Below are 144,179 nucleotides of genomic sequence, written 5' to 3'. Positions count from 1 at the left end.
TATAAAAGGCTGATAAAAAAAATGGGCTCACCAGCCAATAAATGACATTAACCAAATAACCGGTTGTATTACAGGTCTTCTTCTACTGCAGTCATGCTGCACATCATATCAATGTGATTCCTGAGATGTTTACTCTCCACACTTTATCCCTAGTTGTCAACCTGAGGCGTCGTGTGGTAGAGAAATAGGATGTGAATCTGCAAGTTGCTGTCAGTAGGAAGGATTCTTTCCAAACAAAGGATAGTTAACATCAAGTGGTCATGGATGGCTTTGAACATGGATGGGAAAACAAATCTCACAATAGCATCAATTGACCCTGGTGTGCAAAACCAAAAAAAAGATCACAGAAATTCTTGCAGCTCCCTTTGGGGATGTTTTTGGGGGTTATGAGGTGTGGTTCTTTAGGGCAGTCACCCCTCTTCCTTCCATTGGGAGGGACAGTGACCTTATAGCAGGCAAAGGTTGAAGGTTGCCCCGCAGCCTTTCTCTCTTCCTAGCACACACAAACGCGCACACATGGACACAGATACACACACATATACGTACACACCAAGCAAATATACACACGAACACATGCATGCATGCACATGAACGCACACACACACAGACGGATGGATGAAAGGGACTAGAACATCAGGAGACTGATTATCAGACAGACAGACAGATTTACTGGAAGATAGAGAGACAGGATAGCTCGCCATCCCTCTATTTACTCAACACGAAACACTCCATTCTGGAGACAATATCAATTTCCTCGAGAAGAAGAAATGAAAACAAGCCACGATTATTAATCAAAGATGGAAATTACAGTAAAGACAGATTGAGGGGAACCTGTTTTTGCAGAATGATCTCCGGGAAGAACTATTCTCAACGTATTTAAAACCGTTCTTTCTTTCTTTTCTTTTTTTCTACCAACAGACTAGGCTGCTTTAGCCACCACTTCTGACACACATTCCCATCTGTTTGTGATGCTCTGAAAGAGGTTAGTGGTAGCATGTAATCAGCGTATTAGCGAAAGACTAAATAAGAGAGAATGAATGAGGGGCTCTCCCTCACTGAAGCCCATTAATGCGGGATAAGAGATCCTTAATTGTGTCCTGTGAGTCTGGATCTGAAGAGGCTAATTAGATCATATTCCTCCATTATCAACCCCGTTTTCTTTTTCTTCCTTAACCAGGATCTTAATTAACAGGGTTCATTATGAGCCATGATGGAGATCGTCGGAAGAAATCGTTTGACAGAGGTTGCTCTCTCTCTAGTCTCTAACCCAGAGCAACATGTCACAGTGCACTCTCTTAGTTAATAAACCTATATCAGCAGCATATAACCTCAATATTATAGCTTACAGCCTTGCTAGTTTTCTTATATCTTTGTTATTGGGTATGTTCCAGGTTGTCTTTATAGCAGTTGGGCTGCACATAGTATGATCAGATCCCCCAATGCCTGGAGAAGTGTTAAAATAATAGCCTTTCCATCTACTCTGACTATCGATGACATGCCATACATATGTTCCTTGTATTTCAATTGGACAGTAAATCTATCATCACAGACTTCAGCTGAAGACAGAAGAAGAACCTATTTCTTGCGAGACTATTTTCCTGTGATTCCCTATATCAGCTGTACTAACACGAGGTGGAGGCCTCTCACACTCCTCGAAGCCAGCGTAACGATACAAATAGATGGTCGGCCCATGGAACTGTTTGCAACAGGGAACTTAACACAGATATCTCTTACTGTGGAGCAGATGGTTTTCTCCTCTGACAAAGCAGAAATCCATCCCAAAGCAAACATGGCACCTTGCCTCCATCCGCTATGAGTAGAACCTCTACCAAAAGCACTGTTTGTCTTACTTTTACTGTGGTTTTATGTGGTATTAGACACTGGGCAAAAGTCTGCAATTGTTTTTCCTTTGGTGGATTAAAGTGTAGCAAATGTTCCTTTGATCCCAGGTGTGTGTGCGAGTGCATGTATGTATGTGTGTGTGTGTGCGTCTGTGTACGTATACGAAACGTGTACTGTATTTCTGTGTGTGCAGTAATACACCGTGTGTGTATTGGGGAGATAGGAGGAAGGCAGATTATAGGAAACTTATCTCTGAGCCACGTTTTGAGATGGGAGCTAAAGAGCGTTCCTCCCTGGAGTAGCAAAAAATGTGCAATTGCTCAACGTTTATGAATCCTAATACACCAATATTGTTCATGTCTAGTAGAGTGTGACCTTAAATCCTGATTGGCATATAGGAAACGGCATCAAGCCAGCATAACAACGCATTCCTTATCATTTAAATGAGGATGAACCGTCAACCTGAAAAAATAAAGCAGATTTCTATCTTGCGGCACCAATGTGATAAATGCTCCCATCGGGTTTGAGTGAAGGAAGCCGTCAGCACTTCTGTTTTGGTTTTCCTTTGCTACACAGAGAAATGGAATCCTGTTTTTCTTTGTCCTCCTGGTTTTCTGCCCCAAGGGAGGTGTGTGTGTGTGTGTGTGTGTGTGTGTGTGTGTGTGTGTGTGTGTGTGTGTGTGTGTGTGTGTGTGTGTGTGTGTGTGTGTGTGTGTGTGTGTGTGTGTGTGTGTGTGTGTGTGTGTGTGTGTGTGGTTGTACACGTGAGTGTGTGTGTGTGTGTCTATGTCACAGGTTAGAGAATTCACCTTTTAGCAAAATGTCCATTCCTGCTTTTCTGATATATCTTTCACCAGTTAATAAATCTATGGCCTTGCTGAAAGACCCAGGTATGAAAACAGGATTTTCCTTGGTTACACCCTCTAAAACTGTCTGTTCTTCATAATCCCCAACCACAACTTCCATCTGTCAATCAATCAATACAATGTTATAAAATCATTTTTACATCAGTAGTTATCACAAATTGCTTTACAGTAACCCGGCCTGGACCCAACGAGAGCGTCCTGGCTCTATGCATTTTACTGGTTTGTGACCCACTGATACCGCCCCCTGTTAGAGGGGAATCAAGCAGGCCAAGAGTTAACACACACAGGAACTTTATTTAAACACACTGAGGAGGATAAACATGGGGATTGTTCTGTAAAGGTACAGAGACAGAGATTATGAATATAATACACAGGATATAAATACACTGCATCGATGTGTGCAGAGTGCAATAGAATGGGATAAGTTATGCATGAAGGAATGATAATAAATAGAACAACTGGAGCAAAGGACTGTTTCTAATAACCATGTATTACAGAGTAACAAAAGTCACAAATGGCACTCATGCTAACAATACACATGTTACCTAATGCCATTCAATGAACACAGTGAAGCTACATCCAAATAGGCAACATCAATGGCAAAAAGAGCTCATCTCTATTTGTAGCACATACAGTGCCCTCAGAAAGGATTCCCCCCTTGACTTTTCACACATTTTTTTGTGTTACAGCCTGAATGTTTTTTTAGGGGGTAGATCAGCTTTAAAATTCCAGATAGATTGGGGCTTCCATCAAGGTAATTGTCTGCATCAATTCCAATCCCCCATCTATTTGTTGGGTAAATGTACAGCACCAGTCAAAAGTTTGGACACACCTACTCATTCAAGGGTTTTTCTTTATTTTTACTATTTTCTACATTGTAGACTAATAGTGAAGACATCAAAACTATGAAATACCACATATGGAATCATGTAGTAACCAAAAAAGTGGTAAACAAATCAAAATATATTTTAGATTTTGGAGTAGCCACTCTTTGCCTTGATGACAGCTTTGCACACTCTTGGAATTCTCTCAACCAGCTTCATAATGTTTTTCCAACATTCTTGATGGAGTTCCCACATATGCCGAGCACTTCTTGGCTGCTTTTCCTTCACTCTGCCGTCCAACTCATCCAAAACCATCTCAATTGGGTTGAGGTCGGGTGATTGTGGAGGCCAGGTCATCTGATGCAGCACTCCATCACTCTCCTTCTTGGTCAAATAGCCCTTACACAGCCTGGAGATGTGTTTTGGTCATTGTTCTGTTTTAAAACAAATTATAGTACCAATAAGCGCAAACCAGATGGGATGGCGTACGCTGCAGAATGCTGTGGTAGCCATGCTGGTTAAGTGTGCCTTGAATTCAAAATAAATCACAGAGTCACCAGGAAAGCACCCCCACACCATCACCCCTCCTCCATGCTTCAGATCATCCGTTCACCTACTCCACATTTCACAAAGACACGGTGGTTGAAACCAAACATCTCTCATTTGGACTCATCAGACCAAAGGACAGATTTCCACTGGTCTAATGTCCATTGCTTATGTTTCTTAGCCCAAGCAAGTCTCTTATTCTTATTGGTGTCCTTTATTAGTGGTTTCTTTGTAGTAATTCGACCATGAAGGCCTGATTCATGTAGACTCCCCTGAACAGTTGATGTTGAGATGTGTCTGTTACTTGAACTATGTGAAGCATTTATTTGGGCTGCAATGTGAGGTGCAGTTAACTCTAATAAAACTGGTATATATTTTTATTTATCACAATTTTCTTGAACCAATTTTGGTCTTTAATGACAGACAAGTTCCTTACTTTTCCCCCCTTCCACTTGCCTCTTCCATTTTTGTGGTAATGCTGCAATTAGTTTGTTGTAATTTTGGGTAGAGCAGACATTTCCATATGTCTATGTTAGCTGCATGTGTGACATAACTCCACCAGTCCTGTGTATGATATAATTTACAAAGATTATATATTTTTTAAATTTGATCAAAAAATACATTTTTTTTTAATCAATTATTACATTTGAGTTTAACCACGATATTTGTTCTGTCTTTTCTGGTGGATTAAACTGAAATTGCAACCAACTTTCTGTGGCTTGTTAAAAAAGAATGATATTTTGGAGATGATTTCATTTTCAAATAACCGAAAGTGAGCGGTTGTAATCTGAATAAAGGGACAAAGGCCATTCTTGAATGTGGAGTGAGACATTCTTACTAATTTACTAGAGAACCATTTCAGATTTAAGGATAACTGTTGTATGACTGAAGCCTTTAGTGAGAGGTCTAATTCTTTAATCATTTCTGCCCTCCAAATTTATATTCATTGTATAAATAGGTCCGTTTGTCACGATCGTCTTGAGGTGAAAGAGTGGACCAAGGCGCAGCGTGATATAGATACATCTTCTCTTTTTAATGAAGAAGAAACAAACACGAACACTAATACAAACTAAACAAAAAAACAACAAACGACCGTGAAGCTATAAACGAAAGTGCATACACAAGCTACTAACGTCAAACATAGACAATTACCCACAACCTGCCTAATGCCTATGGCTGCCTTAAATATGGCTCCCAATCAGAGACAACCATAGACAGCTGTCTCTGATTGAGAACCACTCAGGCAACCATAGACATACCTAAACACCTACACTGAACAGAACCCCATCAACTCTACCAAAACCCCCTAGACAATACAAACACCCTTGACTAGACAAAAACACACAAACATCCCCCATGTCACACCCTGACCTAACTAAGGTCCCGCCAGCCAGATCCTGGCTGGCGGGCGGCTCTGGCTGCTCCTGACTGGCGGGCGGCTCTGGCTGCTCCTGACTGGCGGGCGGCTCTGGCTGCTCCTGACTGGCGGTCGGCTCTGGCTGCCCCTGACTGGCGGGCGGCTCTGGCTGCCCCTGACTGGCGGGCGGCTCTGGCTGGGCGGCTCTGGCTGCTCCTGACTGGCGGGCGGCTCTGGCTGCTCCTGACTGGCGGGCGGCTCTGGCTGCTCCTGACTGGCGGGCGGCTCTGGCTGCTCCTGACTGGCGGGCGGCTCTGGCTGCTCCTGACTGGCGGGCGGCTCTGGCTGCTCCTGACTGGCGGTCGGCTCTGGCTGCCCCTGACTGGCGGGCGGCTCTGGCTGCCCCTGACTGGCGGGCGGCTCTGGCTGGGCGGCTCTGGCTGCTCCTGACTGGCGGGCGGCTCTGGCTGCTCCTGACTGGCGGGCGGCTCTGGCTGCTCCTGACTGGCGGGCGGCTCTGGCTGCTCCTGACTGGCGGGCGGCTCTGGCTGCTCCTGACTGGCGGGCGGCTCTGGCTGCTCCTGACTGGCGGGCGGCTCTGGCTGCCCCTGACTGACTGGCGGGCGTCTCTGGCTGCCCCTGACTGACTGGCGGGCGTCTCTGGCTGCCCCTGACTGGCGGACGGCTCTGGCTGGGAGGCTCTGGCTGCTCCTGAATGGCGGGCGGCTCTGGCTGCTCCTGACTGGCGGGCGGCTCTGGCTGCTCCTGACTGGCGGGCGGCTCTGGCTGCCCCTGACTGGCGGGCGGCTCTGGCTGCCCCTGACTGGCGGGCGGCTCTGGCTGCCCCTGACTGGCGGGCGGCTCTGGCTGGGCGGCTCTGGCTGTTCCTGACTGGCGGGCGGCTCTGGCTGCTCCTGACTGGCGGGCGGCTCTGGCTGCTCCTGACTGGCGGGCGGCTCTGGCTGCTCCTGACTGGCGGGCGGCTCTGGCTGCTCCTGACTGGCGGGCGGCTCTGGCTGCTCCTGACTGGCGGGCGGCTCTGGCTGCCCCTGACTGACTGGCGGGCGGCTCTGGCTGCCCCTGACTGACTGGCGGGCGTCTCTGGCTGCCCCTGACTGACTGGCGGGCGTCTCTGGCTGCCCCTGACTGACTGGCGGGCGGCTCTGGCTGCCCCTGACTGGCGGGCGGCTCTGGCTGCCCCTGACTGGCGGGCGGCTCTGGCTGCCCCTGACTGGCGGGCGGCTCTGGCTGCCCCTGACTGGCGGGCGGCTCTGGCTGCCCCTGACTGGCGGGCGGCTCTGGCTGCCCCTGACTGGCGGGCGGCTCTAGCGGCTCCTGACTGACGGACGGCTCTAGCGGCTCCTGACTGACGGACGGCTCTGAAGGCTCAGGACAGACGGGCGGCTTTGAAGGCTCAGGACAGACGGACGGCTTTGACGGCTCAGGACAGACGGGCAGCTCAAACGGTGCTGGGCAGACGGGCAGCGCAGGCGGCGCTTGGCAGACGGGCAGCTCAGACGGCGTTGGGCAGACGGACAGCGCAGACGGCTCTGGGCAGGCAGGCAGCTCAGATAGCGCTGGGCAGACGGCAGACTCTGGCCGGCTGAGGCGCACAGTAGGCCTGGTGCATGGTACCGGAACTGGAGGTACCGGGCTAAGGACACGCACCTCAAGGCTAGTGCGGGGAGCAGCAACAGGACGCACAGGACTCTGGAGACACACAGGAGGCTTGGTGCGTGGTGCCGGAACTGGTGGTACCGGGCTGGAGGAGGAACAGGGCTCTGGAGACGCACTGGAAGCCTGGTGCGTGGTGTTGGCACTGATGGTACTGGGCTGGGGCGGGGAGGTGGCGCTGGATATACCGGACCGTGCAGGCGTACTGGCTCCCTTGAGCACTGAGCCTGCCCAACTTTACCTGGTTGAATGGTTCCCGTAGCCCGACCAGTGCGGGGAGGTGGAATAACCCGCACTGGGCTGTGTTGGCGAACCGGGGACACCATGCGTAAGGCTGGTGCCATGTATGCCGGCCAGAGGAGACGCACTGGAGACCAGACACGTTGAGCCGGCTTCATGGCACCTGGCTCAATGCCCAATCTAGCCCGGGCGATACGAGGAGCTGGAATGTACCGCACCGGGCTATGCACACGTACAGGAGACACCGTGCGCTCTACCGCATAACACAGTGTCTGCCCATACTCTCGCTTCCCACGGTAAGCACGGGGAGTTGGCGCAGGTCTCCTACCTGACTTCGCCACACTCCCTTGTAGTCCCCCCCCAAGAAATTTTTGGGTTTGACTCTCAGGCTTCCAGCCTCGCTTCCGTGCTGCCTCCTCATATCGCCTCCTCTCGGCTTTAGCTACCTCCAGCTCTTCACGAGGGAGGCGATATTCTCCCGGTTGTGCCCAAGGTCCCTTACCGTCCAGTATTTCCTCCCAAGTCCATGAATCCTGTGTATGTTGCTCCTGCTGCTGCTTAACACGCTGCTTGGTCCTGGTATGGTGGGTAATTCTGTCACGATCGTCTTGAGGTGAAAGAGTGGACCAAGGCGCAGCGTGATATAGATACATCTTCTCTTTTTAATGACGAAGAAACAAACACAAACACTAATACAAACTGAACAAAAAAACAACAAACGACCGTGAAGCTATAAACGAAAGTGCATACACAAGCTACTAACGTCAAACATAGACAATTACCCACAATCTGCCTAATGCCTATGGCTGCCTTAAATATGGCTCCCAATCAGAGACAACGATAGACAGCTGTCTCTGATTGAGAAGCACTTAGGCAACCATAGACATACCTAAACACCTACACTGAACACAACCCCATCAACTCTACCAAAACCCCCTAGACAATACAAACACCCTTGACTAGACAAAAACACACAAACATCCCCCATGTCACACCCTGACCTAACTAAAATAATAAAGAAAACAAAGATAACTAAGGCCAGGGCGTGACACCGTTTAATTTTGTCTGGCTTGCCATTCCAAATAAAATGAAATATATATTTTTTTTAAAGTCTCTAGATGTAGGCAAGGCGATAAGCAAATACTGGGATATGACTAAAGATTGAATTAGGCTGATTTTTCCACAAATAGACGGCTATTTTCCTTTCCACGGTAGCAAGATCTTATCTATTTTTGGAAACTTTCTATTAAAATGTATTGTAGTGAGATCACTTTGGGGATATGAATATCAAATCAAATCCAAATCAAATTTTATTTGTCACATACACATGGTTAGCAGATGTTAATGCGAGTGTAGCGAAATGCTTGTGCTTCTAGTTCCGACAATGCAGTAATAACCAACGAGTAATCTAACCTAACAATTCCACAACTACTACCTTATACACACAAGTGTAAAGAGATAAAGAATATGTACATAAAGATATATGAATGAGTGATGGTACAGAACGGCGTAGGCAAGATGCAGTAGATGGTATCGAGTACAGTATATACATATGAGATGAGTAATGTAGGGTATGTAAACATAAAAGTGCATAGTTTAAAGTGGCTAGTGATACATGTATTACATAAAGATGGCAAGATGCAGTAAATGATATAGAGTACAGTATATACATATATATTATATTAAGTGGCATTGTTTAAAGTGGCTAGTGATACATTTTTGATCAATTTCCATCAATTTCCATTATTAAAGTCAGCTGGAGTTGAGTCAGTATGTTGGCAGCAGCCACTCGATGTTAGTGGTGGCTGTTTAACAGTCTGATGGCCTTGAGATAGAAGCTGTTTTTCAGTCTCTCGGTCCCTGCTTTGATGCACCTGTACTGACCTCGCCTTCTGGATGATAGCGGGGTGAACAGGCAGTGGCTCGGGTGGTTGTTGTCCTTGATGATCTTTATGGCCTTGTGACATCGGGTGGTGTAGGTGTCCTGGAGGGCAGGTAGTTTGCCCCCAGTGATGCGCTGTGCAGACCTCACTACCCTCTGGAGAGCCTTACGGTTGTGGGCGGAGCAGTTGCCGTACCAGGCGGTGATACAGCCCGACAGGATGCTCTCGATTGTGTATCTGTAGAGGTTTGTGAGTGCTTTTGGTGACAAGCCGAATTTCTTCAGCCTCCTGAGGTTGAAGAGGCGCTGCTGCGCCTTCTTCACAACGCTGTCTGTGTGGGTGGACCATTTCAGTTTGTCCGTGATGTGTACGCCGAGGAACTTAAAACTTACTACCCTCTCCACTACTGTCCCGTCGATGTGGATAGGGGGGTGCACCCTCTGCTGTTTCCTGAAGTCAACAATCATCTCCTTTGTTTTGTTGACGTTGAGTGTGAGGTTATTTTCCTGACACCACACTCCGAGGGCCCTCACCTCCTCCCTGAAGGCCGTCTCGTCATTGTTGGTAATCAAGCCTACCACTGTAGTGTCGTCCGCAAACTTGATGATTGAGTTGGAGGCGTGCATGGCCACGCAGTCGTGGGTGAACAGCATATCCACTTCACCGTCAGACCATTTTATTGGTAAACTTCACAGCAATGTAAATGTTGTATTTTTTTTGTAATCCAAAACTTAATATAGTACATTTATCATAATTTGGTTGTAATCCAGAGAGGTTAGAAAAATTATCTAGATCCTCTATGAGGCAGTGGAGGGATCCAAATTGTGGATTTAAAGAAAACATGAATCATTAGCGTACAATGACACCTTTGTTTTTAAGTCCTAGATTTCTAGGCCCTTGATATTATTGTTAGATCTGATTTTAACTGCTAACATTTCGATGGTCATAATAAATAGATGTGCCAATAGTGGACAACCTTGTTTTACTCCTCTTGACAGTTTAATACTTTCTGAGAAGTAGTCATTATTTATTATTTTACACATAGGGTTACTATAAATAACTTTATCCCATTGTATAAGAGATTCTCCAAAATTGAAATATTCCAGGCATACTTTATCAAAAGCTATGAATACCAGGCCTGGTTTCCCAGATTTTTCATAGTGTTCTACTGTTTCTATAACCTGTCTTATATTATCCCCAATTTATCGTCCATGTAAAAAAAACTGTCTGATTAGGATGAATAATATTAATTCTATGCGCTATGCATTTTGCTAGAATTTTTGTATCACAACAAGTGTAAGGGGCCTCTAATTTTTTTCATGCACTGGATCTTTATATTTACCACTTGGGTCCTGTTTCAGTAATAATGAAATAATACCTTCTTGTTGAGTATCTGATAATCTACCATTTTTATAGGAGTGGTTAAAACATGCTAATAACGTTCCTCTGAGTCCATTAAGAAAGGTTTGGTATACCTCAACTGGTATGTCATCCAGCCCTGGAGTTTTCCCGGATTTATGTTTGGAGCAAATCCAATACAACACATTACTGAGTACCACTCTCCATATTTTCAAGCATAGTGGTGGCTGCATCATGTTATGGGTATGCTTGTAATCGTCAAGGACTGGGGAGATTTTCAGAATAAGGCAAAACCTGGTTCAGTCTGCTTTCCACCAGACACAGAGATTAATTCACCTTTCAGCAGGACAATAACCTAAAACACAAGACCAAATCTACAGTGGAGTTGCTTACTAAGAAGACAGTGAATGTTCCTGAGTGGCCAAGTTACAATTTGAACTGAAATATACTTGAAAATCTATGGCAAGCCCTGAAAATGGTTGTCTAACAATGATCAACAACCTATTTGACAGAGCTTGAATAATTTTGAATAATGGGCAAATGTTGCACAATCCAGGTGTGGAAACCTCTTAGAGACTTTCTCAGAAAGGTACTTCCACAAATGATTGACTCGGGTGTAAATTAGATATTTCTGTATTTAATTTTCAATACATTTGCAAACATTTCTAAAGCATGTTTTCGCTTTGTCATCATGGGATAGTGTTAAGATGGATGAGATTTTTAACAAATATTTAATCTATTTTCAATTCAGGCTGTAACACAACAAAATGTGGAATATGTCAAGGGATATGGATACTTTCTGAAGGCACTGTATGTTGTAAACACGTCTGTAACACGTCTAACAGGCCTAACAATAGTGATACAAATGTACATGTTCTCAAGCATCCCATGTATACAAGTCCACCTACACTCACAGACTGGAAAAATACCGTTCGGTACGGGGAATATTTACTCCCTTGGAGAGAATGGGTTAGGCTACTAGCCAATCAGGGCCTAGATAGACTGCATGGCTAGAGAGAACACAGGAGTGAGACACATGGCTATTGTCCGTTTGGCTGAAGCCACGACATAGCCAGGACATATCGATCTCTCAGGTGAGGGGGAGAAACGGTGAGAGCCAGAAAATAAGCAAATATGCACACAACACAGTGATATACAGTCCTGTAGCACCCTCGGCAGGGGGGTTCTGTAACACCATCAATCTCTGCTGTAATTCAAATTAAATAATCAGTTTTCACACCAACAGTCTACATTTAGTTGCACCCCCCCTGGCCTATGTAGACAAAGCTTCCCACAGTTGTGTCAAGTTGGCTGGTTGTCCTTTGGGTGGTGGACCGTTCTTAATACACACAAAAAAACTGTTGAACGTGAAAAACCCAGCTGCTTTGCTGTTCTTGACACAAACTGGTGCGTCTGGCACCTAATACCATACCCCTTTCGACGGCACTTACATTTTTTATCTTGCCCATTCACCCTCTGAAGGGCACACATACACAATCCATGCCTCAGTTGTTTCAATTGTCCTCCCCTTCATCAACAATGATTGAGGTGGATTTAACAAATTACATCAATAATGGATCATAGCTTTCACCTCACCTGGATTCACCTGGTCAGTCCATGTCATGGAAAGAGCAGGTGTTCTTAATGTTTTGTATACTCAGTGTATAGTTTACACAATAGACTACCTGTCAAGTGTGTTTCTCTGATTTAAGTGAGTGAGTAAGTAAGGTCAACTATATTCAAATTAGTATTGTTTTAGTATTTGAGTGGTTATCAGTCTTTCTTCCAGTTCCAGGTATAGCCTACAATAAACATATCACTCCCGTACAGTGAAAGCAGATTTACCTCGACTGTTCCCTCACAGCTCAAGAACTGTGTGGGATGATAATGCAATGAAATCTGTAGAGAAGAGCAATATTGCCCCCTGCAGCTCAAGCACTTATGTGTTAAAAACAAAATTCACACCCGTGGGTGCATCCCCATATTGCTTCATCTCCTCCACTACATTCCTTCATCTGCAGTAATGGGAAATAAATTGGACAGGTGAAAACACTTTCCAGGTAGGGATCCTCCATATTGCTTTCACCTGTCCTTTAAAAAAAATATATTAGGGGCAAATCCTAACTTTTAATTGAATTTCCACTTAGTCATGCATTGATGTCTATGGGAGACAAAGTGAAAATGTTACCTAAATGGAAGACAGGATTCTCCTCTTAGTAAACATGAACAACAGAAAACAAGGAGATGCATCATATGTCATATGTCTCATCAAGGAGATAGAATTGGTATAGATACTGTAGACGGACAGGGGATGGGGGAAAAAGACAGGGAGTTTCATTGTATTCTTGTAAACCCAAAGATGTGGCACATGCTACTTGTCATTCAACCACTGTTCCTGCGTTCTCTGCTCTTGCATTTTGTTCACCTCTTATCATTTTAAATTGTTTCATTTTAATGTGTATTTCAGTTAATAAAATGATGTTTGCTTCGTTAATTTAGACAAAAACCGCAATCATGAGATGAAATATCCATACATGGGAATGGATATAGAAAAGGAAATCTTACGCACAGTTCAGATGCCAAATGTATGTTGAGTCGAACTGAATATAAATTAAGAGCGGGTTAGCATGCTTAAGAGCTTTTCTTGACATAGCCTACAGATTGGTTTCATACATCTGCTTTCAATCAACACTGCAGTAGACTTCCTTGTTGGTTTTGAGTCGAATTCACACATAACAAATGTTAATGGCGCCGGAGAGGATGGCTGACATTTTTACGTGCTCCTAACCAACTGTGCTATTATGTTTGTTTTTTTTGCGTTGGTTGGAACTTGTTTTTTTAAACTTATTTTGTACATAATGTTGCTGTTACCATCCCTTATAACCCAAAATAACTTCTGGGCATCAGAACAGCGATTACTCGCCTCGAACTGGAAGAAGCTTTTTCATTTAGCGAGTCCGACGCGAAGGATATACTGCTTTCTCGAGAACAGGCCTGTCACGTTCGTTAGAATGAATGTCGGACCAAGGCGCAGCGTGCTCTGAGTTCCACATCTTTATTTTAGTGAAACTTACAAAAACAAAAAGAAACAAACAACGAACCGTAACATAAGAGGTGCTAAATGTACTAACTCAAAACAAGATCCCACAAAACACAGTGGGGAAATGGCTGCCTAAATATGATCCCCAATCAGAGACATCGATAAACAGCTGCCTCTGATTGGGAACCATACCAGGCCAACATAGACATACAATAACCTAGATAACCCACCCTAGTCACACCCGACCTAACCAGCACTGATGGTACCGGACTGGTGACACGCACCTCAGGGTGAGCGCGAGGAGCAGGTACAGGACATACCGGACTAGGGAGGCGCACTGGAGGGAGAGTGCGAGGAGCAGGCACAGGACGTACCGGACTGGGGACACGCACTTCAGGGAGAGTGTGAGGAGAAGGCACAGGACTTACTGGGCTGTGGAGGCGCACTGGAGACCTGGTGCGTAGAGCTGGCACAGATGGTGCCGGAACGATGACACACTCCGCACAGTGAGTGCGGGGAGCTAGCACAGGACGTACTGGGCTGTGGAGGCGTACTGGAGACCTGGTGCGTGGAGCCGGCACAGCTGGTACCGGACAAATGACAAGCTCCTCAGGACGAGTATGGGGAGCTGGCACAGGTGGCATCGGACGGCTAACACGCTCCTCAGGGCGAATGCCTTGCATACTACGCCAAACCAACAGCTCTCTCGCTTCACTCTCCTCCAATTTATCCAACAACTCCTCGAAGGTCTCTAACTCAACCCTCTGTTCACTCTCCTCCAATTTATCCAATAACTCCTCGACGGTCTCTGACTCACCTCTCAACTTCGCCGACCACCCCGTGTGCCCCCTCCCAAAAAAGGCTGCTTCTTGGGCTTGCGTCGTGGCCGCGAACCCAGGCGTTGTCGCTGTCTTTCCTTCACCGCTTGCGTCTGCTTCCATGGAAGGCTTTCGTCTCCTGCCATTATCTCTTCCCAAGTCCAGGATGTCCTTACCTCCTGGATATCCTCCAAGGCCCAGGATACCCTCTCCTCCCGTGCACGCTGCTTGGTCCGTGAGTGGTGGGATCTTCTGTCACGTTCGTTAGAATGAATGTCGGACCAAGGCGCAGCGTGCTCTGAGTTCCACATCTTTATTTTAGTGAAACTTACAAAAACAAAAGGAAACAAACAATGAACCGTAACATAAGTACTGCTAAATGTACTAACTCAAAACAAGATCCCACAAAACACAGTTGGGAAATGGCTGCCTAAATATGATCCCCAATCAGAGACATCGATAAACAGCTGCCTCTGATTGGGAACCATACCAGGCCAACATAGACATACAATAACCTAGATAACCCACTCTAGTCACACCCCGACCTAACCAACATAGAGAATAAAAGGCTCTCTATGGTCAGGGCGTGACAAGGCCCAAATCCCTGTCATTTGCGTGAATAAAAGACAGAGGTAAAGGGGACAGTTGGTCAGGCTGCCTTCTGAGAGTTCGTAGGCGAGCGGGTAAACCCCCACTGCCATCTATTCTATTAGCCAACGTGGAATCATTGGAAAATAAAATCGAACGACAACATGAATAACACTCAGCTGGTGGGTATAAAGCTTTTCAACAGGATAGAACAGTGGCCTCTGGTAAGACAATGGGTATGGGGTCTATGTATATTTGTAAACAACAGCTGGTGCATGAAATCTAAGGAAATTTAAGGAAGGTTTTGCTTGCCTGAGGTAGAGTATCTCTTGACAAGCTGTAGACCACACTATTTACCAAGAGAGTTTTCATCTACAGTGGAGAGAACAAGTATTTGATACACTGCCGATTTTGCAGGTTTTCCTACTTACAAAGCATATAGAGGTCTGTAATTTTTATCATAGGTATCATGCAAATTAATTACTTAAAAATCATACAATGTGATTTTCTGGATTTTTGTTTTAGATTACGTCTCTCACAGTTGAAGTGTACCTATGATAAAAATTACAGACCTCTACATGCTTTGTAAGTAGGAAAACCTGCAAAATCGGCAGTGTATCAAATACTTGTTCTCCCCACTGTATATTCTTTGTAGCTGTCTATTTACCAACCCAAACCGATGCTGGCACTAAGACGCACTGAATGAGCTGTATACGGCCATAAGAAAACAGGAAAACGCTCATCCAGAGGAGGCGCTCCTAGTGGCCGGGGACTGTAATGCAGGGAAACTGAAATCCGTTTTACCTCATTTATATCAACATGTTAAATGTGCAACCAGAGGGAAAAAAACTTTTGACAACCTTTACTCCACATACAGAGACACGTACAAAGTTCTGCCTCGCCCTCCATTTGGCATATCTGACCATAATTCTATCCTCCTGATTCCTGCTTACAAGCAAAAACTAAAGCAGGAAGTACCAGTCACTTGCTCAATAAGAAAGTGGTCAGATGAAGCAGATGCTAAGCTACAGGACTGTTTTGCAAGCACAAACTGGAATATGTTCAGGGATTCCTCCGATGGCATTGAGTAGTATACCGCATCAGTCACCGGCTTCATCAATAAGTGCATCGATGACGTCGTCCCCACAGTGACTGTACGTACACACCCCAACCGGAAGCCATGGATAACAGGCAATATCCCCACTGAGCTAAAGGGTAGAGCTGCCGCTTTCAAGGAGCGGGGCTCTAACCCGGAAGTTTACAAGAAATCCTACTATGCCCTCCAAGGATTCATCAAGCAGGCAAAGCCTAAATACAGGACTGAGATTGAATCGTACTACACCGGCTCCAACTCTCATCGGATGTGTCAGGACTTGCAAACTATTACAGACTACAAAGGGAAGCATAGCCGCGAGCTGCCCAGTGACACAAGCCTACCAGACGAGCTAAATTATTTCTATGCTTGCTTCGAGGCAAGTAACACTGAAATATGCACATCAGCTGTTCCGGACGACTGTGTGATCACGCTCTCTGTAGCCGATGTGAAAGTGAGAACAGGTCAACGTTAAACAGGTCAACATCCACAAGACCGCAAGGCTAGATGGATTACCAGGACGTGTACTCCGAGCATGCGCTGGCCAACTGGCAAGTTTCTTCACTGACATTATCAACCTGTCCCTGACTGAGTCTGTAATACCAACATGTTTCAAGCAGACCACCATAGTCCCTGTGCCCAAGAACACTACGGTAACCTGCCTGAATGACTACCGACCCGTAGCACTCATGTCTGTAGCCATAAGTGCTTTGAAAGGTTGGTCATGGCTCACATCAACACCATTATCCCGGAAACCCTAGACGCACTCCAATTTGCATACTGCCCCAACAGATCCACAGATGATGCAATTTCTATTGCACTCCACACTGCCCTTTCCCTCCTGGACAAAAATAACACCTATGTGAGAATGCTATTCATTGACTAGAGCTCAGCATTCAACACCATAGTGCCCTCAAAGCTCATCACTAAGCTAAGGACCCTGGGACTAAACACCTCCCTCTGCAACTGGATCCTGGACTTCCTGACGGGCCCCCCCAGGTGGTAAGGGTAGGTAACAACACATCCACCACGCTAATCCTCAACACGGGGGCCCCACAGGGGTCTGTGCTCAGTCCACTCCTGTACTCCCTGTTCACTCATGAATGCATGGCCAGGCACGACTCCAACACCATCATCAAGTTTGCCGACGACACAACGGTGGTAGGCTTGATCACCAACAATGATGAGACAGGCTATAGAGAGGAGGTCAGAGACCTGGCCGTGTGGTGCCAGGACAACAACCTCTCCCTCAACGTGATCAAGACAAAGGAGATAATTGTGGGCTACAGGTTAAAGGAGGACTGAGCACGCCCCCATTCTCATCGACAGGGCTGTAGTGGAGGAGGTTGAGAGCTTCAAGTTCCTTGGTGTCCACATCCCCAGAGAAACTATCATAGTCCAAAAACACCAAGACAGTTGTGAAGAGGGCATGACGACCCCTATTCCCCCTTAGGAGACTGAAAAGATTTGGCATGGGTTTGGTACTTCCTGCTTTAGTTTTTGCTTGTAAGCAGGAATCAGTAGGATAGAATTATGGTCTAGCTACAAAAAAATATAGATGAAAACTCTCTTGGTAAATAGTGTGGCCTTCAGTACATCTTATTATGAGATATTCTACGTCAGGTGAGATAAATCTTAATATTTGATTTCACGCATCAGCTGTTATTGACAAATAGACACATACCGCCACCTCTTGTCTTACCGGAGGCACCTGTTCTATCTTACCGATGGACCGAAAACCCAGCCAACTGTATATTGTCCATGTTGTCATTCAGCCACAACTCGGTGAAACATAAGATATTACAGTTTTTAATGTCCCGTTGGTAGGATAGTCTTAAATGGAACCAGTTTATTCTCCAATGATTGCACGTTGGCCAATAGGATGGATGGTAGAGGCTTGTTACCCACTCACCAACAAATTCTCACAAGGCACCCTGACCTGCGTCCCCTGTATCGGTGTCTTTTCTTCATGTGAATGACAGTGATTTGGGCCTGGTCCGTTATCTGGAGAAAACCTTCGTGTCTGACTTGTTAAAGAAAAAATCTTTGTCCAGTTCGAGGTGAGTAATCGCTGTTCTGACATCCAGAAGTTATTTTCGGTCATAAGAGACAGTGGCAGAAAAATTATGTACAAAATAAGTTACAACACAAAAAAACACATAAAATAGCACAATTGGTTAGGAGCCCCTAAAACGGCAGCCATCTCCTCCGGCGCCATTTCCATTTTTTATTTTTTATAATTTGTACTTGGAATAATTTAATTCCTGGACTAAAAGACTGTAGAATAAACAGGAAATTTGTTTAATTTAGGAAATCTGTTCCCAACACAGGAGGTTGGTGGCACCTTAATTGGGGAGGACAGGCTCTTGGAATAGGCTATAGGCTAATATAGGCTAATATCAAACACCTGGTTTCCATAGGTTTGATGCCATTCCATTAGCTCCGTTCTGGCCATTATGAGCCGTCCTCCCCTCAGCAGCCTCCTGTAGTTCCCAAGTATTCCCACGCATAAATAGAGAGACAGTCAATTTGCACTGTACAATTTGCACTATGTTCAGGCCCCCTGACCATCCGCTCAAGGAAAAATCATCACAAGCCTGAACGTAATTGCGGACATCTGAACTAGAGCTTACAATATGATACAAGAAGTACCAGAATTGCCCACTAGATGGGGAACAGTCAAAATGGAAGTGTTCACTGAAGCTTTCTGCAGCTTGATATCATTTTGCAAACATCTTTCAATAGTAGAATTATACTATTGTGTGTATCTGAAACAGTATGTTTAATTAGACTCTAATTAGGAAAATTAAACAGCAACATTTGACTATTTGACTTTTAAGATACAATTCAATATTTGATCCCACTAAACACTTGACTTGAAGAACACAAGGTGGATAAGGCTCATTTAAGTGGTGATAGGCTTACATATCACAGTTAACCCATTGTCATTAATGACATCATTGTCAGGTATCAGGTACCAGGTACCAAAGGCTAAAATGGCAATTTTGCATGTAGATTTTATGATGCTCCTACAGCGTTAATACTTGAAGAAAGTCGACATGAAAATTTGCAACATACAAATTCAATGTGTGTAGGTGTGTGCGTGTGTGTGGTGTGCATGCGTGCGTGTGTTGATGTGTGTGTGTGTGTGTGTGTGTGTGTGTGTGTGTGTGTGTGTGTGTGTGTGTGTGTGTGTGTGTGTGTGTGTGTGTGTGTGTGTGTGTGTGTGTATGACTGGCAGGTCTGGCAGGGCTTGTGGGAGGTGTGTGGGTGGTTTCGCTCCTGGCTCCTCTCTCACACTGACCTGCCACCCACCACCCCGTCCTCACTGGTGTTGTGCCTGGCCAGAGAGAGAGATGGAAAACACAACAACAATAACAACATAAACATATAGTATCTGCTCTATTTTTCACATCAATCGATTAAATGTATATACTGTACAGTGCCTTCTGAAAGTATTCATACCCCCTTGACTTATTCCACATTTTGTTGTGTTACAGCCTGAATTTTATATATATACAGTATATATATATATATATATTTATTTATTTTTTTAAATCATCGACACACAGTACACCATAATGACAAAGTGAAAGCATGTTTTTAGACATTTTAGCAAAATATATCTAATTTACATAACCATTTGGTAGCGATTACAGTCAATACATGTTAGAAACACCTTTGGTAGCGATTACAGCTATGAGTCTCTCAAGGTAAGTCTCTAAGAGCTTTGCACACCAGGATTGTACAATATTTGCACATTATTATTATTTTCATTCTTCAAACTCTGTCAAGTTGGTTGTTGATCATTGCTAGACAGCCATTTTCAAGTCTTACCATATATTTTCAAGGCGATTTACGTCAAAACTGTAACTAGGCCTCCCAGGAACTTTCAATGACGTCTTGGTAAGCAACTCCAGTGTATTTATTGGCCTTGATTATTAGGTTATTGTCCTGCTGAAAGGTGAATTAATCTCCCAGTGTCTGTTGGAAGGCAGACTGAACATGGTTTTCCTTTAGGATTTTGCCTGTGCTTGGCTCAATAACGTTTTTTTTATCCTAAAAATATCCCTACTCCTTGCCAATGACAAGCATATCCATAACATGATGCAGCCACCACATGCTTGGAAATATGAAGAGTGGTACTCATTGATGTGTTGTGATGGATTTGCCCCAAACATAACACTTCGTATTCAGGACATGAAGTCAATTTCTTTGCCACATTTTAGTTGTATTTTTACTTTAGTTGTCACGTTCCTGACCTGTTTTCTGTTGTTTGGTATGTGTTTATTGGTCAGGGCGTGAGTTTTGGGTGGGCAGTCTATGTTTTCTGTTTCTATGTTGGTTTTGGGTTGCCTGGTATGGCTCTCAATTAGAGGCAGGTGTTTGACGTTTCCTCTGATTGAGAGTCATATTAAGGTAGGTTGTTCTCACTGTTTGTTTGTGGGTGATTGTCTTCCGTGTCAGTAGATGTTACCACACGGGACTGTTTCGGTTTGTCTGTTCCTGTTCGTGTGTTCTTCGTTTCATGTAAGTTCGTAGTTTAGGTCTGTTTAGTTCGTTTTGTTATTTTGTATTTCTAAGTGTTATTTCGTGTTTCGTCGTTTTGTTTAATAAATCATTATGAATTCACACCCCGCTGCACTTTGGTCCAATCCTTGCTACTCCTCTTCGGATGAAGAGAAGGAGGAAGCCCGTTACATTAGTGCCATATTGCAAACATGATGCATGTTTTGTAGACATTTCAGCTTTAAATGTTCAACTAATTTGTAAACATATCAAAAAACATAATTCCACTTTGACATTATGTGACAAGTGTAGGCCAGTGACACAAAATCTGAATTAAATCCATTTTAAATTCAGTCTGTAACACAACAAAATGTGGAAGAAGTCAAGGGGTGTGAATACTTTCTGAAGGTGCTGCATGCATCATTAGCTACTGCGAGCATTTGTTACTGGATCCATTGCATACATACTGTATCCATTAGCTTATGTATACATATTATGTCTATTGAAAAACTAGAGCAATTAGTGGCTGCAAGGGTATAAACTTCGCATAAACCAAATATAGACTTTTTATTGGTCCACACCACCTGTTGCATATTACCATAGTAACAGTAATACTCGACAGTAGTTGCTGGACTTGAATGATGACCAATAGACACTAATGACTGTGCAAATGTTTATAATTGTTTCATTCACTGAGCTTTAAAATGGGCAGCTACATCAATTCAGTAATGTGAGAGAACATAGCTTATTGTCACGTCCGTCGTTAGAATGAGACCAAGGCGCAGCGTCGTATGCGTACATTCTCTTTTAATGAATGAACACCAAACAAACCAACAAAAATAACAAACGAAACGTGAAGCTATACAAATTGTGCTGACAGGCAACTACACATAGCCAAGATCACACAAACACAAATGAGGAAATGGCTACCTAAATATGATCCCCAATCAGAGACAACGATAAACAGCTGCCTCTGATTGGGAACCATATCAGGCCACCATAGAAATACAAAAACACCTAGATGACCCACCAAAGTCCCTATTACGCCCCAACCAACACAAAGAAAAAACAGCTTACTATGGTCAGGGCGTGACAGTACCCCCCCCCCCCCCCCCAAAAGGGGGGAACTCCGACCGCAAAACCTGACTCAATAGGGGAGGGTCCGGGTGGGCATCTATGATGGATGATGCAGGGCGTCGGGGGCGGCTCCGGTGCGGGACGAAGTACCCACTCCGCTCGCAGATACGTTTTCCTCCATGGCGGCTCTGGTGCGGGGATCATCGCCGGAAGCTCCGGACCGTGGATGGTCGCTGGAGGGCACCGGACCATGGATCGTCACCGGAGGCTCCGGACTGAGAACCCCTGCTGAAGGCTCTGGACTGCAGATCGTCGCTGAAGGCTTCGTCGCTGGAGGCACCGGACCGTGGATCGTCACCGGAGGCTCCGGACTGAGATCCCCTGCTGAAGGCTCTGGACCGCCGACCGCCGCTGGAGGCTTCGTCACTGGAGGTACCGGACCGTGGATCATCGCCGGAGGCTCTGAACTGGGAACCACCACTGGAGGCTCTGGACTGCAGCTCGTCGCTGAAGACTCCGAACTGCGGACCGTCGCTGGAGGCTCCGGACTGTGGACCGTCGCTGAAGGCTCCGGACTGTGGACCGTCGCTGAAGGCTCCGGACTGCGGACCTTCGCTGGAGGCTCCGGACTGCGGACCGTGGACCGTCGCTGGAGGCTCCGGACTGGGGACCGTCGCTGGAGGCTCCGGACTGGGGACCGTCGCTGGAGGCTCCGGACTGGGGACCGTCTCAGGAGGTTCCGGACTGGGGACCGTCTCAGGAGGTTCCGGACTGGGGACCGTCTCAGGAGGTTCCGGACTGTGGACCGTCTCAGGAGGTTCCGGACTGTGGACCGTCTCAGGAGGTTCCGGACTGTGAAACGTCGCCGGAGGTTCCGGACTGTGAAACGTCGCCGGAAGCTCCGGACTGTGAAACGTCACCAGAAGCTCCGGACTGGGAACTGTCGCCGGAAGCTCTGGACTGGGAACTGTCGCCGGAAGCTCTGGACTGGGAACTGTCGCCGGAAGCTCTGGACTGGGAACTGTCGCCGGAAGCTCTGGACTGGGAACTGTCGCCGGAAGCTCTGGACTGGGAACTGTCGCCGGAAGCTCTGGACTGTGGAGGCGCACTGGAGGCCTGATGCGTGGGACCGGTACAGGTGGCACCGGGCTGATGACACGCACCTCAGGGCGAGTGTGGGGAAGAGGGACAGGACATACTGGACTGTGGAGGCGCACTGGAGACCTGATGCATGGGACCGGTACAGGTGTTACTGTGCTGATGACACACACCTCAGGGCGAGTGCGGAGAGGAGGCACTGGACGTACTGGACTGTGGAGGCGCACTGGAGGTCTAGAGCGCAGAGCTGGCACAACCCTTCCTGACTGGATGCTCACTCCAGCCCGGCAAGTGCGGGAAGCTAGCACAGGACTCAATGGGCTGTGAAGGCGCACTGGAGACCTGATGTGTGGGACCGGTACAGGTGGCACCGGGTTGATGACACGCACCTCAGCACGCCCGCTCTGCAGCGCTCTCAACGCCAGCACCTCTCTCCAGAATCTTGCGTCGAGCTCCTCACTCGACTTCCTGACTGGCTCTGGTTCACTCCTCGGCTCCGCCAACTGCTCCATGTGCCCCCCCCAACATTTTCTTGGGGTTTCTATGGCCTTCCTCCCCGACGTCGTTGCTGTCCTCTCATGCTCCTAGGCGACTCCCACCAAGGAAGGCGATCCTGTCCTGCCAGGATTTCCTCCCAAGTCCAGGATCCCTTTCCATCCAGGATCTCTTCCCAAGTCCAGGATACTTCCTCCACCTGGGCACGCTGCTTGGTCCTTTGTTGCTGGGATCTTCTGTCACGTCCGTAGAATGAGACCAAGGCGCAGCGTGGTATGCGTACATTCTCTTTTAATGAATGAACACCAAACAAACCAACAAAAATAACAAACGTAACGTGAAGCTATACAAAATTGTGCTGACAGGAAACTACACATAGTCAAGATCCCACAAACACAAATTAGGAAATGGCTACCTAAATATGATCCCCAATCAGAGACAACGATAAACAGCTGCCTCTGATTTGGAACCATATCAGGCCACCATAGAAATACAAAAACACCTAGATGACCCACCCAAGTCCCTATCACGCCCCAACCAACACAGAGAAAAAACAGCTTACTATGGTCAGGGCGTGACACTTATTTTCATTTCCTTCATGTTTGTTGTATTCGCTGAGCAATTGAATGCACAGCTACATCAATCATCATTTTTTAAATTTAACCAGGCAAGTCAGTTAAGAACAAATTCTTATTTACAATGACAGCCTACCGGGGAACAGTGGGTTAGTCTGCCACCTTGTTCAGGGGCAGAACGACAGCTTGGGGATTCAATCCAGCAACCTTTCGGTTACTGGCCCAACGCTCTAACCACTAGGCTACCTGCCGCCCCATTACCACTACAGTAATGTGGATAGAGAGGTAGATTGAGAGAACATACTATATTTTCATACTTAAAGCCACAAAACAATTGGTGTTTGTTCTATTCACTGAGCTATTCTCATAAAATTTGAGATTGATTGGAGACTTTCTTTTTTTCTATTCTTAAAGGGATGCAGGTCACTCTACTGTAATATTTCATGTCACTAGTCTATTTCTTGCACATCGTCCTTCCAACATAGTCTTTGGTTCTGCCTCTCTCATTCCCTTAGTCATAGTAACTGTCCATGTAACCTATCGCAGCAGCTTTGTAGCTGCAGCACCATCAATATTTCAAACTGATGGAGCGCTTTGAGACAGGTTATTATTGTCTCTCAGACTTTGCATGGCATGTAAGTAGTTGTCTACTCAAGCACACACACACAGATGCACACACACACACACACACACACACACACACACACACACACACACACACACTCACTCATCACGCATAACTTCAACCTCAGCCATTAATTTTTAATTCACAAAAACCCATGTCGCCAGTCAGCATTTGCTGTCTAACTGTTCTACATCATAGTGTGCTGCTGGGCTGGTGGTTTGGGCTGAGCAGAGTGAGCATGAGTGAGCGTGACGTCGACAGATCGTAATTAGCCCGAATTCTCTCCGATCCTTATGCTTTATTGAATATTTAAAAATAAGCTAAATCCTGAGGGCCAAGAGGAGATTGCTAAGCAGGGTTCACAGCCTTGATATGCATCCCAAACGGCACCCTATTCCCTATATAGTGCTCCACTTTTTACCAGGCCCCATAGGGCTCTGGTCAAAAGTAATGCACCATATAGGGAATAGGGTGCCATTTAGGACACACCTTTAGAGGAGCAGAGGGAGCAGAAGAAGGGAGGTTTTGGAGCACAGTCACTTCCAGGCTCTCAACTATTAATGCAACCTTGATACATTCATAATATAAAGAGGTTTACTGTACAGTGTGGATGGAACCTCTTTGGGAAAGAGAACGAAACTCAATAACGGTCATAGATTTCTTTGTGTCTTGTATAGCTTACTATTAAGTTCTATCAGAAGTGGGCACTGATGATGGTGACAAGTACACATATTGCCTGTTTCTTGGATTTAAAAGTTGTTTTTCCTGAGCTCAAAGTGCTTAACCAATCAAATTAATTTACGGTAATATACTGTAGGCCCTGATTCTGAGCTGTGTGTTGTGACATTTCTTGGTGGCCATGCAGCTTCAGGGTGCCATACTGAGACAAGATGCCCCACTAATGACCCTGCGACAAAAACAATACAGACTTCACTTTGTTGACATTAGCATTTCACTAACATTTTGGGGGAGGGAGAGTGTCTTCCTCTAATTACACCAGTCTATTTTCCCAGCTAGCATCTTGTAAATGTCAGTACTCATTACACACACACACACGGGCACACACATAGGCACGGGCGAAAACACACAGACATGGATTCCAAAAAGAAAACCAGTCCCGTCGGGGACGTCTTGCTCCCAGACAAATTAAACAACTTCTTTGCTCGCTTTGAGGACAATACAGTGCCACTGATACGGCCCGCTATCAAAGCCTGTGAGCTCTCCTTCACCATGGCCAACATGAGTAAAACATTTAAACATGTTAACCTTCGCAAGGCTACCGGCCCAGACGGCATCCCTAGCCGCGTCCTCAGAGCATGCGCAGACCAGATGGCTGGTGTGTTTACGGACATATTCAATCAATCCCTATCCCATTCTGCTGTGCCCACATGCTTCAAGATGGCCAACATTGTTCCTGTTCCCAAGGAAGCTAAGGTAACTGAACTAAATTACTATTGCCCCGTAGCACTCACTTCTGTCATCATTGAGAGGCTAGTCAAGGATCATATCACCTCCACCCTACCTGATTCCCAAGACCCACTCCAATTTGCTTACCGCCCCAATATGTCCACAGATGATGCAATCGCCATCACACTGCACACTGCCCTATCCCATCTGGACAAAAGGAATACCTATGTAAGAATGCTGTTCATTGACTACAGCTCAGCATTTAACACCATAGTACCCTCCAAACTCGTCATTAAGCTCGAGACACTGGGTCTCAACCCCGCCCTGTGCAACTGGGTCCTGGACATTCTGAAAGGTCGCCCCCAGATGGTGAGGGTAGGAAATAACATCTCCTCCCCGCTGATCCTCAACACTGGGGCCCCACAAGGGTGCGTTCTCAGCCCCCTCCTGTACTCCCTGTTCACCCATGACTGTGTGACCATGCACGCCTCCAACTCTATCATCAAGTTTGTAGACGATACTACAGTGGTAGGCTTGATTACCAACAACGACGAGACAGCCTACAGGGAGGAGGTGAGGAGCCTCGGAGTCTGGTGTCAGGAAAATAACCTCTCACTCAACGTCAACAACAAAGGAGATGATAGTGGACTTCAGGAAACAGCAGAGGAAGCATCCCCCCATCCAAATCGACGGCACAGTAGCGGAGAAGGTGGAAAGTTCCCCGGCGTACACATCACAGACAAATTGAAATGGTCCACCCACACAGACAGTGTGGTGAAGAAGGCGCAACAGCGCCTCTTCAACCTCAGTAGGCTGAAGAAATTTGGCTTGTCATCTAAAACACTCACATACCTTTACAGATGCACAATCGAGAGCATCCTGTTGGGCTGTAATACCGTCTGGTACGGCAACTGCTCCACCCACAACCGCAAGGCTCTGCAGAGGGTAGTGCGGTCTGCACAACACATCACCGGGGGCAAACTACCTGCCCTCCAGGACACCTAGAGCACCCGATGTCACAGGAAGGCCAAAATGATCATCAAGGACAACAACCACCCGAGTCACTGCCTGTTCACCCCGCTATCGTCCAGAAGGTGAAGTCAGTACAGGCGCATCTGGGACCGAAAAATAGCTTTTATCTCAAGGCCATCAGACTGTTAAACAGCCATCACTAACATAGAGTGGCAGCTGACAACAAACAGACTCAAATCTCTGGCCACTTTAAAAAATGTAATAAATGGATTTAATAAAGGTATCACTAGTCACTGCGTGGCCATGCATGCCTCTAACTCTATCATCAAGTTTGCACAGTGTCACTTTAAATCACTTTAAATAACGTCACTTTAATAATGTCTACATATCCTACATTACTCATCTCATATGTATATACTGTATTCTATACCATCTGCTGCATCTTACCTATGCTGCACGGCCATCGCTCATCCATATATTTATATGTACATATGTTATTCATCCCTTTACATGTGTGTGTATAAGGTAGTCGTTGTGAATTCGTTATATTTATATATCAGTTATATATCAAAGACACGACATATATCAGTTATATCAGTTATATATCAGAACTAGAAGCACAAGCATTTCGCTACACTCGCATTAACATCTGCTAACCATGTGTATGTGACCAATAAAATTTGATTTGACAAACACACACACACACACACACACACACACACACACACACACAGACACACTCAACTTCCGGCGCCGACCAAGATGGCCGCCTCGCTTCGCGTTCCTAGGAAGATATGCAGTATTTTGTTTTTTTATGTGTTATTCCTTACATTGGTACCCCAGGTAATCTTAGGTTTCATTACATACAGTCGGGAGGAACTACTGAATATAAGAGCAACGTCAACTCACCATCGTTACAACCAGGAATATGACTTTCCCGAAGCGGATCCAGTGTTTTGCCTTCCACCCAATACAATGGATCTGATCCCAGCCGGCGACCCTAAGCGACGCCGTAAAAGGGGCAAACGAAGCGGTCTCCTGGTCAGGCTTCATAGACGGGCACATCGCGCTCCACTCCCTTGCATACTACTCGCCAATGTCCAGTCTCTTGACAATAAGGTTGATGAAATCCGAGCAAGGGTAACATTCCAGAGAGACATCAGAGATTGTAACGTTCTTTGCTTCACGGAAACATGGCTCACTCGAGAGACGCTAACGGAGTCGGTGCAGCCAGCTGGTTTCTTCACGCATCGCGCTGACAGAAACAAACATCTTTCTGGTAAGAAGTGGGGCGGGGGTGTATGCCTTATGATTAACGAGACGTGGTGTGATCATAACAACATACAGGAACTCAAGTCATTCTGTTCACCTGATCTAGAATTCCTCACAATCAAATGTCGACCGCATTATCTACCAAGGGAATTCTCTTCGATTATAATCACAGCCGTATATATTCCCCCCCAAGCAGACACATCGATGGCCCTGAACGAACTTTATCTGACTCTTTGTAAACGGGAAACCACACGCCCTGAGGCTGCATTCATCGTAGCTGGGGATTTTAACAAGGCTAATCTGAAAACAAAACTCCCTAAATTCTATCAGCATATCGATTGTGCTACCAGGGCTGGTAAAACCTTGGATCATTGTTATACTAACTTCCGCGACGCATATAAGGCGCCCTCCGCCCTCCTTTCGGAAAAGCTGACCACGACTCCATTTTGTTGCTTCCAGCCTACAAACAGAAACTAAAACAACAAGCTCCCTCGCTCAGGTCTGTTCAACGCTGGTCCGACCAATCTGATTCCACGCTTCAAGACTGCTTCGATCACGTGGATTGGGATATGTTCCGCATTGCGTCCAACAACAATATTGACGAATACGCTGATTCGGTGAGCGAGTTCATTAGAAAGTGCATTGACGATGTCGTACCCACAGCAACGATTAAAACATTCCCAAACCAGAAACCGTGGATTGATGGCAGCATTCGCGTGAAACTGAAAGCGCAAACCACTGCTTTTAACCAGGGCAAGGTGACCGGAAACATGACCGAATACAAACAGTGTAGCTATTCTCTCCGCAAGGCAATCAAACAAGCTAAGTCCCAGTATAGAGACAAAGTAGAGTCGCAATTCAACAGCTCAGACACAAGAGGTATGTGGCAGGGTCTACAGTCAATCACGGATTACAAAAAGAAAACCAGCCCCGTCGCGGACCAGGATGTCTTGCTCCCAGACAGGCTAAATAACTTTTTTGCTCGCTTTGAGGACAATACAGTGCCACTGACACGGCCCGCTACCAAAACCTGCGGGCTCTCCTTCACTGCAGCCGAGGTGAGTAAAACATTTAAACGTGTTAACCCTCGCAAGGCTGCAGGCCCAGACGGCATTCCCAGCCGCGTCTTCAGAGCATGCGCAGACCAGCTGGCTGGTGTGTTTAAGGACATATTCAATCAATCCTTATCCCAGTCTGCTGTTCCCACATGCTTCAAGAGGGCCACCATTGTTCCTGTTCCCAAGAAAGCTAAGGTAACTGAGCTAAACGACTACCGCCCCGTAGCACTCACTTCCATCATCATGAAGTGCTTTGAGAGACTAGTCAAGGACCATATCACCTCCACCCTACCTGACACCCTAGACCCACTCCAATTTGCTTACCGACCCAATAGGTCCACAGACGACGCAATCGCAACCACACTGCACACTGCCCTAACCCATCTGGACAAGAGGAATACCTATGTGAGAATGCTGTTCATCGACTACAGCTCAGCATTTAACACCATAGTACCCTCCAAACTCGTCATCAAGCTCGAGACCCTGGGTCTCGACCCCGCCCTGTGCAACTGGGTCCTGGACTTCCTGACGGGCCGCCCCCAGGTGGTGAGGGTAGGTAACAACATCTCCACCCAAGCCACTGCCTGTCCACCCCGCTATCATCCAGAAGGCGAGGTCAGTACAGGTGCATCAAAGCAGGGACCGAGAGACTGAAAAACAGCTTCTATCTCAAGGCCATCAGACTGTTAAACAGCCACCACTAACATTTAGTGGCGGCTGCCAACATACTGACTCAACTCCAGCCACTTTAATAATGGGAATTGATGGAAATTATGTAAAAATGTACCACTAGCCACTTTAAACAATGCCACTTAATATAATGTTTACATACCCTACATTACTCATCTCATATGTATATGTATATACTGTACTCTATATCATCTACTGCATCTTGCCATCTTTATGTAATACATGTATCACTAGCCACTTCAAACTATGCCACTTTATGTTTACATACCCTACATTACTCATCTCATATGTATATACTGTACTCTATACCATCTACTGCATCTTGCCTATGCCGTTCTGTACCATCACTCATTCATATATCTTTATGTACATATTCTTTATCCCTTTACACTTGTGTGTATAAGGTAGTAGTTGTGGAATTGTTAGGTTAGATTACTTGTTGGTTATTACTGCATTGTCGGAACTAGAAGCACAAGCATTTCGCTACACTCGCATTAACATCTGCTAACCATGTGTATGTGACAAATAAAATTTGATTTGATTTGACACAATCTCATTCATACACACACACACACACACACACACACACAGACACCCACACACACACCGAGTTAATGCGTGCGCACACACACACACTTACACACACACTGAGTTAAAGCGTGCGCACACACAAACACACACACACACACACACACACACACACTGCATAGAAGAGGAGGTCTTAGAAAAAATATGAAGAACAGCCTGGAGGAAAGAAGCCATACTTGAAACACATCTGCTGTGACACTACGGTCTTGAATTCAAACACAAGGGGCATGTTCAGCACACACTAAACGGAAGAAAATGTATTGAAACAGGGAAGGACAACCGGGAAATGTCCAATAAGAAATGCTCATTTTTGTTTTCCTTTTTCATATTTTTTCTTTACCTATGGGCACATGTCAAAAGTAGTGCAATATATAGAGAATAGGGTGCCATTTGACAAGTATTCAACACTCAGCACATCAGCTATCGTTTGAGCATAAGGAATGACTATGGGGAAATCACGAATCCATCATTACTTAGGCATAGTGATTAGGGGAATGCACATGAATGGCAAAACTAGGATGTGGAATACCCAGGTGAGCTAGGCTCAATCAATCAAAGTGACTGACAGAGGATAGAAGCCCACAACACACACACACACACACACACACACACACACACACACACACACACTGTACACGCAAGCACATATACACATGCACACAAATGCATGCACACAAACACAAATGTAAACACGCATGCACGCACACACGCACACACAAATGCACATAACACACGCAAACACACTCACACACACACACACACACACACACTTCTGCCCTGTATGGCCTCCTTTGCATTACAGTTTTTTTTATCGCTTTAATAATATTTTCACAAGTATGTGTTCAAATTTCATGTCTTACTACAAAACTCATATCATCAAAAAGGCTGTTTTTTCAAACCTTTAAAGCCCATTTTCAATTGACTAAGTACAACACACAAAATCACACAGTAACCTTTTCACCAATCCTAATCAAATCAAATCAAATAGTATTTGTCACATGTGCCGAATATAATAGGTGTAGACCTTACAGTGAAATGCTTACTTACAAGCCCTTAACCTACAACGCAGCTTTAAAAAAAATACCAAAAAAATAAGAAATAAAAGTAACAAATAATTAAAGAGCAGCAGTAAAATAACAATAGCGAGGCTATATACAGGGGGTACCAGTACAGAGTCAATGTGCGGGGGCACCGGTTAATTGAGGTAATATGCACATGTAGGTAGAGTTATTAAAGTGACTATGCATAGATAATAACAGAGAGTAGCAGCAGTGTAAAAGACGGGTGGCAAAGCAAATAGTCTGGGTAGCCATTTGATTAGATGTTCAGGAGTCTTATGGCTTGGGGGTAGAAGCTGTTTAGAAGCCTCTTGGACCTAGACTTGGGTGGCTGGAGTCTTTGACAATTTTTAGGGTCTTCCTCTGATGCCGCCTGGTATAGAGGTCCTTGATGGCTGGAAGCTTAGCCCCAGTGATGTACTGAGCCGTACGCACTACCCTCTGTAGTGCCTTGCGGTCGGAGGCCAAGCATTTGCCATACCAGGCAGTGATGCAACCCGTCAGGATACTCTCGATGGTGCAGCTGTAAAACCTTTTGAGGATCTGAGGACCCATGCCAAATCTTTTCAGTCTCCTGAGGGGGAATAGGTTTTATTGTGCCCTCTTCACGATTGTCTTGGTATGCTTGGACCATGTTAGTTTGTTGGTGATGTGGACACCAAGGAGCTCTCAACCTGCCACACTACAGCCCCGTTGATGAGAATGGGGGCGTGCTCGGTCCTCCTTTTCCTGCAGTCCACAATCATCTCCTTTGTCTTAATCACATTGAGGGAGAGGTTGTTGTCCTGGCACCACACGGCCAGGTCTCTGACCTCCTCCCTATAGGCTGTCTCGTCGTTGCTGGTGATCAGACCTACCATTGTTGGAGTCGTGCCTGGCCGTGCAGTCATGAGTGAACAGGGAGTACAGGAGGTGACTGAGCATGCACCCGTGAGGGGCCCCTGTATTGAGGATTAGTGTGGCAGATGTGTTGTTACCTACTCTTACCACCTGGGGCAGCCTGTCAGGAAGTCCAGGATCCAGTTGCAGAGGGAGCTGTTTAGTCCTAGGGTCCTTAGCTTAGTGATGAGCTTTGAGGGCACTATGGTGTTGAACGCTGAGCTCTAGTCAATGAATAGCATTCTCATATAGGTGTTCCTTTTGTCCAGGTGTGAAACGGCAGAGTGGAGCGCAATAGAGATTGCATCACCTGTGGATCTGTTGGGGCCGTATGCAAATTGGAGTGGGTCTAGGGTTTCTAGGATAACGATGTTAATGTGAGCCATGACCAGCCTGTCAAAGCACTTCATCGCTACAGACGTGAGTGCTACGAGTCGGTAGTCATGTAGGCAGGTTACCTTAGTGTTCTTGGGCACAGGGACTATGGTGGACTGCTTGAAACATGTTGGCATTACAGACACAGTCAGGGACAGGTTGAAAATGTCAGTGAAGACACTTGTCAGTTGGTCAGCGCATGGTCGGAGTACATGTCCTGGTAATCTGTCTGGCCCTGCGGCCTTGTGAATGTTGACCTATTTAAAGGTCTTACAAACATCGGCTGCGGAGAGCGTGCTCACACAGTCGTCCGGAACAGCTGTAGCTCTCATGCATGTTTCAGTGTTACTTGCCTCGAAGCGAGCATAGAAGTAATTTAGCTTGTCTGGTAGGCTTGTATCCCTGGGCAGCTCTCGTCTGTGCTTCCCTTTGTAGTCTGTAATAGTTTGCAAGCCCTGCCACATCCGACGAGTGTCGGAGTCTGTGTAGTCCAGGCTAGTAGGTCAGGATGTCATATGGGAGAGATACTACCCTGCTGTATTTCAGTTGTGGAGAACCATATGATGTTAATTTTGATATTTAGATATTGAGATACTGTACAGTACTTTATGTTCCTGTTCTGTGTTCTTTTTTAATTATATGGTCTATCCATACCCATACAATTACAATTCATCACCTGAAAACACATAGGGTGTCACGATCGTCTTCTTGAGAGAGAGTGGACCAAGGCGCAGCGTGTGAAAAATACATCTCTTTATTTAGAAGAAGAACAAACGAAACAAAACAACAAAATGACGAACGTGAAGCTATAAATGACTAAGTGCAAACATGCAACATAGACTAGACATAGACAATTACCCACAACCAGCTAAAGCCTATGGCTGCCTTAAATATGGCTCCCAATCAGAGACAACAATAACCAGCTGTCTCTAATTGAGAACCAATTCAGGCAACCATAGACTTTCCTAGACACCTACACTGAACACTAAACCATCTACTCTACTTAACCCCCTAAACCATACAACACCCTAGACAATACAAAAACACATACTTCACCATGTCACACCCTGACCTAACTAAAATAATAATGAAAACAAAGATAACTAAGGCCAGGGTGTGACATAACCCCCCCCTTAAGGTGCGAACTCCGGGCGCACCAGCATAAAGTCTAGGGGAGGGTCTGGGTGGGCGTCTGTCCACGGTGGCGGCTCTGGCACTGGTCGTGGTCCCCACCCCACCATAGTCACTACCCGCTTTCGTAGCCTCCTCCAACTGACCACCCTCCACATTAACCCCACTGGATTAAGGGGCAGCACCGGACTAAGGGGTAGCACCGGACTGAGGGGCAGCACCGGACTAAGGGGCAGCACCGGACTAAGGGACAGCACCGGACTAAGGGGCAGCACCGGACTAAGGGGCAGCACCGGGATAAGGGGCAGCACCAGGATAAGGGGCAGCACCAGGATAAGGGGCAGCACCAGGATAAGGGGCAGCACCAGGATAAGGGGCAGCTCCGGACTGAGGGACGGCAGCTCCGGACTGAGGGACGGATCCTGGCTGGATGACGGATCTGGCTGCTCATGGCTGGCTGACGGATCTGGCTGCTCATGGCTGGCTGACGGATCTGGCTGCTCATGGCTGGCTGACGGATCTGGCTGCTCATGGCTGGCTGACGGATCTGGCTGCTCATGGCTGGCTGACGGATCTGGCTGCTCATGGCTGGCGGACGGATCTGGCTGCTCATGGCTGGCGGACGGATCTGGCTGATCCTGTCTGGCGGAAGGCTCTGGCTGATCCTGTCTGGCGGAAGGCTCTGGCTGATCCTGTCGGCTCTGAAGGCTCATGGCAGACGGGCGGCTTTGCAGGCTCAGTACAGACAGGCGGCTTTGAATACTCAGTACAGACGGGCAGTTCATGCGGCGCTTGGCAGACGGACAGTTCAGACGGCGTTGGGCAGACGGGCAGTTCAGGCGCCGTTGGGCAGACGGGCAGTTCAGGCGCCGTTGGGCAGACGGGCAGTTCAGGCGCCGTTGGGCAGACGGGCAGTTCAGGCGCCGTTGGGCAGACGGCAGACTCTGGCCGGCTGAGACGCACTGTAGGCCTGGTGCGACAACAATAACCAGCTGTCTCTAATTGAGAACCAATTCAGGCAACCATAGACTTTCCTAGACACCTACACTGAACACTAAACCATCTACTCTACTTAACCCCCTAAACCATACAACACCCTAGACAATACAAAAACACATACTTCACCATGTCACACCCTGACCTAACTAAAATAATAATGAAAACAAAGATAACTAAGGCCAGGGTGTGACATAGGGGCACAGAGAGGTATTTGCAAAACTACGGTAAAGTCTCCTCTGCAGTGAAATCAATAGGGAGACCCTTAGGGATGAGCGTGACTCAGGCATAGACAGTTTTTCTAAGTCATTGTTACAGCCTTGCCACTGTCAGTATAAAACTACTCCTATGTTTTTGTCTCCCATCGATGTGTTTTGAGTCTTTTTTACATTCTGATAAACAGATGTTGTCTGTTGTCTCATATGCTGTGTAGTAAACTCTTAGAAAGAAAGGTGCTATCTAGAACCTAAAGGGGTTATTCGGCTATCCTCCATTTAAAAACCCGTTTTGATTCCAGGCAGAACCCTTTTGTTTCCAGGTAGAACCTATTTGGTTTCCACGTAGAACCCTTTCCACAGAGGGTTCTACCTGGAATAAAAAATGGTTCTATCCGAAACCAAAAAGGGTTCTCATATAGGAACAATCAAATAACATATTTGGAGTGTACTGTAGCAGAATCTATACTGAACAAAAATATTAACGCAACATGCTACAATTTCAACGAGTCTACTAAGTTAAAGTTCATAATATAAGGAAATCAGTCAATTTAAATAAATTATGCCCTAATCTATGGATTTCACATGACTGGCCATGGTCGGGCCTGGAAGGGCTTAGGCCCACCCAATGGGGGAGTCAATCAGAATGAGTTTTCCCCAGAAAAAGGCTTTATTACAGACAGAAATACTCCTCAGGTTCATCAACTGTCCTGGTGGCTGGTCTCAGACGATCCTGCAGGTGAAGAAGCCGGATGTGGAGGTTCTGGGATGGCATGGTTACACATGGTCTTTGGTTGTGAGGCCGGTTGGACGTACTGCTAAATTCTCTAAAACGACATTGGTAGAGAAATTAACATTCCATTTTTTTTGCAACAGCTCTGGTGGACATTTCTACACTCACCATGCCAATTGCACGCTCCCTCAAAACATGACACATCTGTGGCATTGTGTTCTGTGACAAAACTGCACATTTTAGAGCAGCTTTTTATTGTCCCCAGCACAAGGTGCACCTGTGTAATGATCATGCTGTTTAATCAGCTTCTTGATCTGCCACACCTGTCAGGTGGATGGATTATCTTGGCAAAGGATAAATACATTTGTGCACAAAATTTGAAAGATATAAGCTTTTTGTGCATATGGAACATTTCTGGGATCTTTTATTTCAGCTCATAAAACATGGGACCAACACTTTACATATTGTGTTTATATTTTTATCCAATATAATATTTGAATATCAAACTTTAATTTCAATGTCAAACATATGGATATTGAAGGTGTTGTGATGAATCTATATCTTCCAGGATAAAGGATTCCTCTCACTAGCTGGTAGCCTGCTCTAGTTGTCACTAGTGGGCTTTCTGAGGTGAAGAGGATACCCTTAAATCTACCCTCAAATTCATTAAACAAAGTATTTACAATAACTCCCTGTTATAATACCATGAGGCCATTCATATACTTATTTCTTGTTACACACAATAGAAAAGTACAGTATAGATGGGATTAATTAACATGTTGTTGTGTTGTTATCCATGCAGTTGCATACCTGACATGCAATAACATATATTTATCAAATATTCAACCATTTAAGTGTTAACATCATTCTCTGAGGTTAAAGTCTGGGATGTATTTGTTAATTTCCGTTGTCGGACAATCTTCACTTTCCACTTAAGGAAAAGCACATGAGCCCCATTTTGAGTTTTCAGAGGCGAATTCAGCACACTGTGTCAAAATAAAGAGTAATTTTTCCACTGCCATGAAATCCTTAACTGACAAGGTTTCTAAGCACATTATTTGTGAAACCTTCTAACTTGTGACACACACACGCAGGTATGCACACACGTACGCGCACACGTAGAAGTAACAGGCTGTGTATGTAAGGGTATGTTCACAGTCAGCAGAATCAAACTACATCTGACTCTAGTACCGTCAAACATTAGCACGATTGTAAAAGACTTTCCACATATCTGACACTGTGTATGTCCCAAATGGCACCCTTTTCCCTTTGTAGTGCACTACTTTTGACCAGGGCCCATAGGGTGTCATGCAAAAGTATTGCACTATAAAGGCAATATGGTGCCATTTGGGAAACAAACACTGACTTGCTCTGTTTGCTAAGGAAATTCCAATGACAAACTGATAAGTAACGAAGTCCCATTTGTGAATTAAGCTTACTTACAGTTTTTTACAATCACTTTGGCACTAATTTCGGAACCTTGATGTCATTTTTCAAAACTCTAGACACAAAACTCACAACCAATGATCAAAATGCAAATTTTTCAAAACTCTAACACTTTTTCCAATTGCTTGGATACAATACACATAAAGTTAAGCTAATTTGTTCATTGAACTAAAATCACCCGTTCAAAATGACACAACTTAACATCAAAGTATTACCATTTCAAAATACAATTCACACATTACATCTGAGATTACTGTCTATTCATTTCATTACAATGATCTAACTATCAATTGATACAACTGATCAAAATGATAAGTAACTGTTGCATTACTCTTAATGCATAGTTTTATGGAAACTGACGAACAATATTCCATGTTTAGATCATGAAAGTTTCAGGATAATGAGATCCATTGACACCAATTACCGTGGAACATGAACCAATTGGACTACATTATCTATGGATGTAATATTTCATCATCATTCTTTATCAGACACTGTTTCTATGGTCACATGTACCACTTTTCCAGACCATGTTTTCAGATTTGACATTACTGTACACTCACCGGCCACTTTATTAGGTACACCTATCTAGTACTGGGTAGGACCCCCTGCCTCCACAACAGCCTGAATTATTCACGGTGTTGTACGTTAAGAGATGCCCTTCTGCACACCACTGTTTTAAATAGCTGTTATTTGAGCATTTGTGGCCTTTCTGTTAGCTTGAATGAGTCTGGACATTCTCCTCTGACCTCTCACATTAACAAGGTGTTTTGCCCACAGAACTGCCGCTCACTGAATGCTTTTTGCACCAATTTATCGCACCATTCACTGTAAACTCTAGAGACTGTAGTGCGTAAAAATCCCAGGAGGGCAGCTGTTTCTGAGATGCTCGAATCACCATGTGTGGCATCAACAATCATACCACGGTCAAAGTTGCTTAGACTACTCATCTTGCCTGTTCTAATGTTTGGTCGAACAACATCTAAAGCTCTCTACTCTATATACTCTATATATTGAGTTGCAGGCAGCCACATGATTTGCTGGTCGAATGTAATCTTCTTTGATGAGCTAAATCAGGTCTGTAGAGCTGATGGCATGACCTATGTCATTGTGTGGGATAATGTCAGGTTCCACCATGCTCATATGGTGCAAGCATGGTTTCAGGCCCAACCACAATTTACCACCCTGTACTTACCCCCATACTCTCCTTTCCTTAACCCGATTGAGGAATTTTTCTACACATGGAGGTGGAAGGTATATGATAGGCGCCCTCATGAACAAGCCGCCCTTCTCCAGGCCATGGATGACGCATGCAATGACATCACGGCAGATCAGTGTCAGGCCTGGATTCGCCATGCCCGAAGATTCTTCCCAAGATGTTTGGCTAATGGAAACATCCATTGTGATGTGGATGAGAACCTGTGGCCAAATCCACAAGACAGGATTGATGGAAATATAGAAGTACAGAAATCAATCCTTTGTTTTGCTTTTTACAGTAAGCCAGGTCAGGAACACTGAAGTTGACGTTTTACTGTATTTTTTTCTTTTTTTGTAGCTAATTATTTTTGCTTTGATTCAAAGAAACCTATGTTGTGATTGTATTGTATTTCATCAATAAATGTCATATTTTGTTCAATGATTCCACTGTGTCTGTAGTATTCTCTCTACTAGTCATTTTACAGTGATGTATTTACGTGTAGTAGCATAATGAAACATGTGTCACATATTTTGTACTACAATATTTAATGATTGTATGAACAACTACACAGTGAAACTATCGGTATCTTGTGTGTGGGTGATCTAAATGAACGTTCCTATGGTATTTCATGATAAATGAGTTAATTGAACCGATGATTCTGCAAGTGCAAGGTTTCTTTAAAGATATGAATGCACAATGCAATGTTTTGAACATTGGACAGCCTGTGTTACAAGTGATGACCGTTTTGAGTTTTGTGTCTAGAGTTTTGAAAAATGGCCACAAGGTTCTGAAATTAGTGCCAAAGTGATTGTTAAAAACTGTAAATGGCAGAGACGGTCACTTGCTGTGGTCACTTGCTGTGGTGCCTAATTATCTAAGATATGCTTGATAACCGAATAGCGATGTATCGCCAATTAATCCAAACTGACAACAACATAACAAAGATAACTTTGACAAGATGCTCAGGACAATACAAGATGTCTGCCAAGCAATATCACAGGCCTGATAAGCAGCTTATGACTGTCTCTCAAAAGGATTTTTCCAATTTTGTTTACACATCAAATAAAGAGCAGACATTGTGTAAGACTTAAAATATTGTCATAGGTCCCTCACATAGTTTTCAATGGCATTACGCGTGCGCCATTTACTACATTGGTGTCAGAAGTGGGATTTGGTGGCCTTGCGGCCATCAGAGGGGCTTGTATGTGGAGGACTTGGTATAGGGAAATGTGGGGACGTACTCTCCTGAATGGAGGGGATAGTGTAGCGATCCTTATCTAGGTAAGATAATTGTGATCTCCCCCAAGTGTGTTAACCTTATTGGAACAGTTAGTAAGTTTTCTATCAGACTGGGAGACCTGGGTTTGAGACCCGCATGGGACATTTTACTGTCGCCGTCGGCTACAATTCCATAACCTTTTTAAATGGACAAATGTTCAGTGTTTTGCCCATATAATTAATTATATTTCCTTAACCATAAAAAGCATGCCTTTACTATACAGTTGTAAAGGATGACCTTGACAATCCCTAAAGATGAGTCAATGTTCCCCCTTCATCTGCTGCTGATCATGTGCTAGGCTAGCATTCACACACATTTCACTATGCTGGCCCTTTGGTCTTGAGCACAGTGCATGCTAGCGCTAGCTGGCTCATTGTTCATTCACTCAATAGGCCATAGGCATGGCGTGGGTAGGACTCAGAAGAGCCAAATCCATGCCCTGCTCATTCCATGAATATTTTTTACATGGTCCTCCCTGACTTGTGCTACTTGCTGAGGGCAGAAGTGTTTGTGTGGCAGATGGATGCTAAATCCAGTTTTGGCAACATTGCAAAATATCATAACAAGTGGGAGCTTCTGCAGAGCATCTGAGCATGAGGAATATGCTGATTTAATAGAAGAGGAGCTACTCTATGAAGGTGACAGAGGTGTCCATTTTTAGTGAGACCTTAGTGTGTGTGTGTGTGTGTGTGTGTGTGTGTGTGTGTGTGTGTGTGTATGTGTGTGTGTGTGTGTGTGTGTGTGTGTGTGTGTGTGTGTGTGTGTGTGTGTGTGTGTGTGTGTGTGTGTGTGTTAAACCCATAGAGATCTTAGGGACTTTGTCATAAACCCCAGAACACAGTACCAGAATGCAGTTAAAATGGCAGCAATATTGGTCTATATTGGAATGAATGAAAGTAGAGGTTTAATCCTGATTTTACTTTGCATGAAAATAAATGTAAGGCATGTGATAGATCAGAAATTGTGTAATAGAATATTTGTCAACCTAAAATATTGTAATATAATTATAAATACAGTTTATAGGGGTTTAATACAGATGTTCTGTATAAATAGCCTCTACAATATATGTAAACAGACCATAAATGTCAACATTTTTGTTTTCTACATTTTTGTTTATGTGATGCAGCATCCAGGCTGCATCACATCCTGCCGTGGGAGTCCCATAGGGTGGCACACAATTGGCCCAGCGTTGTCCGGGTTTGGCCGGGGTAGGCGGTCATTGTAAATAAGAATTTGTTCTTAACTGACTTGCCTAGTTAAAGAAAATTAAATAACAAGGTTCATGTCCGTTCTAGTATTCCAATTCCTAATTAAATGGTTAACCTGAGCTATTTTTAGCATGACTGAACTGTTTTTAATGATCTTACCACAAAGCACTTTTTAAATTGATGTTCTTTTTATGATCTTTTTACTGTATTAGTATGTACTGTCCTATATGTGAGAGAGCTCCAACAAAACATTCCAATGTATGTATTACTTAATACTTGAAAATGGCAAATAAACGACTGTGTGTGTGTGCGTGTGATTGTGTGTAGCCTGTGTGTGTCAAATAAAATATACTCAACACAGAAATAGAATCTCATTCAATAAATTGTACAGAAATTTAAAAAAGAATGAAAAAATAAAAGTGCTCTGATAACCACCATCTTTTTAATAACTAATCGACACCTATAGTTTTGCAGAGATGATGGGCTGTTATTTTTATTTATTTATTTATCAATGTTGAGCTCAGTGTCGATTAACCACACTACAATACGAAATTAAGAATATTAAATTAATTGCAAAAATCCTGAATATCAATCTCAGTGGCACTGAAAGAGCTTCTTGTTTATTGAAATCTGTAGCTAGCTAGCTACATATTTTGTCCCAGGAGATTCACAGTTGTTTCTTAGGCAACAGCGGATCCCTTGCCCTTCCGTGTGCTGCTGACGTTCCTTTTGGACCATACCAAGTACAGCTATTGGTAGGATGACGGTGATATTTATCTAAACATTTCAACGTGCAAGTTGGACAACAAATTCAATTGACATTTTGAAAATTAGAATTACTACAAACTTTTGAGTGTTAATACACACAATGCATAATTATATCACTACCCCCCTGTAGTCAAGTGCATCCTTCTTTACCATCCTTTGGCAATCCCTGAACCAAAGATATTTATAAGTAACCTAAGATAGTTCATTTGTGTCGTTTACAGTGGGAGCAAATGAAGCATAGGGGGCAGAACAAGCAAGGAGGTGGGCAAATCCAAGCGAGAGCTAGCGAAATTCCATTCGCGCGTTGTAGCATAGATTTGCATATTTCCGTTAGGGAACGCCTCCTCTGTAAAGTGCGCGTGTGCACAAACTCAATTCGACCTCCACTCGTTCTAAACAATGCAATTTTAAACCTTGGCAAAGCGTCAAGTCTATAAAACTTAGTGCACTGTGTTCGTAACAGATTATAGTTTTGGAAACAGATTTTTTTTGAGATCAGATGTTTCATCGATGAGAAAATTAGAAGAATGTTGGCCCAATTTCACCTCGTTCTATCATCTCCAACTTCCACTGGACTTCCTCTCACTACCATATTTGGTGGAGAGAAAACGTTCTAAACGGATGCTTCAGTTTTATAATCCACGTGACGTGTCTGGGTTACCCCTTCTGGCTGTGACTGAACTGCAAAATAGCTTGTTGCTTGTGCAACACGATAGCCTTACTGTAAAGTAGTTAGTGGTGAGAAAAAGTAATTTCTGCCTTAACGATTTTCTATTTTTAATTTCCGACCAGAATGTTTGCAACTCGATATTACCTTTCATGAGAGTAGTTCCGCGTGGGCCGTTGGAAGTCTCTTGCCTGCGCGCGGTGACAAGTACATCTGGATGCGACAGGTAAGCAGGTAGCCAGCTAGCTAGCTAAATTCTTACTTGGGTTGTTACGATTGTGTTTAGTTACCTGTTAACTAGCCAGTTTGTTTACTTCATCACCTTGTGCTTGGCTATGTGAATGTGGTTGCTATGTTATTATACCAGCGCGAGCTAACGTTAGTTCGTTTTGCCGCAGCTACTTCAACAGGAATGCTAACGTTAACTAGCTAGCATCTCGTAGGCTTTCAAAGTGAGTTGACAGATTTTGTAGAAACTATTGCTTCAGTTAGCCAATGTTGTCAGCAAGCAATAAATTCCCCCCACGAGGTCGTTTCCAACTATTGGCTAGAACGGTTTCCTAACTTCACGGCACGCGAACATGTTATCGAGCTGTCACGCTTCAGGTGGCAGTCAGTGTCATTAACGTTATTAATGTTGTTATTGACTTGATAGTCGGTGTACCTAACTAACTAGTTGGCTTTGGCAAGCCAATGTTGCCATACCAAAGCCGATGCAAACTAGCTAGTTACCTAAAATAAATTCCATGGCCACATCTTGGTCCAATTTTAAAGGGGGAGAGAAGAGTAATCCATGAATTAACGTTACTAGGATAGGTTGAGTACCTCTAGATCCAAATGACAGTGTGTTGTAGACATTATCACCCGCAGTAACAGTACATGCATCATATTGTAGGTTAAGTAAACATAATGTAGGTTATTTAACTTTGACATATAACATATTTTATGACTTAGAAATACAAAAACTCACTCACTCACAATTTTCTTCTAGTGTGAGTGAAGGTCAATAGGCTATGCTTGTGTGTTAATGTACCAAGGATGATTGATGCTGATCGAGGATGATTTAGTAAGGCTCAATAAACAGTTAGGCAATGGATGTGACTCATAATTGTTTTATTCCATGCTCTGATGTTCATGTGTGCACTGCAGACAGGCTACCGTTTGCAGAGCAGAATACAGATTTCAGACTCAACTAGACTCAAATAAGCCTAGGCCTGATTTTTAGTTCTTGAATCAGGTTAACAAATGTTATTTTGCTCAATGTTCTGGACAATTGCTAGGACTTTAGAAGTTAATGGTAAAGCCTTCAAGTAGCAGGTTATTGTGTGTCTTACAAAAAGAGAGATCCTGAAATGAATATGCATTGCAAAGAACTGTTGATGAGATTCACAGATGATATTGGGTCTATCCGTGGATCTGTTTTGTCCATCATCTTCGGTAGCCATGGAAACCCACTGCTGATTGAGACTTGAAGCTCTGCAACATTGCAGGGGCAAATAAACAATTCAACAAGATGGAGCCTCTTTGTATTGTCAGTCATCTGAAAGATGTTACATAGCTGCATTCGGATGGAGGGTAAGCCTATCTCATTTCACACTATTATATAGTGTTCTGTACATTTTACTCAGTCAAGTATTCATTGGTCAGCAGAAAGTCCATCCAGGGGGTTCAAAGTGAAACACAACTCCTGCCTTTTGATATTCAATTACAGCCAACAACAGGAAGGCAGCAGCCTATCATTGATCTTTCACTGGTTTCTATTATTTTCTTTATTAAAATCTTTTTTTTGTAACAGTATTTCTTATTGGAATTTTATAATTTTCACCCATATTGAGAGATACAACAAAGACGAAGCAAAAAAACAGTACTCACTTACACATACCTGCATATATATATACACACATATACATACATGCATGCATACATACATACATACATACACCATCTTCCTCACCCCGCTCGGCGATTCTCTCACCCATCCCCATCATTGCGTTTCTCAATACATACATTTTAAACAAACATACAAACAGAAATTCAACAAAAAAGCTCAGTTTTAACCAAGAAGTTAGGTTCCACACATGGAACGTACAGTGTAATTCTGAAATGCATAGATCACCACCATTCTAAGAGGATCCTTGCAGAATAATAGCTGATACCTCAGGTTCTAGGTAATTTAGATAAGGTTCCCATACTTTGTAGAACTGATCTGTTTTAGAATGCAATGTACATGTCAGATATTCCAGTGGCACCTATTCAAATAGTATCTTTTGCCAATCTTTAATAGAAGGAACCTTATCACTAATCCACTGTAAAATGATGTTTTTCCTCGCTGCGAAGGTAAGGATGTTGTAAAGCCTCCTCTTACCCCCAGAAGTAACATGGCTACTAGGGAGACCTAACAGTAAAGAAACTGGGTCCAATTCTAGATCAACCCCTAGGATTTTTTCAATATCTTGCAGAACGACAGACCAGTATCTTTGTATTTTGGTACATGACCATAAACAATGTGTTAGGGTGCATGTATCAGTTTTGCATTTAAGACACTGAGGAGAAGAGGAAGAGGGGCTAAAAGCATGTCTGCGATTTGGGGATATATGCAATCTGTGTATTATTCTTAATTGGATTGCTCTAGTACGATTACATAGATATTGTTTTTGCATATCTCCAAATGTCCTCCCACATCTCTTCGTCAATAGTAACAGACAATTCTTTCTCCCACACTTGTTTCACCCTCTGTGTGTCGACAGCAGATAAGGACCTTAAAGCATCATAACACAGACTTACAGACATTTTCCTTTGTGGGGAAAAAAAGCATTCTTTCAATGACAGGCATATCAGGGTTACCAATTAAGGTGGTGCTCTTCAGAATATAATGTCTTACTTGTAGGAAGTGGAAAAAGTCCTGCTTTGGGAGTTGATATTTCTCAACCATCTGCTCAAATGACAATAAAATCTTATAAGCAAATAAGTGTATTTAGTCGGTATGCCCTTATTAAGCCAACAGTTAAAGCCAGCATCCAGCAATCCTGGACCAAAATCTGGGTTGTTAAGAATTGGGGTAAGAGCAGAGGTTAGTTTGGACCTTCCCAAAAAACGTTGAACTGACCTCCATACTTTGAGTGTGTTAAGTGTAATGGGATTATTGCAGTGATCTTTTACAGTCTTGAAATTTAGGTAGAATATTGGACTTTGTTTAGGACCACTTGCTCCCCAATAGCCTCCTAGGCTATATTTTCCAGTTGTTTTCCTGCAGTCATCTCCCCTCCACCTCTGTCTGAAGCACTTTCTAGTGCTGTAAAGTGAGTTTGCTGTCTGTTCAAAGCATTTCCAGCCCCCCCCCCCCCCCCCCCCCCCCCTCAGCATAGGGATGAGAGTAGAGCACCAACTGATTCTATATCACCTGGGGGTTATTCACTAAAACCAAACAGAAGCAAACAAGCTGAAACAAGGAGGGACCTACCTGAATTTGTCCAATAAAAAACGCCTGTTTATGTTTTCGTTTGCAAAACGTTTTGCTACGATGTGCACTAATGAATACGACTCTAAGTTGGGCCCCCTATTACGGTCTATGGGTGGGTCGCATGCAAAGGTGACATTGGTGGATGGCGCTAACATAAATGTTTTAGTCTGTCAACTGTTGAGGTAGGGTACACAATTAACTTTGTTTAGGAAGATAGTCACACCATATCACATATTTAGAGCACTAGGTGTTATTGTCCTAGCTAGCCTTGAGGGTTATCAGGTTTATTTGGCAGTGGACTGGAAAGAGCATTTCTAGCCTCATTGATGTTGATGAAGCACTCAGGCTACCACATAATCTGCTGTCCATGTATAGGAGTGGGAGCTCAACACAGACAGGGAGAGGGTGAGCGAGATAAAAAGAGGGAGAGTTGGATAGAGAATTGGAGCAAATAGAGCTGTTGTGTTGTATTGGATTCGAAAAATCATGAAGCCGGGGCTCTGACTCATCAGTTCTGTGCTGCCGCTGCTCCATCCACAACATCTCACGTGATACTAAATAGGCTGCTGTTTGTGTCGTCACCAGGGTGGAGTGGGGAGAAGAGGAGAGACAGTGTTCTCTTTCCTGAGGGGATGCTGCTAAGCATATGTCATGTTACAGTGCAGGTGGGGAGAGCTTATGCTCTACATCAGATAATTTCAGATTTATTATATAAACTGTGTTTTTGTTTTTCCTATAGTGATACAGAGGAGGATGTGATGTTTTCATGTTGGTTGCCTAGTAGCCTACATGTTGTGTCCTTTGTGGAATGGCCAAAAGGGGATGGCGTGTAAAAGTTGAGCTGGGCATGAAATTGGGGAAATACCTTTAAGATCCAGCAGTGTCTGTGTCATTTGGTAGTTCAGAGTTCTGCCTGCCAGTCAGTACCCTGCGAACCAACCAGAAAAGAGCTGTGACCTGATATCCCTTTTCCTATTGGCCCGAGCAGGGAGTGGGCAGACCTGGCTGGAGGCGGGTGGGCAGGAAGGGGCTGGCTGTGGGGGATGGCTGTAAGCGTTTCAGCCAGATAGTTGAGCAGACACTGCTCTGCTTCCTGCCTGCTTCGCTCCCCTCCCCTCCGTGGCTGAGAGAAAGAGAAAAAAACATCTCTGTCTAGGCATGGGACTCTGGCTGCTGCAGCGCTCGGCAGCTCCTCCCAGGGAATGACAACAGTTCACATGGTCATTAGCTCCAGACGCTGAAGCAGGGGAACTACTCCGAGGCATAGCAGCTGCACCTGGTGTCTCTATCTATGCTGTGGCTTAAAGAGAGAGGCACGACCGAGCTATACAGGACTCAGCAAAAAACGAGGTGGGAAGAACGTCTCTCTGATCTATTTTTTAAAAGTAGTTTGCTGCAGTATGGTGCATACCATCCTGGGTGGGTAGGGAGGAAAGAGAGAGAGTGTGTGGGAGAGGGAGCTACAGAGAGGGGGAGCACAAATGGGTGAGGGCAGCTCGCTGGTACAGTATAACAAACACTTTGCTGGTTACAGCCGCTTGAATTTCTCGTGCTTGTGTTGGGACTTGTTGATTACTAGGGAAACTAACTACCACAGACAGACAGTGCCTCTCCCTTCCCTTCATGATGCAGAAAAATTATGCAGACTTCTCTCTCCATGAAGTTCAGAACACGTGGACTAGCCAGAGAAAGAAAGATGTGTATGATTTATTTGTAGCCCGCTCCATAGGCTGTTTCAAACTTTCCTTTTATGTCAGAAAAGAGTTTCACTTTCAATGCAGTTCATAGGCGTAGATACAATATTTTTCTCTTGTACTGGAGGTGGACATGAAACAGAGCTGAGGGCTGGCTCCCTAATTAGCCTTGCTTGGGCTTCTTACTATTTTAAGGAGGTCCCATGTCTTTTATCACAGAGGAGGTCCACAGCCACACTCCACAGTAAGCTCTTTATCCACTGCTCTGTACTGTGCTATTATGGGAGGGAGCTGTAAATGTTGACCGGTGCGGCCTGGAAACGAGCTGGAAACACTAGAAAGGTGTCTGTCTAACTAACAGTTGGCAGTCGTGGGGGGAAGTGGAGGACGAAGTGGGTGTTTTCTGAAATGGAAGTTACAAAAATAAACAACAAAAAACAGTAACGTCACATGCAATGGCTCTTCATTAGGAAGGCCAGGGCTGCAAGCCTGAGCAACTCCCTCCCTAAATTGATTCACAAGTGAGTTGTCACTGCTGACACAGAAAGGTAATTAGCCATGCCTTTTTAAAGGATTGGGAGCTTTTAACAATTTTTCCCCCTCCAGACCTTTTAAACAATAACAACAATCTACGTTACCTTCAAAATAAGCTCTTTATGTCCAAGCACTGATTTTGTGTGTTTGCTGTGATGGATGGAAAAGAAAGCTGAATCATTTGGCTCTCACATTAGCATGGCTTTTCAGTGAAAGGATAATTCTACTTTAAAATGAACAGGCCACATTGGAAGCAATTTGAGAATTAGCCTGCTAGTTGGTCATGAGTCATAGCTTGACAGTTGAGTTGTTTTTAGTGTTTTTAAGGGTTTTCTCTTCCAGAACTACCGGGGAGTGTTTTAATTTAGCTAAATGCTCAATTTAAAAAGACAGACAGGCTATTAGAGGATCATCTGAAGTTGGATGATATAATAGTGTCACAGCATTTCTTCCTGAGTAACTTTTGTGTGAATGCACAGTTGCAACCCCATCTTTTGTGTACTCGATTCTGGAAAGTCATTGACAGTCACAGTAAATGGGTCTTCTGTCTGTTATAGGCTACATACACTTCAAATCCAGCCCTCTCATTGGTTATCAGATATATATTGACCTGTAGATGGGCTAATCAGGGCAGGGGATTGGTTAAATATCCTATAGGCCAGTTCCCCGTGTCAGTGGCATGAGATGACCATTGCGGTCACCGAGTTTTAGTTAAGGCTATTAGGATATGAGGCCCACATTTCTGCTGACTTTGTTAAATGTTCTCTGCTTTGCTTCTTCCCAGTAGCCCTGCTTAGCTTAGTCCACTAACCTCTGCTTAGCTAGTGTCTCTCATTTCTCCTTACGCTAATGACATTTGATAATTTGAAGCTCCAGGAGCCAATGCCAATATCAATTTGCAGGATGGCATACTTTTAATTTCCATCCATTTATCCTAGCCTAATATTTGAATAGTAGGCTTCGTTGAGCTTCGAGTTAAGCTTCGAAAATATGCATTGCTAAGATATTTTTGTAGACTTCCAGGAAATTGTGATATACAAGTTAAGCTTATTTAAATACGTTCCCATGTGATGTGAATGTATTTTAATTTGTGAATTTAAGAAGATTTTTTAAAGAGAAATCTGCAGCTCAAATAAGTATCCTAGACCTATATTTTTATGTAGAATTTTCAGCAAACGGATTGCACGATACGGCAGTTGACCATATGGAAATTCAGAACAAAATGCCTTCATCAAATATGCTTTTTAGAACCATTATTATTAGGATGGTAAACACGACAGAAATCGTTTTTAACTAGCCTGATCATAAAAAACAACACTTACTCTTGTTTTTCCACAACCAACTGGAGATGGACATTTTCGCTTTCATTACACTGAAGCACACGTGCACTCTTTGCTGTCATGGAAAATGTAGCCTACTCGTGTTCCTCTTGGCCATATGCAAATATATAGTGGATTGCCATCTCTGCATTGTAATAAATTCAAAAGAGCAGGTATTCATTTGCTTGGTTGTTATAGACCTGCTGTTTAACAGCTAGCTGGTGCTTTAATAAGGTCGTCTGTAAAATGGAAACGATGCAAAGTGTAGACTATGCCTTTCTCTCAGGTTGACAACATCCAGGAGAGACTAACACCACATACACAGCTAATAGGATACGTGGGTGGTATTCAGACGTCAAGCTAATGACTTTTACTTGAGAGAACCCTGCACTGGCCTGCTCTCATTCAAATTAGGAGATGGCCAAGATAATGCCTGGCCAGCTGGCTTTCGTAACTGTAATCCATGAAGGTCTAGTCGTAACATGGAGCTTTCCCCAGTCCCCACAAATCTCTGGTCTGCTCTTAAATCTCCTTTCCTGGCTGGTTAGGCTAGCTGCTCTTTGGTAAAACATTGCACTTTTACTGGATGGCATGGTTTTGCCTGCCTCTTCAAGGGACAGAGCGATAGACGACAGTTTTTAAAGGTTGCACATTTCAGTGTACCCAGTGGGATCATTTTTTATTTTGTAGATGAAAGTCAAAAAAGCTTGACTGTTGAGCACTGTGCACATCACTTTGTCCTGAAAGCACCAAGAGAGAGCTGGGCGGGGGCGTACAGGACTGATCTGTGCAGGTCACAACAAGGGTGTCGCATGGCCCTACCTATCTGCGCACCAACTGTCCCTCCACTCGTCCTCATCAGCACTCTTTCCTGGAGGTGTGTCCGCTAGGCTAGCCTCAAAGCTATTTGTACCCCTTGACTTATTCCACATTTTATTGTGTTGGTCTGAATTCAAAATTGATAACATATTTGCTTTTGTCTTTTACCCCATAATGACAGTAAGAACAAGTTTTTAGAAATGTTTGCAAATTTATTGAAAATGAAATGCATAAATATCTAATTACAGCATTACTTTAGTGTCTTGTTATTCGGTACAGGCTTCTTCCTTGTCACCCTGTCAATTAGGTTAGTGTTGTGGAGTAGCTAAAATGTTGTTGCTCCTTCCTCATTTTTCTCTTATCACAGCCATTCAACTCTAACTGTTTTAAAGTCACCATTGGCCTCATGGTGAAATCCCTGAGCGGTTTCCTTCCTCTCTGGCAACTGAGTTAAGGAAGGACGCCTCTATCTTTGTAGTGACTAGGTGTATTGATACATCATCCAAATTGTAATTAATAACTTCACCATGGTCAAAGGGCTATTCAATGTCAGGTTAAAACATTTTCTTTATTTTAATTTTATTTTTTAAAGCAATCTACCAATAGGTGCCCTTTGCAGGCTGTATCACATCTGGCCGTTATTGGGAGTCTCATAGGGCGGCGCACAATTGGCCCAGCATTGTGCGGGTTTGTCCAGAGTAGGCCGTCCATTGTAAATAAGAATTTGTTCTTAACTGACTTGACAGATTTTTACCTTGTCAGCTTGGGGATTCGATCTTGTAACCTTTCGGTTACTAGTACAACGCTCTAAACACTAGGCTACCTGCCACCCCTTTTGTAGCACATGCACAGTATATAGGCTATCTTAGGCCAGGCTACAGTACAAACACGGGGCTCAGTAATATGCTAGGGCTAAGCCGTGCTATATCATATGGCTGAATGAGCTCTATCTCGCTCAAGTAACCTGATTTCCAGGGCATTCTCCATGATATGTAGGCTACCAGGTATCTTAGCTGTGTTCTTTGTATTTTCTGAACCAGGAAAGAAGTGTTAGAGTAGGGCAATAAGATATTACACTGGTAACCTGATATGATAAATGCCTTTCTGCTTTATCTATCTAACCCTGATACGGGGTCATAATACATTGAATGAAGACACTGTTGCCATTTTGTTTTAATCTTTTAGCAAAATTCCATTACAATAAACTTTGCCCCCACTCACACTGTAACCCAGACAGTTATTCAAATAACACATAGATTTGTGGGAATTTCTCATGCCAGGAAATTGAGAAATACTTGGCTTCTAAGCGATGATGATGATGATTCAGAATTTGCCATGATTTAGGAACAAAAAGTGTTTTCTGAGCCAAATAAAAACGTAGAAAAAAAATATAAACAACTGGTAAGGAAATGCAGAACTGCATTACACAATCCTAACTTTAAGCATTAGTCGGGAAAATGCTCAACTGACCCAAGATCAGCAAATTCACCCTACACTGTATTACATGTGGCCAGTGGTGTAAGGTACTTAAGTAAGAATACTTTAAAGTACTACTAAAGTTGTTTTTTGGGGTATCTGCACTTTACTATTTATATTTTTGAAAACTTTTCCTTTTACTTCACTACATTCCTAAAGAAAATGATGTACTTTTTACTCCATACATTTTCACTGACTCCCAAAAATACTTGTTACATTTTGAATGTAACAGGAAATGGTCCATTTCACCAACTTATCAAGAGAACATTCCTGGTCATCCCTACTGCCTCTGATCTAGCTGACTCACTAAACACACACATGCTTTGTTTTGTAAAGGGTGTTGGAGTGTGCCCATGGCTATCCGTAAAAAAAGAAGAAAATGTCTCTCCTTCCAGTTATGAAGGAATTTAAAGGTAATTTTGCGAGCCAATGCTAACTAGCGTTAGCACAATGACTCGAAGTCTATGAATGGTACTGTAGATACTATAGACTTCCAGTCATTGCGATAACGCTAGTTAGCAATTGCACTAATGCTAGTTAGCAACTTCCTTCAAACTGCATGCAGAGATGTAAAAATGGTATCCGCACGTTCATCTTACTCTGGGGAAGTAGATAAAGGGCTTCGGTGCCAAAATCCTGAATTTTCCCTTTAAGGCATATTTGATTTTGAATTATACTGTGGCCTAGTATAGTATGTAACAAATACATTTGCCTCTGATTCTAAAAATAAAAAAGTATTAATAGTGAAAGGTCACATCTGACATTATTCTTACCTGGTTCTTTCATAGAAAGACACGCCTAGTTCCTGAATCGGATGTCGCAAGTCACGACTTCACAGGAGAGCCGTTTGAATGTAAAAAATATTTGATCAAAACACGTGAACTTTCATGTGCCTTAATAATAAACTTTTATGTCATCTGTAAATACGTGTAAAGTTGTTAAATTAAGAGCGTAGTTGGTTTAGCCAAAGAAAAAGTCAGGAACCTTCCTGCTAGCCATGATGGGCTGAGATAATGAGTGGGCTGGACATGCTGAGAGATGAATTTGGATTGGTCTGAGGTGTAGCATCTTGTGTCTATAAAATGAGCTGCTCGTTATGCGTGGATAAGTTTTTTCTAAAGATATAACGTTAGCCATGGAGAACGGCAACTATGTTGATACTGCTCTCAATAACATTGCTGCCCAGAATTTATCAGGTCAGTGGGAAAAAGTTGAGATGTACTACTTTCTGGAGGACTGATTCATTCGTCTGATTCATTTTCAGAGTCAGAGAGTCACTCTGACTCTGAAAATGAATCAGACGACGAGGAAATCCCTGATTTAGATAAAAACATTTTCATTGTAGAGTCTTCTGATGACGTTGATGGGGAAGAAACGGTGATCAACAGTGTTGTCACGGAAGAAGTTGACAGCGAGCTCAAAGTTTTGGGACAGTGACATTGTTATTTTGGCTCTTTGAAATGATACAATAACTATGAGGTTAAAGTGTGGACTGTCAGCTTTATTTGAAGGTATTTAATTAGGGCTATCCACGACTAATAAAACGCTTGGTCGACCAAGAGTCATCTGTTATTTCGACTAATCGACTGTTCGAAATTGTATTTTTCTATATAGACACGACCTATGTTTTTTAATATGATCAACTATATGTTGTCTGATGCTTTAAGCACACTGATTTAAATCATTTAGACACACAAATGACTGGGGGGAGTCAATGGTCAGAAAAAAATAACTGTTCCTTAACCTGCCTCCCGCTTTTGCTGGCCTTTGCAGATTCTGCCATTACGCTCCAGAAGTTGCCGGTAATAGGCTACGCCAGGGGTCGGCAACCTTTTGGAGTGCCTATTTATCTTACCTTTTCTACCGATCTGCATGCCAATTATGATTTTCATATGCACATTTTCTTGGAGCAGTTTCATTGCTTTTATAATAGTTTTTGTATCTAAATCCATTGTCATGTGATTAATACAAATTCTATCTAAATGAAAATTATACAAATCTAAATAACTTCTATTTCCATTGCCTACTATGCAGAAATAGCCTACATAAAGCCAACAAATAACCACATTGCAGCCTGCAGGTAGAAAATATTCTGATTAAAAAAAATAAAAAAAAATAAAAAAAATAAATCACATTTGGCTTCACATGGCCTGTCTGCAAGGAACTTGAAACATTGTATCAACTTGGTCCAGTCGGAAGTCAAGCTAACAAACTTACAACCTTGTATAAGTCCCGTGTGGCTCAGTTGGTAGAGCATGGCGCTTGCAACGCCAGGGTTGTGGGTTCGATTCCCACGGGGGGCCAGTACAAAAAAGTATGAATGTATGTACTTGTAAGTCGCTCTGGATAAGAGCGTCTGCTAAATGACTTAAATGTAATGTAAATGTATAAAATATTCTGGACCCTCAGTTTCTCGGGACAGACACAGCTGTAGGCACGCTGAGTGGTTATGGAAAGGGAGATTTTTCAAATAGGCTACATTGAGGAATTATTGTCATTCTGAATGGATGTTAAAACAGACTTTGTTTACTTGCTGTTTTGAGGTGAAGGAAAATTATTTGGGAAGTTCCACAGCTTATTAGTGGTGTAGAGTTAAGACAATCAGAAATAATATCATATTTCCAAATGGGCACATTTATAAGTCTACATTTGCGTGCAGGCCAAGTAGCCTAGGCATACTTCTATGCATAATCAGATGTGTGTCCTTACTCAACAGAGCGCTCCAAACAAAACACAATGAATAAATTGACAACTCGTAAATGGAATGAAATAAACCAAAACTTGTTTCTCACAAGTGTAGCCTAGGTTGTGCGCTCTGCAAATAACGTGTCCACTCCGACAATGACAACTGTGAAAAACTGTACTAGTAATTAATACAAATAATAGATTGAATGCATTAACCTAAATTAGTAACCAAACAAACCTTGCAAATTAGAAATTTTGGGAATTAACAGTAAATGTACTACTGGTTTGCCTTCCCCACGGCCTCAAATGGATTAGTCCACAGAGACGTCAATCAAGATGTGAAATGAATTGTATTTTTTTTTTTGCAACTGCTGAACTTAAAAATTCTCGGTTGACCAACAGTCTATCGACCGACCAGTCGACTAAATGAAGTCCACCCTAATTTTCATCCATATTGAGTGAAACGTTTAGAAATTACAGCACTTTTTGTTCATAGTCTCCCTATTTTTAAGGGGACCAAATGTATTGGGAGAAATTCGTCTGTGTATTAAGGTAGTAAAAGGTTTGTATTTGGTCCCATGTTCCTAGCGCGCAATGACTATATCAAACTTGTGACTCTACAAATTGGTTGGATGCATTTGCTGTTTGTTTTGGTTGTTATAGATTATTTTGTGCCCAATTGAAATTATTGGTATATATTGTGTCATTTTGGAGTCACCTTTTTTTGTAAATAAGAGTAGAATATGTTTCTAAACTAGATGAGAAAGTAACAGATGCACAAATATCATACCCCCAAGACATGCTGACCTCTTGCCATTAAAATAACAGGAGAGGTGAGCATATTTTGCGGGGGTATGATATGTGTGTGTCTAACTTTCTCACTCATCATTATTCATGATTCATTCAGGATTAGCCGTACTCATGGTAGCATCCACATTAATGTAGAAGTGTTTCGAAACATATATTTTTTATTTACAATAAAAGTGACTCAAATTACAACACATTATTTACCGTTCATTTCTAAAGATTATTTAATGAGAATGTGACTATAATATTGTAAATTAGCCCATAAAGTGTGCCTATATGTTGGTTTCCAGGTCCAGAAATGGAGCATCATGGCTGATAATGGTTAGGCCTACTTTAACTTGGCACCAGCAGCTTGTTGCATGGTTATAGTCATAGATATGGAATTGTATTTTTTATTCTAACTTTATATTTAAGCAGACCTGAATGTGACATAACTGCCAATGTTATCGAGCCAAGCGATCAAAGATAGGCGGTCTATCTTACAGTAGGCTACTGCCATGGCTTTTACTGTCTGGACTCGCATTCTTTCATGACCACTAAAGCTACTCCCTCAAAGTTTTGACTATGATTTGTACATAGGTCTATTTGTTTGTATGGAGTCCGACCAATGTCTCTTGTTCATTGTGGAGTGCAGTATGCTCACTATGCTAGTGTTGTTGTACTTATTTTGCCCCATGTCTTTGAATGGAGGGATCTGTGGGATATGAAACAGTGAAGAGAATTTTAAACAGCAGCTGCAGGTTTTTACAACCCTCCCTCCCTTGTTCGCCTGCCCCACCCCCACTTCCTTCTCCCAGTTATCACCAGAAAATATTTCCAGATGCTCTAAGGGAAACTGGCTCCCTGCACGGTAGTCAGTTTGTAATGGATTCAAAAAGTAAGCTAAAGGCTAGGCTATGTCCCTTTAAAAAAAAATTGATCTAGCAAGTCCTTTTCCCCCTCCCCAACCCGAGTAGCCGGAGGACATTGCCTAAAAACAGATTCAGAGCGAGAGGCGCGAGACTCATATTCTCTCTCTGTGAATTGAAAATCCACTGGCCGCATCAATGATCCGACGTTTAATTTGACTGGTCGTGTCTGGTGGGTGTTGAGGCGCTCTAGGTACCCAGGCAGTGGCGTAATCGTGTCTGGCACATGCATCTGTCTCGGTCTCTCTTGCTCTGCCTGTTGGATGGCTTCCCGGAATACTGCTGCACTGCACGTTTTCTATTAGCTGGCGGCTCTCGTCACGGCATTACTTGACAGGGTGTGTGGACCCCAGGGGTTTTATCCCTACTGTCCCGCACTGGCTTGGCTTACTGCACTCTTGCTGTCTCATTGCACAGGGGTCGTTGCCATTCTCCGCTCTGCTTTGTATTCAACACGCCTGAGGGCTGCGTCGGGCGAGTTGGCGCACAATGACGCAAAGTAATGATCGGGAACTCAGACCAAGTGGCAGCTGAATAACCTCGCAACCGCCCTCTGTTGGCTTACACAACACTTCAAGCCAGTCTCCTACCTAGCCACACACAAACAAGGGCGCACGCAGACACACTCTCTCTCTCTCTCTCTCTCTCTCTCTCTCTCACACACACCACTAAAAACAGGGTGGCAGACATCTGTATATCAATGTGTTATCGACAGTCATATTATTCTCCTTGTTAATATTATAGGCTAAAAACTGTTATACCATTTCTCAATGTTTGGTTTTGGCCCTACACTTCTTGGGCACAATCTTCAGTTTTGGTGGTGAAGTCCAGTGGTGTAAAGTACTTAAGTAAAAAGTACTACTTAAGTAGTTTCTTTTAGGTATCTGTACTTTACCATTTATATTTTTGAATACTTTTACTTCACTACATTCCGAAAGAAAAGAATGTACTTTTTATTCCATACATTTTCCCTGACACCCAAAAGTACTTGTTACATTTTCAGTGCTTAGCAGGACAGGAAAGTGGTCCAATTCACTTATCAAGAGAACATCCCTGGTCATCCCTACTGCCTCTGATCTGAAGGACTCACTAAACACAAATGCCTCGTTTGTAAATGTCTGCGTGTTGGAGTGTAATTTTTTTTTTTTAAGAAAATAAATTGTGCCGTCTGATTTTCTTATTATAAGCAATTTGAAATTATTTATACTTTTACTTTTGATACTTAAGTATATTTAAAACCAAATACTTTTACTGAAGCAGTATTTTTCTGGGTGACGTTTTTACTTTTACTTGAGTCATTTTCTACGAAGGTATCTTTACTTTTACTCAAGTATGACAAGTGGGTACTTTTTCCACCACTGGTAAAGTATACTAGTTAAAGTTAGAACAGGACAGAATAGGCCATGAAATTGACATAATAAAATGTTCTTATAGCTTAAGCTTGTTTCGATTTGGAGGGCTCGACGGAATTCTTGATAATGGTTCAGAATTATATTGTTTCCACCTAAACAAACCAAGGAAACTTGATTATAATCTTGTTATTGCATCAATACCAGTTTTTTTTTCTAGATATAAAAGGGGCTTAGGTGATGGGCGTGGCAACGAGCGTGATCAGCCTGTCTGCGTGACATTTTTAAAAACATTTCCTCCTTCTTGGCGGTGTATAGAAATGTTGGAATTTTTAAGCAAATTTCCTGCAGTTCTAAAAATTTCTCCATCGAGTTGAAATATATTTTTATATGATTTTTAAAGCTAGTTTCCTGCAATTCTATGCATTTTGCCATTGCTAATGCTGTATTATTTTGCTTTCACATAATAACAATGTATAATATTTCTAAATTAATAGTTTTTTGAATTTTCTATTTTCTACATACCCTACTTTTATGTCTGGTTTTAGTCATTTAAGTTTCCACAAAGTGTTTTTCCATCCCAAAAATTTTATGAAATAAAAACATTTTTAGCGGCCTGCCCAAGTATTACAATGGCAGAAAAATCTCTGAATACTTTTGCCTATGGGTCTGTATTGTTAAAGAACATTCACAGCTTTATCTTGTGAACAGTGGATTTATTGCCATTTTATTTATTTTTCTAGAGTTTTCTAATTGATTGTCCACTAATTGATTTGGGTAAATAATGCTGTCCCCAGCAATATGTTTCAAGTTTATTTCATGAACTGTTTTATCTTAAAAAAAAAAGAAAAGACTGTTGCATTAATGCCTGTTTAACTCCTCTGAAAATAACCCCTCTCTCTCTCACACAGATCGTCGACAGAAAGTGCCTTGTCAGACATCCCTACTTGAGCTGCCTGCCTGCACGTTTCCTCCACCAAGCATGCAACATTCCCTCCCTCTCTGTGACAGAAGATAGCTCAACCTCAGCCCCTGCCCTACCAACTCATCTTTATCAGGCTCCGTCGCTGCGCGGCCTCAGAAACCCAAGCAGAAAGATTTAACTGCAGTGGTTGGGGGAACTGGCTGGACTCTGCCAAAACAGAGTGCTGACTGACTCATTCGGAGAAGTTTGGGGACTCATTCGGAGAAGTTTAGTCAATACCCAACCCACCGTCTGCACAAATTTATATTCTCACCCAAGCAGTGCCATCGCCCTCGAAATAGCACCAGTTTCAATTATCTTCCCCGCACCCCTCCCCCTTCCTTCCCACTACCACCACATTCGGACGGTCCGTCAGTCCACCCTGCCTCTGAGCATGCCCCCGTTGACCTGTCAGTGGCCTGCACATGGGACTAACTGATTGACGAGCGACGTCTCTTGATTGACAGCTTCTCTGATAGCCGCCATCTCCCAAGCTGCACCCACATCCAGGTTGCAAGTCCACCAACTCTGCTGCTCCGAAGTCCGCAAGGGCAAGGTTTTTTTTAAGCACACTGAAGAGCCATTAGAGAATAGCCTCTCCTTCAACAAGTGGCTAGCTTTACCCCACCCCGGCATTGCTATGGCTTTAAATATTGCTTCGATGCGAGACACAAAATGGCTGACGCTGGAGGTGTGCCGACAGTTCCAGAGGGGGACATGTTCGCGGAGTGACGAGGAATGCAAATTTGCGCACCCGCCCAAAAGCTGCCAGGTGGAGAACGGAAGGGTGATTGCCTGCTTTGACTCGCTAAAGGTAAGGAATGCAGAGCACAGATAAAGGGGAAGTATTTATTCTAAGGCACATGTGTCAAACACAAGGCCAGCTGGCAGGATTTGGCCTTGACGCATTTCTGTCAGGCCCGTTCTGTGCGCCAAAGGCGGTGCATTGCCACACACTCCTCTTCCCAGACCCACACACACACCTCCTCCTAGAGACCCACACACACACCCACCCATGAGCCAGCCAGTGTGCTGTATTATATCATCACTAAACATTTGCAGCATCCCCAACTGTTCTCCTTAATGGTACTGACCAATTTAAGCGTGTTGTCAGAACCAGGTCATTGCTGTACTACAGACAATGTCATATTGGTTGTCAAAAAGTTATTAGATAAAGGATTCACATGCGAGTATAAATTAGGACACACGTGAGTATGATGAGTCAACAGTTTGATACGCTCCCAAAGTGCGCAGTGGAGGGAAAGTGCATGGACACATGCCACAGTCCTAGGCTACTAAAATGTTGCAGTCTGGCTTCAGTTTTTTAAAGCTTGACAATGAATAAACAAAAAACTGAACATGCAACAAAACATCATGCGAAGGGTAAACATGTAGGCCTGTTATAGCAACACACAGCTGCTTTCAACTACCTGTGATCCATGCAGTGCGAAAAATTATAAACATATGTTAAGTTTAAATGTTACAACAACCTACCTACGTTTTTGTCATTTGCAATTTTAAAATACTTTTTGATTAGGGTTGTAGCATATTATGCACCTCTGCAAGCATAGCAGCAAAGGCTGGACAAATATGATTTTTCTTTTGTTTAATGTTAAAACGCTCTATACAGCATCCTATGTACGTTTTTAATGAACATATTTTTCTAAAAACAAACAGGCTATGTCTGACCCACGAATTTGTTGTTTTTTCCATATGGCCCTTACAGTGATTGAGTTTGACTTCCCTGTTCTAAGGGCTTCTGTGGTATCGCTCTCCAAATCCTTTGCTCATTAAATTGGGACAGATTTACCCTATATTTAAATTGGGCACTACAGAGTGAAGACCCCTTAAGAACCAACAGGTTTTGTTTCATAATGGCTTCACTTTTACCCTGGTTTTAATAGATCTGTCTTGCTGTAGGCCTAATCATTGTTAAACATCTCCCTAATTATAGTAAGTTTAAAAGAGCCTGTTGAAGGCTCAGAGCCAGTTAAGGTATCTTTATATATTCAATCGAAGCAAATGAGCTTGGCCTATTACGTAACAACTTTGTAATATGAGGGGACTCAATCTGGAGCAGGTAATGTGTAAACAACATGCGCTATAGATCATTCATACCACAGTATCATGTAAGTACACCTGATTTCAACATTTTGCTGTTCAAATGCTAGGGGGGTGCTCAAATTAGAGAGTGCGTTTCAGTTCTCCACGCAATGCCAGAGTCAGACAAGCTTGACCTATAGTGCGAAATGTCAGAGGTCTTCTGTTGTGATCACTGCCACCAGTTGTGGGTGGGCTTTTTATACGTTTAGCTCTGTTACCATTCCACGTCCATCCTTTATACTAGTGTCTAACATCTGATCGGTGTAGAGGTGTCCGATGGTTCTATTTCTAGACTGTGTCAGCTGTTACACAAAACAACATGTTGAATAAGGTGAATGGTTTTTATTTATCTTATGCAAGCAGTTGTTGTAATAGCAATAGCATAAAACTACAAGAGTATGGTGCATGGTCACTTTATTTGGATAGTCCCATATAGATGATCAACACATAGTCATACGATAAACACACTATCTGTTGAGCAGCAAATGCTTGCGACGGTTACGAAAGGGTTATGGTTTGGTTTCGAATAAGAGTTAGGGTAAGGGCTAGGTTAAGGGTTAAGATTGGGGTTGGGGCCGGTGGATAGTTAGTTGAAATGTTGTTGACCCTTATTGAACATCTCTACAAACCATCTACTTGGCACTATCCAGATAAAGTGTTTCAGGGATTTATGCTTAATATTTATTTATCCATATTTTTTTCTGCACTGTGTAAACATTTTGTTTTAGACATTGAAAAGACCTAGGCTGATACTGCAATCATGGTGCCTCGTAATCCAATAATTCAACAGGGAATCAATAAAAAAAATCAAGTACAAATAAAACCCTGAGAACTTTCAAGATGTAAGAACCTGACAAGAACCTCATATTAAAAGCAGGTCCCCTTATATAACATTACACAACGAACTACTGCAGTGGGAATGGGGGAGTGCAGGCTCACTTATTTTTAAGACAGCGGAAGCAGTAGCTGCAATAAACCTTGGAAACCTACCCAGTAACAATGATGAATGACCAGAGAAACTGGAGCAGGTATCTTGCCGAACAATAGTCATACGTCACAATGCCTTAGCTTTTTAGATGAACGTGTGAGCTATTGCAGCGATTGTAAAGGGACACCAACCAGAAGGTTATGCAGTGTTTATAACACAGTCTTCAACGTCATGCTTTGGGTCAAAGGCAGAGCATTGAGTTTCACACATAAGAGTGAGATGCGCTTTTTACATGAAACCAATACTGGGAACTCACTGGGGGTCTGTTATTTTTCTGGTGCTGTTCCCACTGTCGCTGACCCTATACGAGTGTGGGTTACAGTCAATGTGCGTTCTACATGATATAAAATCTCTGTCCAGCTAGATTTAGGGCCAATATAATATACTTTTCATTTCCAAATTGTGTATGTCAACATCTGTAATGATCACTACCTTCTTGGCATGTGTGGAATTCTGCCTGCTTCAGTTCAGAACCAAACCCAATAACCACTCTCTAACTACATGAGTCTTGGCAGCTCTACGTCATTGAGGCAACTCGCTGTTGAAAATGGTGTTGTATTTATGGGGCCATCAGCTGTTTTCTTGGCAACCCCCTTGTTATTTGTAAATCCCTGTGAGTTATTGCAGAGCAATCGGCCAATTGACTGGCGGTCTATTACAGCTGCCCTGCTCCGTCAAACCCTGCAACAGCTTAATGGGTTTACAGCTGACTCCAATTGGGATCGATTTGTAATCGTGCCGCGTAAGGACCTGATGTCCGTTCTCCGGGTGTTAGCCTACGTTCTGTCGAGACGCAAACGGCATTGAAATGTCTGATTTGTCACAGATTTAATTGCGGTGTTATTGTTCATGTGAAGTGTAAACAGATACTGAGATGCCACAGAGTCAAATATGAAGGAACTAACTGCAAGGCTACGATCTGTGTTGAAACGGTGTGTCCTCCTAACCCTCATTGTAAACTCAGTGTTATTCTGGTGGTTATCTGGGGAGCACTGTTCTGCTGACCTGTCCCTCCGAGGCATATCCTCATGTGCCTCGGGAGCCAGTTGAGACATCACCACCAGGCTAATGTCAGAGTCCGACCTCTCTCCTATGATATCTGCCTGCCTGGATCCTCCGCCGCCACCCCATCTGTGACCAAGGTTATCTAGCCTGTCTGTAGTGCGAGGCGTGACACAGGGAGATCTGAAGAGATCCATTCAAAGGTTTAACCTCAGAGAGGTGAGGTAGAGGTACTCTGCTGCATAGAGGCATAAGGCGAGACGAGAACAGAACAGCCAGGCCTTTCAGCCTCCTCACCGAGCCCCCAGAGGCACGGCAGTCACCCGACTAGGAGGGTCCATGGGGCGGGGGCAGGGCAGTGAGCCAGAGGCCAGTCAGGCCACTGGCAGCAGAGCCCAGATAAACGCTGGCAGGATTGACCTGCAGAGGCAGGTTGAACAACAGGCTGTGCATTCTCCCTCCTCTGTGTGCTTTGCATTAACAAGAAGTGCAAGAGAAGTTAATTCTGTCACAGGCATCGTTTATGTTCACTGTGCCGTCGTGACTTTGTCTTGCTGCTCTCAGCATTTCGTACTGTCTTGTGGATTGTGTGCGCGTCCTTTCAGGTACTTTTCTCTCCCGATGGACAGAAGTTCTGTGTCGAGCTATGTTGTCATTACTGTAGGCAAAACTGTCCCTTAAAATAATCTGGGTTTAAAAACTAGGTTTGGTTTGAGCTAAGACGCATTCAGGATTAATTGGAGTGAGCCTACCCCAGAGCAGGTTAGAGCTGAATGATGTGTTGCCATAGCAATTTACCTGGCTAAAAGGTGAGCCACCTTTGTGACAACGGTTATCCGGTTTTGATTTCAGAATTGGCCTAATTTGGCTCACTTACTTCTCTATCACGCTTTGTGGCATAGCCTACTGGTTTGCTTTGAACTAACCTGACAACAGTTAGACTACTCTCTGAGATACTAACCAAGGGAACCATGACCGTGAAGGAGAAGGAGGGGTTGTGGGACAGCAACGGAGGACAGAAGATATCTGTCTATGAAAACATAAATGTCGGAGTCATGTGATTGTGTCACGGTGGCTGTGAGTGAATAGCCTGTTGTTGAGTGCCGTCTGTTACTGACAAGTCTAGGGGTATAACAGTTTACCAAACCCACCTTTTCGGTACATATTGCAGTTTTTGTTTTGGGGTCATGATTTGGTCTCGGTACAGCGGGAAAATGTAATGCCAACCATTACTGTAGTTAATGTATGTTTATTTAAGAAAATACAAAGTGTTGGTATTCCTGATTTCCATATATGATCATGAGTCATATAATGCCTGATGGTAGCACCATCAGGAATACCAACACTTTGGATTTTCTTAAATGGAAATGCACAATTATTCATCAATAACAGTATTATAAAGTGCAATATGTGTGTGAAATAAATATGTAAACATGGCTCAGACATTATATAGGCCTATGCTACAATATGCGCTCTTGTGACTCATAAAGGGGGCGTGTCTGTAGCACAGTCATTTTCGTTTTCCACTCCGGGGTAATGTGATGGGCTTTGACTGTTAAGCCCTGGAGGTCCATACATCTGTAGTAAGCGCAATACAGGGTGCATTGGCCAATTCATTTACAACTTCGGCTTTAGCTTCCTTTATAGAGGTGGGTAGGCTGAAATGGGTGCGAGAGGGCGAAGTTCATAAAGTGGCTTGAGCACTTTTACGAGGTGCTGAAATTCCCTATTCTTCTCAACCACCGAGAATGGGCGCATATCCACGGCTATAAACATACCTATCACTCATAACTTATTTGTCCTGATCAGAATCCTCTGCTTGAATGCAGTGGGGAGACGAAGTTGTGGTGTTTTTTTTGCGTTTCCGTCTTTCTCCGGTTGTAGGAATACTGGGGTGATTTCAGTGTAAATGTGTCAACATGTTTGAGGTGTTGGCAGCTGCGTAGGCCATTCTCGTTGAGCAGTGGCAATACACTATTTTTATCCATCGCCTTTGGGAACATTTTGGCTCCCCAGTAGATTACAAACTGGATATTCAAACATTGATGGAATCCTCCTGGTTTATCGACCCCACCACTCGCCATCATACAGAACTAGAACCCAGCTGCGCTTAAAAAAAGGACAGTTTGAAATGCGCCAATCAAGATTAGAATTTTGATTACAAGGTACGCTCTAGTTTTAATGGAACAGCCTGATTTTTTTTTTTCCAGCTCAGATTTAGTTGAGGCGTACACCACAGCGTAGGCATAGCCTATAGGCCAAGTGTTTTTATTTTGTATATATTTTTTTATGTATTAATTTGGGTTCACCCTGAGGACCGAACCGAGGTCCCTGTACCGAACTATTTTGGTACAAATACGTGTACTGTTACACCCCTAGACATGTCCGCAGTGACCATTTTCGGCACAGACATTAATTTAGTGCGCTTCTCACTCATTATGGAAATTAATGGTTGTGCTTCAATCAACTGCCTATGACTAGACTCAATTGTTTCAATGTAAGATTGGAAGTCTTCTATGACATAGTGCCTTCAGAAAGTATTCACACCCCTTGACTTTTCCCACACTTTGTTTGTGTGACAGCCTGAATATAAAATATATTAAATTTACATTTTTTGCCTACTCACAATACCCCATAATGTCGAAGTGGAATTATGTTTTTAAATATTTTTACAAATTAATAAACAATGTAAAAGCTGAAATGTCTTGGGTCAATAAGTATTCAACCCCTTTGTTATGGCAAGCCTAAATAAGTTCAGGAGTAAACATGTGCTTAACAAGTCACATAATAATTTGCATGGACTCACTCTCTGTGCAATAATGGCGTTAACATAAAACAATTTTTTTGGAATGACTACCTAATCTCTGTACCCCACACTAGAGGTCGACCGATTAATCTGCATGGCCGATTTAATTAGTGCCGATTTCAAGTTTTCATAACAATCGGTAATCGGTATTTTTGGACACCGATCATGGCCGATTACATTGCACTCCACGAGGAGACTGCGTGGCAGGCTGACTACCTGTTATGCGAGTGCAGCAAGGAGCCAAGGTAAGGTGCTAGCTAGCATTAAACGTATCTTACAAAAAACAGTCAATCTTAATATAATCACTAGTTAACTGCATCATGGTTGATGATATTACTAGTTTATCTAGCTTGTCCTGCGTTGCATATAATCGATGCGGTGCCTATTATTTTATCATTGAATCATAGCCTACTTCGCCAAACGGGTGATTTAACAAGCGCATTTGCGAAAAAAGCACTGTCGTTGCACCAATGTGTACCTAAACATCAACGCCTTTCTTAAAAATAATACACAAGTATATATTTTTAAACCTGCATATTTAGTTAATATTGCCTGCTAACATGAATTTATTTTAACTAGGGAAATTGTGTCACTTCTCTTGTGTTCTTTGCAACAGAGTCAGGGTATATGCAGCAGTTTGGGCCACCTGGCTCGTTGCGAACTGTGTGAAGACTATTTCTTCCTAACAAAGACAGCCAACTTCGCCAAACGGGGGATGATTTAACAAAAGCGCATTTGCGAAAAAAGCACAATCGTTGCACGAATGTACATAACCATAAACATCAATGCCTTTCTTAAAATCAATACACAGAAGTATATATTTTTTAAACCTGCATATTTAGTTAAAAGGAATTCAGGTTAGCAGGCAATTATTAAACTAGGGAAATTGTGTCACTTCTCTTGCGTTCATTGCATGCAGAGTCAGGGTATATGCAACAGTTTGGGCTGCCTGGCTCGTTGCGAACTAATTTGTCAGAATTTTACGTAGTTATGACATAACATTGAAGGTTGTGCAATGTAACAGCAATATTTAGACTTATGGATGCCACCCGTTAGATAAAATACGGAACAGTTCTGTTTTTAACTGAAAGAATAAACGTTTTGTTTTCGAAATTATAGTTTCCGGATTTGACCATATTAATGACCTAAGGCTCGTATTTCTGTGTGATATTATAATTAAGTCTATGATTTGATAGAGCAGTCTGACTGGGTGGTGGTAGGCAGCAGCACGCTCGTAAGCATTCATTCAAACAGCACTTTACTGCGTTTGCCAGCAGCTTCAAGCATTGCGCTGTTTATGACTTCAAGCCTATCAACTCCCGAGATTAGGCTGGCAATACTGAAGTACCTATTAGAACATCCAATAGTCAAAGGTATATGAATTACAAATGGTATAGAGAGAAATAGTCCTATAATAACTACAACCTAAAATGTCTTACCTGGGAATATTGAAGACCACCAGCTTTCATATGTTCTCATGTTCTGAGCAAGGAACTTAAATGTTAGCTTTTTTACATGGCACATATTGCACTTTTACTTTCTTCTCCAACACTTTGTTTTTGCATTATTTGAACCAAATTGAACATGTTTCATAATTTATTTGAGACTAAATTGATTTTATTGATGTATTATATTAAGTTAAAATAAAAGTGTTCATTGTTCATTCAGTATTGTTGTAATTGTCATTATTACAAATATATATAAAAATCGTCCGATTTAATCGTTATCGGCTTTTTTTGGGCCTCCAATAATCTGTATCGGCGTTGAAAAATCTGAATGGGTCGACCTCTACCCCACACATACAATTATCTGTAAGGTCCATCAGTCGAGCAGTGAATTTCAACCACAGATGCAACCACAAAGACCAGGGAGGTTTTCCATTGCCTCGCAAAGAAGGGCACCTATTGTTAGATAATACATATATATTTTTTAAAGCAGACTTTGAATATCCCTTTAAGCATGGTGAAGTAATTAATTACACTTTGGATGGTGTATCAATACACCCAGTCACTACAAAGATACAGAGAGTCCTTCCTAGCTCAGTTGCCGGAGAGGAAGGAAACCGCTCAGGGATTTCACCTTAAGCCAATGGTGACTTTAAACAGTTAGTATTTGATGGCTGTGATAGGACAAAACTGAGGATGGGTCAACAAAACTGTAGTTACTCCACTATACTAACCTAATTGACAGAGTTAAAAGGAAGCCTGTACAGAATACAAATATTCCAAAACATGCATCCTGTTTGCAATAAGGCACTATAGTAATACTGCAAAAAATGTGGCAAAGCAATTCACTTTTTGTCCTTAATACAAAGTGTTTGGGGGCAAATCCAATACAACAGATTACTGAGTACCATTCTCCATATTTTCAAGTATAGTGGTGGCTGCATCATGTTATGGTTATGCTTGTATTCATTAAGAACTGGGGAGATTTTTCAGGATAAAAAATGGAATGGAGAAAGCACAGTCAAAATCCTACAGGAAAACTTGGTTTAGTCTGCTTTCGACCAGACACCGGGAGATCAATTCACCTTTCAGCAGGACAATAACCTAAAACACAAAGCCAAATCGACGCTGGAGTTGCTTAACACAAGGCGAAATCTACAGTACACTGGAGTTGCTTACCAAGAAGATAGTGAATGTTCCTGAGTGGCCAAGTTACAGTTTTGACTTAAATCTACATGGAACCATATGTCAAGACCTGAAAATGGTTCTCTAGCAATGATCAACAACCAATTTCACAGTGCTTGAAGAATTTTGAATAGAATAATGGGCAAATATTGCACAATCCAGGTTTGGAAAGCTTTCAAGACTTACCCAAAAAGACTCAAGGTTGTAATCGCTGCCAAAGATGCTTCTACAAAGTATTGACTCAGTGGTGTGAATTTATGTAAATTAGATATTTCTGTATTTCATTTTCAATACATTTGTTAAAATTTCTAAACATGTTTTCACTTCGTCGTTATGGGGTATTGTGTGTAGATGGGTGAGATGATTTTTTTTGTTTGTTTAATCCATTTTGAAGTCAGGCTATAACACAACAATGTGGAATAAGTTAAGGGATTCCTTAAAATGAAAAGGACGAGGGGACAAATTTAATAAGTATCAGAGTAGGCGTGCTGATCTAGGATCATGCCCCCCCCTGTCCATATATTCTTATTAATTGTGATTTTTAAAAGTCAAAACTGCGCTTGATTCTTACAGTGCCAGGAGAATGCTGTTGTGAGGTGTTGGATTATTCCTCCCTCGCCTCCATGCCTGTTATCTTCACCATCAGCGCTACTTCTCAGTGACCACCGCCATGTCTGACTTGAGTGTTTACATCCAACCTGTTTTCCAACGCTGCCTCAGCCTATCAGATTTCAGAGTTTTTAAACAGAAGCGGTAAGCTACACTAGTAGTAATTGTTGTTTTATGTTTGTGTTTTCCTCATGTCAGGTAAACATTGGTTGAGTCTCAAATGGCACCCTTTTGACTACATAGTGCACTATATTGGGAATAGGGTGCCATTTGGGACACTGACATAGCCCCTCATGGTGAACATGCCCTTGTTTTCGCTCCTCTGTAAGAACATCTTAGCATGTGCAGTCAGGCAGGAAGCCTGGTGCGAGATTTAAACCAATTGTCAAAGATCTTGACTCGGATTCAACCAAAAATCTTTGAGCTCTGTGCAGCAGCCACTCCCTCATGCTTCAGTACAGGATCTGGGCAGCGGAACGTGGATTTCACTTTGTACACTTTTCAAATCTTGTTTTTTAATTGAGATCTTAGGTCTTGAATTTAGATCAAAATCATACCTCGCCTATTTGCTACGTTTGCGTTCGAGGAAGGAATGCTTCTCTTCGTCTTGACTGTTCACGTGTGTGTATATAAGCTTGCAAACTTTTTTTCTAGGGGATGGGGGGGAGGACATGCATTCCTCAGGGTAATCCCCTAAACTGGGCCACACCCTCGCCCGAGCAAGCATGGATGGGGGAATGTATGCCGTGCAGAAGGCAGCAAAGCATAGTAAGGCTAGTGATTCCCCCCTGGGGTCATTCACAGCAACAAAGAAGCGCTGGCTGCTGACCTGAGCTTTAACGGTAGGGCTACCCGTGGGGAGGAGGCCAGGCTTTGATGATTCCCCCCCCCCGCAGGCAGCATCCCCCTCTTAACAGAGGTCTCTCGACACCCCCTCCACACTCAAACACGCCAGACTTAATTTGGTCCCTGTGACGTCACTCTTCCCTGCTACTGTCTTGTGACCCCAGACAGACAGACAGTTAATGGGACGAGGCGAAGGTTAAGTTGGCGCAGGTGGTTGCTGCAGCTGATGAGCCCAGTGTTTCCCTCTTAAATGGGCCACGGCTCTGATGTGTGTGTGTGTGCCCGCCTGCCTGCTATGGCCTGCTCGTCTCTACAGTGCAGTATAACGCAGTGCGGGACCAGTGACAGTCTCTGTGGGCTGGAAACCACAGTCCTGGAATGGACTTCCTAAACACAAATTACACTGTGAGAATAGGTCAGACCACTGATATAGCACAGCCCCCGCTCTGACCTCTGCAAAACTGGTCTAGGCCGTTTGAAGCATTGGCTGCTTTAGTCTGTTATTGGGAAATAAAGCGTAGCCATTTTGTATTGATTTCTTCCCCTTCATGATTTAATACAAAGATTAGTGACCCAGTATTACTAGCAAGCCAATAATGGGAGACAGAGCAGAGCAGAAAAAAATCTATCTGTAGGACAGAGGCTTCACCTAGTTCTCCCACACAGGCTCTAAATCATTCTCTTTCTCTCTCTTCTTTTGATAAAACAAGATGCTCTCTGAGAAATGCTTTTTTTCCCTTGAAGAATTTCTTCTGCAAAATGTATCCCTCACACTTGTTAATTGTCAAGGCAGGCAGGCCGGAAGCTCGCTACACGCTTGGCCTTTATGCCATTGTCTGCTTCCTACGTGGCACCCTATTCCCTATGTAGTAAACTACTTTTGACCAGGGTTCATTGGGTTCTGGTCTAAAGTAATGCACTATGTAGGTAATAGAGTGCCATTTGGGACGTAGTCATCGTCATTACTTATTGATTTGAAATGGAGCCTAATGCACATTTTAATTGCGCCTTTTCCTTTTTTATATATATATATTTTTATACATGATTTTGTTAGGGCTGGGGTGATACAAGTATTGCGGTAGTCATTAGTATCGTGGCAAGGAAACAAAACAAGTGTATTTAACTTATTTTGAGAAACAGCCCTAATGTTGTAATCTATGCTGTCATCGAGTCACATTTATTTGTTTTCCAAGCTATATGTAATGGAGACGCTGAGAGTCAAGAAGCAGGTGAAACGTTTAATAAAACATGAAACGAGACAACACAACAGTGGCGTCTACGCATAAACACCGGAACAATATCGACGAAGGAGAGAACCAAAGGGACTGACCACTTTATAGGGGAGGTAATCAGGAAGGTAGTGGAGTCCAGCTGACTATCATAAGGACATGCAGGTGCACGTAATGATTGATGACAGTTGTGCGTAATGATGGATCCCAGGACCGGTGGTTAGTATTCCGGCAATGTTGAACACCGGAGGGGAGGAGCGGGAGTAGACATGACACTATAGCACACACTATTTTACATACAGCAGATTTTTAAAGGACCAAATCTGTCTGCTTCATGTTTTCATTTTTGCCATGGAAAAAATATTGCGACACTGGAATTGTCCCGCCCCTAGATTTTTGTCATTCACTTTTGTTGGGTAACAGTTTCTCTTCAACTGGTTTGAGCATAATCGAGTTTCCCTTACAAGGCACCTTGTTTTTTTCTGTCACTCTGCCGTCCCTCACCAGAGTTTACAACAGAATTTGTCTATCACATCCTAGACAAATAAACCACTAGATTAAAAAATATATATATATTTTTGATTCAGTGAATTTTGCTGGAGGTGGAATGTGGGTTAAGCAATAGTAGCATACTTTCGTTAAAATGCTTTTTTTCTCCCTTATGTCGAAAATAGGAAACTTGTCATACCATGGATGGATTGCGTTATTCTAAAATTGATAAAATTATTTTCTTCTCGTCAATCTACGCACAACACCCCATTAAAAACAGAAATACCTTATTTACATAAGTATTCAGACCCTTTGCTATGAGACTCTATTGAGCTCAGGTGCATCCTTTTTCCATTGGTCATCCTTGATGTTTCTACAACTTGATTGGAGTCCACCTGTGGTACATTCAATTGATTGGACATGATTTGGAAAGGCACACACCGGTCTATATAAGGTCCCACAGTTGACAGTGCATGTCAGAGCAAAGAGCAAGCCATGAGGTCAAAGGAATTGTCCGTAGAGCTCCGAGACAGGATTGTGTCGAGGCACAGATCTGGGGAAGGGTACCCCAAAAAAATTCTGCATCATTGAAGGTCCCCAAGAACACAGTGGCCTCTGGAACCGCCAAGACTCTTCTTAGAGCTGGCCGCCCGGCCAAACTGAGCAATCGGGGGAGAAGGGCCTAGGTCAGGGAGGTGACCAAGAACCCAAAAATCACTTTGACAGAGCTCTAGGAGATGGGGGAACCTTCCAGAAGGACAACCATCTCTGCAGCACTCCACCAATCAGGCCTTTATGGTAGTGACCAGGCGGAAGTTACTCTTCAGTAAAAGGCACATGACAAGATTCTCTGGTCTGATGAAATCAAGATTGAACTCTTTGGCCTGAATGCCAAGTGTCACGTCTGGAGGAAACCTGGCACCATCCCTACGTATGTTTTTTTTTTTGTGTGCCAGGGACTGGGAGACTAGTCAGGATCAAGGGAAAGATGAACTGAGCAAAGTACAGAGAGATCCTTGATGAAAACCTGCTCCACAACACTCTGGACCTCAGACTGTGGCGAAGGTTCGCCTTCCAACAGGCCAACAGCCCTAAGCACACAGCTGAGAAAACGCAGGCTTCGGGACAGAAACAAGCTTTTCGTTGCACCTGCGAGATCATCTGCGAATCTGTGTACGCTACCAATAAACTTTTGATTTAGATTTTTTTAATACACAAAAAACGGGGACCACTTGGCTCATTAGCACAACTGGCTGAAATTATACAAAAGTTTGAGAGTGCATCTTTAAGCTTGCATTCAGTTTCCCCTTGATGTTGCACACACGCTTCCATCCCCCTGTCACAAGGGGATTAATGGCTGATTTTAAGATGAAATTGTCAACCCTGTCCCTTTTTAGTCCCTTTTTTATAGTATTTATTTTATTTATTAACCTCCTTGATGAGAAGAAGTATTTGTTATGAAGTTGAACATGTGCTCTTTATTACATAACTTTAAATTAGGCTAAATTAATATTATAATTCTTTGGGAGGGGACTACATTACTCTTATTTGTACAATGACCTACACTCCACTTAGGCACTTTGTTTGGGATGGAGCTAGCCTAGGCAGCCAATAGTGACCGCTTGATCTGCACTATCGTCTAGGTTTGATGTAATACGCTTGTGTGTCCCGTAGCCCTGCTCATGCATAAAGTATCCTCCATTCAGGCTGCAAAAGCATAATATTCCTGCTTAACTAGCTCTAATGAGCCCCTTACCCCCCAAAAAAGGAAAATATGTGTACTGTCCTAATAGAACACAATTTTCCCCCACCATTTTCATATAAAAACAACTTTCCACATATAAAGTATGTAGAAAAGATAATATATATATATATATTATTCAGTCAGGGACAAACATTTAAAAAACAACGTATTTAGCAGCATGGTTTTGATTGTTTGAGCAAAATAACACCGCATTAGCCATGGCAAAATGCATAGAATTGCAGGAAATTATCTTTAAAACTGCAACATGTTCTCTCAGCTGCATGTCAATTTTTGTTCGAATTTTCTTAAATTTAGCCACATTGACAAGTCGGCCGCGCCCATCGCCACACCCCCTGCCACGCCATCACCTAAGCCTCTTTTTGATCAAGACAAAACACTATGTTCAATCATGGTTTCATACAGCAGGCCTATATCCCAAGAGAGTCCTTGAGTGACTTAGTGTACGACTGTAGACTTAGTGGACATACCAGTATGACTCATCTTTAGCAGACATGCTATCAACTGAAAGTCCATGTGATGTAAGAGCTGCTATGAGGTCTTTGAGGTTTACCAGAGGAGACTAGGGCTGCATCCCTATTGGCACCCTATTCTCTATTTTGTGCATTACTTTTGACCATTTGGGAAGTAGCCAAGTTTTTCTCAACTACAATATATATCACATCAATGGAGTTGAGTGGAGACGACTGTGGGCGGACTGAACCTCCGACGACATCGAGTCGCTGTCGGTCAGTACATGTAAAAATGTAATTCTTAAACCCTTACTGTGTACCTTTGTCCTCTGTTGCTGCGTGCCTTTCATTGTTTGCTGAAATATATACTTTGAGTAAAACTTTTTTCAAGTACAACCACTGACTGTTTCCTCGTATCGACTGACTCGATGTTGTCGGAAGTACATTTTGCTCAGTCGTCGTAACCCAACTCCACCGAGATGTACAGTGCTTTCAGAAAGTATTCGCACCCCTTGACTTTTTCCAAATGTTATTTTACAGCCTGAATTTAAAATGGATTACATTTAGATTTTTGTCACTGGCCTACACACAATACCCCATAATGTCAAAGTGGAATTATGTTTTTTAGAGTGTTTTACAAAATAATAAAAAATGAAAGCTGAAATGTCAATAAGTATTCAACCCCTTTGTTATGGCATGCTTAAATGAGTTCAGGGGTAAACATTTGCTTAGCAAGTCACATAATAAGTTGCATGGACTCACACTCTGTGCAATAATTGTTTCCAATTATTTTTGAATGACTTTCTCCTCTATGTACCCCACACATACAATTATCTGTAAGGTCCCTCAGTTGAACAGGGCATTTCAAACAGATTCAACCACAGAGACCAGGGAGGTTTTCCAATGCCTCACAACCGGCATCTATTACTAGATGGGTAAAAAACAAAAACAAAAACAGACATTGAATATCCCTTTGAGCATGGGGAAGTTATTAATGACACTTTAATGGTGTATCAATACACCTGGTCACAAAAGATACAGGCGTCCATCCTAACTCCGTTGCCGGAGAGGAAGGAAACTGCACAGGGATTTCATCATGAGGCCAATGGTGACTTTAAAACAGAGTTTAATGGATGTGATAGGAGAAAAGAGGATCAACAACATTGTAGTTACTCCACAGTACTAAACTAAATGAGAGGGTGAAAAGAATGAAGCCTGTACAGAATACAAATATTCCAAAACATGCATCCTGTTTGCAATAAGGCACTAAAGTAAAACAGCAAAGAATTTCATTTTGTCCTGAATACAAAGCGTTATGTTCGGGGCAAATCCAACACAACACATCACTGAGTACCACTCATAGTGGTGGCTGCATCGTGTTATGAGTATGCTTGTCATCGACAAGGACTAGGATGTTTAGGATAAAAAGAAACCGAATAGAGCTAAGCGCAGGCAAAATCCTAGAGGAAATCCTGGTTCAGTCTACATATGACAGAATTTTTCTTCCACTTTGACGTTACATAGTATTTTGTGTAGATCGTTGACAAAAAATTACAATTAATTCCATTTTAATCCCACCTTGTAACAACACAAAATGTATAAAAAGTCAAGGGGTGTTTATACTCTCTGAAGGAACTGTACTTATAGTGGAGTTGAGAAACCCAGCTATTTGGAATGCTGTCTAAAGCTGTGCTGACAGACAGGTCTCTTCCCAGTCTGTATCATATCAAGCTAAGTAGATTACTTATCACTAGCCCAGTGAATGACTAGTCTGTATGTATAAGAGATGGAATTTTTTCCTCTTTCACTTTCTGGGAATGTCGGGGGGAGTGAGGCGGCCATCTTGGAGTGATTTAAGCCTTGTAGTGAAGCACTCTTTTGTTTTAGTCAGGTGAGGTAGCCTTAAAGTCCAAGTGCAGTCAAAAAAAGCATTTCCCGGTGTTTTATATACTGTATTTCCACACGGAGTTTGGAATAATACTGTGCAAATTATGATAATGCCCTTTTAGTATAAGAACTGTTTGAAAAGACCACCTGAAATTCCAGCCTGTTTTGGCCTGCACAGGGAAGCAAGCTGTAAATTAGTAAAAGAGTTCCAAACCTCTTTGCTAATAATGGCTAGTTTTCAGATTGTCTTTCCCAGACAGTCCAAGCAAATGTTGTTCTTGAGAAATTGCTCTTTGCCAAGATGCTACAGCATTTCTTTCTTTTTGACCATTTTAATTGAAAACAATCACAGTGAGGTACTTAATTGTTAGCCTGAAAGGATTTTGAGATAAAAATGGCTCCGTTGGACCTTTTTTTAAATATAATTATAAGGTCCATACTGCCTATAGGCTTAACTTGACTATACTTTTAAACTCATTGGAATGCAATTCAGAGCCTATATCTTATCCGAATGCAAAGATATGCAATATGATATCAATTTCCCCTTTTTAAGGTGACTGACCAGGGATGTATTAATTTGGAATCATACGGAAGGTAACGGGGTGGGTCCTACCCAAATATGTCAAATAAGGAACATGTTTTATGTTGCAGAGCTAATGAATACACCCCAGCTTACTGCTATCATACTGACCGTGGGTTGCAGTGGTGGGCACCCAACGTGCTGTTAATGTGGAATCTACTTCATTTATCGTGTGAGTGTCTGCAGTGTACCAGTGATTAATGATCAAAGCAGGGGCTACCAGATGTGGAGGCCACCAAAATAGCACCTCTGTGTAATGAGCTGGTGTTTCTCTTTCTTGCCCACTGAATCTTACCTGAAACTCCCTCGACGTGCAAACAACATACCACGTGATGTCTGTGTCCCAAATGACACCCGATTCCCTATATAGTGCATTAGTTTTGACCGGAGTAGTTCACTACCTTTGACCACGACCCATAGGACTCTGATCAGAAGTAGTGCACTATATTTAGTGAATAGGGTGCCATTTGGCACACACATATGTATCCGTCAGGGAATGCTTTACAAGAGTTCCAATCGCTGAACATGTAAACCGTTAGGTCACATTTCAAAATTGTCCCCCACGATGAAATCGGGGAGAGAACTGTGGATCTGTCTCCATCCGTACGTTCGTCACACGCCATATCTCAGATGGCACTAGCCCGATTTTGGCGAAACTTGGGTGAATGATGCGTCTTGCCATAGAGATTTGGCATTTACAAAATTACACTGATTGGCCCAAGGCGGGAGCTTTAGTAATTACCTGAAATGTGTTGGTCACATGTGATATCTCAATTGGCTGGGGGGTTGTGTTGCTGCATCTTTCGTGGGGAACGACATGTTTACTGTTGCCTTGAACTTTGTGACAGGATAGCATCTGTCAGTCTGCACTGTGCACATGCGTTTCAATTGTGGATAACGTTCCAATGATTACAGAGGCCAGATTGATTACCATTCCAACTACACTAAGGGTGCCTAATGATTTGACCATGAACAAAGGACCTCGTAATTACATAACTGCCAACTACAAATACTAGATTAGGCTAGTCGCCTTTCAGTCAACAGCAGTGGTTTCCATGTTCTCCAGTGCTCTACACACTCCAGGGTTGTAATCACTAAAAAACCAAACGGAATAAAACGGACCAAAATGGGGAGGGACTACCTGAACTTGTCCAATAAGAAACACCTGTTTTCATTGCAAAATGTTGCACTGGTATGTACGAATGATACGACCCAGTGCACCATATACTCCAGCAGTAGGCTATCTGCAGCATGCCTTTCCTCCCTTCCCCCCAGTTTATGGTCGTGTGGTAAAGGTCTATAGATGTTGCTGGTGGTAGGGGCAGGTGTGCGGGGGGCATGCAGAGTTCAGGGATGAAATTGAGATGGGCAATTTCACACCCAGCAGATGCCTGCGCCACTGACCCGCAGGGACAGGTGGGGGATACTAATTGGCAGCGCACACAGGGTCAGGGCCTACAAACTGGCTGTATCCTGAAGGCACCCTATTCCCTTTATAGTGCACTACTTTTGACTAGAGCACCATGGGTTCTAGTCAAAAGTAGAGCTCTATATAGGGAATAGTGTAACATTTGGGATGCCTACACACTTCCCCAGACGATCCCATGGAGGGAGAGAAGGGTGTACAGTGGGAGGGAAAGATGGATGGGAGTATTGGTGGTGGTGGTGGGGGGGGACACAAATTGGCAGCGCATATAGTGTTGCAGTTAATTAAAACTCATGGTGTGTTTGTGTTTGTAGTTATTATAACTACCCTAGGCGGAAGGGAGCGGTAGGTGGAAGGAAGGCAGGGAGAGGTAGGTGGGAACAAGGGCGGGAGTGAAAAAGTAGGTGGGAGGTTTGGAGGGAGAGGTAGGAGTGACATGGTGGAGGGATGGAGCGGAAGGAGTGAGCGTGTGTTCTTCCGGTGACGCAGGGATTCTAAACTCTTATACTTCCATTTGTCATTGTTTTAATAAAGACCAATGCAATTCAACGTTTACATTCTTTAACAAATGTTGAAATGAGACTAATTTATTGTCTCTGTTAGACAGGCTTTATGAATACTCATAGAAACACAAACTCTCTCTGGGGGGGTTTCTCTGTCTTGCTCTGCCCCACTCTCCCTCTATTCCTGATACAGGAGTGTTGGCTTGGTCATTCTGGCGTGTGTGTACGCTGACGGTAGAAATAAAAGGTGTGCTTACTCCACTTGAGCGGCTTGTGTGAGTCATCACTCTTGGGCTCTAATTCACTTCCTGTAGCGCGAGGCAACCGTGGGCTTATATTTAGAGCCAGAAGGCCCACATCACCAGAGAGCCTACATACAGTACCTACCTAGCTAGCTAGCTACCTCTGGGTCATGTTCATTAGGGCATGCATACTTTTAAAACGCTTTGCAAAGGAAAACAAAAATGTGTATTTCTCATTGGACAAGTCCAGGTAGTCCGTCCCTGTTTAAGTCCGTTTCATGTTTTTTGCTGCCTTATGAACATGGCCCTGGAGAGGAGCTGCCACTGCGTCTCTAAGCCCTCAGAGGCTCTTGAGTTCAGCCCTACAGGGGGATATCTGTCACCAGAGGAAACTCTATCCCAACCAGAAAACAACATTTTGTATGCATTCTGTCCTCGCTTGGTTGTCATGCTCGTCCTGTGTGGCTCAGTTGGTAAAAGTGTGATGCTAGCAATGCCAAGGTTGTTTGTTCAGTTTCTGTAAGGATCACATAAATGTAATAAAGATGCACTCACAGTAATTCAAGTCGCTTTGGATAAAAAGTGGCATATTATAGAAAGATGACGGAAATGCACAGGGTAGAGGAAAAGGTATATGCCAAACCAACGTGCATGAATTAAGGTTATGCGAGAATATACTAAGCCACTCTTGAAGGGCAGTTGAGGTTGATGGAAAAAAATGCTTCTTTCTTTACATTACCGGATGACATCCTTCATCAGGGTGTCTGTGTCCAAATGGCACCCTATTCCCTACCTGCACTACTTTTGACCTTAAGCTGGAATATGGTGCCATTTCAACGCATATGAATGACTGATGTATTGTTTATAAGCGCCACTTCGTAGTTTGAGTGTGATTTACTAATATAGCATTCTCCTTCAATGAATTGTGAATGAATAGAAAAGGCCCATAACACAACCCAACACTGTAACCTTGGACACACTGGCCTGCGTCAGCCATGTCTCCCATATTACAGATTTCCTGGTCTGTCCCAAATGGCACCCTATTGCACTACTTTTGACCGGAGCCCTATGGGTAAGTAGTACACTAAATACGGAATGATATGCCATTTGGGACGCAGCTGTGCTCATCCATTTGCTGAGTGTGTTGGAAAGGGGCTTTGATGAAAAGATCGGCTCCTGCTCTCCCTCCACCTTATCCCTCCCTCCACCCCATTATCCCCCTTGGTCTGGGCTATGGATTTATATCACTCTGAAACACTCGACACCCGACACGCTATCAATGAGGGTCGGCGCTTAGGTGAATGGTGGCCGGTGCGTAAGAGAGAAAATGACATGGCTATAGATTTAAGCATGTACTCAAAACATAAAGGTAAACAAAGGAGGCAGAGTTAAAAAATCAATACGTTTTTTAAAATGAATTCCATGTCCTAAAGATTTTTTTTTTTAAGTGCCTGTGCAAACTTTGTGGTTTTTATGGTTTGAGTGTGCGGAGTACCTGCTGAGGCTCCCTTGTGTGACTGGTGATTTTTAGAATATCAATTGAAATTCTAGAGTTTTGAATAAAGGCATCTAACATGTGATCGTTGCACATTCATACCACTTGACATTTTCCACATTTTGTGTTAAAGCCTGAAATTATTAAATTGAGATTGTCACTGGCCAACACACAATTAACTATAATGTCAAATTGATTTTTGTAAACAAATTAATTAAAAGCTCAAATGTCTTGAAATCAAAAGTATTCAACCCCTTTCTTATGGCAAGCTTAAATAGGTTCAGGAGAGAGAATTTGCTAACAAGTCACATAAGTTCCATGGACTATAATAATAGTTTTTAACATGCTTTTTGAATGACTACCTCATCTGTACCGCACTAACACAATTATCTGTAAGATCCCTCTGTTGAGCAGTGAATTTCAAACACAAATTTAACCACACAGACCAGGGAGGGTTTTCCAATGCTTTGCAGAGAAGGGCACTTATTGGTAGATGGGTACAACTTTTTTGAAGCAGACATTAAATATCCATTTGAGCATGGTGAAGTTATTAATTACACTTATCAATACACCCAGTCACTACAAAGATACAGGCGTCCTTCCTAACTCAGTTGCCAGAGAGGAAGGACACCGCTCAGGGATTTCACCATGAGGCCAATGGTTCTTTTAAAACCATTAGAGTTTAATGGCTGTGATGGGAGAAAATGGAGGATCAAGAACATTGTAGTTAATTCACAATACTAACCTAAATGACAGAGTGAAAAGAAGGTAGCCTGTACAGAATACAAATATTCCAAAACATGCATCCTGTTTGTAACAAGGCACTCAAGTAAAACTGCAATAAATGTGGCAGAGAAATTAACTTTATGTCCTGAATAAAAAGCGTTATGTTTGGGGCAAATCCAAGACAACACATCACTGAGTACCACTCTCCATATTTTCAAGAATGGTGGTTGCTGCATCATGTTATGGGTATACTTGTCATTGGATGTTTTGTGATAAAAATAAACATAAGAGCTAAGCACCAGCAAAATCCTAGAATGCTGTTCATCGACTACAGCTCAGCATTTAACACCATAGTACCCCCCCAAAACTCGTCATTAAGCTCGACCCCGCCCTGTGCAACTGGGTCCTGGACTTCCTGACCCACCGCCCCCAGGTGGTGAGGGTAGGTAACATCTCCACCCCACTGATCCTCAACACTGGGGCCCCACAAAGGTGCGTTCTCAGCCCTCTCCTGTACTCCCTGTTCACCCATGACTGTGTGGCCATGCACGCCTCCAACTCAATCATCAAGTTTGCAGACGACACTGCAGTGGTAGGCTTGATTACCAACAACGATGAGACGGCCTACAGGGAGGAGGTGAGGGCCCTCGGAGTGTGGTGTCAGGAAAATAACCTCACACTCAATGTCAACAAATCAAAGGAGATGATCGTGGACTTCAGGAAACAGCAGAGGAAGCATCCCCCCCATCCAAATCGACGGGACAGTAGTGGAGAAGATGGAAAGTTTTAAGTTCCTCGGCGTACACATCACGGACAAACTGAAATGGTCCACCCACACACAGACAGCGTGGTCAAGAAGGCGCAGCGGCGCCTCTTCAACCTCAGGAGGCTGAAGAAATTTGGCTTGTCACCAAAAACACTCACAAACCTTTACAGATGCACAATTGAGAGCATCCTGTTGGGCTGTATCACCGCCTGGTACGGCAACTGCTCCGCCTACAACCGTAAGACTCTCCAGAGGGTAGTGAGGTCTGCACAACGCATCACCGGGGGCAAACTACCTGTCCTCCAGGACACCTACACCACCCGATGTCACAGGAAGGCCATAAAGATCATCAAGGACAACAACCACCCGAGCCACTGCCTGGTCACCCCGCTATCATCCAGAAGGCGAGGTCAGTACAGGTGCATCAAAGCTGGGACCGAGAGACTGAAAAACAGCTTCTATCTCAAGGCCATCAGACTGTTAAACAGCCATCACTAACATTGAGTGGCTGCTGCCAACATACTGACTCAACTCCAGCCACTTTAATAAGGAAAGAAATGTATGTAATAAATGTATCACTAGCCACTTTAAACAATGCCACTTTATATAATGTTTACATACCCTACATTACTCATCTCGTATGTATATACTATACTCTATACCATCTACTGCATCTTGCCTATGCCTTTCGGCCATCGCTCATTCATATATTTTTATATTCATTCCTTTACACTTGTGCGTGTATAAGGTAGTTGTGAAATTGTTAGGTTAGATTACTTGTTAGATATTACTGCATGGTCGGAACTAGAAGCACAAGCATTTCGCTACACTCGCATTAACATCTGCTAACCATGTGTATGTGACAAATAAAATTTGATTTGATTAGATGAAATTCTGGTTGTCTGCTTTTCACCAGACACTGGCAGATGATTTCACCTTTCAGCAGGACAATAACCTAAAACACAAGGCCAAATCTACACGAGATGCTTTCCAAGATGACATTGAATGTTCCTGAGTGGCCTAGTTACAGTTTTGACTTAAATCTGCTTGAAAATCTATGGGAAGACTTGACAATGGCTGTCTAGCAATGATCAACAACCAATTTGACAGAGCTGGAAGAATTACAAAAATAATAATGTGCAAATATTGTGTAATCCAGGTTGGAGACTTAGGCATACTGGAGGTCGTGTGCAGCCCTCCTTGGCCAGGTCCTTCAGTATGCCTTTTAAAGAGGACTTCTCTGTGGAGCTGCTCAGTCCCGGAGGTAATACGTATATGCAAGGAAAAACTCATACCAATTTTTCCCCTACCATTTTCAGTAATAAAAAAAACATCAAGAAGTGACTAGCATCTAGCTAACAGATTGGAACTGAATCCCATGGGCATTGGGGTGTCTAATCAACAGTATACAGTGCATTTGGAAAGTGTTCAGACACCTTGACTAGTTCCACATTTTGTTACGTTACAGCCTTATTCTAACATTGATTAAGTAAATGTTTTCCTCATCAATCTACATACAATACCCCATAATAACAAAGCGAAAACAGGTTTTTATAAAAAAATATTTATAAAAAGAAAAGACTTGAAATTGAGCTCAGGTGCATCCTGTTAACTTTGATCATCCTTGATGTTTCTACAACTTGATTGGAGTCCACCTGTGGTAAATTCAATTGATTGGAAATGATTTGGAACGGCACACACCGGTCTATATAAGGTCCCACAGTTGGCAGTGCATATCAGAGCGGAAACGAAGCCTTGAGGTTGAAGTAATTGTCCGTAAAGCTCCGAGACAGGATTGTGTCGAGGCACAGATCTGGGGAAGGGTACCAAAAAATGTCTGCAGCATTGAAGGTCCACAAGAACACAGTGGCCTGCATTTTTAAATGGAAGAAGTTTAGGAAGGGCCTTGGCGGTTCCAGAGCTGGCCGCCCCGCCAAACTGAACAATCGGGGGAGAAGGGCCTTGTTCAGGGAGGTGACCAATAACCCAATAGTCACACTGATAGAGCTCCAGAGTTCCTCTGTGGGGGGACTGGGGAACTAGTCTGGATCGAGGGAAAGATGAACGGAGCAAAGTTCAGAGATCCTTGAAAACCTGCTCCAGGGTGCTCAGGACCTCAGACTGGGGTGCAGGTTCGTTCACCTTCCAACAGGACAACAACACACACAGCCAAGATAACGCAGGAGTGGCTTCGGGACAAGTCTCTGACTGTCCTTGTGTGGCCCAGCAAGAGCCCGGACTTGAACCCGATCGAACATCTCTGGAGAAACCTGAAAGATAGCTGTGCAGTGACACTCCCCAGAGCTTGAGAGGAACTGCAGAGAAGAATGTGCGTCATACCCAAGAAGACTCAAGGCTGTAAAGGTGCTAGAACAAAGTACTGAGTAAAGGGTCTGATTTACTTATGTAAATGCAAGATTTCATTTATTAGATTAAAAAATATATATATATTTAAGCAATTTTAGAAATTGGCAGTAACGTAACAAAATGTGGAATAAGTCAAGGGGTCTGAATACTTTCCGAATGCACTGTAGTTAGGCTAGCAATTGTTGTTCATTTTCTCTCTCGAAATGGCTATATTTCTCTAATTGCAGCTTGACGTTGGCTAGTATTTATTCTACAAATATTTTCCTCCTAGAAGGTGTCAGTGACGAATTGGCCAATCTACAACTGGTACGCAAGTGTCTGAAATGGATTCCGAGTGCTCATGACAGTTAGGCTTAGTTGTAAGGAATATTGCCTCAGTCCTTTAACTCGGCCGGTCAACACAGAGATTGGAATGGTACGTGTGTGCACGCCTGTGTGTATGTGTGCGTGCCTGTGTGTGTGTCGTTAGATTAGTGCAGCTCAACAGGGTGGGTTTCATGTCTCAGCAGGTCACAGATGATCAGATTAACTGGAGTAGGCAGGGCTCACTGGATTACCAGCCCAGCCTACTGGGCTACAGCATAGACCTGGGAGGCAAGAGAGTTGTAAGAGCATTGAAGACACACACACAAATCCTATCTCTATGTTGACAGGCAAGCAGAACACACACACAGCTCTGTAACATACATGCACAAAAAAACTTGCCCTCGCTCTTAGGTCTGGACGCTCCCTCATAACTCGTCCACAACAATCCAATGTCAGACAGTCCTCTTTCAACAAGCACATAAATTAGACTTGCTTTTAGTCAGAAAGACTGTGTATATTTCTGCTGTATCTCAAGGTTCATCATTTGTATTAAGTGCCACCCTGCTATTTTCAAGCTGTGTTCTTTCACAGAAACTGTGTGTGTGCTCAATATTCCAGGCAGAACCTCACTCCGAATACACTCTCATTGATGTTAGTCAAAGAATTAGAATGAGTTGGTGATCTATTTCTGATGCATACACAGTACTGCCTGCCACACTTTTATACAACGCCCTCTCCCCAGATGGAGATGTGTGTTTTTGGGAGTGTGTGTGTTTTGTGTGTGGGCCCGTGGTAGAGGGACCCCTGCTGTGGAGTGTCCCTACACAGATGACACTGTGTCTGCGTCTGAGAGAACAGGAGGGGGGAATTATCACCACCTATCTTTCTCACTCACTCGCTCTCCCTCCCTCTTTCTCGCTCTTCTCTCCTCTGTAGTGGAAAGCCAGGAGGCTTGGGAGGCTCTTTGCCACACTCCTGGGGTAATCTCAGGCGTGTCAGTGGTAGCACCGCTCGCCCATCTCTAGGATTACGGGTGTTGAAACAAAGGCATATGTAATTACCGCCGAGACAACACTGTAATCTAGTAGGCAGCGCGTGAATGTAACGGGAGACGTGTGTGTGTGTGTGTGTGTGTGTGAAAAAAAGCAAAAACAGTCCTTTGATCCATAATTTATTTTTGTTAATAGTGGCTCTCATTTGTGTTGTCGCATAATAGCCTTATGATGAGACTCGCCAGACATGTAGGCCTTATACAAAATGGGCAAGGTTTGTTACAGATATATCTACCGTTTTTTTTCTTCTTTGATTTGTACTTTTGACTATTTCTATGATGTAAGAAACTCTAAGTTAAAGGAAACGCTAATAGGTATAGTTCATCTTCTCAAATGTCAAGATTAAAAGCCATAGGATATCATTTCAGTATGGAAGTACAGCATTTCAATTAGTGCTTATTTCCTTTTTAGAAGAGCTGTGTGCATGGAGCTGAATGCCTCAACATGAGAGCCATTTGCAGCTATGGTGCTCAGTACTGCTTACGGATGTCATGGCACCTTGAGTAGTATTCATGGCTAAGGTGAACCTGTTACAGTGGGCTTGAGTGGAATAGGGCACCGGAAAGGGACACCACTACCCCTAAGGAGGATGAAGGGACCTCCTGTCTGTGTGCATCCAGCAATGAGAACCCTTCTGCTTTCTTTCAGAGTGGTGTCGGGACCTGCTTTTTCCGTAAGTGCCCATCCTGTTGGGTTCTCATTGCACAAGGTTTTGCTAAAATGTCACACCTGACTGGGAATAAGGTTGACATGCCAGCAGCCATTAATGCCCAGAGAGAGACCGAGAGATGGAGAGCGAGACCTAGAGAGAGGAAGACGAAGAGCGGGAGAGTGACTGAGAGGAAGAGAAGAGGCCACCCGGCCAGGTCATTGGAGACACAAGCCCCTCTGATATGGTGTAAAGGGATTACAGATATTCCCTGCTTCTTGTCAGAGAAATTAGTGTCAGTTCTCACAGCGAGCAAAGTCGTCGCCGGGGAGAAGGACAAACCGATAAAGAGAAAGGACTTTTTGTTGTCCGAGTTTCTCCGGAGGTGCAGTCATCTCAGGAGTTGTGGTGGATGTCTCTGGAAACGCAAAGGCATGAAGAAATCATGTTTAGCGTATTAACTGTAACATACAGAGAGATGCCTAGCCCGTGGCGTTCCACTATGTCTCACCAGTGCCTCATTTTTCTTCTTTTTTTCCCCGGTGACTCTTCTCCCTTGATTGAAATGGCATTAGGTCTTATTGGCCTTCTCATCTGTCACTCTTCTCCAAAAGGCCATTGATCCTGGCTGTCGAGCTGTCAGGATGGTGATAATGTCATAATGTGGGTTTCAGCTATGCGAACCCTGTACAGCGCCTTTCTCCTGAGGGTGAATGAGTAGCTTGTGTCTGACCCTAGTCACACAAAGAGAGAGAGAACCCCACCACTTCCCTCCATAACGAAAGCCCCCTCTCATTCACCAACATAATCTCTCTTCCCCCGAAGCCATGTAGATCTAATTGAATTTGTCACATGCTTTGTAGACTAGACTAATAGTGAAATGCTTACTTACAGGTAATTTTTTCAACAATACAGAGTTAAATATAAGATACAAAATGTTATAAAACATAAATAGTGACACAAGGAATAAATACACAGTGAATAATGAATAACAATAACATGGCTACACATAGGGAGTAGAAAATAACAAGGAGTACCAGTACCGATTATGTATGCGAGCAAGAGTTTGAATGATGGACTGAGAGGAGGGGGGGGGGGGGGGGTGGGCTTTGAACCCCTACCACCCACATAATGAGAGGTACCGCCATGCCACCCAGCCTCCCCTGAATTAGGGTCTAGCTTTACTTTTAAATTTTTTTTTGCACCTCTGTCGGCTCAATGGATGGTGAACCTATGTCTCGGGTGAGGCAGAATAGAGCCCCATTGAAAGGAAAATGCAAATGGCCAGTAGTTAGCGGAGGCCTCAACTGAATCGCCGTTCTGCTGCCCCTGGTAAAGCGGCCCTCTGTGCTGTGCCACCCACAGACACGCAGTCATCACTGTCTCGATTCAGTGCACAGCTGATTGAGAAGGTGGGGGGGTCGGAGGTATTTTTTTTTCTAGGCAGGGGGGGGCCATGCCAGTACAGCAGCAGGCAGCCACAGTGTTGCCTTAAGGGTACATGTTTTTCCCGCCTCACCAAGGCCTCGTCGAGGGCAGCAGTGTCATTCTGGTTTTGGTAATGTAGCACAATGCTATAGCTACAGCAGGCATCGTACAGTGTACTCGTAGTCTTGCTTGCCCCAAACTCACAGCAGCTGTGGGAAGAGACTAACTAGGCTAGTTTATTATTGAGATCCTTGAGGGAAACAGCTTTGGCTCCATTTGACTACCCCAATATGACAAGGGAAAAGGGACACCATGATTGAATGACTTGCCATGATTTGATCACAACATGCATGTGAAACCCCCCCAATTCTCGGTGTTAAAAACTTTGGATACACATGGGCAATTAATAGGTGTAATTAGCCTCCAAGGGGACAGGCCTAAATGGGTTAAGTGAGCATAATCCTAATCTGTTCATGAAATTACAGGCGTTCATCTGCGTCTCCCTGGGATTAATCTAATGTACATGGGCTGTTCATAGAAACTCAGTTGGTTAGGGAAGGGTGACCGCTAACTGGGTAGAAAAAGGAAGGTTTAGTCTCCCTAGAGCAATCATTTTAAAAGTGGGTGGCAAGAAAGCCTGGTCCTGTGGTTAAATATGTAAAAAGGGGCCAGCATTTTATACTCCCAGCCTCATTGTCATTGCTTTTCAAACCCCTAAGAGATAATTATCTTCTTAACCCTATTATATTATTAGGCCTAGTATCACAGGTTAGCTAGATGCATAGATCCTTGACTTTGTGCTGAAATTTTGAAACAGAACAGAACGATGTAGCGTCTGAAATGGACTTGTTTATCGGGGTAATCATGTGCCTCAGGTTTCAAAAGCCCCTTTTCATAAATCCGTGCTCCGATGTGATGGTGAGGATGAATAGATTCTTGCTCCGTCAGTGTGGGTGGTTAAGACAACGGGGCCTCTCTCTATTCCCCCGCTGGGCAAGATAACATCTGACTCGAGCTCTAATGACAGTCTCTCGCTCAGTTTTTCATCATCTGAGACAGGCAGCTTTTTAGCGCTGTCATTGTTACACGAGGAACGCTCCGGGGCGCTCTCCGGCAGCTCTGCTCAGAGAGTGGAGCCAGCCAGAAACGCTCCTCTAGTCGTCTCATCTGCAAAGTCAGTGGCACGACTCCCTCTGAACAGACCGACCCTGCTTGCGTCATCTCACGTGTACTTACTGCATAAGTGTACTAGCCAGCATCGCTGTGACTTGAGAGAGACAGTGGGCTGTAAGTTCATTAGTACCTGACTGAAAAGGACCCTCTGATTATCATTTAATAACGCTTGTTAAAATTTACACCGCTCCGTCAATGCTAATAAGCAGAAGTAAAGTAATGTAGAGGGAGAGCATATTGACCGCTGTGCCCCACACTTATGAATATAACCCCATCCTTTCTAATGTGTCAATTGAAACGCTCTCCCCAAGTGTTTTTTATGGCTGCTTAACTCCTCCCTCAAATGGTGAGTAACGATGCTCAAAACTGGCACCGAATGCATTGAATCAATCACGACACTGGCTGCAAAATGTCACAAAGAAAGCATTGTTGTCATGTGGCTTGTTTCTAAACAAGCAACCCAGGATTTTCGGAGTTTTTCCCTGATCACAGAAAATAGGCTATAACTAGGTTCTGTGGTTTGGTCCAGGTGTTCACGGCCCTACTCATGCGTGTGATTGTCAGGGGTCACAGCACTATCTAATGCCCTTCAGGCCATTGTCACAGGGAAGGCATCCAAAGCTCAGCCTCAGCAGCACCGCATCCCCCATCACTCTTCCCCTCCCAGCAGTCGCCATGGAGTCTGTCTGCCTAGAGTGGCGTCAGTGAGAGAGGCTCTGATTGGTTTTGACACCTCTCAGGCTCTTGGCTGCGAGGCGCAGCGATAACATTATTCTTTGGCTGGGGATGGAGTGGAGAGGAGGAGGAGGGATATCCTGCGCCAGTAGAGAAACTGAGAAGGAGTACAGTGCAGCGAACGAACCAGCTGTAGAAACTGAAGGGGGCGTTGAGTGCAGCCCAGTGGCACCCCATCCGACCGGTGACTTGACTTCCCCCACACTAAACCAAGACCTCTGTGCCCCTCCACTAGGGAAAATGACATTCATATCCTGAAATGAGTTATTTGAAGGATAGGCCTGATATAAAAGGAACACAATCATGCACTATGTTTTATCCACCAAATAATATAATATATATATATATATATATATATATATAATATATATCAGTGTTTGTTTTTAACAGTGTAGCCTACTTTGCCCCAGACTTGTCTTAGTGATGATTGTATGATGGGTTTAGTACTTATAATCATATATCTAGCTATAGCTAGTTTCTTACATAAATAAGGCATACCTTCACACATACAGCTTTGTTGGCCTCAGCTCGGCCCTAGGTTGGTCTTCTATGCCTAACTTCATGTCCCAAATCAAATCAGTGTGAATGGCTGCTCTTAGTTTGATGCTCTCACTGGTGCTTTTTTATCACAGTGGGGTAGAAAACAAGCACTTTTCATCAGGTTTCTAATTTCCTCTCGGGCTGACCAGCGTGATTACATGTTATTTGTTCTGTGGACTCCCCGGGTCCAATAACCCCTCCTTGAATAAAGGTCCGCTCATGTTCGTGACCGGAACAATAAACTGGATGTTGAAACGGGGGAACCATAAATAAAGTGTGGTTCAGATTTATAACCACCCTTACAGGGTTGATGTTGACATGTGATGTCAAGAAAAATATTCGGTAATCTAGAATGCGGTCCACTTCATCTTCTCTGACATGTTGCCTTGGCTAAAAGCAGAGGTGTCACGTACCCATTATTTTAGAGTGTTCACGAAGTACGTGAGGATGGAGGGGGGTGGTACTCCTTTCGGGAAGTTGGAGAATTTCTTTATTTTTCAAACATCTGAAACAGCTTTTTTCCCACAATATAGAGCCATAATCATTATGCAACCTTGCCAGCAGACATGCCAGCTAAGATAGTTAGAAAAGCTACTCTGACTTGATTTATAACTAGGTATGAAGTTGGGAGATTGGGAACCTATCTAGCTAGCTAAAGCCAACTTCATAAAACTGCTATGTGGCTAGTGTTGCAGAGACACAACAAAACATTTGTTTTATTTGTGTGTGTCACTCTACACCCTATCTCCTCCATTGAGTATCTAGCGTCTTGCCTAGGCATCCCTTTGCTCTGTGCACCTTGGAAGGAACCACTTACTAGGGACAATGGGGTGTGGGGGGGTACTCTTTGCCTGGTCCAGTCAGTGGGCACCTTCCTCAAAATACCACTGATAGATATTTTTGTAAATAATTATGATACTATGTGGGCTTCAAAATATATATATTGTAATTTAACATCTGAGAATTTTAAAACAGGACAAATCTGAAGGAGCACGTGCCTTTGCCCCGTATGGACATGACACCACTGGCTACACAGATCCCTTCAGCCTTCATTTAGTGTATGTTTAGCGGCTCAATCCAAAATAATCACAAGCAAAACACGTCTAAGGTCATCATTAGGCTCATCCTAACATTTACTGCAAACCATACAATATTGTTGTTAGCATACTGCAGTAGTAACCGCAGTGGAACTATTTTGGAGGTCAGAGCCAGCTAGGCAGCGTGTGCATGGAGAGCGGCTGGCTGTATGCTGGTTTGTCAGTGGACTGGTAGGGAGGTTGTCCTATTTCAGCATAGACCCGTGACTGGGGCGTTGATGCTCTGCTAATTGGGTCACTGCTCTTCCCTTACCGCCTGGTGGTGTTGAGGTGAGGCATTTCAACAGCAGGAGATAGATACCGGATGCTTCAGATTTATACATCTGGTGAAACGTCTGGTGCCTTGTTCCATCTCTGGCGTCATTATCTTGCTAACACACGTTGAAGCCAAAGCCACACATTGTAAGGTGTTAAAGATCCTTTATTGAAGCAGTTAGCCATCAAGCGCAAACCTCCGAGCTCGCTACTCACAGCCCCACCGGGCTGCTGAGGCCAATACGCACAACTCCTCGTCATTTGATATTAGGATCCCCATTAGCTTCTGCAAAAGCATCAGCTGTGAATATCAATGTGCCACTCAGTATTCAATGTATTGAAGACTGTCTGCATATGCCTAACCTCTGACCATATGCCTAACCTCTGACCATATGCCTAACCTCTGACCATATGCCTAACCTCTGACCATATGCCTAACCTCTGACCATATGCCTAACCTCTGACCATATGCCTAACCTCTGACCATATGCCTAACCTCTGACCATACGCCTAACCTCTGACCATACGCCTAACCTCTGACCATACGCCTAACCTCTGACCATACGCCTAACCTCTGACCATACGCCTAACCTCTGGTTTATTCATAATCTACGGCTTTAGTTTAGCTGCGCCGCTCTTGGTTTCCTTTAGGCATGTTCTGTATTTCTGTTGTGACAACCCGATCAGGGTCTTTAACTTGTGTTAAATACATTTTTAAAAAAAATACATTTTCAGGGCCGATGTACGCGGGAGAACTGCAAATACCTCCACCCCCCGGCCCACCTGAAGACCCAGCTGGAGATCAACGGCCGCAACAACCTCATACAACAGAAGACTGCAGCAGCCATGATGGCTCAACAGATGCCTTTCATGTTCCCTGGCACGACCATGCAGCCTACCATGGTGAGTAACGGACTACTATGCGTTACTACCCCCCATGTGTCCAGTTGTTTATTTCTCTCTTTTCTCTCTACATCTCTCTCCCTCTTCTTACTCTATCACTTTCGGGGTCTCTCCCTTTCTCTCTTCCTTCATCCAACCTCTTCTCTCTCTGCCTTTCTCTCCCCCTGCCGTCTCTCTCTCTCACCTCTTTAACATTTCTGTCCCTCTCGGTCTCCCATCTTCCCCACCCACCTCGCCCCCTATTTCTCGGTAGCAGTCGTTTCCTATTAGCCAGGGGCTGGGCTACAGCCCGGGGCTGAGCTACGCTCCCTACCTGACCCACATGACCCACAGCATGGGCATGATGCCCAGCGAGATGCTCCAGCCCAGCACCCATAGTATCATCGTCCCCGGCAGCCAACCCTGCTCGATGCAGAGCTCCTCCTCCAACCAGAAGCTTCTACGCACGGACAAGCTGGAGGTACACCACCACTAACCAATAACAATACCAGAAATCATAGTATATCGTAGTATATTAGCAGTTAGGAGACATCACAAACTAACCAAGTACAATACCAGGAGTTAGGAGAGCCGGCCTCTGGGCAGTCACGATACGAGGAATCAAGAGTTTGCCCTTCGAGGGGGTTGGGAAAGCCTCTCCATAATTATCTTACGACACCATCCTTACCCACCTAGGTTGAGGTGGAAGTTACCCCTTATCACAGATCTTATTTTACCTAGTCCTAACCATTAGAGATATAAAACTTATATTTTACATACTCCCTTTCCACACACCTTTACTTTAAAAGAATAGATCACTTTAAGAACTTGAGCGCTGGCCAACAGAATTCTATACCTCACCGTTGATTAACGGGGCGACAGGTAGTCTAGTGGTTAGAGCATGGGCCAGTAACCATCGAATCCCCGAGCTGACAAGGTCAACCTGTCGTTCTGCCCCTGAACAAGGCAGTTAACCCACTGTTCCTAGGCCGTCACTGTAAATAAGAATTTGTTCTTAACTGACTTGCCTAGTTAAGTAGATTTTACATTTTTATTTTATTTAAGATAGATGAGATTATTTCAATGGGGGTTTTGTTTATACCACAACAAAGCACCGAGGCAATTGTGAGTTAATGAAAACAAAGAATATCCTTGTAAGGATGGCAAGCACAGACAGACCTGGGAGTGTAGGTGTATTGTGTGTTTTCCTCAAAGTACCGTCACTTAGCAACAGAGCGATGTGGTTGCTAATGAGAGGCCATGTTCCACTGAGGAATGGGGACACTCCCACACTAAGTGAGACTGTTTACCGCCTTCTGCGTGTTTGTGTGTGATCTCTCCATGCTTTGTGTGTCTTTGCGTGTGTGTGTGTTTGCGTGCTCGTGCGTGCGTGTCTCCCCACACTTAGTGAGTGTGCGGTGTTATGTTTTACATCCCAGGCTGTGAGTGAAGCCCCCTGTGATTGACTACACCCAGGCTTTGAATAGATAAACACCTCAATCTGTTCATTATTCAGTCCATAGTTATGAACATAATGAAATGTTATTGGTATGTGTATTATATGGTATGATATATTAAGCTAATATTTGTGTGTCTATCTGTCACTGTGCATGTCTGTCCATTTGTGTGTGTGATTCTGCGTGTGTCTGTCCATGTATGTACGTGTGCATGTCTGTTTGTCCGTGTGCACCCCACCCTCGTTCCCAGGTGTGCCGGGAGTTCCAGCGGGGCAACTGCGCGCGTGGCGAGACGGACTGCCGCTTCGCTCACCCCAGCGATAGCCCTATGATTGACACTAGCGACAACACGGTGACCGTGTGCATGGACTACATCAAGTCACGCTGCTCCCGGGAGAAGTGCAAGTATTTCCACCCGCCGGCCCACCTGCAGGCCAAGATCAAGGCCGCGCAGCACCAGGCCAACCAGACGGCCGTGGCCGCGCAAGCTGCTGCCATGGTGAGACCCTCCGCCGCCCTCACAGCCTGTAGAGTAGTGAGCACAGCACAGGCACTAAAGTAGGTTTGCAAAAATCTGCTAACTTTTCCAAATTCCCTGGTTTTCCAGAATTCCTTGTTGAAATATTCCTGAAGTCAGGAGGGAATCCTTGAACCGTACTTTCTGGAAAACCTTGGACTTTTGTGAAAGTTACAAGACTTTTGTAGCCCCAGCAATGTCAGACAGCACACCTGACAAAGGGCCAGATCAAAAAATATCATTTCTAATGTTTATAATATGTAATCAACTATAGACAACTAGTTTGGTAGAGTACACACACTAGAATCTTCAAAAATTCTACTTTACACATCTAGAAAAGAACACAAGTACATAAAATGTGGAGCACTGCTTTATTATTCCATAGAGTTTATATACCACCTCCCTAGAATACTATTTTGGACGCTTCTATACAATTCACGGAAATGTGACCACTCAACCCACACTTGGGTCATTGTATAGGCTCTATAGTTATCAGGCTTTAGAGAAGGTAAAGCGAATGTATATCACGACCACAACAGTCTATGACTGCGTCCCAAATGGTACCCTATTCCCTATATAGTGCACTACTTTTTACCAGAGCCCTCTGTTCAAAAGTAGTGCACTGTATAGGGAGTAGAGTACCATTTGGAATGTAGTCTATTATTAGCTTCAGGCTAGGAGCTCTTTTATTCACCCTTGATCATACATACAAAGACAATGCCTGTCCTCCTCTCAATGATAACTGTAGCTCTCTGCAGATCAGTACAAATTGAATCAAGAGAGATGGATGAATGCGAGGCCAAACTGACATTAGGGCTCTGGTTGGTCCACTCCCTCATTATTGGACCCTCCCCCTTCAGTAAGGCAGCGAGAGAGGCAGGCAGGCAGGCAGCGAGAGAGGCAGGCAGGCAGGCAGCGAGAGAGGCAGGCAGGCAGGCAGCGAGAGAGGCAGGCAGGCAGCGAGAGAGAGAGAGAGAGAGAGAGGCAGGCAGGCAGAGAGAGGCAGGCAGGCAGGCAGCGAGAGAGAGAGAGAGAGAGGCAGGCAGGCAGGCAGAGAGAGAGAGAGAGAGGCAGGCAGGCAGGCAGAGAGAGAGAGGCAGGCAGGCAGGCAGCGAGAGAGAGGCAGGCAGGCAGGCAGCGAGAGAGAGAGAGAGAGGCAGGCAGGCAGGCAGGCAGCGAGAGAGAGAGAGAGAGAGAGGCAGGCAGGCAGGCAGGCAGGCAGGCAGGCAGGCAGCGAGAGAGAGAGAGAGAGAGGCAGGCAGGCAGCGAGAGAGAGAGGCAGGCAGGCAGGCAGCGAGAGAGAGAGAGAGACAGGCAGGCAGGCAGCGAGAGAGAGACAGGCAGGCAGGCAGCGAGAGAGAGAGAGAGACAGGCAGGCAGCGAGAGAGAGAGAGAGACAGGCAGGCAGCGAGAGAGAGAGAGAGAGGCAGGCAGCGAGAGAGAGAGAGAGGCAGGCAGGCAGGCAGCGAGAGAGAGAGAGGCAGGCAGGCAGGCAGCGAGAGAGAGAGAGGCAGGCAGGCAGCGAGAGAGAGAGGCAGGCAGGCAGGCAGGCAGCGAGAGAGAGAGAGAGAGAGAGAGAGGCAGGCAGGCAGGCAGCGAGAGAGAGAGACAGGCAGGCAGCGAGAGAGAGAGAGAGAGAGGCAGGCAGGCAGGCAGGCAGCGAGAGAGAGAGAGACAGGCAGGCAGCGAGAGAGAGAGAGAGAGAGGCAGGCAGGCAGCGAGAGAGAGGCAGGTAGGCAGCGAGAGAGAGAGGCAGGCAGGCAGCGAGAGAGAGGCAGGCAGGCAGCGAGAGAGAGAGAGAGAGGCAGGCAGAGAGAGAGAGAGAGAGAGAGAGAGAGAGAGAGAGAGAGAGAGAGAGAGAGAGAGAGGCAGGCAGGCAGCGAGAGAGAGGCAGGCAGGCAGCGAGAGAGAGGCAGGCAGGGAGCGAGAGAGAGAGAGAGGCAGGCAGGCAGCGAGAGAGAGAGAGAGGCAGGCAGGCAGCGAGAGAGAGAGAGAGGCAGCGAGAGAGAGGCAGGCAGCGAGAGAGAGGCAGGCAGCGAGAGAGAGAGGCAGGCAGCGAGAGAGAGAGGCAGGCAGCGAGAGAGAGAGAGGCAGGCAGCGAGAGAGAGAGAGGCAGGCAGCGAGAGAGAGAGAGGCAGGCAGCGAGAGAGAGAGAGGCAGGCAGCGAGAGAGAGAGAGGCAGGCAGCGAGAGAGAGAGAGGCAGGCAGCGAGAGAGAGAGAGGCAGGCAGCGAGAGAGAGAGAGGCAGGCAGCGAGAGAGAGAGAGGCAGGCAGCGAGAGAGAGAGAGAGGCAGGCAGCGAGAGAGAGAGAGAGAGGCAGGCAGCGAGAGAGAGAGAGAGGCAGGCAGGCAGCGAGAGAGAGGCAGGCAGCGAGAGAGAGAGAGAGATGCAGGCAGGCAGGCAGCGAGAGAGAGAGAGAGAGAGAGAGGCAGGCAGGCAGGCAGCGAGAGAGAGAGAGAGAGAGAGAGGCAGGCAGGCAGGCAGCGAGAGAGAGAGAGAGAGAGGCAGGCAGGCAGGCAGCGAGAGAGAGAGAGAGGCAGGCAGGCAGGCAGAGAGAGAGAGAGAGAGGGAGGCAGGCAGGCAGGGAGAGAGAGAGAGAGAGAGGCAGGCAGGCAGAGAGAGAGAGAGGCGGCTGCAGGCAGAGAGAGAGAGAGGCGGCTGCAGGCAGAGAGAGAGAGAGGCAGGCAGAGAGAGAGAGAGAGAGGCAGGTAGGCAGAGAGAGAGGCAGGCAGCGAGAGAGAGAGAGAGAGAGGCAGGCAGGCAGCGAGAGAGAGAGAGAGAGAGAGAGGCAGGCAGCGAGAGAGAGAGAGAGAGGCAGGCAGCGAGAGAGAGAGAGAGAGGCAGGCAGGCAGCGAGAGAGAGAGGCAGGCAGGCAGCGAGAGAGAGAGAGAGAGAGAGAGGCAGCGAGAGAGCGAGGCAGGGAGGGAGCGAGAGAGAGAGAGAGAGAGAGAGAGGCAGGCAGCGAGAGAGAGGCAGGCAGCGAGAGAGAGAGAGAGAGGCAGGCAGGCAGCGAGAGAGAGGCAGGCAGCGAGAGAGAGAGAGAGAGAGAGAGAGAGAGAGGCAGGCAGCGAGAGAGAGAGAGAGAGAGAGACAGGCAGCGAGAGAGAGAGAGAGAGAGAGAGGCAGGCAGCGAGAGAGAGAGAGAGAGAGAGAGAGAGGCAGGCAGCGAGAGAGAGAGAGAGAGGCAGGCAGGCAGCGAGAGAGAGAGAGAGAGGCAGGCAGCGAGAGAGAGGCAGGCAGGCAGCGAGAGAGAGGCAGGCAGGCAGCGAGAGAGAGGCAGGCAGGCAGCGAGAGAGAGAGAGGCAGGCAGGCAGGCAGCGAGAGAGAGGCAGGCAGCGAGAGAGAGAGAGAGAGAGAGAGAGGCAGGCAGGCAGCGAGAGAGAGAGAGAGAGAGAGAGGCAGGCAGCGAGAGAGAGAGAGAGAGAGAGAGAGAGAGGCAGGCAGCGAGAGAGAGAGAGAGGCAGGCAGCGAGAGAGAGAGAGAGAGGCAGGCAGCGAGAGAGAGAGAGAGAGAGAGAGAGGCAGGCAGAGAGAGAGAGAGAGAGGCAGGCAGGCAGAGAGAGAGAGAGAGGCAGGCAGGCAGCGAGAGAGAGAGAGGCAGGCAGGCAGCGAGAGAGAGAGAGAGGCAGGCAGGCAGCGAGAGAGAGAGAGAGGCAGGCAGGCAGCGAGAGAGAGAGAGAGGCAGGCAGGCAGCGAGAGAGAGAGAGAGGCAGGCAGGCAGCGAGAGAGAGAGAGAGGCAGGCAGGCAGCGAGAGAGAGAGAGAGGCAGGCAGGCAGCGAGAGAGAGAGAGAGGCAGGCAGGCAGCGAGAGAGAGAGAGAGGCAGGCAGGCAGCGAGAGAGAGAGAGAGGCAGGCAGGCAGCGAGAGAGAGAGAGAGGCAGGCAGGCAGCGAGAGAGAGAGAGAGGCAGGCAGGCAGCGAGAGAGAGAGAGAGAGGCAGGCAGGCAGCGAGAGAGAGAGAGAGGCAGGCAGGCAGCGAGAGAGAGAGAGAGAGGCAGGCAGGCAGCGAGAGAGAGAGAGAGAGGCAGGCAGGCAGCGAGAGAGAGAGAGAGAGGCAGGCAGGCAGCGAGAGAGAGAGAGAGGCAGGCAGGCAGCGAGAGAGAGAGAGGCAGGCAGGCAGCGAGAGAGAGAGAGGCAGGCAGGCAGAGAGAGAGAGAGAGAGGCAGGCAGGCAGCGAGAGAGAGAGAGAGGCAGGCAGGCAGCGAGAGAGAGGCAGGCAGGCAGCGAGAGAGAGGCAGGCAGGCAGCGAGAGAGAGGCAGGCAGGCAGCGAGAGAGAGGCAGGCAGGCAGCGAGAGAGAGGCAGGCAGGCAGCGAGAGAGAGAGAGAGGCAGGCAGGCAGCGAGAGAGAGAGAGAGGCAGGCAGGCAGCGAGAGAGAGAGAGAGGCAGGCAGGCAGCGAGAGAGAGAGAGGCAGGCAGGCAGCGAGAGAGAGAGAGGCAGGCAGGCAGCGAGAGAGAGAGAGGCAGGCAGGCAGCGAGAGAGAGAGAGGCAGGCAGGCAGCGAGAGAGAGGCAGGCAGGCAGCGAGAGAGAGAGAGAGGCAGGCAGGCAGCGAGAGAGAGAGAGAGGCAGGCAGGCAGCGAGAGAGAGAGAGAGGCAGGCAGGCAGCGAGAGAGAGAGAGAGGCAGGCAGCGAGAGAGAGAGGCAGGCAGGCAGCGAGAGAGAGAGAGGCAGGCAGCGAGAGAGAGAGAGGCAGGCAGCGAGAGAGAGAGAGGCAGGCAGCGAGAGAGAGAGAGAGATGCAGGCAGGCAGGCAGCGAGAGAGAGAGAGAGAGGCAGGCAGGCAGGCAGCGAGAGAGAGAGAGAGGCAGGCAGCGAGAGAGAGAGAGAGGCAGGCAGCGAGAGAGAGAGAGAGAGAGGCAGGCAGAGAGAGAGAGGCAGGCAGAGAGAGAGAGAGGCAGGCAGAGAGAGAGAGAGAGGCAGGCAGAGAGAGAGAGAGAGGCAGGCAGTGAGAGAGAGAGAGAGGCAGGCAGCGAGAGAGAGAGAGAGGCAGGTAGGCAGAGAGAGAGGCAGGCAGCGAGAGAGAGAGAGAGAGAGGCAGGCAGGCAGCGAGAGAGAGAGAGGCAGGCAGGCAGCGAGAGAGAGAGGCAGGCAGGCAGCGAGAGAGAGAGAGAGAGAGAGAGGCAGGCAGGCAGCGAGAGAGAGAGAGAGAGAGAGAGGCAGGCAGAGAGAGAGAGGCAGGCAGCGAGAGAGAGGCAGGCAGCGAGAGAGAGAGGCAGGCAGGCAGCGAGAGAGAGAGGCAGGCAGGCAGCGAGAGAGAGAGAGGCAGGCAGGCAGCGAGAGAGAGAGAGGCAGGCAGGCAGCGAGAGAGAGAGAGAGAGAGAGAGGCAGGCAGGCAGCGAGAGAGAGAGAGAGAGAGGCAGGCAGCGAGAGAGAGAGAGAGAGAGGCAGGCAGCGAGAGAGAGAGAGAGAGAGAGAGAGGCAGGCAGCGAGAGAGAGAGAGAGAGGCAGGCAGCGAGAGAGAGAGAGAGAGAGGCAGGCAGCGAGAGAGAGAGGCAGGCAGGCAGCGAGAGAGAGAGGCAGGCAGGCAGCGAGAGAGAGAGGCAGGCAGGCAGCGAGAGAGAGAGGCAGGCAGGCAGCGAGGCAGGCAGGCAGGAGAGAGAGAGAGAGAGAAAAAAAAAAATGGCAGGGACACTTTGGTAGTAGGACTTTCACTTGGCTGTGACCCTCCCTCCCCCTCTCTATACTCCGTGTCCACATTGGTCCGAGGCTGTTGAACGGGCAAACTTGGCTCTGTCTTGCCCGCTGCCATCACTGCTCTCGCGCTGCTGTCTGATTCTATGGCATCGTCCAGCATGCTTTTCGTCTCATCAGCTTGCTCCTCCATCGCTGCTTGCTCTCTAAAACCCCAACCTCACCTCCACTGATACTCGGTGAAAAGATGACTCGAGCACAGTTAGGGTTTAAAAGAAAAAGGACATAAGCAATAGGAAAACACACGTCATCCAGTGCTGAAGACATGATTATGAGTTAATGACAACTCGCGCTCTGTTTCCTTAAGCTGGTGTGACCTTAGATAAGATATTGGGGCGACGTGGCTTATGGTTTACCGGAGGACAGAGAGCTTTTTAGTCAGCTCTATGGGAGCATTTCCCCACTGCAATTCTCTCAATAAATGTATCATGAACTATAAAGCCATTGCAATGTATTGGCACAAGGTACAGTAAGTTAGATACTGTTTTAGTTTTTTATAAAGGAGAACTTATGTATATTTATTATTTTTATGATAGGATAGGAGCAGGAGAAAGAAACGAGATCCCTCCCGAAGGGGGAAGCATATGGTTCCGGAAGCGAGAGGGTTAACCACTCGAACAGACTCTTGTCCTAAGTTAGATACGGTTACAGGCACTGAAAAGTTGTACCATAGTACAGTTTTTTTTTTGTGACAAACTATCAAAAGGAGACCAAGTGCCATGTTGCTCATGCATTATGTAACTTTTTAGTGCCCGCAACTGTACCAACAATACATGTATCATGAGCTTACATTACCCAAAGATTTGTTCATCTGGAAATATACCCCAGACAGATGTTTATAGTACATAAGATTATAAACTACAGGTGGAGGTGGTTAGATCCTGCTATGTGTTGAGTTTTAGGCTATACATTTACACTGAGGTGTCATTTGATTTAATTTAGCTCCATTTTGTCTTCCATAGCCTGTTGTGTCGCAAGTTGAATGCTGTCATCATTTGCTCCCCCCCCCCCCATAATTTTTTATTTTATTTCTATCCCCTCCGTTTGCTCCCATTAACATAACATTTCAGTCGAAATCTAACACTGAATCTGAGGTGTATTCATTTGGAATGATCGGTAACACTTTATAAAATATCTAATACCTTTATAAAAGGTACATTAATGTAAAGTGTGACCGAATAATCTTAGTATTATCCTACACATAAAGCAAAGGCTTGTGCATGGCCTAGTCATCATAAATGCCTTGGTTGTCCCATCGATGTTTCCTTTGTGCAATGTCATCGATTGGTTTCATTCAGAAGCCTTGCTAAAAAAACGTCAGTTTTTTTATCTTCTTCAAATGTTATTGCATTGAGCAAATATATATTTTTTTACTGTAGAATCCAAGAGGAATGTAGAATAAACAGAGCTCCACATTCTGTGATGACTTTCCTAATAAGGGCTAGAGCAAAGACTAGGGTTTTTGGGTGAGAAATGTATGTTGCACTCACATCCTATTCTGTCAAGGTGGCCAGTCACACCAAAGCACCAAAAACAGAGCCAACAATATTCCATACAGCAGATAGTGTACAAGTGTTTTTTATTTTTTATTTAACCAGGTAGGCTAGTTGAGAACAAGTTCTCATTTACAACTGCGACCTGGCCAAGATAAAGCAAAGCAGTGCGACACAAACAACAACACAGAGTTACACATGGAATGAACAAGCGTTTACAGTGTGTTTACAGAAGAGGCCGAATCCTACCTTTTTTAGATCTGTGAACATAACTCAAACTTTCACGTAAATCACGATGTCAAATGGAGATTTATGAAAAATGTTGATTTATGCGCACAGATCTCAAGTTAGGATTTGGCCCAACTGAATGTCAAATGTTTATATTAATAATACCAAGATATTTTGATACATAGATTGATTAGATACCTGATTTACTTGTAAAGACGTAACTAGCTTTACAGAACTAATAACTGCAATCCAAATAGTTTGTTTACTTCATAAGTGCATTTGAAAATCTTTGTATTTCTTAAACTTTATAACCAAAGGTATAGTAGATGCTTTTTTGTACTAATTCAGAACTTTAGCGATATGTTTCTTTAAACAAACTATTTTTTGTTTATGTGCATGCCTATTGTTTTGTACGTGGTATACTGCATTCAGATTATTTTGTTTTGTTTTTCCTTCTCACCTATCCACAATGCAATGCTGTCCCCCATGACGCACCTCTGCTTGCTGTTACCTGTATGTTAATACGCTTGACTCCCATTGGCCCACTGCCATCATGTGCTCGCTGCCTGCTATTTAAAGACTCAGTCGACTGCCAAAGCAATGAAGCGACCCCTCGAGGCAACTGTAGAACTGGTACTTTGACCTTTCACCTTTTGCTTTGCATGTAGCTTCTTTAATGTACTGTAGCAACTCACAATAATTTTAATTTGGCTTTTTGCTGTTTTAAATGCTCAAGTATTTGTATTATGCAATTAATATCCACCAATATGATTCTTGTAGTTATTATTTTAGTATGCTTTACATTGATTGATCGTATAACAACAATGAGAATGTTAATTCCCAAGTATCAATTTGTTTGTTACTGTAAATCATTGTTTTATAATTGCCTTTCTAGATATCGTGTGTAGTTCCTTCACTGTCCCCATGTGGTTATTTAAACCTAAGTTGCCATTGTGACTTCTGTTGTAACTTTGTGCTGTTTTGTAGCTAGTAGCCACAAAAGACCTAGAGAAGCAGTGTGATTTCTCGTGTTATAGTATAGAGAATAGTCATGTGAATGTAGTCATTTTTGAGGCCTCCGCCTCGTTGTATCTAACGTCTCCTCGTCCCTCCCGTACAGGCTTTCCCCCACGGCTGCCTGCAGCCCCTACCAAAGAGACCAGCACTTGAGAAGAGCAACGGGGCCAGCTCACTTTTTCACCCCAGTATGTTGCACTACCAGCAGGCCTTGGCCAACGCACAGCTGCAGCAGCAGACGGCTTTCTGTGGCTTTCCCACAGGTAGGGAGTACACCTGCCCACAACACACACACATGCACATGTACCTGCACACAGACACGCATGTAGGCACACACACACCTATACACATTTATGTATACAGATACACACCCATGTAGCATGTAGACACAAGTTGGATAGAGCTTCCCTAACTTTCCGTTTCCCCATAAAAGCATCAAAGGGCAAAGTTCAAGTATATAACCCTTAAAAGGTTTCACCAGGTGAGCTTGTGAGGAAATGGGATATTCCCCATATTTTCTCCAAAAGTTTGAGGCCAGTCTCTCTTTAAACCAACAGTGTGATCAACTGCTTTTCCTCAAGTTGAAATCAAGTTGTTATGGGCCCTGTTCAAAGATTGCAATTGGGATTGGCTCGCAAAACTACCTCTAACTTCCTTCATACTGGACGCAGAGACATACAAATGGTATCCATGAGTTCATCTCACTCTGGAGAAGTAAATAAAGGTATTCATTGCCAAAATCCCGAACTATCCCTTTAAGCCTCTTGTGGTTGAGACTACCTTCCCATATCCCTCCCTTCCTACTCCTTTCTTTAGTGTTATCATCCTCCATATCCTTTACACCCTTCCGCTCCTTTCCCAGTGTAGGAAGCATGTTCAGAATGCTGTGTACACACCACACATGGGTTCAATTGATATCGGTTTCTCTTGGAATACTCTAGCTGTGCTTAATTGAACCACAAGTGCAAACGCTGCCCATCTGGCACTCCAGATCCAACTCATAAAGTAATTTGAAAGAAGACATACTATTTGAACCCAGGTCTGATTCGTTCTCACTGCATGGTCCAAGCATCCAGCCCTTAACCTTCTCTAGCCTGATCCCAGAAATGTGTGTGCTGTCTTGCCAGCTCCTACTGCTGTGACAGAGACCATAGGATTTGGCAAGATGGCACACGCATATCTGAGGCTAATAAACCTCTGACACTTAAAAAGTTTCATTTGTAGTATGTGTGATCTTACCTTCCCACCCCCAGAACATATTTTTTTTCATGGTTTATTTACGGACCAGACTTTTTCCCCCTCTTTTTTTCAAAATGTAACCTTTATTTAACTAGGCAAGTTAGTTAAGAACACATTCTATTTGCAATGATGGCCTACCCCGGCCAAACAAGGACGACGCTGGGCCAATTGTGCGCTGCCCTATGGGACTCCCAATCACGGCCAGATGTGTGGCATAATGTATGGCATAAGACTACAAATGGAGTCAAACCGCACAGTGCATTCATGCCAATAGCAGGCTTGTGAAATGTGTTTAAAGGCATGTTGTTTATATAGCTAGCTACCAAAATCTCTAGCCTGGTCCCAGATCTCTTTGTGCTCGCTTGCCGACTCCTATGGTCAATGGCATGCCATACAGTACAAACCGATTTGGGACCAGGCTACAACCAAACTCTCTGTCTCCTCTTTAACATGTTTTTCTCCTCCCCTTATTAACCCTCTGTTCACTCTCTTCCACTGCATGATCACACAGGGTCAGTCTTGTGCATGACTCCTGCTAGCAGCCTTGGTAGGTTCCTTCCTTTCCCTTTTTCATTCTCACTATGCTTTTAAAGGAATAGGGTGAAGTTGCCCCTAGACTCTGATCTTGGGTCCCCACTAATGTTTAAGGTTAGGATTGGGGGAGGAGAAGCTGATCCTAGATCTGTACCTAGGGGAAACTTCACCATGGAGCCTCTTTAAATTGGGGGGAGAGCGGGAACAGGCCGGGAGATGTAAGCGATTACAGGTGACACAAAGTTCATGGATGTTGTGACACAGTGAGAGGCACGGTTGTAGAACATTGGGCTAGAGTGCATGATTGTTTTTACTGAAAAGCGCCACAAAGTAATGCAAAGTGCTGCGAAGTCCTACATGTCAATTTGAACTCACCTGTAAGAGATGATTCTCAATTAGGATGTAATATATTTTGTTATGAAATGTGAAGTGTTATTCTTAACATTATCAATATTACTAGTATAAAAAAAATGGCATTCCAAATGAATTGTTTGTTGAAAAGTAGATATTGTGTTTTTTACTGTGCTGTGTTGATCCCAGAGAAAAATAGAAAGAGGGTGAATACAATTGGTAGAAAAGCTCTCGATTTTGATGGGGCTCTAATTGATTTCTAGTTAATCTCAATCTTATAATACCACTCATCATATCTCACTCAGTCCTCTGGGAACAACTGATTGTGGGTCCACATTTCCTTACTTGTGATTGTAATTCAGCTTTTTCTCTTCTTTTTTTTTTTCTCCCATGCTTTCTCTCGCTTTTGCATTGTGATGCGCACACCTTCTGCTGGGCTAACCTAACGATGGCTCGCCCCTCTGTAATATGCATCATGCCCAAAAACAACAACAACCAAACAATCAACAACACCCGTTGCCATGGTTACCACACTGCCTCCACTGCCTACCTGTTCATTGCTTCCATGGCGCCCCCCCTTCCCGAAAAAGTACCCATGATGTACAGTGCTACGCCTGCTACTATCTCTGCAACAACAACTCCTGTCACAAGTGTCCCCTACGCAGCAGCAGCGCCAGCCAATCAGGTTTGCTCATTTTAAAGCTTTTTCATCCAGTCCCAGAGCTCTAAATAAGTGCTTGATGACCATAGTCCATAGAGCTCATCTTCTATAATTTCAATTGAACTAATCAATTTCTTTGTGTGCCCTCTATCCAACTCTATGGCTGAGCCCAACCTCCACATCCTTCAATTAAATTCACGTTTTATTGTCCCAACAGGGAAACTCATTCATGCTCTAAGTCTGCTACTGTGGTATTTCAATGTCTGCCACAGGTGTCAGAATGTGTTGACTATTATTTCAGAGGACTACTGTACGTTTGTACAATTATATGTTTAGTAATTTATTGGGCATGTTTCACAATGACCCAGTGAAGCACTTATTCAGAGCTCTCACATTTGTAAATAATAGTTGTTGTCTTGTGTTTCATTAGATCCTAGGTTTTGTTTTGCATGTATGTTGTTTTTCATCCACTTTACGTTGTCAAGTTTTCCTCTTCACTTGCGTTAGAAACATCACCTGTGTGTTTCGTGACACGCACGCACATACACTTTTTTTCCATCTAAAAAAACCTAGCCACTCCATCTCCATCCACCATGTTGGCTCCTGTCAGCAAACACAGCTTCACTCTCTGACTTCCTGTTCTGCTTGGCGGTGATGGGTGAGGACGAAAGCCTTGAGGAAACTGTCGATCCAGGGTGGCCATGTCTGCTATATTAGTGTTACAAGAGACAGGAAGGATGTCTCCGGAAAGGCCTAAAATGGCTCCAGATAAGCACAGTTACTTGTTAGACTCATGGCTCTGTGTCAGCAGGGGCCGGGAAGGTGCAGTTGGGTGCGGAAGTCAGGTGACGTGCTTGCACACACACACACAACTCCTTTTAAACCTGACAATTACAGCGCACTGCCAGGAGGAGCGCCCGCAGCAAACAAAGCAGTCCTCCCATTAACCCCACTTAAAAAGGCCTTGAGCGGTGGCCACGTTACAGGCTTGATGAGATTTGATTTACATCTCAGTGGTCAGTGAGCTTTCCCATAAATGTATTGGACGGATGACGTCGATCCATGATCATCAAGACTTCCGGTTGTGGTGAATCATTTATTATTTCACACTGTTCCCTCAAATTGGTTTATATTGAGAGATTCTCAGTGTAGAAAGTGGTTGGTTTTCTGTTGGTTTTCACATCATTACACATTCAATCCCAGGCTTTATTTGGTCAAAGAATAGACCAGAAAATGCACTCTTACACATCATACTTCAGAAAGTATTTATACTCCTTGACTTATTCCACATTTTGTTGTTACAGCCTGAATTCAAAATAGATGAAATACTTTTTTTTTAATGACCAACCACACTAGTATTATTACTAGCACATTACCTATTATTGCTGCCTGTAATGTTTTATTATTGTACAGTCGTGGCCAAAAGTTTTGAGAATGACACAAATATTAATTTTCACAAAGTTTGCTGCTTCAGTGTCTTTAGATATTTTTGTCAGATGTTACTATGGAATACTGAAGTATAATTACAAGCATTTCATAAGTGTCAAAGGATTTTATTGACAATTACATGAAGTTGATGCAAAGGGTTAATATTTGCAGTGTTGACCCTTCTTTTTCAAGACCTCTGCAATCTGCCCTGGCACGCTGTCAATTAACTTCTGGGCCACATCCTGACTTGATGGCAGCCCATTCTTGCATAATCAATGCTTGGAGTTTGTCAGAATTTGTGGGGTTTTGTTTGTCCACCGCCTCTTGAGGATTGACCACAAGTTCTCAATAGGTTTAAGGTCTGGGGAGTTTCCTGGCCACGGACCCAAAATATTGATGTTTTGTTCCCCGAGCAACTTACTTCTCACTTTTGCCTTATGGCAAGGTGCTCCGTCATGCTGGAAAAAGCATTGTTCGTCACCAAACTGTTCCTGGATGGTTGGGAGAAGTTGCTCTCGGAGGATGTGTTGGTACCATTCTTTATTCATGGCTATGTTCTTAAGTTCTTAAGCAAAATTGTGAGTGAGCCCACTCCCTTGGCTGAGAAGCAACCCCACACATGAATGGTCTCAGGATGCTTTACTGCTGGCATGACACAGGACTGATGGTAGCGCTCACCTTGTCTTTTCCAGACAAGCTTTTTTCCGGATGCCCCAAACAATCGAAAAGGGGATTCAGAGAAAATGACTTTACCCCAGTCCTCAGCAGTCCAATCCCTGTACCTTTTGCAGAATATCAGTCTGTCCCTGATGTTTTTCCTGGAGAGAAGTGGCTTCTTTGCTGCTCTTCTTGACACCAGGCCATCCTCCAAAAGTCTTCGCCTCACTGTGCGTGCAGATGCACTCACACCTGCCTGCTGCCATTCCTGAGCAAGCTCTGTACTGGTGGTGCCCCGATCCCACAGCTGAATCAACTTTAGGAGACGGTCCTGGCGCTTGCTGGACTTTCTTGGGCGCCCTGAAGCCTCCTTCACAACAATTGAACCGCTCTCCTTGAAGTTCTTGATGATCCGATAAATGGTTGATTTTAGGTGCAATCTTACTGGTAGCAATATCCTTGCCTGTGAAGCCCTTTTTGTGCAAAGCAATGATGACGGCACGTGTTTCCTTGCAGGTAACCATAGTTGACAGAGGAAGAACAATGATTCCAAGCGCCACCCTCCTTTTGAAGCTTCCAGTCTGTTATTCGAACTCAATCAGCATGACAGAGTGATCTCCAGCCTTGTCCTTGTCAACACTCACACCTGTGTTAACGAGAGAATCACTGACATGTCAGCTGGTCGTTTTGTAGCCAGGCTGAAATGCAATGGAAATGTTTTTTGGGGATTCAGTTCATTTGCATGGCAAAGAGGGACTTTGCAATTAATTGCAATTCATCTGATCACTCTTCATAACATTCTGGAGTATATGCAAATTGCCATCATACAAACTGAGGCAGTAGACTTTGTGAAAATTAATATTTGTGTCATTCTCAAAACTTTTGGCCACGACTGTAGGCCTACTATTACGCATATGTCTCTCCACCCTTTTCCTCAAAACTCAATAAGCAGTCCCACTTGCTATTTATCATTCGTGACTAGCAATTTCCTACATATTGTTCTTTTTTTGGACCATGACCAGGGAGAAAAATGACTTTCCCCTTTAAAGCTTTTAATGATTACCTTAGAAACACACACCCATCGCCATTTTGTAGCCTCTCCCTATCGCACGTCCCAAATGGCACTCTATTCCCTACAGTGCACATAAAGCCGTATGAGTCCTGATCAGTGATGTAGTGCGCTATATAGGGAATAGGGTGCAGTTTCGGACGCATCCCTAACATCATACCAACCCTCAGAGTAGCACATCTGTAAGGTTTGTTGTTCTGTAAGGTATTCTGGTGAGGCAGCTGACGATGAGATTGCGAGGTGCGTGTCGGGGAGGACACATGGCACACACAAACACACGCAGCCTCCCAGTCTCAGATGGCGATGGTGTTGCTTTGTCCAGTGTGTCTGAGTAGAAGAGAGGGGCAGGGAGAAACTGAGGGAGGGACCACTTTTAATGTTCCAATGTGGATCTCGTCATCATCATTGACTCCTCATCGCAGTGAGCTAGTGAAACACATGGCTCTAATCATAATGCATGGACACTAGCTAACAGCTGCGGGCTGTGACTGTGTATATGTCTTACAGGAGCTGTAGAGACAGCCATAGCCTTCCCCTCACACGCCCTCCCTGTCTGCATCCTGCGTCCGTCCCTCAGGCTTTGATCAAAAGTATTGCATTATACAGGGAAAAGGGTTCCATATGGGGGACAAACCTGAATCCCATATCAACCCCTAACCCCTATGCACTTGTGTAGATCTAAGCGGAGTGGATAAGTGTAAGCAATGGATAGGGATTCAGGGTATATGCCTTCAGTCCAGACACAACCCAGCTACAGTATTACATGAGTTGTCTATCTATAATATATCATATACATTGTGTTTTCACAGTACGATTTTTAATAGTTTGGTTTGGAGTAGCGTGTTTGACATAGGTGAAGTGCACTATGCACTTCAAAAATAACTCTTTAAAATAAGTATTTTAAAGGCCCAGTGCAGTCAAAAATGTGATTTTATAGTGTTTTATATACACTGCTCAAAAAAATAAAGGGAACACTTAAACCACACAATGTAACTCCAAGTCAATCACACTTCTGTGAAATCAAACTGTCCACTTAGGAAGCAACACTGATTGACAATAAATTTCACATGCTTTTGTGCAAATGGAATAGACAAAAGGTGGAAATTATAGGCAATTAGCAAGACACCCCCAATAAAGGAGTGGTTCTGCAGGTGGTGACCACAGACCACTTCTCAGTTCCTATGCTTCCTGGCTGATGTTTTGGTCACTTTTGAATGCTGGCTGTGCTTTCACTCTAGTTGTAGCATGAGACGGAGTCTACAACCCACACAAGTGGCTCAGGTAGTGCAGCTCATCCAGGATGGCACATCAATGCGAGCTGTGGCAAGAAGGTTTGTTGTGTCTGTCAGCGTAGTGTCCAGAGCATGGAGGCGCTACCAGGAGACAGGCCAGTACATCAGGAGACGTGGAGGAGGCCGTAGGAGGGCAACAACCCAGCAGCAGGACCGCTACCTCCGCCTTTGTGCAAGGAGGAGCAGGAGGAGCACTGCCAGAGCCCTGCAAAATGACCTCCAGCAGGCCACAAATGTGCATGTGTCTGCTCAAACGGTCAGAAACAGACTCCATGAGGGCCTGACGTCCACAGGTGGGGGTTGTGCTTACAGCCCAACACCGTGCAGGACGTTTGGCATTTGCCAGAGAACACCAAGATTGGCAAATTCGCCACTGGCGCCCTGTGCTCTTCACAGATGAAAGCAGGTTCACACTGAGCACGTGACAGACGTGACAGAGTCTGGAGACGCCGTGGAGAGCGTTCTGCTGCCTGCAACATCCTCCAGCATGACCGGTTTGGCGGTGGGTCAGTCATGGTGTGGGGTGGCATTTCTTTGGGGGGCCGCACAGCCCTCCATGTGCTCGCCAGAGGTAGCCTGACTGCCATTAGGTACCAAGATGAGATCCTCAGACCCCTTGTGTGACCATATGCTGGTGCGGTTGGCCCTGGGTTCCTCCTAATGCAAGACAATGCTAGACTTCATGTGGCTGGAGTGTGTCAGCAGTTCCTGCAAGAGGAAGGCATTGATGCTATGGACTGGCCCGCCCGTTCCCCAGACCTGAATCCAATTGAGCACATCTGGGACATCATGTCTCGCTCCATCCACCAACGCCACGTTGCACCACAGACTGTCCAGGAGTTGGCCTCATCAGGAGCATGCCCAGGCGTTGTAGGGAGGTCATACAGGCACGTGGAGGCCACACACACTACTGAGCCTCATTTTGACTTGTTTTAAGGACATTACATCAAAGTTGGATCAGCCTGTAGTGTGGTTTTCCACTTTAATTTTGAGTGTGACTCCAAATCCAGACCTCCATGGGTTGATAAATTTGATTTCCATTAATAATTTTTGTGTGATTTTGTTGTCAGCACATTCAACTATGTAAAGAAAAAAGTATTTAATAAGAATATTTCATTCATTCAGATCTAGGATGTGTTATTTTAGTGTTCCCTTTATTTTTTTGAGCAGTGTATATTTCCGCACTATGAGTTTGGAATAATTCTGTGAAATTGCGAAGATGATGATCATGCCCTTTTAGCTGAAACCAGTGAGCTTGGGACAGACACAGCTGTAGGCTATTTGCGCAAGGGATAAGAAGCAGTGCTTGACTTGGGCATGAGCTCACCGGAGCTGAGTACCAACACCTCAAATGTTCTACTGCTTGAGCTCCTGTTCCTCTTATAGAGTATTAGCTAAAAGGTATTGTGAAGCTCCTAAATATAAACAGTACCAGCACACAAAATGGGTACCGGAACTTATTTCAGTCGAACTCCAGTACTGATAAGAAGTAATCGGGTAGGCCTATTTTGACGTTTCCACTGCATTTTTCCCCTTTCATGCTGAGTGATTATCGAAAAGGGAGAGAGCTGGAAAGACTTTTTCAAAAACATTGAGGAACAATTGTAATTCTCAATGGATGTAAAAACAGACTTTGTTTGCTTGCTGTTTGAGCTCAAGAACACATTACTTTGAGAAGTTCCACAGGTCATTAGTGGTGGTGCGTTAAGCCAATCAGAAATACTATCAGATCCCCAAATGGGCAGATGTATATGACTACATTTGCGTGCAGGCCAGGTATCCTATAGGCCAACTTCTATGTGTGCGCGTCCTTACTCAACATTGACAGGAGCGGTCCAAACAAAAGACAATAACTCAATTGAAAAAAAACGGGTAAATGGAATGAAATTAACCAGAACTTGTTTCTTACAAGTGTATGTTGGAAAAGCTGTGCACTCTGCAAACAATGTGTCCACTCCGACAATGATAACGGGAAGACTGGAATAATGATATTGAATGCATTAACAAAAATTACCATAACAAAGTAACATACATTGTAGATTAGAAATTATAGGAATTAATGATAAATGTACTACTGGTGATATACAGTACCAGTCAAAAGTTTGGACACACCTACTCATTCAAGGGTTTTTCTTTATTTTGACTATTTTCCACATTGTAGAATAATATTGAAGACATCAAAACTGTATATAAATAACACATATGGAATCATGTAGTAACCAAACCAAAAAAGGTGTTAAACAAATCAAACCTTTGCACACTCTTGGCATTCTCTCAACCAGCTTCCTGTAAAGCTTTTCCAACAGTCTTGAAGGAGTTCCCGCAAATGCTGAGCACTTGTTGGCTGCTTTTCCTTCACACTGCGGGCCAACTCATCCCAAACAATCTCAATTGGGTTGAGGTTGGGTGATTGTGGAGGCCAGGTCATCTGATGCAGCAGTCCATCACTCTCCTTCTTGGTCAAATAGCCCTTACACAGCCTGGAGGTGTGTTGGGTCATTGTCCTGTTGAAAAACAAATGACCTGAAATTGCTGCAGAATGCTGTGGTAGCCATGCTTGTTAACTGTGCCTTGAAATCTGAGTAAATCACTGACAGTGTCACCAGCAAAGCACCCACATACCATCACACCTCCTCCTCCATGCTTCACGGTGGGAACCACACATGAAAAAATCATCCATTCACCTACTCTGCGTTTCACAAAGGCACGGCGGTTGGAACCAAAATTCTCAAATTTGGACTCATCAGATCAAAGGACAGATTTCCACCGGTCTAATGTCCATTCCTCGAGTTTCTTGGCCCAAGCAAGTCATTTCTTCTTATTGCTGTCCTTTAGTAGTGGTTTCTTTGCAGCAATTCGACTATTAAGGCCTGATTCATGCAGTCTCCTCTGAACAGTTGAGATTAGTGATGCACCAATATGACATTTTTGGCCGATACCGATATCCGTTATTTTCCTTGCCAAAAAAAAACGATACCGATAAGCGATATTAAAAAAAATTGCGGCCATTTTAGCATTCTAGTACAGTTCAATAGTTAACACACACCCACATGAACGCAGCGGTCTAAGGCACTGCATCTCAATGCAAGAGGCGTCACTACAGTCCCTGGTTCAAATCCAGGCTGTATCACATCCAGCCGTGATTGGGAGTCCCATAGGGCGGCGCACAATTGGCCCAGCGTCGTCCGGGCCGTCATTGTAAATAAGAATTTGTTCTTAACTGACTTGCCTAGTTAAATAAAGGTTACACACACACACACCACACTGATCAACACGTTATTTTGTTGGCATTTACGTATGACCCATTACCAGTAAAACATAATCAAAAACTATTTCTTTCACTTACTTGCTGTGCTGTGTCGTTCATTTGTTTAGTCATTTCATTCTCTACCACGATTTCTATGGAACGCCGTTTGGGTTTTTGCGTGTCAATAAAGATACATGTCAAATAACACTATTTGACGTGTCAAATAACACGACATAATATGTTTCAGTAGCTATAGTTAGCTAGCTAACTATATAGCTAGGTGTCATCTAAAATAACCCTAATTTATAAGACAGTTCTTATGTGATTGATGGTTGTCGGACCCATCTATGTGAAGCTAGCCACAATAAGGATTAGCCACAATAGTGGACTTTGCGGTTAGCCTTCAAAATAAAGGTATGGCATAGTTCTACTATTTGTATTCATTTGCATCACTGTCAATGACATACTTTTATTAAGGCAAACTGCAAATTCCAGTATTGTGCCTAATCCTTATTGTGGCTAGCTTCACAACCCGGTCCGGTCGAGCCTCACTAGCCAGATGAAGCTAGCTGGCTGCTTATAACGTTAGCTTTGGGCATCAGGATTAAGTAGCTGGCTAGCTATTTATTTTATCAACTGAAGTTCAATTTCAATAGGTGAAAAACAAGTGGCAACCTAGCTAATACTCACAAGGATTCCTAAATCATTGCTAAGAATAATGAAAATGACTGCAGTTTCTACTGGTAATTGTTTATATTGTTTATAATAGCTACCCCAGAAGTTGCGGTCGAACAAATTATGCTTTATTACCAACGCGGTATTGTAAACACATCGGTGTTTGCTGACTTTTTTGTACAGCTTTGACAGTGCTACTGTATCTTTTTTGACACGCAAAGACCCAAATGGCATTCCATAGTATGTATGTCGTGAAGCCGTGTAACAGCGCCACTGCTATAGCGCACTTGGTAGTGTGTACCGGTGCTCGACCAGTCGTCGAAAGCCAACATCACCCCCGACAGAGAACGGTTAATTGTCAAGGGCAATGAATTCCATTATCTTGGCTTTAATGGATTTCGTCTTTTTGAGTTGTCTCGCTGAAATGTTCTTACTCTTTCAAATGACTGCTCGACTTGTTGGCTGCTCGATCCACACAGCAGACATTGTGTGGGCTAGGTTAGGAATGCTATGTTGCACGTGTAGAGCAAATTTTGACCTAGCGTTATTACGTCATGTAAATACGTTATAGAGGTATGCACGGTAGCTTTGACATCGGTGTTAAATTAGACATCGGGCCGATACCGATGTTGCCATTTTTAGCTAGTATCGGCCGATTCCGATATGTTCACCAATATATCGTGCATCCCTAGTTGAGATATGTCTGTTACTCTGTGAAGCATTTATTTTGGCTTTGTTGGCATTTACGTATGACCCATAGCGCTTGAAGGTTTTTGGAACTGCACTTTCAAAGTTCTTGAAATGCTCCACGTTGACTGACCATGTCTTAAGGTATTGATGGACTGTCATTTTTCTTTGCTTATTTGAGTTGTTTATGCCCTAAAATGGACTCGGCACGGATGCAAACCAGTCACCTTTCGGCAAAATTCGCCGTTTTGAATCCAAAATAGGTGACCTACGTGATTCGTATGCAAACTGCTTGCTTTCACATTAACCACTTATTTTACACACAGTGACTGATCATGTAGATCATATTCTTGGTTGTTTAATTAGTTAAAACCTGGGGGGAAGAGAGAGAGAATATTAAGACATGACACTGGATAAGACATGAGACATACTCCCGATTATAACAGATATGTCCCTAGCCCCCTGACACAAACTATTGCAGCATAAATACTGGTGGCTGAGACAGGAGGGGTCGGGAGACACTGGCCCTGTCTGACGATGCCCCCGGACAGGGCCAAACAGGCAGGATATAACCCCACCCACTTTGCTAAGGCACAGCCCCCACACCACTAGAGAGATATCTTCAACCACTAACCTACTACCCTGAGACAAGGCCGAGTATAGCCCACGAAGACCTCCCCCACGGCACTAACCCGAGGGGGTCGCCAACCCGGACAGGAAGATCACGTCAGTGACTCAACCCACTCAAGTGACGCACCCCTCCTAGGGACGACATGGAAGAGCACCAGTAAGCCAGTTACTCAGCCCCCGTAATAGGGTTAGAGGCAGAGAATCCCAGTGGAGAGAGGGGAACCGGCCAGGCAGAGACAGCAAGGGTGGTTCGTCGCTCCAGTGCTTTTCCGTTCACCCTCACACCCCTTTGCCAGACTACAGTCAATCATAGGACCTACTGAAGAGATGAGTCTTCAATAAAGACTTAAAGATCGAGACCGAGTCTGCGTCTCTAACATGGATATGCAGACCATTCCATAAAAATTGAGCTCTATAGGAGACAGCCCTGCCTCCAGCTGTTTGCTTAGAAATTCTAGGGACAGTAAGGAGGCCTGCGTCTTGTGACCGGAGCGTACGTGTAGGTATGTACGGCAGGATCAAATTGGAAAGATAAGTAGGAGCAAGCCTGTGTAATGCTTTGTAGGTTAGCAGTAAAACCTTGATCAGCCCTAGCATTGATAGGAAGCCAGTGTAGAGAGGCTAGCACTGGAGTAATATGATCACATTTTTTGGTTCTAGTCAAGATTCCAGCAGCTGTGTTTAGCACTAACTGAAGTTTATTTAGTGCTTTATCCGGGTAGCCGGAAAGTAGAGCATTGCAGTAGTCTAACCTAGAAGTAACAAAAGCATGGATACATTTTTTTGCATAATTTTTGTCCAGAAAGTTTCTGACTTGGTCTTTTACCAAATATACCACAACTGATTGGCTCAAACGCATTAAGAAGGAAAGAAATTCCACAAATGAACTTTTAACAAGGCACACCTGTTTATTGAAATGCATTTCAGGTGACTACCTCGTGAAGCTGGTTGAGAGAATGCCAAGAGTGTGCAAAGGGTGGCTATTTGAAGAATCTCAAATATAAAATATATTTTGATTTTGTTTAACACTTTTCTTTGGTTATTGTACAATGTAGAAAATAGTAAAAATAAAGAAAAACCCTTGAATGAGTAGGTGTTTTAAATCTTTTGACCGGTAGTGTATATTTGTTACGGCTCGACTAAAACAATCTCGGTCAACCAACAGCCTAACTACCAAACAATTGACATGTCGACTAATTGGCGTCAGCCCCACAGACAATAGTCTTGATCATAAGTACCTGCAGGTTAACCCTCTCACTGCCCTGACACGGATGTGGGGGCGCCCTCTTCTGGCTGAATTTGGAAATACACCAAGATACACTAGTGGTGGTTTTGTCACATTGGTTAGAAAAAGTAATTAGAGTAAACATTGGTTCACATATTTGTAGGATGATTGTACAATGTCCCCTTTGGAGCTGCTGTCTGCAGTAAGGATTTCTGTAAAGTTCCATCATAAGCACGAAAAAACAAACAGTGCAATCAGTGTCACACACATTTTATTCCAACAACATCTGATGTTTGCTTTTATTTTATGGTGGGTCAGGCATCCACCCCTGACCTGTCATTTGTTTTTCTGTCCATCATGGCCCATTCACTCACTCCATATTACTGATTTATCTGATTTGCTGTTGTTACTGCTGTTCTCATCGGTGATGTCTGTGTACTCCATTTCCAAGCATGCATGCATCTCCATCCTTGAACACTTGTTATGATAATTTTACACGCGTTCATTACACATGTTCAGTGTGCATGTACAGGTGATTAGAACACTTGTTATGGTCATTTAGGCAGTTTGCCATTTAACTGTGCCAGTGTGGGAAGTGACCTTTTGCCTTTGCTAACATTGGCCTGTAACGCATGGAAATAAAATGCCTAAAAGGGGAAAAATCATTATATTTTAATGCTGTAGCTGGTACAACACATCATGGTGGTCCTCTATGCATCAGCCAGCTCATCTACTGTATCTGTCTGCTTTCTGAGGCCTTTCACTGCCATACGCCAATAATATGCTTTCTGTGGCCCTGTCCAAAAACGACCCCTAGACCCTACCACCTAAACAGTTGATCTATTTTGTATATTTGAAAGAATTGGATAGGTGTAGCTCGATCTTTTCCTCTTATATTACTTACACCCATCTAGTATTCTTGGATCTACGCAAGTGCCTAGGGGGGGTGGAGGCAAGGGGTTTGGAGAGGGCCTCTGTCTGGGTAACCAGCGGTAAGAAACTAGGAGCCAACGGGACATTACACACCATCAATATAACATTCAGCATTTTTTATTGTTTTTCAAGTTTCAAATTTCTGCTCTGTTAGAGTTGCCCTGATCAACTGGAAGTGCTGTTATTGTGAAGTGGAACGTCTTGGAGCCACAACGGCTCAGCCGTGAGGTGGTAGGCTACACAAGCTCACAGAACGGCACTGCCGAATGCTGAAGCGTGTAGCTTGTAAAAATCGTCTCTCCTCGGTTGCAACCGTCACTACTGAGTTCCAAACTGCCTCTGGAAGCAATGTTAGCACAAGAACTGTTCGTCTGGAGCTTCATGAAATGGGTTTCCATGGCCGAGCAGCCGCACTCAAGCCTAAGATCACCATGCACAATGCCAAGTGTCAGTTGGAGTGGTGTAAAGCTCGCCGCCATTGGACTAATCTGGTTTTAATTATCCCAGTAAAATGCTACCTGCCGAAAGCATAGTGCCAACTGTAAAGTTTGGTGGAGGAGGAATAATGGTCTGGGGCAGTTTTTCATGGTTCGGGCTTGGCCCCTTCGTTCCAGTGAAGGGAGATCTTAACGCTACAACACAATGACATTCTAGACAATTCTGTGCTTCCAACTTTGTGGCGACAGTTTGGGGAAGGCCCTTTCCTGTTTCAGCATGACAATGCCCCCGTGCACGAAGCGAGGTCCATACAGAAATGGTTTGTCGAGATCGGTGTGACCTCAACCCCATCGAACACCTTTGGGATGTTAAAGGTGTTTCGATGGAACGCCGACTGCAAGCCAGGCCTAATCGTCCAACATCCGTGCCCGACCTCACTAATGCTCGTGGCTGAATGCTGCGGGGACTTGCTTCCAATGTTCCAACATCTATTGGAAAGCCTTCCCAGAAGAGTGGGGGCTGTTGTTACAGCAATTGGGGGGACCAACTCCATATTAATGCCCATGATTTTGGAATGAGATGTTCGACTAGCAGGTGTCCACTTACTTTGTCATGTAGTGTATGTTAGGGATTGGCTTTTTAGCCACCCTATGAAGACAATATGTCTCTTGCTCAATCTTTCCTGGATTCCTTGCATCCTCTCTACTCGCATTGGAGAAGGTCAGAGGAAACTTGTTTCTTCTCCTCCAATACGGTTGAGAAGAAGGCAAGGGGATCAGATGTGAGGAATCACGGAAAGATGAAATGAGATGGAGCCAATCAGTTGAAAAGGTTTAGGCAATGAACTGATGTTTTTGTTTTCTTCCTCTCCCACAGATCATCCTGAAGTAACTGTCAGGATGGAAATGGAGTGTCAAGAAGCTGCACTACAAAGCCCAAAACAGCCCTTCTTCTGTACATACTACCTTCCCCTTCCACTACAACAACCTGCATGCTAAGAGTGTAATACTACCAATTAACCATAAGACTTGAGTGCTGGTGTAAGATGATACACACAACAAAAAGATGTATATGTATTGCTAGGAAACTATTGCCATGAAAATTACGACAAAAAAGAATATGTACTGAACTACATACACTTAGTGGAGATATGGCGATGAGTTCATTTTAACGATTGTTTTCTCTTAAAGTAATATGGGTCCTTTTTATATTTTGTTTTCAAAAAGGAACCTCGGTCTGCACAAATGTTCACCCTTTGAAAACACCTTATTTGCACTATAAGAGAACTAGTGCTTATTGTCAAAAGTGCTTAATTGTTTTAAACAGGAGAGTCACAGAGAAGCCCCTGGTTGCAACTGGTGCTCCAGACCAAGCTAGAAGGGATTGTTTTACTTTTTGTTTGTTTTAATTATTTTAAAAAGACAAATGTTAGGGAAGACGACATGTTTACTCAATGACTGTCCTCTTAACGATGGTTTGAATGCGCTCCCCCACCCCATCACCACCACCCCTTTAAAACGGTGTGGTATGCGCTCCATATGAACCATTTGCCAACATTTAATCTCTGGAAAACCAACGGCTTGCCAAACGAAAGTTATCGCGACAGACTAACGGACAGAAGCGATCGGAGTCGATCTGCAAGGAAACAGACGTGGAACAGCTTCGTGGCAAAAACGTGCAGTCGGGCCTCGTTTTTGTGCACTTCTGGGGGAAAAAGAACCTAGAATTTCGATTTCTTTTCCTTTGTTAAATTTCAGTTTTACTTTTGGATGGGTGCTGACATTTGGGGGGGGTGTGTGTGTGTGGTTGGGTGGGTGGGAGCCTCAGAGGGGTCGGTGTTGGGCAGAGTTATACTGGGCATCAGGGAGTGCTACTAGCCTATATGGCACCAGTTTGTGTGCCAAGGGCTTAACGAAAGCTTGCGGGTGGCCGAAAGCATACGGCGGGAGGGAGCCTCAGCCTGATGGGCCATGCCATGGATGTCTGCCAGCAGACTGGAACAGACCGAATGTCAAGACCACAGGGACAAGGCCTTTTGGGGAGTGGGGCTAGAAGGAGGGATAAGGGTGAGATCGGCGAGGGGTGAAACAAGTGCTACGACTCAAAAAGGTGCATTCGAAGATGCTAGTCATCGTTGTGAGATGACGTGAAGTTATTGACTGGAGGGCTATCTGTGACTGTCAGTCGTCACCCTGCTATCACCGAGAATCCTGTTTCTATTTGAGAAAAACTGTAGAAGTGCCTAAAAATCCTTTAACTTTAAAACAACAAGCATCTGGAGAAACATACTTTGTCAAAGAAAAAATAAGAATATACAAAAGGATGGTTCAAGCGAAGTTCCCAATAGTATGTTGACCTATTTAGAGAAAAGACTATTCACTTTTCATGCAGATGCCATGGTTAAAGCAGTACCCTAGTGTTATTGTAAACATATATTTAACACGACAAAAAGTAACTTTCCGAATAGAAAATATATATAAACTAACCAAGATAGCTTGGTAGAATGTTTGTTAAACATTTCATGATGTAATATTTTGTTCTTACCATAGGTTTTTAGTAGTTTACATTGAAAAAAGTGATTGAGAATACAGGAAATTGTGACTTGTGTGTAATGTATGTAACGTGTTTCTTACTTTGAGAGTTTATATTCATGGTTGTAGCAGCAATGTATTCACATTTATTTCAATTTGTTTTAAGATGTTAAGCATCAAGATATGTGTGTCACCAGAACAATCTGTTATTTTATGCCATGATATAGTTAATTGTGTACTAGCATTGTTTTAAACCAACCTCCACGTTATTACCTAATGTTTTATGAGATGTATGTATTTCGACTCTAAATCACATTTCTTGACACTACACAACCAATTATTTTCCTTGTATGTGTGTTCAACAAAAAGGATCAGAATCATGACATATTTTCATGGCGCTTGATCAACAGACAATCCACAACGAGACACCTTTGGTTCAAAAAGAATAAGGCACTGGTCTTAGTATTTCGTTTTTTGTTTCTTTTTGTTCACTTTCACTGAGATTTTCTTCTAAAAAGTTACAGTTTTAATGTAATTTTTGGTGGAAGGTGAACGAAGGTATTTTTTGGTAACTTATCGTATTTTATTGTTTTGTCAAATGAGTCAGAATGATGTAACCTACTCTATTTTGAAATGAATGTAATTTATTGCGCTGTGCATCCCTACAAGGTCGTGTCTCTTTGGTCAGCCAATGAGATGCAGATCAGGAGCAAGGGGGTGGAGTCTTAAAAAGCCACCAATAGAAAGCTACTGGATCTCCCTTGTCTTGTCATCAACACAGTTCATCGCATTACAGTAATGAGCAAGGCTTTAGAATTGCTTATTGTTCAACAAAAAAAAAGAAAATAAGAATGTTAATTGTATAGGTAACATTTTACCAAAAAAAATATTTAAATATGTACTTTTCACTCTATTTCATAATATTACGTTGTTGCTGTGGCAACATAAAGTTGCAGTTACTAAAGTTCTGTATTTTTGTAAATTATGTAATCGTTAAGTTGACTTTTTTTTCTAGAACACTGCACACATCACTAGATTGTAAAGCAGATTTCAACATTTCTTATTTGTCGTGATTATGACAATTTTCCTTAGCAGGCTCTGTAAAGGTATAACTTTAACACTTAAGATGTAATAGACAAAGTTACCAATGTTATTTAGGATGAAATTATAACAAATTATCTATTAATTGAATAGTTAAGATGTACAACTATTCCCCTGAGAAAGGACCACTGGTTTCATGCACACCAATGGAAAAATATTTATGAATGTAGTTTGTTAAATTGTTTATCATCAGTTAAGGATTGCACTTCTTCCGGTAAAGTAAAACATTTCATTATTACCGATGCCATACCTAATGAAATTTGCAAAGTTACTATACACCAGTAATTCTGTATAATATTCACTACCTGTTTGTATCAGAGAAATAACCTTTGAGCATCTTGCATGAAAAAAAGTTTTTATTAATAAACAATAATTTACTGAATGTTTCTAGTTATACCGAAAAACACATTGTCTGCACATGAGACAAAAATCCAAGTTGTCCTCGAATGGGATCCATGGTTGTGCCCAAATTAATGGAATTGTGCTGAGAAAAGTAATTTATTGAAATTAAATGTGTTGACATTGACTGACTGATGGTAAGAGAAAAATATAGAAGCACTTGGGTCAGCTGAGCAGACAACTTATCCAAACACTTTGCCTTATCGTTAGTCCATCGTGCTTAAGGTTTTATGTTCCAGAGCTGTTAAAAATAAACTTTTAAAGGCTATAATATATATATATATATATATATATACATACATACACACACACACACACACACACACACTAAAAGTTTGGGGTCACTTAGAAATGTCCTTGTTTTTGAAAGAAAAGAAAGAGTGGAAGGCCCCGGTGTACAACTGAGAAAGAGGACAAGTACATTCGTGTCTTGTTTGAAAAACAGACGCCTCACAAGTCCTCGAATGGCAGCTTCATTAAATAGAACCCACAAAACACCCGTCTCAACTTCAACAGTGAAGAGGCGACTCTGGGATGCTGGCCTTCTAGGCAGAGTTCCTCTGTCCAGTGTCTGTGTTCTTTTGCCCATCTTAATCTTTTATTTTTATTGGCCAGTCTGAGATATGGCTTTTTCTTTGCAACTCTGCCTAGAAGGCCAGCATCCCGGAGTTGCCTCTTCACTGTTGACGGTAAGACTGGGGTTTTTGCAGGTACTATTTAATGAAGCTGCCAGCTGAGGACTTGTGAGGCGTCTGTTTCTCAAACTAGACACTCTAATGTTCTTGTCCTCATGCTCAGTTGTACACTGGGGCCTCCCACTCCTCTTTCTATTCTGGTTAGAGACAGTTGTTCTGTTCTGTGAAGGGAGTAGTACACAGCGTTGTACGAGATTTTCAGTTTCTTGGCAATTTCTCGCATATAATAGCCTTCATTTCTCAGAACAGGAATAGACTGACGAGTTTCAGAAGAAAGTCTTTGTTTCTGGCAATTTTGAGCCTGTAATCGATCCCACAAACGCTGATGCTCCAGATACTCAACTAGTCTAAAGAAGGCCAGTTGTATTGCTTCTTTAATCAGAACAACAGTTTTCAGCTGTGCTAACAATTGCAAAAGGGTTTTCTAATGATCAATTAGCCTTTAAAATGATAAACTTGGATTAGCTAACACAACGTGCCTTGGAACACAGGAGTGTTGGTTGCTGATAATAGGCCTCTGTACGACTATGTAGATATTCCATAAAAAGTAGTCATTTACAACATTAACAATGTCTACACTGTATTTCTGATCAATTTTATGTTATTTTAATGGACAAAAAAATGTGTTTTTCTTTAAAAAACAAGGACATTTCTAAGACCCCAAACTTTTGAACGGTAGTGTGTGTGTGTGTGTGTGTGTGTGTGTGTGTATGTATATATATATATAATGCTAAAAAGTAAAAACTTAAAACAATATTTTTTATTTATTATACATAAATCTAAATATTGTTTTGTATTTTTTTGCGTTTTTAAAAGGTGAGGCCAAAAGGATCAACTGCTGTACAGAAAGCAGTCTTGTGTCCTAAGCCCCATTCGAATACTTTAATAACACACCCTTCCTTACTTACTTTCTGATCTAACACAATTTGTTAAGTTTAAGCAAAAGTTCTATCATGTAGCTTTCTCTAATCCAGCCATGCCAGATTAGGTATTTCTTCAAGGAAGGGGGAAAGCAATGATGCATTTTGTTAAAGTATTGGAACAGGGCCCTATTCTGTCCTTGTAGAGAGCTTGACGATGAGAGTTGTGGCCAACACGCCATGCTGAATGGTCCCTAAAAGGCCTGCAGCCAGGGTCGTATTCACAAGGAAGCAAATGTGCTGAAACGGGAAGGGGCTAACTGAACTTGTCCAATAACAAACGCTTGTTTTTGTTTAATGTTGCGAAACGTTTCGCTATGTTGTTCACTATTGAATATTACCCGGGTAATGAATTGAGACTGCTTTGCCATCAGAATTGCAGTATCCCATCTACTTTGCAAGAAATATATAGAGAGAAAAAAACAAGACTCTCATTGGATTATTAGTTTTGATGTAACCATTTTTCTGTTTTCTCTGTGCGTATAGTTTGTGCTATTTTATGTTACAGCAAGATAGTGTAAAATCTATTGAAATAAAGAAAAAATGGAAAGGATGTTTGTTGAAATGACCTTATTTAACGTGAATAATGACTGAGTTGTCTTACCTGCCTTAGTTGAAAGTCCTGACTGTATGTCGCTCTGGACAAGTGTCTGCTAATGGCCAAAATGTAAAAATGAATAATGCTCTTATGGACATGGTGAATGACAGACATGCTTCAACAGGGTTCCCCAACTTGCGGCCCATGGGCCGAATTTGGCCCGCGGATGATTTTATGTGGCCCAACCAGCAGAGGGGTGAAATTTTAACTTTTCTTAGTAAACATTTACATATTTTTTATGTTTTATTGCTGAATATAAAACATAAAAAGTACAGCAAATCAGCTCCAAGTGATAAAAATTGTGGAAATCTGTTCCAAAGTATCCCAACACATATTATACAAATGTAAGCAAGGTTTGAAATTACTTTTTTAGTCAAATATTATATCTCTTTGGGCTTCTTGCGGTCAAATTGCAGTCTACAAATTATTTGTAATTATGTTCCAGCCCCCTGAATATCCGCTCAAGAAAAAAGGATCTCGTAGTTGATGATCCCTGTGCTACAACATGCCTGTTGCAGATCAATAGATACGGGGAATGGTTGTTGAACTATAAACAGAAAAAAAATACATTGAATCTTGTGCATTCTGCAGTAACTTTATTTCCCCTCAGTAAAGCCCAAGTAAATAATAAAATGTATTTCATGAAGCCCTTTTTACATCAGCAGTTTGCACAAAGTTTTTTACAGTTACACGGTCTAGACCCCAAAGAGAAACCAATGCAGAAGCGAAAGCATAGTGGCCAGGAAAAACTCCCTAATATCGAGGAACCTAGGGGGATTTTTTTATGTTTATAGTATACTTCAAGTTTTAAAGTTAGTATTGTTGCTTAATTGGCCAAGGAGCAGGACCATTTTAAATAACTGCCACTGTATTCAGACATTCTAAGTTGGGTCAGTCTGAACGTCTCAACGTTGGTTTGGTGTTGCTTAAAATGGTGAAAGAGAAGATGGGTCGAGAATAATTGTATTTTTTTACCATTCAAGTTTATGACCCTTTTTTACCATTAATGCATTGGGAGCTCATTTAATATTGTTGTAGTACAAAAAGTATACATGATTTAAAAAATATTTTCTCAGGCAATCTAAGTTGGGTCAGTCTGCACATTTGGAAGTTGGTTTTGTGTTAATAGCTTTAGTTTGACCAATCTGACAGTTCTGTGGCAGTTCTTCCGCCATTGAAATTAATGGGGATACAACAAGCGTCATAGTTCAGTATAAATGGTAGCAAAAAGCTGTGTTGAAGCAATCTAAGTTGACCGTCTGCACATGTCAACGTTGATTTCGGGTTTGTAGCATAAATGGTTCAAGAACCGTGGAGGATCCAACATGGAAGTGTGTATGGGCATTTGTGGTGGTGGTTTGGGGTCTGTTAGTGGGAATACAAAGCTTTGCTAGTGTGTTTTGAAGCTTTTGGAGGTAGAAAAAAACTCATGCTATGACGCTTAGGTGGATACTCTGGATACAGAACTGTTTGAGCAGCTGAGGTAGATTGTATGGGAAAAAACGAATGTTGCTTTTTACATTTTGCAGCACCTTCTCACTATACGATCGGTATAGTTCTGACATGACAATTTCACCTTATCTGCTCCAGGTAAGAACACCATCTAGAACAAGTATGGAGATTGCATATGACTAGTTTCACAGTTCCAGGAAAGAGAACATTCTAGACCAGGTATAGAGGTCGTATAACCAGTTTCACAGCTCCAGGAAAAACACATTCTAGTCTAGGTATAGAGATTGCTTAACCAGTTTCACACTGTTTACTATAGATACATCTCACTTGTGTAAAACATAGTGATAATTCAGTAAGAACAGTACTGTAATCTGACACATGTGTTTGTGTTACTGTGCAGCTAATAGTATGAACCAATATAATTTGATGAGCATGGTATATCGCAATATCCTTTTATCCTTTGTCTTTAAACAGTCTATAAGAACTGTCATGAGCACACAGTTTTTTCTTTGATGAAAACCTTTGTCTCTGTTACAGTATAACATATATTATGTCTTATGAAAACTCATGTATACAGAAATATATTTTGTGTAAGCAGACTTCTATTTTATGTAAGCAGACATAGAAAATGATATGTCCTAAAGAAAATGTGTGTGATTGGGTTGTCATAGGCTATGTGTAAGTTATAGTGAGCTATTTTGCTGTGGTATGTAGGGGTTAGTATATTAGGGTAGAGTGAGTACAATAGCATAAGCAATAGAATGTGTTTTCAAGATCTCCAAATGTTTTAGTTTGAACATTCTAAATGTAGCTGTGATTGCAGTTTAGAGTGTTGAAGCCTGCCAAATTTTATGAGGAAGTATAGTATAGTGGGGTAAAAAAAAAAGAAGCTTTGCACTAAAATTGAGGTTGTATTATAAACAGCAGTGGGATAGTAGCCTTTAGTGGGGTAATAACAGTAGAAGTAGTGACCACACTAGGGATTTGAAATAGTAATTGTAGTATTGACTGGTAGAAGTAAGCCTAATAGTAGTAGAAGTAGGGGATAACTGGGCACAAAGTAACAATTGTAGTTTTTTTTTAAACTAATTACTCAGATCGCTAGAGACACCATATGTTATGGCAAACATCTTGCATATGTCCTCTACCATTTATCAACTGTAATTTCATTTCTACGGTAAATTAGTTTCAATTAAATAGACCGAAAACAGAACTATCGCAATGTTACTTTTGTACCTGCCAGCGGGGTGGAAATAAGACAGCCTTGGGATGGAAGTAACAGCTGGCAAGAAGTGCACAACATCTGTCTTATCTCCATGTTTCTGGTTTGTAATGCTTGCTACTCTAAACAAATTTTCTCTGAACAAATGTGCTATTAGACATAATTTCATGTTTGTGTCAATTTGAATAATTATTGCTATTATATTTAGTTATATAAAGGACTAAGTGAGCAGCCCATTTTAGCAACCCGCTCATTCCAGGATGAAGCTCCAGCAACTTCACTAATTTCTGTATATCTAACTGGGAGATATAAATATGTCTGATTGTTTTTCATTATTGATAGGCCATTGAATCGAGACTGCATTGAAGGACATTGAACTTTGGTTTTGCCAGAGTTGCCAATCTTAAGTTGTTGCAACAGTAAACCAAAGTTGTTAGTGCTCCATGCTGAAAATAATGGACACTGTCATCCACTGCAATAAAGTATTATGCATATCAGTAGGCAGGTTTCCATTGACCCAGGTTTATTCAACAAAAAGCAACGTCTCAAACATTGTGACATATGTAATGGAAACGGCAGCTATAGGAGACGTAGTAAAGATTAACAAAATGTTATGTTTCGACAGAGGTGTAATTTTATTTTGTTGAACTTTCTTTATTGCGACAAATGATGATGCAAACAGTGTTTTATATATATTTTTAAATTAGGATTGACGGATCATTTTGAAGATACGCGTGGCATGTGATGTCTACTATATAAAGTTCCACTCCACATGTAATTCTAAATGTCTACTGCTTGCTAAATATATTTTTTCAACGATATAATGAATGTTTATTTTAGAATTTTTTTCAAATTGATTGAAAATCAAATACAAAGGGTGAATTTGTCTCCCAGTGTAGGTTAGAAAGCAGACTGAACCAGGTTTTCCTCTTGGATTTAGCCTGTGCTTAGCTTTAAGTTTATTTTTATATCTTACAAACTCCCTAGTCCTTGCCGATGACAAGCATACCCATAATATGATTCAGCCACCACCATGCTTGAAAATGTGAAAAGTGGTATTCAGTGGTGTTGGATTTGCCCCAAATGTAACACTTTGTATTCAGGACATAAAGTTCATTTCTTTGCCACATTATTTGTACTTTAACTTTGGTGCCTTTTGCAAACAGGATGCATGTCTTAGAATATTTTATTATGTACAGGCTTCCTTTAATTATTATTTTATTTAACTAGGCAAGTCAGTTAAGAACAAATTCTTATTTACAATGACGGCCTACACCGGCCAAACCAGCATGACGCTGGGTCAATTGTGTGCCATCCTATGGGACTCCCAATCACAGCCGGTTGTGATGCAGCCTGGATTCGAACCAGGGTGTCTGTCGTGTGTTCAATTAAAACCATGTGAAAACCCCTTTTAAGATACCTTGGCACGAAGACAAATGGAAAACTCACTAAACCCATGTGAAAAAGAACACTCACAATAAATCAAACATAGTATTTTAAAAACACCAACAAATACTCATAACTGTGTTGTGTGTGGGTATTTGCAAACCTTAAGGTAAAAACAAACAAAAATGGTCAGGCCTTATTTAATTTGGTAGTTTACGGCCTCAATCTCACTCACTGCCCTCCCCAAGACCACAGTGTAGGGAAACATTCCAAAGCGAGATAATGAAACCCCTCTTCTGGAAAAGAGAGTGTACATTTCGTTAGCATTCAATATGCTACATCTTAAATCAGCAATCCAAAAGTATTAATTGTAAACCAAACATAAATGGTAAATCCACTGTCCTTACTCCAATCATTAAACGGGGTGGGTGTAATTTGTGGAACGTTCCAAAAACTTCGTAAATAACAAGGTTGCCAACAAACAACGCATACAAAGTCGTATAGCAGTAGAATGAGAGACTGGGTAGGGAGTGGGCTATGTAACTAAGTTTTTCACCCACCACGTTTATTCTGAAAAATGTCTCTCTTCATTCTGGTAGCCTCCACCATTTCTCTTTCGTTGGTTTAGTTATTATTTCCGGTGTTTCGACATTCGCGGGTGAACTCTATTGCGCCTCAATTAAGCTATCGCTATGGTTGAAATGTAACCAATGACCGCTAGCTCCATTATTTTATTAGCTAGGTGGCTTGTAAACAATTGTTACCGATGATGCTGTATATACCAACCTACTCGTACTACAGAAACATGCATTGTATTTTGACAAGTTCTGTCTGTGTTAATCCTGTTGGCCAAATATAGCAGGTCATTTGTGTCTCTGTCGATGTTGTTGAGTTCAACTTGCCTAGTTAAATAGATATGAAATAAATTAGAAAATAAAAAAGATATGTTTTTACCTATTTCAGGTAACCTCAAGATGCTTGACTCACTACAGCTGCTTTTGAAGAACTTTCCAGTCGTTTGTGCTTTACATTCTGACCTTTGAATGTCTTTATTGGACATATACTAGTGTCCAATAAAAAAAGACCAATGTATGTAAAGCATCCATCTGTTTTAAGGTTATTGTGTGTGTGTGTGTGGTGTAGTTCTCAATGTCCACTAGGTGTCAGCACAGGTTCAATATTGTTAAACCAGGTTCACAACAAGTTTTCATTTGTAACAACGTTCCTTTCAAGTCCAGTTGTGTAAATTACTTAACAAAAAAATATTGAAAGTACTCCACTACATTCCGTTTATATATATATATATATATATATATATATATATATATATATATATACACACACACACACACTGTATTTTTCTGCCGGTTTCATTTCACAAATATTTAATCTACATTTCATGGTTTACAATATCAAATTTCATACAGTGTGTATATAAATACATTCAGATGGGTACATGAACATTTTTACATTGCTAGAGGGAAATGCTTCTCAACTACTTGCCTTTGGGCTCCACTACATTCCTAAAGAAAAGTATGTGCTTATTTCGCCATGCAATTTCCCTGTTGTAAAAAATAATTGAAAGTACTACTTAAGTAGTTTTTTTTGTATCTCTACTTTACTATTTCTATTTGTTTACAACTTTTACTTTTGCTTCACCTCATTCCTGAAGAAAATTATGTATTTTTTACTCCATACAATTTCCCTGACACGTGAAAGTACTTGCATTTACAATGCTTAGTCGGACAGGAAAATGGTCCAGTTCACACACTTATCAAGGGAACATCCTTGGTCATCCCTACTGCCTCTGATCTAGCGGACTCACTAAACACATGCTTTGTTTGTAAATTATGTCTGCGTGTTGGAGTGTTCCCATGGCTATTTCTTAAATTTAAAAAAACAAGAAAATCGTGCTGTCTGGTTGGTTTAATATAAGGAATGTCAAATAAGATATACATTCACCACTGATACTTAAGTATATTTTAGCAATGAAGAATATTTAAAACCAAATACTTTTACTCATGTAGTATTTTACTGGGTGACTTTCACTTTTACTTGAGTCATTTTCCATGCAGGTATCTTTACTTTTACTAAAGTATGACAATTGGGTACTTTTTCAACCATTGTTCAAGTCATTTAGCACCCCAGACCCAACATTCACTTGGTGGCTTGAAGTAGGAGTGCTGAACTAGGATCTGTTTAGCATTTGAGTATAATGAATAACATTACTTTGACAAGGGGGTAACTGATTCCAGTTCAGCATTCTTAGCCTGAGACATTTAATAAATGCGTACAGAGGAATACTGTTCTAGGATCAGCTTTGCCTAGATCATACTGAATCAGTTGTCCCTGAAATAAGATTATATGGACAGGGGTGGATTTGATCGTAGATCAGCACTCCTTCTCAACACCAGTTGCTATGACCTAACATTTTATAGTTTCAGGGAACGAAGCCCTTCCAAAAGGTCCCGAAGTAGCTCCTCGTGCCTCCCAATGGTGGCTCCCTGCAGGGAGACAACGTGACGGAGCTGGTCCAAGTCTGCTGGGTCTGTCATGGCCAGTTCGTACTATCAGGGCACAAGGCGAGACCCAAATGCAGACACAGGAGGCAGATGGTTGAGCTCTGATATTTATTATAACAACGGGAGTAGGCAAAGGCAGGTCAGGGACAGGCGAGAGTTCATAAACCAGGTCAGAGTCCAAACAGTACCAGGCGATAGGCAGTCTCGAGGTCAGGCCAGAAACCAGATCCGAGTCCAAAACAGTACAAGGGGATAGGCAGGCTGGTAGTCAGAACAGGCAGAGTGGTCAGGCAGGCGGGTTCGGAGTCAGGACAGGCAAGTGTCGAAACCAGGAGGACTAGAAACAGAGACTGGGGAATAGTAGGAGCAAGGAAAACCGCTGGGTGACTTGGCAAACAAGACGAACTGGCACAGAGTGACAGGAAACGCAGGGATATATACACCAGGGATAATAAGCGACACCTGGAGGGGGTGGAGACAATCACAAGGACAGGTGAACCAGATCAGGATGTGACAGACCTTACAAATAATTGTATGTGCAGGGTACAGAGATGAGGTAGTCATTCAAAAATAATGTTAAACACTATTATTGCACACAGAGTGAGTACATGCAACTTATTATGTGACTTCTTAAGAACATTTTTACTCCTGAACTTATTGAGGCTTGCCATAAAGAAAATCTAAAAACATAATTCCACTTTGACATTATGGGGTATTTTGTGTAGGCCAGTGACAATCTAAATATAATCCATTTTACATTCAGGCTGTAACACAACATTTTTGGAGAAAAGCCAAGGGGTGTGAATACTTCTGAAGGTAGTGTAGGTGGTAGTGCATACAGGCTGTCACCAATTTATTAATGCGCAATATACCTAAATGGATAATGGGAACACTTCAACCACTTAATTTTTATTAGAGACTCTAGGTTTTAGATTTCTTTTTTTAGGTGTGACATTACCTCTAGGTGTTTTTGTCGACACTAAACAGTTCAATGGGAACTCACCGTAGCAGTGTGTATCTTCTATGTGAACTTTCTAAATGTCAGCCCAAAAAAATCACTGGACAAGTTAAATGGAACATAAGGAGTGTTGCTTATATTGGTTACCTTTCTGGACAGTTTTTCTAAGATTTTGTCACCCTACGCACATTTTTTCAAAATGTTCAACCTCGATCAAATGATCTGGATGACTTTCTTGCAATCCAGGATTAGATCGATCTGGCTGTTTTTGAGGCAGTATATCAGAAAATAATTGGATAAGATGTCTCAAAAGTTACAGCACAATGTGTAGGTAGAAAACAGAAACCGCTCTGTTTGTCACAACCGCTAAGAGCAGATATCGTGATTCTATGAACTAACCAGCACATTCAATGGATTGAAAATTATTGGGGGGGAATATGCTTATTACTGAACATGTATCTAACTTGAATATGTTCCCTTTGTTCCTGTTAAAATTGATGTATTTGAATACATTAGGGCAGATACAAATTGTAATATTTGTGTTGTGGAGAAATGACCAGGCAGGAGACGGAGTACAGTTAGTTTTCGTTTAGTCAAAACCTCTCGTGCTCTACAGTTCTCCCGGGCACACTAGTGCGCATGTGCATTTCCTATTAGGTGTAGTAACGTAACACTGTCGTAATAATCACTGCTTAGTAACAGCATAGTAACTAATATAAACAGATGTAGATCCCAGATACTACACAAATGAACAGTGCATCATAGTTTAAGCAACAACAAAAAATATCGCTATTTGTGATACAATTCGCTGATTTCCCATGGTCATTTGCCACCTTTGTCCCCCCCCCGCCCCGCATTTAAAACAAATCATAGAAACTCTGCTGATGGTGGAGAGATTTCTACATATTACACCTTTAGCATACATGATGGAATAATTCTGCATAAAATAATTTATTGTACCTTTGTTCAGTAGGAAGATTTTCTTGTCTGAACTGGAGAGGTGGGTCCCTAGACCAGTCACTCTTCATGAACACACAGCTGGTTACAGGTGATTCTAGTCTCTCTTGCTGAAGCCTGATGAAAACAACATATTTAGCTATGAGTCTTATTGTGGTTATTTAGTTAATCCCGAATTGAGACATTGAAATTAAAAATGTATATAATTTGCTTTGAATTCATTGCAAATGGCAGTCCAAATGTACTTTTTGTTACAGGTATAAGCTTGGATATTTTTTATTCACTGCAATAAATGTTTTATTTTATCTTCTGCATTGTTTGATTTTATTATTTGCTCCAATCATACAAATACTGCTCATACAGTATTTGCTTGAATATTGAGATCCATCCCAGGTTTCTGAAGCAACCTCAGGTCATAACCACCTGCACATAGGCTAGTTAAGGATCAATGGGGAAGATAGGAGGTAGAAGCAGCATATCCCTGCTGTTTCCTTAGGTGAAGAGCAGTTATCATAGAAAAAGCATCCGAGTTTAGTTTTTTTATGTTTTATTTCTTACATAATTAGGCCAGAAAAATGTTTATTACATACAGCCGGAAATAACTTTTGGATATCAGAGCGACGGTAACTCACCAGCATTACGACCAGGAATACGACTTTCCAGGATCTAATCCTTTGTTCGTACCCCCAAATGCAAATGAACTAGAAGAGGTACTCGGAGTGGACCACCCACCGCTTCCAAGTGTCATGACTCACCTGTGAGGATCTGAAGGATCAGGTTACAGTGGGTCCGCTCTACAGCGCCCTCTCTCTCCCGAAGAGGGGGAGAGGGATGGAGTTGAACAGTTTTATGACGGTCGTAAATATCTTGCAGAAACTCTGCCTTTGGGCTCTGCAGAATTGAGGGGAAATAACCCTTTTGTAACAAAGACATTCTTCCCGCCAAAACTCCATCATCCAAAAGTGGAGAATGAAACAATAATACTAATATAAAGAATGTCGGAAATGGTGGTGGGGAACAATCATGTTCTTTAAGGACAGTAGAACAACGTAACTGTATCTCTGAATGTCTATATTTCCCAGTTATTAAATTTACATCTAAATGTTGTGGAACTTATATGATTAAATATGAAACTATTTGTGAGAAGATGAAATGTGATCTTAGCCTTCTAAATGAGAAAATCTTTTTTCAAATAAAGTTTATCCAGTCAGTACTCACGACCATGTGAGCACAGACATTATGCCAAACGTGATGGAAACGCCCTTTTTCCAGAGTGTACAAAAGGACTCGTGATGAAATTCACATCAGACCAGTAGGTGGACGCTAAGCCGGACGTCACGAATGGTTAGACAATAGAGACTAGTATACGGACGGTAAGCCAGACGTGTAAAATGGTTAGACTCTACATTAGACCAGCGTGACTGACAGCGTGAGCTGAAAGGTACGAAATGGTTAGAAACTCTGAATCTCTCTCACGAAAAATACTACACAGGAACATTCAATTGTTAAAGGAATTTTAATTCCTGTTTATTAACCAATTCAATTAAAACACTCTGCCCATAAATAAGAATTTGTAAGATAATTATCAGCATAAAATGGACAGATACCAGTCTTAAAATCAATCAATCAATAGCGTTTATTCTCGAGAGTACTGAATCATAGTACAATTTACATCAGGTTATATAATAAAGATGATGTCATAGGTTTTAATGTCCAACCTCCTCTCGGATACAATGGCACTACAGTTCGAGTTCTCATTACTGTCTGCCACCTGTTAAACTATCTACAACCAACCCAAGGTCTTTCCCCTCCCTGGGTAGAGACATCATTCTAGCCTGTCTGAAGATAAACCCATTCTTTCTAACAAGGAACACATAACATTCAACATTTATGAGTTATAATTCTAAGTCAAATGTATACATATTTTAGTCATTAAACACAAAAATCCCGTAACACAGTCTGCAGCTGTTTAAGTACTTTAGTCTAGTAAACTCGACCGAGAACCACTGGGTGGTACTTTGAAAGATCCATTATAATTAACACTTCCTCTGGAAGATACCTTCCAACAGACACTCAGAGACAGAGAAGCTACAGCTACAAAATACAATGTGAATTCTGGGGGACAACCAGAGACTTCTGATGAACTACTCTCCACAGACTGATCGAGTGATTTCAACAGAGCGAGACAACAAAGACATACAATTGTAAATATGTACATTGCATTTCTACATCCGAATGAGTGGTTGTTGGGTTGTTAAATATCCATATTTACAATGAGCATATTCTTCAACTGTATGTATGATAGGTGAAGTCCTTTGCCTCTTCTTTCACGCTCCTTCTTACATGCCCTCCCTTTTCATTGTGTGGCAAGTGTAGCTTAAAAATGGTGTAAAATACTTGTATGCTTGAGGAATTTAAATTATGGGATTTCTGTTGTTTTGAATTTGGCGCCCTGCAGTTTCACTGGCTGTTGACGAGGTGGGACGCTACCGTCCCACATACCCTAGAGAGGATATTCCCCTTCAAGCTGATACCACGACGGCCCTCAAAGAACTTCACTGGACTCTTTGCAAACTGGAAACCACATATCCTGAGGCCGCATTTATTGTAGCTGGGGATTTTAACAAAGAAAATTTGAGGAAAATGCTACCGAAGTTCTATCAACATATTGACAGCAGTACTCGCGCTGCTAAAACACTCAACCACTGCTACTGTCACATGAGATGACGTTGGAGAGACGAAGCAGGTAATAAAGATGGACATAGAATGAGACAGGAGCAGCGTCAGCAAACTAATATTAAAGACAAAAACAATACAATGCAGCAGCGGGGAACAGAGCTGGGTAACTGACAAATATAGGGGAGGAATTGAACAGGTGATAAGTGAGTCCAGGTGAGTCCAATAACGCTGATGCGCATGGCGAGGGAAGGCAGGTGTGTGTGATGGATGGCAGGAGTGTGTGATGCAGGGCAACCTGGCGCCCTCAAGCGCCAGGGAGAGGGAAAAGCGGGAGCAGACGTGACAGCTACTTCAACTTCCAGGATGACTACAAGGCCGTCCCCCGCCCTCCCTTCGGCAAAACTGATCACGACTCCATTTTGCTCCTCCCTTCCTACAGGCAGAAACTGAAACAGGAAGTACCCGTGCTAAGGACTATTCAACGCTGGTCTGACCAATCGAAATACACGCTTCAAGATTGTTTTGATCTGGGATATGGACTGGGATATGTTTCCGGTAGCCTCTGAGAATAACATTGACGAATATACTGATATGGTGAGTTTATCAGGAAGTGTATAGGAAATGTTGTACCCACTGTGACTATTAAAACCTACCCTAATCAGAAACCGTGGATAGATGGCAGCGTTCGCGCAAAACTGAAAGTGCGAACCACCTCATTTAACCATGGCAAGGAATCTGGCAGAATACAAATAGTGTAGTTATTCCCACCATAAGGCAATCAAACAAGAAAAACATCAGTATAGAGACGGAGTCCCAATTCAACAGCTCAAATCAAATCAAATCAAATGTATTTATATAGCCCTTCGTACATCAGCTGATCTCTCAAAGTGCTCTACAGAAACCCAGCCTAAAACCCCAAACAGCAAGCAATGCAGGTGTAGAAGCACGGTGGCTAGGAAAAACTCCCTAGAAAGGCCAAAACCTAGGAAGAAACCTAGAGAGGAACCAGGCTATGAGGGGTGGCCAGTCCTCTTCTGGCTGTGCCGGGTGGTGATTATAACAGAACATGGCCAAGATGTTCAAATGTTCATAAATTACCAGCATGGTCAAATAATAATAATCACAGTAGTTGTCGAGGGTGCAGCAAGTCAGCACCTCAGGAGTAAATGTCAGTTGGCTTTTCATAGCCGATCATTAAGAGTATCTCTACCGCTCCTGTCTGTGAATTTGGTTGAATCACCCAAAAAGTTACATATTGCAGCTTTAAAGAAACACAATAATGCAAGTATATACAGGTCAGGGCCAGTACCTTATTCAAAGTGCAGTGGGGAAAGCAGGTTTATACATAAACAGTGACTGGTAGTAGAATATACACAGAGTGTACAAAACATTAGGAACACCTTCCTAATATTGAGTCGAACACCCTTTTACCCTCAGAACAGCCTCAATTCATTGGGGCATGGACTCTACAAGTGGTCAAAAGCGTTTCCAAAGGGATGCTGTCCTATGTTGACTCCAATGCTTCCCACAGTTGTGTCAAGTTGGCTGGTAGTGGATCTCTACTCTGAATAGCTCATTCCATCTCATCCCACAGATGCTCAATTGGATTGAGATCTGGTGACTGGGCAAGCCACTGCAGTAAGCTGAATTCACTGTCATTTTTGTTGAACCATTACTGGACAATCCTAGCCTTGTGGCATAGGTAGATTATCCTGCTGTAAAAATCCATTCACAGTTGGATACACTCCTGCCATGAAGGGATGCACCTGCTTGGCAATGATGTTCAGATATCCTGTGGCATTCAAATGTTCTTGCAATGTTGACACGTGGCATGATGGATGCATGTACTCATACACTAGTCCTCGCCATCAGCGTAAAACAGCAGGAACTGGGATTAATCAGACCAGACAATGCTTTTCCAATTCTCCAGTTACCAGTGTTTTCGTTCATAATCCACTGCAACCGCAGTTTCTTGTATTTTGCTGAAAGAAGTGGAACTGTAAGGTCGTCGGCTCCCATACCCCATTCGACAAATTGTGCATTCACATTCAATCCGAATGTGCAAACAGTCAGGAATGATCCACAACCCTTTTGAATATGAAAGATTTGGCTCATTAATCTATATAGTCCAAATCAGGATGATCCACACTTCTTCAAAAATATTTATACCAATCAAATCATTATGGTGGGAGACTATAACACAGTGTTAAGTACCTTAATGGACCGTAAAGGAACTCTATGTACTAACTATCATCCTCGTGCCCTTAAGGAGATCACAAATATTATATAGTATATATATTATATAGAAAGAGTGGATATATGGAGACTTAAATACCCTGACCTAGTGAGATATACACGGAGGAGACTTAATCAAGCTAGTCGTAATTGTCACAATTCCGATGGTGGAAATGAAGGAGTCAGGTGCAGAGAGCAGGGTAATCTTGATCAAGTGGATTTATTATTTCACCCAGAAATAATCTCAGAAGCGGCGACGCCACACAAACAACGGGCGCGTCAAAATACTGTCCAACATGAATAGGACTGAAATCCACTATACAAAAACACCACACCAACAAACAGAAAAACAAGCCCGCACAAAAGTCGGCGGGCCAACTGGGTTTAAATAACCCCCTACCCGAAACACAAAACAGGTGATACCAATTAGACAAACTCAAAAGAAAACAGAAAAGGGGATCGGTGGCAGCTAGTAGACCGGAGACGACGACCGCCGAGCGCCGCCCGAACGGGAAGAGGCACCATCCTCGGCGGGATTCGTAACAGTACCCCCCTCCCGACGCGCGGCTCCCGCAGCGCGCCGACCCCGGCCTCGAGGACGACCCGGAGGGCGAGGAGCAGGGCGATCCGGATGGAGGCGGTGAAAGTCCCTCAAGAGGGACGGATCCAAAATGTCCCCCACCGGTACCCAGCATCTCTCCTCCGGACCGTACCCCTCCCAGTCCACGAGGTACTGCAGGCCCCTCACCCGGCGTCTTGAGTCCAGAATGGCTCGTATCCTATACGCCGGGGACCCCTCGATGTCGAGAGGGGGAGGAGGGACCTCCGGTACCTCACCTTCCTGCAGGGGACCAGCTACCACCGGCCTGAGGAGAGACACATGAAACGAGGGGTTAATACGATAGTAAGAGGGAAGTTGTAACCTATAACACACCTCGTTTATCCTCCTCAGGACTTTAAATGGCCCCACACACTGCGGCCCCAGCTTCCGGCAGGGCAGGCGGAGGGGCAGGTTTCGGGCCGAGAGCCAGACCCTGTCCCCTGGTGCGAACACAGGGGCCTCACTGCGGTGGCGGTCAGCGCTCCTCTTCTGCCGTTCACTGGCCTGCCTGAGAGAGTCCTGGACTGCCCGCCAGGTCTCTCTAGAGCGCTGTACCCACTCCTCCACCGCAGGAGCGTCGGTCTGGCTCTGATGCCACGGAGCCAGGACCGGCTGGTACCCCAGTACACATTCGAAGGGCGACATGTTCGTTGATGAGTGGCGGAGTGAGTTCTGGGCCAACTCCGCCCACGGGACGTACCTTGCCCACTCTCCTGACCGGTCCTGGCAATACGACCTCAGAAACCTACCCACTTCCTGGTTCACTCTTTCCACCTGCCCATTACTTTCGGGGTGATACCCAGAGGTGAGGCTGACCGAGACCCCCAGACGCTCCATAAACGCCCTCCACACCCGGGACGTGAACTGGGGACCTCGATCAGATACGATGTCCTCCGGCACCCCGTAATGCCGGAAGACGTGGGTAAATAGAGCCTCCGCAGTCTGTAGGGCCGTAGGGAGACCAGGCAATGGGAGGAGACGACAGGACTTAGAGAACCGATCCACAACGACCAGAACGGTAGTGTTCCCCTGAGATGGAGGAAGATCAGTCAAAAAATCTACCGAGAGATGAGATCATGGCCGTTGTGGAACCGGAAGGGGTTGTAACTTCCCTCTCGGTAGGTGCCTAGGAGCCTTACTCTGAGCGCATACCGAGCAGGAGGAGACATAGAGTCTCACGTCCTTAGCCAAGGTGGGCCACCAGTATTTCCCCCTAAGACCCCGCACTGTCCTCTCAATCCCCGGATGACCCGAAGAAGGTAGTGTGTGAGCCCACCGAATCAATCGATCACGGACACCAAGCGGTACGTACCTAAGGCCAGTCGGACACTGGGACGGCACAGGTTCTACCCTCAACGCCCGCTCAATGTCCGCGTCCACCTCCCATACCACCGGGGCCACCAGACAAGAGGCAGGAAGGATGGGAGTCGGATCGATGGGCCGGTCATCCGTGTCATAGAGACGAGACAGCGCGTCGGCCTTAGTGTTGAGGGAACCTGGTCGGTAAGAGATCGTGAATCTAAAACGAGTAAAGAACATGGCCCACCTAGCCTGACGCGGATTCAGTCTCCTCGCCTCTCGGATATACTCCAGATTGCGGTGGTCAGTCCAGATGAGGAAAGGGTATTTAGCCCCCTCAAGCCAGTGTCTCCACACCTTCAGGGCTTTTACCATAGCTAGTAACTCCCGGTCCCCCACATCATAGTTCCGCTCCGCCGGACCCAGCTTCTTAGAAAAGAAAGCACAGGGACGGAGCTTCGGTGGCGTGCCCGAGCGCTGTGATAGCACGGCTCCAACACCAGCCTCGGACGCATCCACCTCCACTATGAACGCTAATGAAGGGTCCGGATGCGCCAACACGGGAGCCTCAGTAAACCGTGCCTTCAACTGGTTGAAGGCTCCCTCTGCCTCGGCCGACCATCGTAGACGCACCGGCCCCCCCTTCAGCAGTGAGGTAATGGGTGCCGCCACTTGACCAAAACCCCGGATGAACCTCCGGTAGTAATTGGCAAACCCTAAAAACCGCTGCACCTCCTTTACCGTGGTCGGAGTCGGCCAATTACGCACGGCGTTAACGCGGTCACTCTCCATCACCACCCCTGAGGTGGAAATGCGATAACCCAGGAAGGAAACGGCTTGTTTGGAGAACACACATTTCTCAGCCTTGACGTATAGGTCATGCTCCAGCAACCGCCCAAGGACCTTGCGCACCAGGGAGACATGCGCGGCGCGTGTGGCAGAATAGATCAAGATGTCATCAATATACACTACCACACCCTGCCCGTGCAAGTCCCTGAGAATCTCATCTACAAAGGATTGGAAGATGGCTGGAGCATTCTTTAACCCATACGGCATGACGAGGTACTCATAGTGGCCTGATGTGGTACTAAACGCTGTTTTCCACTCGTCTCCTCCCCGAATACGCACCAGATTATACGCGCTCCTGAGGTCCAGTTTTGTGAAAAAACGTGCTCCGTGGAATGATTCCACCGCCGTAGCGATGAGAGGTAGCGGATAACTAAATCCCACTGTGATTGAATTTAGACCTCGATAATCAATGCACGGACGCAGACCTCCCTCCTTCTTTCTCACAAAAAAGAAACTCGAGGAGGCGGGTGACATGGAGGGCCGAATGAACCCTTGTCTCAGAGCTTCTGTGACATATGTCTCCATAGCCAACGTCTCCTCCTGTGACAATGGGTACACATGACTCCTGGGAAGTGCAGCGTTCTCCTGGAGGTTTATCACGCAATCCCACCGTCGATGAGGTGGTAATTTGGTCGCTTTCTTCTTACTAAAAGCGATAGCCAAATCGGCATATTCTGGGGGAATGCGCACAGTGGAAACCTGGTCTGGACTCTCCACCGATGTGGCACCGATGGAAACTCCCACACACCTACCTGAACACTCCTCTGACCACCCCTGAAGAGCTCCCTGTCTCCAGGAAATGAGGGGATTGTGAATGGCTAGCCAGAGAACCCCCAACACCACTGGAAACACAGGTGAATCAATAAGGTAGAAACTAATCTGCTCCCTATGATCCCCCTGCGTTACCATGTCCAGCGGAATCGTTTTCTCCCTGATCAGCCCTGACCCTAACGGTCGGCTATCTAAGGAGTGCACAGGGAAAGGTGGGTCTATCTGCACCAGCGGAATACCCAACTTACGGGCGAGTCCGCGATCCATAAAACTCCCAGCTGCGCCTGAGTCTACTAGTGCCTTATGCTGGAGAGAGGGGAAAAACGCAGGGGAAAAAATAACCAAAAACATGTGACCGACAGGAAGCTCTGGGTGAGTCTTGTGCCTACTCACCTGGGGTGACCGAGAAGTATTCCGCCTGCCATCTCTACTCCCAGAGGCGCTCCTCCAGCACCGGTCCGAAGTGTGTCCTCTTCGACCACAATAGGTGCAAGAGAAGCCACCTCCTCCGGCCCCCCTAGATGCAGCCCCTCCCAACTCCATCGGAGTTGGAGCGGGAGGGCTGGGAGGTGGAACTGACAGGACCCCCTCTGAACGCCCGCGGGCAGCTAGCAGGTTGTCCAGTCGTATTGACATGTCAATAAGCTCATCGAGGGAGAGTGTAGTGTCTCAACAAGCTAGCTCCCGACGGACGTCCTCCCGAAGGCTACATCGGTAATGGTCCATCAGGGCCCTGTCATTCCACCCCGCACCAGCAGCCAAGGTCCGGAACTCCAATGCGAAGTCTTGCGCACTCCTCGTCTCCTGTCTGAGGTGGAACAGTCGCTCACCCACCGCTCGGCCCTCCTGAGGGTGGTCAAATACGGCCCGAAAGCGGCGGGTGAACTCTGGGTAGTGGTCTCGAACCGAGTCTGGGCCGTTCCAGACCGCGTTAGCCCATTCCAGGGCTCTACCCGTCAGACAGGAGATGAGGAGGCTAACACTCTCCTCTCCCGAGGGAGTCGGATGAACAGTGGCCAAGTAGAGCTCCAACTGGAGCAAAAACCCCTGGCACCCAGCCACCGCTCCGTCGTACTCCCTTGGGAGCGCGAGACGCAACGCGCCTGAACCAGATGCTGACGTTGAAGGAGTAGGTTGCGACGTCCGTGAAGGAGCTGGGGTAGACGTCGGGAAACCACTCCTTTCCCATCGCTCCATCCTCTCCATCATCATGTCCATCGCCGACCCAATCCGATGGAGAACGGCGGTGTGATGGAGGACACGCTCCTCCATCGATGGAAGAGGGGTGGTTGCTGCTTCTGCTGACTCCATGGCGTGGTGCGGGCTTCTGTCACAATTCCGATGGTGGAAATGAAGGAGTCAGGTGCAGAGAGCAGGGTAATCTTGATCAAGTGGATTTATTATTTCACCCAGAAATAATCTCAGAAGCGGCGACGCCACACAAACAACGGGCGCGTCAAAATACTGTCCAACATGAATAGGACTGAAATCCACTATACAAAAACACCACACCAACAAACAGAAAAACAAGCCCGCACAAAAGTCGGCGGGCCAACTGGGTTTAAATAACCCCCTACCCGAAACACAAAACAGGTGATACCAATTAGACAAACTCAAAAGAAAACAGAAAAGGGGATCGGTGGCAGCTAGTAGACCGGAGACGACGACCGCCGAGCGCCGCCCGAACGGGAAGAGGCACCATCCTCGGCGGGATTCGTAACAGTAATGACTACTTTCTTGACTCTTTCTCTCTTGCATCAAAGTTTTAAAAAGTGTGGATAGGGGACAGAATGAGATCGGACCATCATCTAATTGGCCTTCACATAACTCTTACAGAATTTCCACTTGGACAGGGATATTGGAAATATAATCAAAGTCTACTGGAGGACAATTTGTTCTAAACAAAATAATTGATAACTGAATTTTTCTAATACAATTATCACATTTTAAGGTATGACCCAGGTGCAGACAGTGTTGAAGAAACTAAAGTTTATTCTTTAAACAGGGGCAGGCAAACGACAGGTCAAGGCAGGCAGGGGTCAATAATCCAGAGAGGGTGTAAGGCACTGGAACAGCAGGCGGGCTCAGGGTCAGGTCAAGCAGAGGTCGTTAATCCAGAGTAGAGGCAAAAGTACAGGACAGCAGGCAGGGTCAGGGCAGGCAGGAAAGGTCAAAACTGGGAAACTAGAAAACAGGGACTATAGCGTAGACAGGAGCAAGGGAAACTGCTGGTAGGTTTGAACGAACAAAATGAACTCACACAGACAGACAGAAAATACAGGTATAAGTACCCAGGGGATAATGGGGAAGATGGGCGACACCTGGAGGGGGGTAGAGACAAGCACAAGGACAGGTGAAACAGATCAGGGAGTGACAACAATATACTGCAGGTTCAGCAAATCCCCTTATTGTTTGGGATACCTTTAAATGTACCTTCAGAGGTCATTCAATTCAATATTCATCGTTAAAGAAAGCAGTTTCTATCTAAAGAGACAAGACTAACAAGGGAAATACAGGAATTAACAATACAGGTAGATAGCAATAAAAACGGTACTACAGTGGTACAAAACAATTTAGAGAAAAAACAAAAAGAACTGGATGAACTTATTAAAAAATGTAATATATTGCAAAAAATAAAGCAAACTGGATGGAATATGGAGAAAAATGCACCAAATTCTTACTGAATCTTCAACACAGGAATGATTAATTCTTAAGACTGAGTCATCCATGATTCTCCAAATAATATTTTAAAAGAGAAAGCTAAATATTTTATATCCTCAAAGTTGTGATGCAAAAATACAAGTGAAATGAATATCACTCAGAATTAAAAAGGTTTAACCAGGTATTGTTCATCCTGATCAGACAGGTTTTTTACATGGACGATACGTTTGAGACAATATACGACAACAACTATAAATAATAGAACAACATGAAACATCAATGAAGCCAGGCCTGGTATTTTTTTATTTATTTTTTATTTAACCTTTATTTAACTAGGCAAGTCAGTTAAGAACAAATTTATATTTACAATGACGGCCTACCCCAGCCAAACCCGGTTCATAGCAGATTTTGAAAAGGCCTTTGGTAAAGTAATACTGGATTTTTTATATAAATGTCTGGATTTTTTTCAATTTAGGTGAGTCTCTTATTCAATGCGTAAAATTAATGTATAGCAACCCCAGGTGTAAAATGCTAAATAGCGGCTACATCTCAGAGTTTTGAACTGTCAAGTGGAGTTAAACAAGGGTGTCTGCTGTCGCCATTTCCAAGATGGCGTAGCAGTGCAGACGTGTTTTGTTCGTCCTCTCGTGTACTTTTGTATTTTTCGTCTTTTTTGTATACATTTCAATTTTATTTTCAATCTCTTCTCCATTTTAGTTCAATTATACCTTCCGGTAACTTGCCTCACCCAATGTGATACGGAACCGCTATTATTTTTAATTTTTGAACTTATAGCAAGAACCACCTAGCCATCAGAAGCTAACCAGCTAATTAGCTACAAGCTATTTAGTCATTGTTAGCCACTGCTAGCTGCCTTTACCTTCTGCACAGGTACCAGCCCTTTAAAAAAATATATATATATATTTTTAGCCTGGATAATACTCGCCAGCCTACCTGTCTCTCCACTACAACGCCGGATTTCTCCCGTAATCCCTGGACCATTACTCCTGATCTTCACAGCTAGCTAGCACCCACCGAGTTACCCAGTACCGAAGCTATCCCTGAGGCCCACCTCCCGGCCTACTCAGTTGTTCACCCGACTGGTCTGCCGAAGAATACTCCATCCGCTGTGCCTTCAACCGGCCTCCGTCGGACGTCGGAGCAGACGCTTCTACTAGCCCCGGGCTACTAACTTTAAACGTTGTGTCGCCAGCGTGCTAGCCTACTCCGCGGCTTCCCTGTTCCATCTATTGCTGCCCCCTGGACCCTATGATCACTTGGCTACATAGCTGATGCCTGCTGGACTGTCCATTAATCACGGTACTCCATTCTGTTTATTTTTTTGTTTATCTGTCGGCCCCAGTCGGCCCCAGCCCTAACTGACCCT

The 144,179-nt window shown here is 43.9% G+C and overlaps 1 protein-coding gene across 5 annotated transcripts; it reads left to right on the top strand.

Annotated features, from left to right (window-relative positions):
- The first annotated feature begins 42,449 nt into the window (after nucleotides 1-42,449).
- On the top strand, nucleotides 42,450-121,313 carry LOC120051218 (muscleblind-like protein 2a). Of its 5 annotated transcripts, XM_038997955.1 has the most exons (10): nucleotides 42,450-42,675; nucleotides 58,412-59,278; nucleotides 91,343-91,510; nucleotides 91,764-91,970; nucleotides 93,197-93,445; nucleotides 101,453-101,506; nucleotides 101,994-102,153; nucleotides 103,641-103,676; nucleotides 104,605-104,699; nucleotides 117,833-121,313. In XM_038997955.1, exons 2-10 carry the CDS (start codon nucleotides 59,105-59,107, stop codon nucleotides 117,845-117,847), a joined length of 1,158 nt encoding a protein of 385 aa, XP_038853883.1. In that variant the 5' UTR covers nucleotides 42,450-42,675; nucleotides 58,412-59,104; the 3' UTR covers nucleotides 117,848-121,313. The 5 variants fall into 5 exon arrangements, with proteins under 5 accessions (XP_038853883.1, XP_038853885.1, XP_038853884.1 ...); XM_038997957.1 differs by lacking the exon at nucleotides 101,453-101,506 and having other exon boundaries at nucleotides 91,767-91,970; XM_038997956.1 differs by lacking the exon at nucleotides 101,453-101,506.
- The last annotated feature ends 22,866 nt before the right edge of the window (nucleotides 121,314-144,179 follow it).

Source organism: Salvelinus namaycush, chromosome 7, assembly GCF_016432855.1.
Source record: "Salvelinus namaycush isolate Seneca chromosome 7, SaNama_1.0, whole genome shotgun sequence".
In the NCBI taxonomy this organism is placed as follows: Eukaryota; Metazoa; Chordata; class Actinopteri; order Salmoniformes; family Salmonidae; genus Salvelinus; species Salvelinus namaycush.
Note: the sequence above shows the minus strand (reverse complement) of the source record. Positions and strands in the feature narration are given on the sequence as shown.

Excerpts from the sequence above, each read along its gene's own strand:
- LOC120051218 (XM_038997955.1), top strand. The coding sequence starts at position 59,105 with ATGGCTTTAAATATTGCTTCGATGCGAGACACAAAATGGCTGACGCTG. Across the intron at positions 91,511-91,763 it reads CGACCATGCAGCCTACCATG|CAGTCGTTTCCTATTAGCCA; the intron begins GTGAGTAACGGA and ends ATTTCTCGGTAG. Across the intron at positions 103,677-104,604 it reads GACTCCTGCTAGCAGCCTTG|TACCCATGATGTACAGTGCT; the intron begins GTAGGTTCCTTC and ends TTCCCGAAAAAG.